Source organism: Melanostigma gelatinosum (genome assembly GCF_949748355.1).
Source record: "Melanostigma gelatinosum genome assembly, chromosome: 17".
Classification (NCBI taxonomy): Eukaryota; Metazoa; Chordata; class Actinopteri; order Perciformes; family Zoarcidae; genus Melanostigma; species Melanostigma gelatinosum.
Genome location: NC_136650.1, coordinates 2,377,989 through 2,522,167, shown reverse-complemented (window position 1 = coordinate 2,522,167; position 144,179 = coordinate 2,377,989). Strand labels below are relative to the sequence as shown.

Sequence of the window (144,179 nt, the reverse complement as noted above, 5' to 3'; positions counted from 1 at the left end):
GGGAGACACGGAGGAGGGAGGAGAGGAGTGATAGTGAGGTTGGGGAGACACGGAGGAGGGAGGAGAGGAGTGATGGTGAGGTTGGGGAGACACGGAGGAGGGAGGAGAGGAGTGATGGTGAGGTTGGGGAGACACGGAGGAGGGAGGAGAGGAGTGATGGTGAGGTTGGGGAGACACGGAGGAGGGAGGAGAGGAGTGATGGTGAGGTTGGGGAGACACGGAGGAGGGAGGAGAGGAGTGATAGTGAGGATGGGGAGACACAGAGGAGGGAGGAGAGGAGTGATGGTGAGGTTGGGGAGACACGGAGGGATGGTGAGGTTGGGGAGACACGGAGGATGGAGGAGAGGAGATGGGGAGACATGGAGGGATGGTGAGGTTGGGGAGACATGGAGGAGGGCTGGTGGTTATACCAGCGTGAAGTAAAGAAGAAGCAGAATGGGGACTGAAAGAGAAGCAGAGGACAGGAGATTTATGTCTCTCGTCTCTTTCACCAATGCTAGTGTGCGGATGAATGAAGCAGGAGAAAGATCTCTGCTCTTCCATTACAGTCCAATGACTCCCTGGCTTTGTGGACATACTGTCCTCCTGTCGACACCCTAATGAACATCCAGCATCTCTTTTATTGTTTGGCGACAGAGAGAGGTAGGTTAGTAGTGAGAGAAAGTAAAACATAAGCCTGGAGTGAGAAGTTTGTTGATATCTGCAGTTTTGTTATTGGCATTATAAGAAAACGATAGTGTGACAGACTATTCCTTATATCTGAAACTCTCCCCATGTTTGAAAGGTGCATAACGTTAAGTCCACTCCCGCTGTAGGGTGAGCAAAAATAGTAAATCTCCAAATGTGTATTATGCTGACGATGACTTCAGATGAACTTTGAAACAACAAAATCATTTAAAAACAAAAGTAAAATCAGGCTCCCAAAAGAGTAAAGAGACAGAAGTGAGAAAAACCCTCAGTGGAAAGCAGCATTTTTTTCAGCACAAATTGCTGTGTTTCAGAATTATTTGGCTCATATTGGTTTGCAACATGGTTATCTAGCTAATGTAATATGACTTTAATAGTTAGCTTACTGATAAATCAAGATGCTGCGCCATCACATCAAGATGGCGCCGCAGATGGCAGCCTCGGTACTGCGCTCTCGTACTTTTTCTGTTTTTGTTTATTTGTCTCATTTCCAGCTCTCCCTCTCTGATCACAATCAGCAGGGAGGAACTTTTAAACATCCGTCAATCCACTGGTCAAACTTTTTTGTAATTTTTTATTGAACCGTAAAGTTTTACAGAGCTTTTAGTTGTAGGAGCAGTGGCTCTCCACGGGATTTGCCGGAGACGCCGACGGGGGAAGCGAGTAGGAGCGCTCATTAAAGTAAATGGAGACGATATTGTTGATTGCCATAGTGTTCAACCAATCAGATCTTTAGTTTGACATGTTGGGCGTATTCTTTGACGTGTCAGAGCATTCTAGGTGGCCTACAACTACGTCAGCATTAACGTGTAGCTCAGCATTCACATCACAACACAATTAACATTAACATGATTGGTCAGTGGACTAGCGTCACTGTTGTGAAGCAGAGAGCTAGCTAGCAGAAGTTACACTCAATGGCTGAAGGAGGAGGAGAAACCGGTTTGGTGGCGGAGTTACTGGCAACGCCTTTTTCGAGGAGGACATTTCAGGAAAAAGTGGACATCGTAAGAAAGGGTTGGCCAACCCCACAGCTAGCAGCCCTGACCCAGCCAGGAAAAGGATTTGTACGAACAGTATTTCTGGCTGACGGCGTCAGAGAAGGGTTGCACATGTTATGGCTGGGAAAGTGTTTTATTTGCAACTGAGCGTCTTGGTGTTTGGAGCTACGCTACGCTAACCTGAGTTGGCTAACCAAGGCAGCAACGCGACACCATAACACGAAAGGACACTTACAAGCTACGGTGCTTTTGACAACTTTTGCTGAGACCCGAGTGGATCTACAAGAGCTTGACTGCTACGTCAGTAATACATTCAAACATTTGATTCAGATCAAGTAAATCCCATTTCACTGCACATAATCATAATCGCACAACAACTTGTTCCTGTTCTAGCTCGGCCCTTAATTCTCAAATCATAAGAGGTTTATGTTGCAGAGCAATGTTGCATGATCTACTTTTCAACGCAATGTCACAGAAATAAGTGAAATGACAACACATTCTCACTCCAAACGTGTAAAATAAGACAGCTGATAAGCGTCCCCAATGATCTATGATCTATGTCAATCTATGATCCTATAAGTACCCCTCTCGCGTCAGTTTTCCATATGTCAATTTCAGTTTCCAGGACAAGTCACCAAAATAAAAGTAAATAGAGATATTAAAAAGGCTCTACCAAAACAAAAGCTTAAGGAAACGGTTACCTTACGAATCGACCTTCCTAAGAGCCATTTACCCCACCTGCTGACACACCTGCCTCCCATCATCTCAGCAGGCCTTCAGTGTATCAGCCCTCTAACTTTGCCAGTTGCTCATGTTGTGCACCTGCGTTCCAGCAGTTTTATAATTGTTGCTGTTATCTGATGTTTGCTAACTGACCTGCTGCCTGTTTACGTCCTGCCTGCCTTGCTCCTCTGGATTTCTCTGCTTGTTTGGACTTCCTTCTCAAGCCCGTCTGTTAATTTGAACATTTATTAAGTAAAGTCCTTATTATTCGACCTGTTCTGCCTCAGTGTCTGCATTACATTTAATTACATTTGGCAGCACAATATAAATGGGAAAACACTAATGTATATGTAACAACTGGGGAACAAGATGTTTAGATTTTCTTTTACTGTCTGTGACCATTTTTATTGTAATGATTAATAACTAAGCCCATTACATGAAGAGTACATTGTAAAACGTCTACTATGTATGCATTGCATTAACATTGGTATGTCTAAAATATAAATAAAAATGCACTTCAATGTGTGTTTCTGAATTAGAAGAAGAATATGTTTCTGGTTTTTATCTCACTTGGCGATGTGTACTGCAGACAACAAGCTTGCAATAATGATCCTCTGGTCTTTTGGCTAATGAAGGTATATCGACATGCTTTTGTTACACAGAGTGAGAAGACTGAGGTCTCTATTCTGCAGATAATGAAGGAACACCTCCGTGAACACATTCGGTTTTCGTTCCAATAGGCCACACAGGTCAATGTGTTGATCAGTCCTGAGCTGTCAGCTCCTCGGTAAACAACAAAGAGAATGTTTAATGCAAGGGTGACTGTGGCTAAGTGGAGAGCAGGGTCGTCCTTCAATCAGAGGATCGGCTCCGCTAGTTGATGTGTCCTTGAGCAAGACACTTGACCCCAGAATTGCTCCCGTAGCACCTACAGTGTATGGATGAGTTAGTCTGATAGCAGGAGGCACCTAGCCCCTGCCATCAGGGTGTGAATGGGTGAATGATGACAAGTAGTGTGAAAGCGCTTTGAGTGGTCGGAAAGACTAGAAAAGAGAAATACAAGTACAGTCCATTTACCATTTACTCTAATGTCGGAGCAGTGACTGTCCTGTGGGTATTTGTGTTGTTGTTGCATTGTGTTTTTTAGGTTGTAAAATTGGAAGCAGAAAATATCAGTGATGTGATGTTGAGGCCTGGACCTGCAGGCAGCAGGTAGAGGCATGCATCAGCATCTTTAAACACAGACTGCACTCCCAGTATCTCTTTCCCAGTACGCTTCCACCTCATAGGGTGACCAACCCAGCGAGGGGAAGCTCAGCTTTGCGTGTGGGGGTAAAAGAAGTTGCAGAGAGGGAAGGTGAGGAAGAGACATTTGTTTTTCTGCTCAGTTGTCAACAGAAACATCAACTTCACTAAGACCTATACAAGTATTTAAATGTATTATGTACATGTAGAGGACTCATTTTTACATTTAGTGACACTGAGTTAAAGCAAAATATTATAAATGACATATGTGCTTGCTGATTATAGTAAAGGAAAATGAAATTTTGCATGACTTCAGCAATACTAGAGGTAAATTGGCCTGGTTGAGATATCAGCTGATGTGATATCTTATCACACGTATATTATTATCAGTCGTAATTTCCCCTGGAATTTTTCACCTTTTTAGTTTCAGGTTCTCACTAAAGTCTCTCTAGACATTGTCATCTTACTGTTCAGCCACCAGGTAAAAGGAGAGTTGACAAAAATGTGGATATACTTGTCTAAGTTGCCTTCATTTGTTACGGTACACTCACAGCATCAAGCTTAACAGGCTGCAGCGAGTGGTGCAGGGAGTACTTTGGTGATCTTTCTGTCATTTTCAACGTTAAAAGGCTGAAGACAAACTGTCTTTGCCTCCGCAGCGGATCAAACTCCCCCTCTGTGTCAGATCAGCTGAGTCAGTGCAACATTACAATAAGCTTTTAGAAACTCACTTGCATGGTCAGGCATTTTTACCCTTTTTATATTTTCTACTTCAATGGTTTGATATTGTTCTATAGGGGTTTTTTTTGGGGGGGGGGCTTTGCCTGTCCCGAGGGTCCTGGGACAGAGGATGTTGTATGTATACACATTGTAAACCCTTCTGAGGGAAATTAGTGATTTGTGATTTTGGGCTACACAAAATAAATTGAATTGAATTGTTTTAATATTTGGTTTTATTTCTCTCAGTTTGACCACTTGGTAATATTGTATCTTGTTGTATTCTATGGTACTGTATGTTTTCTCCACCTGTGAGGCTCTGCCCGCCTATAGGTAATAACAAATGTTGGTATAGAAATGCCATAACTATGTCACCATGAAATAATTTGTCCACTGAGAGCTCCTACGAGTTTAAAGTGTCCCGCTTTGTTTCTTTGGGTCTAGATTACACCCGCACCACATTGTTAGGTTCAAACAAAGCAGACGCCATCTTCACGCCCTGCGCCCGCTTTGTTTAAGTAGCAAATGTACTTGCGCTTTTCTTTGCACCCATGTTGGCATGTTGGTCTTAAGATGAGGTGTGATCAGGTGCATTGTTGGAGCATTGCTATCTTGAGGCAGAAGAAAGTGATTTCGTCATTGACAACCTGCTATTTAAAGGACACGTTATTCAGACAGTAAGATGTTACTATTTAGGCCGGTTAACAACGCAAATTAACTCTACATGTTACACACACAGGGACGGGCAGCAGAGCTTTCCTCTGGCTCCTATCGGTCAACTGGAGTTTTTGATGGGACAGAGGAATGGGAGACGGCGAAGGCAGAGGCTCCATCGACCGGGGAAATTGTGGCTCAGTGGTAGAGCCACAATTGGTAGAAGGAGAAACCATTTTTATTGTCTTATTTGACTTCTGCATTTCACCCATCCCTGTATATAGGGAGCAGTGGGCTGCCAATGATAGGCGCCTGGGGGCTTCAGTGTCTTGCTCAGGGGCACTTCGACACGTGACACGTCCCAGTCGAGGATTGAACCGTTGACCCTGCGGTTAGCTCTCCCAGTCATCTCAGATCCAGACACTCCCTCCTGCCGGCAGTCACCATTTTCCAGCCTTTTCCATCGCTTGACCTTCTCTGCACACTTACTCACCTGCTTCCCATTTCCCTAATCGACCTATGAGTATATATCCACCTATTCCCTGTCAGATTGTCTCGTGTTTATCTGCCCTAACCTGCCTGACAGTGTGCCTGATACACAGATTGATGATTGGTCGCCTGCCCCGTCTGGTGCCATTTGCCTGATTTGACGTATTACCTGGTTTTGACCCTGCCTGTTATTTGGACCTGGGACTGTCTTTGTGTTGTGCTTTCAAGCTTGTTGTGTCTCAGGGCAGCATGTTGACATCACTTAGTTGTGGACACACAAATGCTCATGCGCTTCATCTATTTTCCAACATTCATAAGCTTCTGTGACGCTGATTTAAGATGCTGCATGAATTATTTATGTGGCTGTGACTGAGTGCTAATGACAAGGGGGGGGGGGGGGGGGGGGGGGGTCAGAGGACATGGCAGGATTCAACAGTACACTGGTTTCCCCTTTATTCACTTCAGCCCGAGCATTTTGGCTCACACTGTTACCCAGAACCATGGAAATAACCTCCATCACTCAATTGTAGAGACACTCCTCTCAGGGCTGTTTCCTCCAACACATCTGTTACTACACTCAATTAGCAGTCACGTCTCATGATGATGACCTCACTGTCCATCTGGTGCATGTAGCCAAGAAACTACCATGAAACACTGTTTTAACGATGCTATAACCTTGACATAGATTTCTGGGTTTGCTTATCACCTTCAATGGAAACAGCAAAGTGAAGCTTGTGTCCTTATGAAGATAATTATTAACATTTGTTAATAATCTTATTGATATTAATAATTGTATTAATGTCAATGATTTAGTTTTATACTTGCTGACAACCAACACGCTCCTGCCACTATGTATTATTCACTCCTTGTAATGCCATTCTTATGGACTTTTACACACACATCATGGAAATGCAAAAATGACGAGAGCACATATTGAGGAGGGTATTTAGGAAATAAAATGCCACATGCCCCTGCATATCTGTCCTATCATACTCATTTTCAGGTTCATATTTTTTTATTTTGTGTTTCTACTTGAAAAATTCTTACATGCTTTAATGTTAAAAAACACTTTATTTTTCTAATACAGTCTGTTTGAAACACTGTTTTAGCGCCTGTCTCTTTAAGCCACTACTGAAAAAGCCCAGTCTGCTCTGGTTGGTCAGTGTTTTCCAGTCTTCCACATCTATGCTGTCACCCCCTTCCCAGCGTCACTGCAGCTGGGAAGTGTTAACCAGCAGCACTTCTACCGTGACATCACAAGTCTTGACGGCTCATTTTAAAGGCTTTTTGACGACAGGCTGTGTGCATTCCTTCCTGGATTGAGCGTTTTGATACTTTCACAGTATAGATATAGCTCCTAGACCTGCTTTGAATTCAAAAAGACATGGGAATCTCACTTTCTACAATATGGGAGCTTTAAGTTGTATTTAACTAAACATAATGAAGTCATTTTAAACATTTACTGCACAGAGTAAAGTGCCCACATCCTGTCTTATAAGCACGAGAAGGACAGAGTTCCATCATTCTGAATGACCTCAGCAGCTTGTCAAATGCATGTCTGATACAGCTTTGTGTTGGCTTGTTGTCCCACACTGATGCTGTTATTAATGCTATGATTTATTGGCCTGTCAGATGCCTCTCTCCTCATCTAGCTGAGGCCTGAGAGGGTCAGTACAGGTTAAGTGCCTCTACTGAAGGCAGGAGAGCTGTGATCTGTGCTGCATTCTAATGTCCAGGGTCTGCCTGGCTTCCGGAAGGGATGTACAGAATGCAGGTTGACTTTGCCCTGAGCAAGAAGTAACACATGCTGGTGTTAAATGTGATCAAGAGTGAGTGCTGTGTGTAGCAGGTCCAAATGAAGAGGCATTCACTGTAGTCCCCATGCAGATTTAGAAACAGGCTACTTTTTTATTGCAGTGGTGTTTAGGTGCTTTCAGAATAAACACAAAGCAACTTGTCATTTGATATGGACAAATTTGACTGCATCATTAGTCATGCAAGCTGCGTTTCTTTCTTACAAACAGCTATTGTAATAAATAAAACAGGTATAGACATTTTCTGTGCACACCAACTAGGAGTTTGCCTGTTTTTAATCTAATGGTGCGTTCACGCCAAACGCGGCGCGAATTATTCGCGCGAGTAGATTACATACAAAGTCTATGCACAGACGCGATGAGACTGGAGTGACGCGAATTTGCGATGGCGCAGCGCAATGGCGCGGTGCGATTGACGCAAATTCGCGGCACGATTGACATAAATTCGCGTCAAACGGCAAAAGGTTTTTCAACTTCGGCGAAATATTTGCATTATGCACCAGCGCGATAGCCTATCAGCGTTGAGATGTTTCTCCTGTCATCACTGACTTCATGCCGTTGTTGAATCAGGAAATAAATACTGTAGCTGTCTGTGTTCACCCATAGCTCTACGATACCTCATATCAATAGAGACCGGACCAAACTATGTGCATAAATGTGTGTGTGTAAACCATATGGTACAAACAATGAATAGACGCTGCCGTATTTACTTCTACATGACGTTATTCTGAGTGTTGGTGGAGCTGCTACAATGCTACAATCCATCCGAGCTCCATTGAGAAGACAAGTAGCCTACAAATCGGCATCATTACGTAGTTATTTCGGAGTCCCTTTTTGTCGGTTTATTTTCCGTTGAATCACAGCCAATCAGTTTATTTAGTGTTCCTACAGCTGTAGTAAACAGCGACATGTGACAGTGAATACAGATCGTTAAAATCCACGGAGCTCCTCTGGACAATATTATGAACCAGACATGACGGCGTTTAGTTTCCCGGGATATCTGTGACTTCCACAACACGTACTAAGCAGAAATAGAGGTTATTTTTGCCATGGTTAATGGCGGACAGTTGAACGGCTTTCAGGGTGATAAGCCACGCCCCCTCTCCGGCGCGTCCAGAGCGATTCACGCGAATGAACACAAATAGTCCCCGGCGAGACCGCCGGCGCGAATTGCGCGAAGTTTGGTGTGAACGCGGCATAAACCTTTCTTAATCTGCGTTATTGTGTGATCACGTTCAGCCAAGAAACAGTTCAGGGAATTACATTTTTACATTTATTAGTTTGTGGCCAATATTCAATATTCTAACATTAGGAGGGTGAATGCTACAAAGAAAATTAACATTCGAGTAATTTGTATCGAGCTGAGATCATACTAAGATAAATTAAATTCAATGAATCTTTACTGTCCTCTGAGAGCAATTCTGGTGCAGCAAGAAAAACAAAAAAATAGATGGGCGAAACGTACAGTACTTAAGTCAAAAACACTAACAACAACAAGTAACAAGATCTGTCCAGTCGGCGGAAGGGGGATCTTCTAGTGCAAGCGGCGGAATTGGTCGGACACGATGGAGGTAGTCTTTCTGATCAGATGTTGCACAGAGTGGAGAGACTAAGCTGGGACACCCATGTAGTCGAAAAGCAGGTGCTTTCTTACTCCTGACCTTATTATTAAGATAAGACCTAAGTTAAAAATGATTCAATAATAGGTTGATAAGTCTTTATAACCATTTTGTCCACATTCAAGTTTTACGAGTTTAGCCTCATCAGTAAAAGTCTTTGTTGTGCTCTGGAGTGGATTACGTTTGTGTTGTCCTATTGCAGTTTGTTGTCAATGAGTTTATAGGTACTAACTATGTCAACTGTGTTATCTGGTATGACAGTCTGAGATGGAGTGGGTGTTTTCTTTCTAAAATCAACCAGCGATGTAGTACTTTGTTTTACTTGTATTCATTGTTAGGTGAGAAGCTTTACGCTGGCCAATAAAATAATCTCAAACCTTCCTGTGCGCTGACTGGCAACAACAGAATCGTCAGCGTTTATAATGTGCCTATTCCCAAACTGGCTAGTGCAACTGTGAGCATACCGTATGTACAGTAAGAGGGATAGATAGCCCCGAGGAACAACACTGGACTCAGTCAACCCTCACTTCTTTGTCAAGAAGCCCACCAAACATGCCCCCCTAGGAAATCCAAGGTGTCTGGTTTGCTCGAGACCTCACCTCTCTGCTGGACTGATTATGTAACCTGCTATACTAATATATACTTTTTATATACAATACTCACCTAGAAAAGTTACACTGTGTACCTCGGACAAGTAATAGCAGAGGGTTTTTTTGATTAACCATAGTCTCCTTCCTCACTCGTCTTCACCTGATTTCGCCTCAGGCCGTCCGTCACAGCGACCGGCTCCCGTTCTTCCCCTGCGTTAGAAATCTTGCCCTACTTGTTTATCCACGTCATCCCCCCTCGTTAAGTTCATTTTGTAGCCTGATATCCTTCCAAATTTGTTAATGATATCAAGTATGTCTGGAATTGATCTCTCTAGGTTGGTTAGGTTTAAGATAATGTCATCAGCATACAATGACATTTTATTGTTTATTCTGCCACTGGCAATTCCGGACATCTCTCTATTTATCTGCATGGTCTCTGCGAGGGGTTTAATCACCAAATTAAATGAGAATGGGATGATGGACCCCTACAGAAGGCCCTTATGTAAGCCAAACGTTCAGCTTTCTAAACTAATTCACATTCACGCACTGCCTTCATGAGCAATTTGGGGTTCAGGATACTTTGACATGGTCACGAACTCTGGGTCATCACCGAAAGGACAAGGTCGCGGCTACAAGCGGCCGAAATGAGTTACCTCCGTAGGGTGGCCGGGCTCAGCCTTAGAGATAGGGTAAGGAGCTCGGTCATCAGGAGGGAGCTTGGAGTCGAGCCGCTACTCCTTCGCGTCGAAAGGAGTCAGCTGAGGTGGTTCGGGCATCTAATTAGCATGCCTCCTGGACACCTCCCACTGGAGGTTTTCCAAGCACGTCCAACTGGGAAGAGACCCCGGGGAAGACCCAGAACACGCTGGAGGAATTACATCTCCCAGCTGGCCTGGGAACGCCTCGGGATCCCCCAGAATGAGCTGGAACATGTTGCCGGTGAGAGGGAGGTCTGGGTCGGCCTGCTGCCACCGCAACCCGACCCCGGATAAGAGGAGGAAAATGGATGGATGGATACTTTGACATGAGAACTGGAGGAGCCAGGAACTGTATAGCTGATCTTCCAATTAGAAGACAACCCACTCTACCTGTGAGCCACAGCTGCCGTAATGCTCGACTTTGTGGATGCTGTTCATAGACTTCATCCACCCAATGCATCCATCACCAGAATTGAAGCTTTTCAAGAAAAATCTGACCACACAACCCTATGTTGGGAACGTAGAGGGGCGTGTTTGGGTTATCAGCATTTAAGAAACTGAATTCTTGACATCAATAGAATTATTAATGTAAGTAACAATTATTAATGATTATTAATAACAACGGGGCACCACCCTCTAAACAGGGACTAATAACCAAACGATAAACTAAGTCTCATAATTAGTGGCCACTCGTAATGTCAATAGTCGGGTGCGACTACACATTCAAAGTGACAGTGAAGGTTTAATGTTCGTACACGGGCTACTACATCCAGATCTTATTACACAAATATGCACAAGTAATCACAAACGACTGCTCTTTAAAATATAACAGAATTTATTATATCGAAATAATAAGTGATCAGATCAATTAATATCACAACCAACAACGCTATCATACAATTTTATGTGCCTAATATCTAAACAAATGAATAAAATGGGTGATGATGTATGTAATACAAGTATGTGTGTGTGTGTGTGTGTGTGTGTGGGTCTGGATATGGAAAGGAAGGGGGGTCTTAAAGCTGTAGCTAAAGACTACAAAGATGGCGGCGTCGAGTGACGCAGACAAACAGGGAGGGGCCTTAAAGAGCTATAGCTAAAACCTACCACCAGATGGCGGAGGGGGGGGGGGGGGGGGGGGTCAGCTATATGTGGTTGCGTTTGTCGGCGCACACGTGTGTTAGAACAATTGGTGAGAGTTTAACCCACCATCCGGAGATCTATGTGTGTGCAAGTTATGGAAAACAAGAGGAATAAAAGGGCAGAGAGAGGAATCAGAGTTTCTGTGTGCGATGTCGCGTTGTAGTGAAAATGAGGATCGCCGATCGTATCTCACACAAGTTGCCGTTGTCGCTTCGCGAACTGACGACACTTGTGCCCGATAGTCGCGTTTCCACACTTCACTCACCCATGTGAGGGACTCAACCAGCCAGGAGGTGGCGCCAGAACCCCAACACCTATCAAATGCTTTTTCTGCATGAAGTGATAACAATAATGTTGGTCATTGTGAAGGTTATCAGAACCATATCATGCCTTTACAAAGCTGGGATGATCGGGATTGATAAGCTTGTGCATCAAGTGTTCCAATGAGTATAAAAATTGAAGAATGAAGACTTTATTGATTGGACATCATATACATACATTGTCCTGTTGAGTTACCAATGTATTTTTTTGTACAATTCGAATGTTCTTTTTAAAAGTAGAGTTGTTTAATAGTCTCAACACCTGCACACATACAAACCAGGCTCATGCCGGTGACGCGAGTGCACAGTGTGAGGATGTATGTCTAACTCTGCTGTATTTCCCACAGTAGTGTCCTCCTACAAGTCCCGCCCACTGCCGCGCCTCTCTCCGTAGGCACAGCTGTGCCTCATCTTCTGTGATCGCCTCCAGCTGACATAAATACTCCTGTCACTCTCATCCCAGTTGTCAGTCCGTCCGTTTACCTACCTGGTATTCCGACCCGTGAGTAGTCCGTTTGTTCACTCTCTGAAGATCCGCTACTAATGATCCATTTCGTTTTTTCAACTTGCCTGCCGTCCAGTGTCAAGCCTCTGGGTTTCACCTGAACGAAGAAGCCTTCCAGTTAGTTCCTCGGAGATCAACTGTGTAGTCTTGGCGTTCCTGTGTCGAGCCTCGGGTGTCACACAGACGATCCAGCCTGCCTGCCAGCCGCGGACGCGGACCGGCCACTTCCCGGCTAAGATCCGAGCGGAGCGCGAGGACGCGCCTCCGTATTGACGTTTGACAGTTTTCCTGTCAGCTTCGTCTGCCGCTCAGCAGGATTAGCCACTTCCCGGCTTGGAACCATGCGGAGGCGTGGAGACGCCTCCTATTGACTTTGTCCATTTCCTGTCTTTTCCCTTGACTGAGAGAAATAAATGATCTTGGTTTTGAAATAGAACTCTGCTGTCTGAGTCTGCATTCGGGTCCATGAACACACCACATCATAACAGAACGGACTGCCCATAACTATGGACCCAGCAGCCGCAGTAGGATTTCCACCTGCAGATCCCCGGGTCCGTGAGTCATTTTTTCCGACTCCTGAACCTTTCCACAGAGACATGAGAGGATGCAGAGGTTTCTCTGCTCCAGACGACGTTCGTGTTCAACCAACAGCCCTGCACGTATGCATCGGACAGTTCTAAGATTGCCTATCTGACCGGGTTGCTACATGGCCGTGCTGTCGACTGGGCCCAGGCCTGGTTCACTCAGAACCTGTTGGATACGGTTTCTTTTGGACAATACCTGGAGGCGTTTAAGAGAGCTTTCGACCACCCTACATACTCTCAGATAACCTCCTCCGCCTCAGTCAGGGCTCTGCTAGCGCCGCTGAACATTCTATTGACTTTCGCATCCTGGCCGCAGAGTCCGGTTGGGAGGAGAGGGCGCTAAAGGGGTTTTTTCTCAGCAGCCTGTCAGAGGGATTGAGGGACACTGGAAGACCTGATCGCTCTCACCATCCGACTGGATACTAGGATGCAGGAACGTCGGAGAGAGCATAACTACAGGCTCCCGGCTCTGGTTCGTCAGCCAGCAACCACTTCTGGTCACCGGTCCCCAGTTCCACTTCGCCGCCGCAGCCCAGGCCACCAGTACTCGCCCGCTCCGGCACCTTCTCCCGAGGATCTGGATGAACCCATGCAGTTGGGACGGTTCCATCTGTCTCAGGATGAGAGGTAGCGACGAATCCGTTCAGGAGCCTGCCTCTACTGCCGTGAGCCGGGTCACTGTATCCCTGTCTGCCCGGTGCGCCCAAAAGAGAGGGCTCGCCAGTAAGAGTGGGAATACTGGCGAGCGACTCCACCCGACTTCCCCATCCCAAGTCCCGTCTCACACTACCAGCTAAGTTATGCCTGCCGTCCGGTGCTCTACCAGTCTTGGCCCTGATTGACTCCGGAGCAGAACAGAGTTTTTTTGGACTCCTCCTTGGCCTTCGCTCATGGGATTCCCTTGGAGGAGTTGGAATGCCCTCTTCAGGAGAACGCTCTGGATGGCAGTCACTTGACCAATATCACGCACCGGACTTTCCCTATTACCCTGCTTGTGTCAGGAAACCACCAACATGAGATCTGTTTTTACATCTTCTCTACGCCCCTGACGCCCCTGGTTCTGGGCCATCCTTGGCTCCTGGACCACAACCCACAGACTGGGCAGGAAACAGAATCATCGGGTGGAGCCCTACATGTCTTTCGAGGTGCCTCAAGTCTGCCATTCCACGGCAGACCTCTTCTCTCCACACCCCTACTACCGGAACTGATCTCACCTCGGTCCCTTTGGAGTACGCAGATCTCAGCGAGGCATTCAACAAGGAACGAGCCCTTTCCCTGCCACCCCACCGACCCTACGATTGCGCAACAGAACTATTCCCCGGCGCCACCCTGCCCTCCAGCCGACTATACAACCTTTCCCGACTGGAATGCGAGTCGATGGAGGCCTATATCACAGACTCCCTCACTGCTGGAATTATCCGCCCGTCATCGTCCCCGGTGGGAACAGGGTTTTTCTTCGTGGCCAAGAAGGACAAGAGTCTCCGTCCTTGCATCGAATACCGAGGGTTAAACCAGATCACCACCTGGAACAAGTACCCACTACCCCTAATCAACTCTGCTTTTGAATCCCTACCCGGTGCCACAATTTTCACCAAGCTAGACCTCCGCAATGCTTACCACTTGGTTCGGATACGAGAGGGGGACAAGTGGAAGACCGCTTTCAACACTCCCCTGGGACATTTCGAGTACCTGGTCATGCCATTCGGACTTACAAATGCACCAGCTGTTTTCCAGGCTTTGGTGAACGACGTGCTCAGGGATTTTCTCAACCGGTTTGTGTTTGTCTACATCGACGACATTCTGATTTACTCCTCAAACTTACAGGAACATTGCCACCATGTCAGTCAGGTCCTTCAGCGCTTTCTGGAGAACCCACTCTTCATCAAAGCCGAGAAATGTGAATTCCATGTCACCTCCGTACAGTTTCTTGGTTTCATCATTGAGGAGGGTCAGATTCGTTAGGACCCAGAAAAGGTTAAAGCGGTCACCGAGTGGCCGGTCCCCTCTAACCGGAAGAAGCTCCAGCAGTTCCTAGGATTTGCAAACTTCTACCGCCGGTTCATTCGGAACTACAGTCAGACGGCGTCACCCCTAACCAGACTCACCTCCTCTAAGCTGTTTTTTCCTGGTCCCCCGAGGCCGACCGGGCGTTTAATGCCCTCAAGGAGCGATTCACATCAGCCCCCATCCTAGTACAGCCGGATGAAAGCCGCCAGTTCGTGATCGAGGTGGACGCCTCCGACACCGGAGTAGGAGCAGTATTATCACAACGCTCAACCACTGACTCTAAGCTCCGTCCGTGTGCTTTTTTTTCTCGCCGCCTTTCCCCGGCCGAGCGGAACTATGATGTGGGCAACCGGGAGTTACTGGCCGTCAAGCTGGCTCTGGAGGAATGGAGACATTGTTTGGAGGGGTCAGTCCACCCGTTCATTGTGTGGACCAACCACCGAAATCTCGAATACATCCATTCTGCCCGGCGACTGAACTCCCGCCAAGCCCGTTGGGCTCTTTTCTTTGCCCGTTTCAACTTCACCATCACCTACCGCCCAGGAAGTAAGAACATCAAGCCCGATGCCCTCTCTCGTCAGTTTGTACATGTCAAAATGCATTGACAACTATGGGATCTAATTATTACTTGTTATTAATCTTAGCCTTCTGCTAACCACTTCAGCTGTCACGGCTGCTGCATCACACTCACGCAGAAGGCTAAACTGTTAGAGAGGTGGAGAGTAATGTTCTAATAGGCTGAACTACTAGAGAGATGAAGAGGTGGCCTGCTATTGGGTCATTCTCTGCAACCAGTGCACCACTCAAGAACTGCAGAACGGTAAACATTCTAAACAACGTATTGACTCGCTAGCTGCCATGCTAATTGCACCATGCTTCATTACTCACGTTTCACTGGCCACAGAACATGTCAGTGAGCTAGTGGCCAGGGGCAGTGCTGGGTCCACAGTCCCTCTGACACGCTCCTTGCCCCTAGGAGGCAATCTCTCCTAGCTCTAGAGATGGACAAGCTAGCTAACTAACTAACGTCGTAAAATATAAAATCATCAGGTTTACCAACAGAAAAGTTGCCTGTTGTGGCCTGTGTCCTGAGTCCAGTGTACAGTGTTAGTGTTCTTTATTTAACAATAAAAAGAGTTTTCCAAAGTTGCCAGTAGGCAAAATAATCCCTTCGTGCCCATCAAGAGGACTTTGACACTTGCTATCTGTTCAAAATTCAATTAGAAAAACAAATGATATCAGCATACTTTTAAAGATGTACTTTTTTTAGGTTTATCACATATGTAGTGTAACACTCAATTTAGACCAGCTATAAGTCATTAGATTTATACTTGGCCACGAATTGTAAAATAAGGCCAATGAAAAACAAAATGGCATATAGATACACCAAAATTCAATAATAATGTACCAATAGGTGAAAAACCCATAAACATCCTACTATGGTAACGCTGTGGTAGTCATTACACCTCAGATATCTACAACAATGATGGATTAAGGTCTTTGCAGGACCTGAGAGATTTTTTAAAATGTATTTACAGTTGCATCGACTAATAATAATAAGAAGAAATAATTACACGTTTTAAACATGGCAGGAGCTTTGTTTCAAATTTGTACAAAAAAATACAAACACCTGAACTGCTCATTGGGTATTGTAACTGTATAGAACAAAGACCTTAAAAGCTATGAAAAGAACATAGGTTGGTGGAGAGTTTGGAATAATATTCCACTCAATTCATTTAATTATAAGCATCACTTGCTAAATTATTAAGTGATCCATAGCTTTTATTTGTCACCAAGAAAACGTTGCCAACTGAAACTGACTGTGTATGGATGTTTATGTAAGAATTGATATGTATGTCAATGTGAATATGTACATGTATTTATTATTTGTTTTTCATGAAATATGAATGATAAATTGACATAATTTATACCTTTGTTATATTCTGATGTGATTTACTGGCTTATGGATCCTACTTCAGATCTACCAGTTTGGCCAACAGTAGCTGACTTGTCCACATAGATTAACTCGTACATTTAACAAATATGTTCAAATTAGGGTATACTATACGTTCATTTTTGTATTTCCTGTATATTGATAATTAAGGGAAAAATAAGGCTGTGCCATGGGAGGGTGGCGTTAAAGAGTGATTTATGTTCAAATTGGGAGCTTACAAGGTTTAAATGTAGGTTATGAATGATTTATAATAAACTGGATTTACATTTTATATGAAGTTTTGGCCAGGTCACAGCATACCAATGACCTACTCTCGAGTTCTCCTGAGTATACGTTTTATTTTCATATATTCCTCTTCTATATTATTCCCACCATTTCATTTCTATTTCATCCAATGTTGCTATGTATGTATAATGAATATGTAATTACCTCTGAGAATAGACCTAAATGTGATATGCAAAATGTCAACACAATATTTCATTTACTTAATTTTTTAACAAACAATATATCCTCCATAAAGGGGAAAAGGTAAACCAACTACATTTTGCTCAAAACAAAAAGAATAAATAAGAATAAATGTAATCGTATTCCCTGCTGAACTAACACCGAACCGTTACTCATAAAACGCAGGTATGAACTTTCACTTCTGTGCACCATTACGTCGCTGATGTTTTATGAATAAATATTGTGACTGTGCTGTTCACAGCTTCCTTAAGTCTCATAGACGTGGTACTATTGTGCTGTTCAGAGACTTAGACCTGCTCACTGAGTTGGGTCACTTCGGCGCTATACAACATGTTAATCAGTGGGAGAGCCAGGGTAGCTGCTTCCCGTTGGTGAGTTTAATATGGATTTGTAGGGATTAGTCACTTTCACCTCAATTAAATTAAAGTTACAGAGGCCATGCATGGTGAGGCTGTATAAGTCAAAATACAGTATATACAGCGTGGTCATTATGACATATTGTTGACTGTTTCTTTTCAAATTATTAATTGTTTGCAATTTCAATCCCACCACATTTGTTCATCATATAAGAGTATTTATATTTCTCCCACTCAAAAGGAGGTTGATTTTACGTTATAGTAAATCTTCTGTGAATGACTGTTTGTATGTCAATCCTTTAAGAATTATATGTGTCTTTTAAGGCCGACATGCTTTTGTTGCTGGAGAGAAATCTGTAGCTGTTGTGTTTCTCTGAGTTCAGTGGTCGTTTTAGCTCCCACTCTCCACCAGCACATATCTTTGCCTGCAGTGATCTTGGCAGCCTCTTTAGCCAATTGTGGTGCCCTGCAGTGATCTAGCAACCTGTGCAGCCAAACATGCTGCCCTGAGTGACCTGGCAACCAGGGCGACCAATCACAGCACCCTATAGAATCCATTGAGGTCTTACAGCCTCTGCTGAAGATATCTGCAGTGCATTGAGCAGCAGAATGCCAGTTGAAAGTCTGTTTCCTCCAGTAATATGATGCAGATGGTGTGAAATGTTGATGAGGATTGTTGGGCATTATTGTCTGCCAAAGGGGAGAGGCACTGACCTCATATATTAAGACGGGTCACTTTTAGGCTGCAATCCTTCTTCTTGGTTTTATTCACATTTATTTGGATTTAGTTATTATTGCAAGATATTTATATTACCTCACCATATAATGAGAATTAACAGCTCTACAGGCACCACAGGTAAACCTTTAAGTGCCGAACATGAAGTGAGATTGGTAATATGGTGAGATGTGTACTTGGATTGGAACTCCATGCCCTGCATGTTTCCCTCTCATCTCGTCATCACTTTGAGCCTGTGCTTTATTTTAGAGCAACCCTAAAGGCTTACTGCTGAGCCGGGGACATAAAGGCCATGAATATCAGATGCAGCCTGCAGTGTCGTAGCGAAAATGACGAGGAGAGGCGACGAACTGGAGTTGCAAACCAGCGGGAAGTGTTTTAATAAGAACAAGCCAACATCAACAAGTTCAGTATATTGAAAACGGCTCCCAAGTATTGCTTTTCACAGATCACTCTTATAGTCAAAATTCGTTCCACCAATCAAACCAGTCTGTTGAATCAAGGATCAGGACACATCTGGACTCCTAATTTGGGCAGGTTCCTATTTTGTTCTGGGCACACAGAACACAACTCCATGTACGGAGTTGTTGTCTGGCCCTCATTGTCATTTCCCAAAAATGATGCTGAGAGCCAGAATAACACGTTATGTAACTTGTGTTCAGTTCAATTCGAGTTCAATTCACAGTTATATGATGATTTTCTTCAACAGCAGCTCCTGCCGTCCTATCAGGACCATCGCACAAAGCTAGCGCTTTCTCTTCCATTCACCCACACCACTATCTAACTACCTCTGTTTCAAACCCTCCGCTGTAATAAGCCCAGCCACTTTCATTGTAGTCATTAACAGATGTCAGCCACAGCCAGCATACGTTAGGAAGTTGCTGTGTGAAGCCAACACAATCCAGAGATTAAGGTCTCACAATAATTCACCTCCCCTGGTAACAAGAGTAGTTTAGTTTAACAGCGTATCGTTGACATACTTTTTATACAGCAGGTCCCACTTGAAGAGGAGAGATGAGCAACAGACTCGGCAGCTATGGGCTCTGGTGCTGTTCATGATTTCTGTAACATTTACTGCATATTATCATCTCGAACCATGTGTACAAGTCGACCTGACAAATTAATCTGTTTTAATTAGGTACAAACTCACGATTCAACAACCATAAATGTCTACAAATATAATGCTACTGATGTCTAAATTGTAATGTCCAGCTCCCTCTGCATTGCAGTCCTTGTTACTGCTAATAGGACTGTACGGCCTGGAGAGGAAGTAGACAGACATGTGCTCGCTCTGCGACACGTCACCAGCCACAACTCAGTTGTCATCTGTCAGTGGAGGCCGTAGGTTTACACAATCCCCCAGATCAAGTCCCTTCTGTGAAGGCGCCCTAACAAGTAGGATGAGATCCCTCACAGGCTTCCCACAGGGAAACATGGCCAGTTGTTTGCTAGAAAGCATCACCAAACTGGAGTTACAACTTGAGGGAGTCATTGTGAATCAAACCCTGCGGCCCCCCTTCATTTGTGGGCTCTGACCAGCCGAACCTTCACTGGTCATATAGCTTAGTTTGAAATCCCAGCTACTGCCCCGTAAAAACAACCACAGGAGAATAACCCAGTCACAGTGACTCATCCATCCATTCTGTTCGTGCACACACTGCAGAAGTTGTGTTATGTGATCCTACCTTTTTAGTGTGGCGGCTAATATGCTGTGATATCCGGTCTCTGCCATCAAACCCTCCATAAACGGAAGGCTGGCCCATGGAAAGTCAACATGGAGCCTTGAATGGGATAGACAGGTGTGTGAGGTGTAATACCCTCTGATGGGGATGTAATGTGACCTGATGTCCCACCATTAACCAGGGGAGCAAGTTTGATCGCCGATCCTTAGGGCGAACACATACATATGTTATTCAAAGCCGCTAGACCGGCAGAGGTGTGCTTTCTGACAACATCTCCGCGAATATATCTTTAATGAATTGACGCAGTGCTACTGTATCCCACCATCAATGACTGCTCATGCTAGCAAAAATACAACTACTATCCAGGGAAAACCCAGCTAGTGATGAACTCAGCTACTGACCAGTAAAAACCCAGATACTGATGAACTCAGCTACTGACCAGTAAGCTGTACGTGCTTGAGCTGTGAGCACTCTTCTCCCACCACCTTTTTTGTTGTTGGCTGACATCAGTCTCTGGAGCTCTGCTGGAATGCATGCCAATGTGGTTTCATGCAGTCAACCCTGTCGGGAATCAGTTTTGACAGACAGTAGTGAGAGATCTGTTCTTCTGTGCATGAAATACAAATAAAGACAGCCAGCCTTGTTTGCATTGTAATTTCACCAAATTAAACCCATTCATGGGGGAGACTGTGACTCAGTGGTAGAGCAGGGTCGTCCTTCAATCAGAGGATCGGCGGTTCGATCCCCGGCTCCGCTAGAACATGTCAATGTGTCCTTGGGCAAGACACTTGACCCCAAATTGCCTATGGGACCTTGCATGGGAGCCCCTGTCATCAGTGTATGAATGGGGGTGAATGTTGACATGTAGTGTGAAAGCTTTGAGTGGTCGGAAGACTAGAAAAGAACCATATAGTACAGGGGTTCTTAACCTTTTTGACCTCGGGGCCCAACTTTTCAAGTACAAAGTGTCCCGGGGCCCACTCTGACTATATGCATCAAAAGTGTCAGACAACCTGTAGGTCATACAGAAACAGAGCAGTGGGCCTTTGGAGTCAGTAAAAATGTCAGATTTTTGTCCGCATAAAATAAAAAAGTATCTTTCAGTATAAATAACTGCCGGTGGCTGTATCTGTACAGGTAAAGGACAGTGTAGGGCTGTAACTATCAGTGAACAACTGCCTCAAATTTGAAGAATTGGACAAAGTATGACCGTTCTACAGTGTTTCTTCCATGAAGAGATCCAGGCGGAGCTCTAAAAGGACATTTGGAGACCCAAATGGATACATGGTAACCACATGATATTCTGACACACTAAAGGTGTTTCTCCCTTTATATTTTGACATTATATTATTTCCCTTTTATTTTTAGCCTTTGCAAATTGCAAAAACTATGTATATATGGTCGAAGACATGGTGTGTGAGTAGCGGACTTGCTGTGCATAATGGCTGCGACCGAGCACACGATCGAGAATGAGAATAGCTCAGTTACGCAAACGTTGGTTGACGGCTTATGGAAGAGGAAGATACGGTTTGTACTATAAGTACTTGCGTTTTCTGAAGGCAGTAGCTCCATGGTAACATCCGCTAGCACGTTGTCGGGTCTGTAATGTTTCTTTTTACGTCGAAATGCTGCAAGATACGACGTGCAGCGGTTATGGCGACTTTGGACAGTGTGTGTGTGGGCTCCTTTTGTGGAGAAACCATAAGAAATGAAAGAAAATCGATGATTTCTTTACAAAGATGAGGATTTTGGGCATGCTGGGATACCAAACACGGACATGTTTTGTGACGTATTTGCGCAAACAAGCCGTAGGAATGGAAGGGGATCGAGGATGCCGGCGTCCTCGCAGAGTTGAACAGGCAAAACCCTTGTTAAATAAATGAGATGATAGAATGTGATGATCACAAAGACATTTATTATCATGTGTATGTAAACCTGCATACACAACAAGAAGCCCAATAGGCTTTCCCACGAGCGTTGGATGTTTCGTCGCTACGTGTCGCTTTATTTTTGAAGGCTTCAGTGCTTCGTTTGATAGCATTAGCCCACATTCCACACACTGAGCCCTCGGCTCTGCCTCGTTGCCTCCGTTCACAAAGCCGTACTTAAGAAAGTCAGGGTTGTACCTGCGCACACATTTAGACTTTTGGGGGGGGTATGGCACCACTGTCGTCTTCATTTTTTCTTTTTAATAACTTATCCATAACTTTCGCTACAGGCTAGCGGCTAGCTGAGTGTCTTCTTCTGCTTATTGCAGCTTGTTAAACAACTGACTGACGCATTACCGCCACCCGGTGGTGGGAAGCTATATTGTAACTGAGCGTCTCATGGATAACAGTGATATCTCTGGTGTCTTCAATTGATAACCTATGCGGTCCCGCGGCCCACAGGTGCAAAACTGAAAGTTTTTCGCGGCACTCTAGGTGGCGCTCGTGGCCCAATCATGGGCCGCGGCCCTATGGTTAAGAATCAACGATATAGTACATCCATTTACCATTCAAATCAGCTAATCAGGTAAAAATGAATCAGTGTAATTCAACAGTTAATGAGTGGAGGAGGGAAGACAGACAGAATATTTTCCTGGCAGTGACATTTTGCAGGTGTGGAGATATTGCCGCCGTTTAAATCTCACAATACCTTACCATCAAGTCCTCATATGAACGACAAAATCTGTTGAGTGTCATTGCCTTCCAAGATGACTGATAAGAACTTATTCTGAACTGCAGGATGACATTGTTTGTTAGTGAATTCCAATAACCTATATGAAGGCTTCATAACATGCTTGATTCAATACATATACGGCTTTGACTTGCTCTAAAACAATTTAGCATTACAGTGTTTACAGTGCCCTGGGTGTAATTCAACATTTTCATTATTGAAGTTTATACTGTGTTCACATGATGTGTATTTCTTTTTGGTTTTAGGGTGACAGAAGACACACTATGTAAATAGATAATGTGTTGTTGTGGTAGGGGATCAACAAGGGCCCAAAGCTAGTTTTTGCCCCGAGGGCATATTGGGCCCCCTAGTGGCTTAATACTTAATACGACCATGATATCCTGGTCTCAGTCTTAACTTCGTCTTCTTTTTGACTCACATTCAGTCATAGATTTGAGTTGCATGCATACATACTGTGCTTGTTACACAGTTACAGTACATAGATTAGAACATAGCTTCATGCAGCTGCAATGAAGAGAAACTGGAACACACAAGCAGCGTAAGTAATAGTAACATGTCACATGTGATATTGTTTTGAAGCTACCCTGCAGGGCATTGGTGCTTGGGCAAATATAGAAATGTAAAACTTGGTTAGAGAGGGGAGAAGGGAGAAATAGAGACAGCGAGGAGAAGACAGCGGAAGAGGCTAAACAAAGAAAGGAATGAGGGAGAGAGGGAAAGAAGATGAACCATCACAGCAGCTCTGTTTGATCCAGTGTTCTACTTTACAAAATTGGGCCTGTCAGTTTCATTTTTGTCTTAACGGACCAGTGTGTAGCAGGGATGTATGAGACCCGAAATGGAATATAATATTCATAACGATGTTTTAATTAGTGTATAATTACCCGAAACTAAGAATCGTCATGTTAACGATAGCTTAGATTGAGCTCTTCATATCTACATAGGGAGTGGGTCCTCTTCACATGTTTCTACAGCAGCCCACAGCAGACAAACACCTGCTCGAGAGAGAGACTTTTGCATTTTTTTAGTTACCTAAAGGCCACCGTAGTTCTCCAACACGCTTGGAAAGGGAGGGGTATTTAGCTGGTTCCAATCTGGATGCAACTAAATCCTACAAACTGCTCCTTCAACATTATTCAAAACGTCATTAGAGGTCATTCCGGAGCAGAAAGATGCATGCAAGTGATTACTATAAGTTTTACACTTATCAGAAAGTAAAATAGACCACTGTGAAATACAGCTTTATATTAAACATGGATTAATATAAACAATCCTGGATTGTGAACTGGGCTAAGTGAGCCACTGCTCTGGGGCCCCAGACCTACACGTGGTCAGTGGGGCACGGATTTTATCGGGAACGAGGGGTCGCTGCGGCCCAGCGGGAACGTGGGATCGCTGCGGCCCAGCGGGAACGGGGGATCGCTGCGGCCCAGCGGGAACGGGGGGTCGCTGCGGCCCAGCGGGAACGGGGGGTCGCTGCGCCCAGCGGGAACGGGGGGTCGCTGCGCCCAGCGGGAACGGGGGGTCGCTGCGGCCCAGCGGGAACGGGGGGTCGCAGCGGCCCAGCAGGAACGGGACCCTTCTTCTGCTTCCTTCGACAGTTGAAAAGGCATTCCATCCACTGACGGTTGGCCTTCTGGATACTCCGAGGCCCTCCAAAGGCCAGACAGGTTCCTGCAAACTAGTCATACCACTCTGGGGAAAAGTGACCCAAACGGTGGTCTGCTGAGTCCATTTCGGGCCAGATCATTCTGTCACGGGGTGTGATGGAGCACTCAAATGCAGACATAGCCAGATGCAGTGTAAAACGGGTTTTAATGAGTAAAGACACAACATAGCAAGGAAACCAAGGACGAGACGAGAGACGAGGGGGGAAATCCGGCAAGACGAGGCAGGGCAGGCAGACTGGGAAACCGGGAGGACGAGCCAAACAGGCGGGTTGACATGACAATGATCTGGCAAAGTGTGTCTGAGAGGCAGGAGTTTATATAGTGGCAAGATCAGAGGCAGCTGAGGGGAGTTAGGCTGATGAATATAGAGTGAGGAGGGTGTGGAGTGATAGGAGAGAAGGGGCAGAGCTGTGACAACATTGTGCCATGTTTGGTCTTTCCTGTGTAGGCTATCTGCTTGTTGACTCCAGGAAAGCTCAGTCGTAACTTCACCCAGCATTCATAGCATTAGCAGGCTATATCCAGCATCCAGCAGCTGAAGTGAACTGCAGTGATTTAGCTGCTCTCTGATCGCTGCAGACCACATGCTGGACTTCAGAGCCCTGAAGTTCCACCCCCACTGCTACACAGAACGCTGTTCGCTTGTTTATTCAAAATGTATTAACATTGAATGTGTCACATGTCCAAATTGCAAATTTGACAAAGCCCTCCATGGGGTCCTCGGCAAAGCCAAGTGGGAAGTAGATCAGATCAGAGGTTCTCGAGAAATGCTTCATCATGATGTTAATAAAACAACCCAATCACATTTTCTCTACAATAACTGCTCATGGCTACTACAGTATGGTTAATGTAAGAGCTCTTAATTGATAATTAATGTATGTAAAGCACAAGGTTATATTACAGTTTCAAAACATTAACTGTTCAGTCCCTTTTCAAGACAGGGTCTCAGCATATATGCACTCTGCGGTCTCCCACACGGTTGGGTTCATTCCTGTCATCCCGCTTCATTAAGGACACACTGCATTGGTACCTGTATATGGACATACTATCATCTTTAACAAATCATTCCTCGTACAATTTCTAGCAGATGGATGACCTTCACTTCAAGGAGAAAGCAGAACAGGACTGGACGAGTTAACTAACCTAAGTTCTTCAATTGTATTCATTGAACACCAGCAGCTCTGCTTTTATCCACTTCATCATGAATGAATGAATGAATGAATTTTATTTATATAGCGCTTTTCACAGACAATAGTATCACAAAGTGCTTAACAGAGCAGACATTTAAAAGCATAAAAACACAATGTGACCCTGGGGTCAATAAATTATATACACAGAGAAAAGTAAAAAATAAAAAATAAAATAAAAATGTAAAACATATTTTAAGAGCAGGTCTAGGACATGGGTTTACTTTTACACAAACGCCAGCCTAAACAGGTGGGTTTTTAGCTGGTTTTTAAAAGTATCCACAGTATCTGCGAGGCGCAGAGTGGCAGGCAGAGCATTCCAGAGCCTCGGGGCCACTGCCTCAAAGGCTCGGTCACCACGGCTCTTACATCGTGTGCGTGGGACTGACAGAAGACCTAGAGCGTTTGACCTGAGAGTGCGGGCGGGTGAATATGGGCGAAGTAGATAAGCTACATAAGTAGGGGCCTGACCGTGAAGTGCTCTGTAAGTGATGGTGAGAATTTTAAAGTGTATCCGAGATGCTACAGGAAGCCAGTGGAGAGATCGGAGTACGGGGGTGATGTGAGACCGTCGATTTGTCCTGGTGAGTAATCTGGCGGCAGCATTTTGGATGACCTGCAGACGGTTAAGAGCAGATGCACTGAGTGATGTAAAAAGTGAGTTGCAGTAGTCAATGCGTGAAGAGATAAATGTGTGTATGATCATTTCTAATTCAGGTGTTGATACTACAGATCTCAGTTTACTGATATTTCTTTGATGGAAGAAACATGACCTGGACAGCTGCTTAACATGAGGGTCAAACGACATGGATCGATCAAAGAAAATCCCAAGATTGCGCAGGTTGCAATGGGAAGCAGAGGAGAGTGGACTAATAATCTGCCTGATCATGGGGACAAACTCCTCTGGAGCAATAACTAGGACCTCCGTCTTAGAGTCGTTGAGTTGCAAGCAGTTTTCTGCCGTCCAGTCTCTGATGGCATTGACACAGTCCAGGAGCCGAGTTAATGTGAATGCCTCGCTGGGTTTAAATGACAGATGAAGTTGGATGTCGTCTGCATATAAGTGATAGGACACATTATAGCTTTTTATAATCGGCCCCAAAGGTAACAGATAAAGGGAAAATAACAGAGGCCCCAGAACCGAGCCCTGCGGTACACCACAAGACAGTGGGGAGGTAACAGACACAAAATCACCCACAGAGACATTGAAACTTCTGTCACTGAGGTAAGATGTAAACCAGTCTAACGCTATGCCAGATATGCCCACCCAATCACGAAGCCTCTTAATCAGGATGTCATGGTCTACAGTGTCAAATGCAGAACTGAGGTCCAGAAGAACTAACACAGAGCAGTCACCTGCATCAGCACACATGAGAATGTCATTTGAAACCCTCAGGAGAGCAGTTTCAGTAGAGTGTTGCTTACAAAACCCAGACTGGAACTTGTCGTACATGTTGTGCCTCTCCAGTGCAGCAGTAAGTTGTTTGGCCACCACTTTCTCTAAAATTTTGGACAAGAAAGGCAGTTTTGATATGGGCCTATAGTTCATGGGCAAAGCTGGATCTAAGTGTTGAATTTTACAAAATTTGGCTAAAATCAATTATCAGCCCTGCTCAAAGTGTTATTCAAATGTATTGAGGGGGAAACAAACTCCAAACGGATCAGGAGGCATAAGAGCACCACGTTGTCTTCCTAGCTTCATGTACAGGGCAACTGGTTTAACAAGTTGTGTGTTTGAGCAGTCTAGTCTGAAGTCACAGTAAATGACACCACAGTTTGTTGATAGCAATGAGCTGGAGCTGAGGGATGTGGGAGGCAGAGATACAAGCCCGTTTTCTCTAGCAGCATGGATAATCCCAGAGAGATGGCAAAACAGATAGGAGGAGGCACAGAGAGATACATATCAGCCCACCCAAGAAAAGGAGAGCCGGTCAGGCTGTGCTGGGAACAGAAATAGGATGGAGCAGAGAGAGATGACATCACGTTGCACAACCAGATAGAAGGAAAGAATAGCAGCGGCAATGAGAAGAAAGAACGACAAGGAATAAGAATCGTAGGAATGATCGTTTTTCAAGATTGTTTTTTTTACTCTTTACTTTTTTGGCATGTTCAATCTTGACCTTGAAAATAGTAGTAACATTCTTGCATCCATTCTATTAGTGACGTGACGATTAAAAGTATACAAGTAATACTATCACTAAAATAAAAGTAGTTTAGACAAAAAATCTTTACTAATGATCCCCTTACAACCTTTTCATGTAAAACTGGCAGCTGAGCAGACTCCATCCTCTGAGGAAGATTTGGTTGCAAGCTCTGGGAAAAAGGTACCTTTACAGAGAAGAATTCAATTTATCCGCCAAAAACGTTCACAAGGCAAACATACATGGCAGTATGCAGGGCTTTAGAAATACAGTTGACAAAAAAACTGAGCTATTAGGGGACTTCAGGGCTATGCCCCCTGAAACACGTTTGGTTTCCCTGATCTAAACATGTGCATTTTAACATGTATTTTAGTTGCTAAAGTTGGATAACTCTAGTTTAAAACCATGCCAATGGGCAGTAAAGCGTGAATGATATGTCAGCAGTAATTCAGGAAATTCCGGTTAAATGTTGAGATGAATGATCCCGCTACAATCCGAGAATACAGAAGAAGCTAAAATGATCAGAAAATATCTTAAAATCAATGTTGACAATATTTATTTTTAGTGTTGAAATGAAAGCACATTTTTTAAAATTTGAATTATAGAAATATGTCAGCACATAAACAAAAGCAAAATTTGTGTTTTAAACAACATATTTACACAATGATACTGTGTTATTACACTCTGATTATGCGAGGTGTTTGTGTGGTTACATTGATTTTATAGATTCCACTGTATAATCTCAAGAAAATATATATTTTTGTGGTAATGTAGTTTAAATTGGAACAGCACAGGCACATAATGCTAATGCTAGCTGCTCTTCCTCTTACATCTCCATCACCTTCTCTCTTTCTCTTTCTCTCAGTCTCCTCATCTTGTCCCGTATCTCTCCCGTTGGATCATTAGTAAACACATGTCGACGATATTTGGGTGAAAGTGAATATAATTACGGGCATGACTGGCCACTGTTAAGGTAGCGCGACCACTCAGGAGCTATTGGTGAGATGATTTGTGAGGATGAATTGCATTGAAGTACAAGCAGTTCACTAGTTTAACTGTCAAGTTGTCTGAATTACGCGTCACATGGATTCAGCTGTCTGTATGACAGTTTCCTCAACTTGTTGACAAAATCACAGATCCACAGTATTAAAGATTTTGTAGAAACAACACGATCATCCACGTCACTACGTCACGACACACACTCACACACTCACACAGAAACGCACAACAGCAATGACAAATGAGCGAGTCTGTAATCTCTGCATTGTACAATATCTTTGCTGCACCAAATTCAAGTTATTTCAGTCAGAAAATACCAAGGTCCTGGCCCAGGTTTATTAAGAACTCAGATGCTTTGCTCTTTGGCGAAGCAGGACACTGTTTCCAAATGTCCTCAAAGGTACCTTTTGCATCTCTAGACAACCATTTCTGTTACTTAGAGGCCAATGGCAATACCGATATATCGTGGCAGTTAGTGGTGTGGGCAACAAAGACAGTTTCCTAGAGTGCAAATGTGTAGGGGTCACAGAGAGAAGAGGAAGAAAACATCCAGAACCACCAACACCAACACCACCAACTTGGAAGTTAGTGTGGTTATTTGATTCATTGATAACAATGATTTGATAGGGAGCATGCAGCACTAAATCACATACTTTAGTGGATTTATAGTTCCTGGAGTGACAGCGTGTCAGCCTGTCAGAACGCTGCAGCTCGAGTCCTCACTAAGACCAGGAGGGTGGACCACATCACTCCAGTTCTGAGGTCTTTGCACTGGCTTCCTGTCCAACAAAGAATTGACTTTAAAATCCTGCTGTTGGTTTACAAAGCACTGAATGGTTTAGGGCCAAAATACATCTCTGATCTGCTGCTACCTTATGAACCATCCCGACCCCTCAGGTCGTCTGGGACCGGTCTACTTTCTGTTCCCAGAGTCAGAACTAAACATGGAGAAGCAGCGTTCAGTTTTTCTGCTCCACATATCTGGAACAAAGTCACAGAAAACTGCAGGTCTGCTGAGACCCTCAGCTCATTTAAATCAAGATTGAAGACCTTTCTGTTTGCTGCTGCCTTTAATTGAACCACGTTCAATTAATATATTAATCAATTTCCTGCATTTCTGCATTTTACGACTGCATTTTATTTCTTACACTGTTTTTAAATTGTTTTTTAAATCTCCTTTTCTTTTGCCTTGTGTTTTGATGCTTTTAATGGTTTTTTGTGAAGCGCTTTGAATTACCTTGTTGTTGAAATGTGCTATACAAATAAACTTGCCTTGCCTTACTTATGGCTTAAGGCTGTGGAGGGCATCTAGTCCTGATCTACTGTTAATACCGTTATTAATTCACCTTCACGTTTTCTAATTATGTTGATAGACATGTCAATAGACCTTTTTTCACAGCACACATTTCCAAGTGTCCCAGTAAGCCATGCAGTGAGCAGCATGCACATGCACAATACCACAGCCCTGCTCAGTTCAATGGAATGCAATGGTTTTAATGGGATCAATTGCACCTCTGCGTGTCTTCAAACCAAAATGTCTGCTCTGAAAAAGTTATTTTGGGGCCGTTGGTTTATTTTTGCATTGGGGCCCTCAGTGGTAATCGGACACGGGTCCCTGTATGATTTAATTGGAATGAATGAATGAGTTTCAGTGGACAATTCTTGCTCCCACAACTGCCTTAATGAGGCTTTGGTACAAGAGAATTGTAATTGTAATTAAATTGCGGACATTACAGAACAACTGAGTAATGCACGAGCTAAGCTCATAGGAAGGGAAGTGGACCAGCTGAAACCAATAGTCCTCAAGGGGAAGTTACTTTGACGCGTAGCCTAAGTACCATTTGTCCGTGAAGGCTGGCGGTGTGGTGGATCATGGAGAGACGGGGAGAGGGACGGGGAGAGGGACGGGGACGGGGAGAGGGACGGGGAGAGGGACGGGGACGGGGAGAGGGACGGGGAGAGGGGGGCTTGTTGTCGGAGGAGCCGGAAAGCTACGGAGGAAAGCTACGTGAGAGGGGCTGTGTTAAGGGATTGCAAATTCAAAGTGGTTTGTGAAACGGAGAGACTGCACATCCCTCCCTCCCTCCCTCCTCCTCCTCTCTCTCTCACCCGCTGCTGCTGCAGTCAGCCTCTAACGCACAGACCTGCGCGCTGATCACGGCTCCCGTCGTCCTTCTCTTTTCTCCGGAGGGGCTCACCGCATTCCAGCAACACGGTGGCGAATTTTTCCATCGTGAGATCGACCTTGCTTCAAAATTGACCGCTCTCCCATTAGACGTCACGGATTACTGAGAGCGGACGTTTCCGGTGCTTTGTGGTGCTCCCGCACGGCACGTTATGCGCGTTGTAGGGAGCCTTTCGGCAGGAGAGCCGTGAGCATGTAGGCGGGTTGAGGAGGACGGGCACATACACGTCGACAGGATCCGGATTCAATAAAACTCTTGCTGTTTCCTCATGAGCTCCGTGTCGATGTTTCCATAAAGAGGAGTCATAACGATCTATTATCCCTCGGGCCGAATATCACGGGGCTTCTGACTTTACTTTCAGCACCTTGGAAGGCGGAAGGACTTTGAAGTCTGCATGGTTTAATCCCGGATCTCGCTTTGATATTCAAGTTCAGTTACCCAACAGCAGCCCGCTCTTATGTGACTGAGCTGTCTCTGATCACTGGTGTGGTGTGGCATGGCAGAGACCATATATTATCACTACATAATCATCTCCACGGTGGTATTTTAGCTGCAGAACAGCAGATGGGTCAGATTGTTTGATATGAATCGCATTCATTTGTCAGCTGTTAGATTCTATGTTTGTAACAAAAATGCAGTCAAATTAAACTTCATGTAAATTAGTATTGTAAACGTGCTCCCATCTCTGAGGAGAAGCAACTTGTGCCGCTCATGGGAAGTGCTTCCTCCTGACCCACCGACACTAAACCCTGCAGACTCCAGGTTGAACAGTACAGGAGGAATAGAGTGATTTAGCTGACTGAGCCTTCAGATTCCAGCAGCTATGGCTCGGCTCTGCCAAAGCCTCCTCCGCAGGGCCGTAGTCCGCTACTCTCTGACCCTTACCCTCACTGTCCTCCTCTCCTGCTCCTGCCCGGCTCTAGGCAAGAAGAAGCTCTACATCGGAGCGCTCTTCCCCATGAGTGGAGGCTGGCCTGGTGGACAAGCCTGCCTCCCCGCCGCTCAGATGGCTCTGGACCTGGTGAACAAGAGGGCCGACATACTGCCGGACTACGAGCTGGAGCTGATACACTATGACAGTATGGTGAGTAACTAACCAACTATGGGCTGCTACACACTCTATTTGACCCACAGTATAGACACCGTTCTTCCATCTTGGACTACGTTGTAACATTAGTTGATTAGAATCCGAATACTCTGTGGACTCTGCAACAACCATTAGCACCATTTAAGTGTTATTTTATGTAGGAATCTAAAAATGAGAAGACTAATGCTTTATCGAGAAGTTAAAAGCCCAACCTTTGGGTTGCCAGGTTGTGAAAACCCCCTTTTACTTGTTACAGCATTTGACCACGATGATTTCTGGGCTGCAGACGATCTGGACCCACAAGTGATTAACACGCAGCTGCAGACTTGATGATTAAAGACTTTCATTTATAATGAAAGACCTGAAGGTTAATTAGAAAGTGTGAGACCCACGAGTATTTATTAATGGCTTACCAACATTCTAACAAGAATACGGGATAACTACAAGTAAAGGATGTTTCACTACCAAGCAACCCAACATGTTTATGTGTTAATGACTTTAAACTGATCTAAAAAAAGAGTGAGTCATTAACAATTGCTACAACAGTCAGTTCCATAAAAGGGCCCACACGTGAGGATGAATTATAGATCTCCTAATGTACTGATCATATTCATATCTTCATATCAGCCCTCAGTAGGTCGAGCGAGTTCTCCTTTAACACAAGGTTGTTGGTTTGACGCCCTGCTGCTCGTGTCTGCACGTCAAAGTGTCTTTGAGCGACACACTGAACCCAAGTTGCCCCCGATGGCGGTCTTTGCATGTCAGCTCATCGGTGTATGAAAGTGTGTGTGAATGAGAGGCACATTGTAAAACTATGTGCCGGCTAAGGTTAAAAGGTGCGATATAAATGCAGTCCACTCGTCAGCAGACTGGTTCACTGTGGCTGATTTATTTATATCTCCACACTGTGATTACTTTTTCCACATCGTGTAAGGCCATCATTAGGATCATTGGCAGTGTGTGTTGTATGTTGTAAACTGCAGCATTAAAATGGGTCGCAGCCCCAGAGAAACATTGTGAGGACAGTATAGTGCTTAACCACTGTGTGTGTGTTTGTTTAAGAACAGCAGCTATACAGTCTGCTCACATTCAAACAGTACTACTGCTAATGGCTCCCAGTCTGCTCACCCAAGGAACTTTCCTGCTCGTCTATTTCTGTTGCCTTTCACTCAACCTGAACTCCAAACATTAAGAAAGCAACATCTTTAATTCAAAATCTGAGCAGGGAATGCAGTGGCAGAGGAAAGACAATAAGAAACAGAAAGTCAGACAGAAGAGTAGAGAAGTGAAAATGTGAAGGTCAGGATGACGGATAAGCACAAAGTGAACACATGTTTAAGTAGCTTCAGCTTTTCCTCTTCAATCCAACAGGACTCTGATGTAAAGGATAAAAGAAAGTATTTTCGTTTCACAGTTTTGTAGTATCTTCTAACATGAGTATCAAATGTAAATCAAATGATCACTAGCAGATTTTTTACTTATTATTTAACTTTTAATTGATTTAATTTATTCAATGAAATCACCTATTTATCCCAATTTACATAAAATCAGTCGCTGCTTTTTTATTGAACTAAAACGCAATTTCCACTTTCACACATTAAAAAAGTGAATCCAAATTCAGACAGCCAACAGTCTGGCTTTAAGAGTTTGATGTTGTTTGCAAGTTATTTCAAAGTAATTAGAGTCATAGCTAAATTATAATTGGCTGCATACATAAGTTGGGAAACTGAACTTTGGAAAAAATAGTTTGTTTTTACAAAGGCTTCCTAAGGTCCTCTCACCAATTACAAAAGAGGCAGCATGGATTAGTCCGCCCTCTGCTCTAGGGTTCTCTAGAAGCAGCTATGAGCCAAGGGAAATCTGAAATATTTTCGACTACTATTTACTGCTTACTTTCCCAGTAAGATAGCGTGACATGTTTGGTGTCAACAGATGAATTGCAATCTCAAGATGCATATGATACCACTTCTAAACACACGGATGCTAATGTCAGTCAGATGATCCACCATCCTTTTCAGAGGGTTAAAAGTATGTATACAAACCAAGAACTGAGGAGAGCATACGTTTTAGATCATGGTGATCAATGAGGCAGACAGAGTGTGATTAACCCAGGACCTCAAGTGGGAGCTGAACATCAGCTCCATCACCAAGAAGGCCCAGCAGAGGATGTACTTCCTGAGGCAGCTGAAGAAATTCAACCTGCCAAAGACAATGATGGTGCATTTCTACACAGCCATCATTGAGTCCATCCTCTGCTCCTCCATCACGGTCTGGTACGCTGCAGCCACTGCCAAGGACTGCAGCGCATCATTCGCTCTGCTGAGAGGGTGATTGGCTGCAATCTGCCGTCCCTCCAGGACTTGCTCGCTTCAAAGACCCTGAAGCGAGCAAGAAGGATTGTAGCTGACCCCCCTCACCCTGGACATGAACTGTTCAAGCCCCTTCTCTCTGGCAGGAGGCTGCGGTCCATCAGGACCAAGACCTCACGCCACATGAACAGTTTCTTCCCGTCTGCAGCCGGGCTCATTAACAGAGCCCGGGACCCCCACTGACTCTGACTCTGACACCCCCAGGACAATTTCCTACCGGTCACTCCGCTGCACATCCCTTCTATGTTTCTTATTTGAATACACTCGACACTTTTACATTACACACATCACTTGTTTATAGTCCTGTTATCTGTTCGTTTGTGCACTTTATTTTATATTTAACTTCATTTTATATTTTACTGTAAATTTTAATATGCTTCTACTTTTTGCACTGTGTTGATTGTTAAATGTTATGCACCACCTGTCATGTCAACATACCATGGCAATAAACAGTTCTGATTCTGAAAGTGACTGTATATATAATTTTGTACTTGTATAGTCTTCCGACCACTCAAAGCTCTTCAACACTACATGTCATCATTCACCCATTCACACCCATTCACACACTGATGACAGGGCTACCATGCAAGGTACCACCTGCCCATCAGGACTAACTAACATTCATACAACATTCACACACTGCAGGCATAGGAGCAATTTGGGGTTAAGTGTCTTGTCCAAGGACACGTCGACATGGACATGGAGCCGGGGATCGGACCTCTGATTGAAGGACGACCCGCTCTACCATATGTATCCTTTGGAGTCATTATGTTGACATGGAACCTGCAGTAGCAGTTGTTACGATTGTTAACAATTATTCGAAGAGTTGCTATTTCTGGATATCCACTGGATGTAGCTTTTCATGGATGTAGCTAGGAAGCTAGCTGGCTATGCAGAAGATGACGCCCAGTCTGCAACTTTCTGACTGGTCGAATGTTTCTGCAACTGGAGCAAACGGGCACCAATGAGCACAACACCAGACCTACAGTGTATGAGTCACTGAACTAATGGTGTGTGTGTGAGACGCAGGCTCTACAGAAGCCTGGCGATCAGTTCTTTGACAACATGAGCTTTCAAAGCAACATGAGGCATGATAACTTAGTGTATGACAATAAACTGCTGTCACACGCTGAATCTAACCAAGGATGGACATCCATACATACTGCCTTCCGAGTCAAATCAAATGATCATGCAGCGTTTGTGACATGATTTAGGGTTAGGGTTGATTACATTACATACACCAACATATCAGGGATTAAAGGATGTCTTTGTCCAACATCATCTTCTTTGACTGTTCAGTACACATGTTTGTTACTCCTCTCCTGCACTTTGGTAAATACATGTTTAAGCTTTGTGAATAGCTTGTAACACAACTTGTATCTGTTTAAGCTTGGAAGGCCTGGGTCTCTATTTCTAAACATCTGTGAGACGGAGCTCTATTGAAGCTTTCATCTTCTGTATCAATGTGTGCAGAGATGGTTATAGTATTCATTTTTAATTGGTGTGGTTTTACATTTCCTTTTTTGAAGTCATTCACTGCATCATAATTTCTCTCATTTCTCTTTTTCTCACCCGAGTCTCTCCACACACTTCATACCAACATGGCATGACAACAGTAACTAAGACAACTACAGTTCAAATAAACACAGATTTGGCTCCCAGAAAAAGGCAAGATCATGCACCTAGTATCATTGCACAAACAGGAGCAGATGGCTGGATGAGTTGTGCTCGTCTGTGTGAGAACGCCGTATTGAGAGCAGTTAGCCAAATCTAAGAAGTGCTGGCCGGAGCACTCATCGATCACAGCCCTCCACACCACTCCACCAGGCCAGCTGCACATCACACTGAACAGGATTTGACCGATCTCCTGCTGATCACAGTCCAGCACGGCCTCATCAGTTAGTAAGCAGAGCATTTCTTAAGCTTTCTTCTGAGATCTGGTGAAACGATGATGCGATGTCCTGCAGCGCTGAAAGTTGAAGGCAGGTCCCAGAGGTTCAGAGTGGGGTGGGGGGCGGGGGGGGGCCTACAGTTTCATTTGAATGTGTTGTTGATTCAGGACTGAAGTGGGCAGCTTTCTCCAAGCTGCTTGTTACTTAGTCGGTTGACTCGGTGTCATTAGGTGAAGAGAGTTGATCCAGCGCATGCCTCAGCAGCCTCCTTTAACTCCAAACAAATGGATTTTACCCTCACAGAAAGGATGTAGAGCTTGTTGCTAGGAAACAGCATGTTTATATCCTGTCTGCTATTGATGTTGGCAAACACTACAGCAAAAAATTAAGTCAAGCTAATTGTAAAGGACCTCTGAGAATGTGTAGTGTATTTAAATAGATGTTCCTTTTTTATGTCTTTTATTTTGGACGTTTTGTCACTGCAGTCGGTGCATTTCCTGTTGCGCTTTTATTCTGAAGGTATAAAAACCGGAAGTAAGAGGCCGCAAGGAAGCCTTTAGAAAAGTCACTAAAGGGACAGAAAAAGTGATTTAACAAGGAAGATGGATACGGTTTTATTGTTTTAGCACCTGGCCGATATAGGCACAAGTTCTTAAGGTGTGTTCAAGGTGTGTTCAAGGAGTGATTCATTAAAGACTTATGGACCATCAGTTCAAGACTACAGACCATTATTCAGCCGGGATGCTACATGGTTTTAAATGTTTGTTTTAACTGCCATGACCCCCTGACAGAGTTGTTCCAAACATGTCGAAATCCAGTGAGCCATTAGATATAGCAGCATTATCTTCCTATGTTTTAAAACATCAATTTGTCCCACAAAGGAAAGCTTGATTTTACACTCAAAGCAGATTGTTGAACATGAAGATATTCTGTCGTCAAACTGCAAAGGCCTTATTTTAAGGGCTTCATTATTTTGAATGGAAATTTTTTTAACTTTGCAGTTGCTGTAATGTGTGTACGTACTGTTGAAAGTGGAGGGAAAACACGATATGAACACCGATAACAAGCTCATTAAAACAAGTTGTTAAGAACAGAATTCATTATGGAATACACTGTTCATATAACAATATTCAACCCGAGTCCTGAGACAGCATGTCTCTGCGTAATATTTACCCACCAATCAAGCCTCATTATATTGACCGACACAACTGTTTTCCTCGCTTTCCATTTACTGCCAATAGTCGATTAAGAATCAATAAGCTCTTTAACTGATAACGGTGAAGGTGTGGTGGCCATTAATCATTTCATGATCATGTTTGGAAGATTGAATGTTATGTCATCATGTCATTAACATTTGTCATTGCCACAAAGCAATGATTATGCAAATATATGTATGATCAGATGTTACATTAGAATAGAGTTGACATTCCTCAACCTCACTCACATTTTGTCACTTCATTCATGATGCAGATACACCATGCATCAAATATGATACAAATATATGTCAAACATGGATTCAAACATAGATTTGTGAAATGACAGGCAGAGCCATCTCCAAATGAAACACTTTTTTACTCCATGCTTCATGTAGTTTTTGTGTGTAACATCGCTGCAGTGACCGTATATGTGCTGTCAGGCGCACAGAGGGCAATGGACTGTGCACTGTGCTCCACACTCTTTCTTCTCCAGTCTCCTCACCACCACAGATAGTCTTATTGATAGCGGTCAGTTTCAAGCGGAGACGGTGGGCTTCTTAGGAAACAATTACCAATGTCCAGACCTCAGTGACCTCATAGCTAATGATTAAACCAGAAGCACTTTTCTCCACGCCGGTCAACAAGCAATTCTGATCCTCAGCCCCTCTGTGGTGTGCAATAGAAGATAATGCAAATGTTATATGAGAAGTTTGCTCAAATATTGGTAAAATATTGGTAATATATACACCCTTGATGTGCTGTTGGCGTGGGGCTCCTCTCTTGGCTCACTTTCTGATTCCACTACTGCTGATTACCCACTACTGGTGTTCACACACCTGCCGTGAGTTCCTTACCCAGTGTCAGTTAGCTTTTTGTGCCTCGTAATTGAGTCTGCTAAGATAGCATATGAAGCTTAAGCAGAAGTTCAGTCAGGAAGACTATCTTTACACTCCTTTTCATTCATAATCTCTGTCTCTTTCTCCCTGTGATTACTCTATCAGCTGATTGTGAGCGTTCACTTTACATTAATTAGATTCTGCACAGTTTCCTTAAGCCAATCACATCATTGCTGTCAAACTTTAAAAACAATTCTCATTCCTGCTGCTGTCAGTTGTCATTTCAGCACAATCGGATGTGACCCTCCTCCACCCCAGTAACCTCCATTCAGTATCACAGTCACAGTCACGCTCCTCATTCATCATCGGATTGCAGCAACTCTCTTCATCACCACCAGTGTCTGAACTCCAGGGGGATTAGGCCTTATCTGACATCAGCATCACTACCCCTCTATTATCCTACTTCAGGATGTCGTCCAATCGCCAAAGACTTTGCACTATTCAATTGTTATGCATGTGTAATAAATTATTGGTAAATTCTAATGAAGTCTCTCCTGATTGAAATATAGTAAATCTGTTGAAGGAAGCCCCATTAGCTTGTATAAAGCCCTCTATGAGCAAGGTTCCCTCGCAACCCATTCATTTTGAGTCTTTTCAGCAAAACTTAGGCTTGTTTATGACAATCCTATACAAAGTCAGTCAGTCAGTGTCATGTGGGAGATTGTGCTGAATGCTTAGCTATAATCAGCATAACAAATCTGATGTTGGTGTTATTTTAAAGATGCTGGGCTGGGTGGGGAGCCGTGAAGCGGTATCTTCTGTGGATCTGATGGCTCTCTATGTAAACTGGTGAGGGTCCAGGCTGACGTTGATGAGGCAGATGTTGTTTTTGATGAGCTGAAAAAGCAGTTTCTCAAAACACTTCATCAGAATGTGGCAGAGTTTAACAGTGCAGTCGTCATTGAGAAGTCTCTTCTCAATGACGACTGCACTGTTAAACTCTGCCAGACTGCAGACTTTTTAGGTACAGGAACGATGGTGTTTGTCTTGAAGCAGGTGGGAAGTCTCCTGTAGCAGATATGTTGAAAAAAACACATGACATCAGTTAGCTGGTTGGTACATGTTGTCAGGTCCAGCAGCTTTACACATATTTACTCTCATCAGGGTTTTCCTCACATCCTCTGAGGACACTGACAACGGCCGGTCCTCTGAGGATACGGACAGTGGCCGGTCCTCTGGGGACACTGACAGTGAGCGGTCCTCTGGGGACACTGACAGTGAGCGGTCCTCTGAGGATACTGACAGTGAGCGGTCCTCTGAGGATACTGACAGTGAGCGGTCCTCTGAGGATTCTGACAACGGCCGGTCCTCTGAGGACACTGACAGTGAGCGGTCCTCTGGGGACACTGACAGTGGCCGGTCCCCTGAGGATACTGACAGTGGCCGGTCCTCTGAGGATACTGACAGTGGCCGGTCCTCTGGGGATACTGACAGTGGCCGGTCCTCTGGGGACACTGACAGTGAGCGGTCCTCTGGGGACACTGACAGTGAGCGGTCCTCTGAGGATACTGACAGTGAGCGGCCCTCTTAGGATACTGACAGTGAGCGGTCCTCTGAGGATTCTGACAACGGCCGGTCCTCTGAGGACACTGACAGTGAGCGGTCCTCTGAGGATACTGACAACGGCTGGTCCTCTGAGGACACTGACAGTGAGCGGCCCTCTGGGGACACTGACAGTGGCCGGTCCCCTGAGGACACTGACAGTGGCCGGTCCCCTGAGGATACTGACAGTGGCCGGGCCTCTGGAGGCGGGGCAGACTTGACAGCTGACTCTTTGCTGAGGAGATCAAAGCGAGCATAGTTTGTTCAGCTCATCTGACAAGGTGGCCTCACACGTGATGGGGATGCTCCTGCTTTGTCTTTTTGATCACCAACATCAACACATTTGCCTATATATGAAGTCACTGTTGATGTATATTCCTCCAGATTGATGTCATTCTCCTGAATGTTTGCATCTCTGAACATATGCCAGTCTGTACATCCAAAACAGTCCTGTAGAGCTGTTGTAGCTTCATCTGTCCACACTTTAACTGTTGTTTCTGATGGTTTGGCCTGTTAATCAGCTGGGCGTATGTAGGTAGCAGGAGCTGGGAAATATTATTTGATTGTCCAAAGTGGGGCGGATGAGGGCTTTGTAGCTGCCAGGAATAGTCGTGTGAACATGGTCCAGTGTATTTTTCCCTCTGATGGAGATGTGGACATATTGGTGGAATTCATGTCAAAATCAAGCTACGGTTTATTTGATGGAAATCACACTTTGAGTTGGAGACATTGAGTTTGTAAAACAAATCCTGTTTTTCATGTAGCCTGGTTCTAGACCACATGTCTGATTTGTTTGGTGATTCCAATAGCTCTCACGGTTGTTTCCCCAGTTGAAGAAACAATTGACCAATCAGAACTTTGTAGGCTGGATAAAGAATAAAGCCATCATCTTCCTATACAGCGGTTAGCTACCTACTGTAGTTACATTCATGAACATGGCCACAAAAGAGTGTGTGGAAGGATGTACAGGTTCTTGTAAGTCCAATTGGGGAAATACGTGTTGCATATTTCCTTGATTGTCATGAAAAAGGTTCACAGCTCCGAGCACCTGCGACTCTGAGCACTTACTGACTGAAAATGACAGTGAGTGGCAAGTCTGTCTGATTACCAGGCTTATCCAAAATAAATCAATCAAATTAAAATACAAACATACGTGAAACATACAGTCTTGGACTTTATATCCCAATCGGCTTCATTTCTTGAACAGTATATTTCTCTGTTTTTTCTTTTCATATTATAATTTTAGAACTTGCTTTAGCTACAAGTAATGTGTTTACACTCATAAAAATGCCTTTTCATTGTGAAACCTGTGGTCATCCTGCATAGTCCACATACCTGTGTTATTTATCTGATGACACTTTTGTAGGATGTTGGGCACAGTGTGTTTCTTATGCTGACTTTCCTGCTGTCTGTGTCTGTGTGTCCAAAGTGTGATCCAGGTGAGGCCACCAAGCTGCTGTATGACCTTCTGTATACGGAGCCCATTAAAATTGTGCTGATGCCAGGCTGCAGCTCTGTGTCCACCCTGGTGGCAGAAGCTTCTCGCATGTGGAACCTCATCGTGGTGAGGACTTTCACCTTTCTGTCTGTGAAACAGAGTTGAACCCTGTCACTGCTTACCAAGAGAGCCAATCGCGCCTCGCCAAACACGCCGCGATTGACACGAATTGTGGCCAAATGCCCCAAACGCGTGAGTTGAAATGTTTCAACTCCGTTGAGATGCTCCCGCTGTCGTCACTGGCTTCCTGCCGTTGTTGAATCAGGAAACAAATCATGTATCCGTCTGTGTTCACCCAGAGCTCTACGATACCTCATATTAGTAGAGACCGGACCAAACTATGTGTATAAATGTGTGTGTGTGTAAACCATATGGTACAAACAATGAAAAAGACGCTGACGTATTTACGCCGAGATGACGTTATTTTGAGTGTTGTTGGAGCTGCTACAATGTTAGCTTAGAATAGCACCACTCGATCGAGCTCCAAAACATGAATTCAAACTTCTTACAAATCGGCATCAGTGTGTAGTTATATCGGTGTACCTTCTGGTCCGTTTATCACAGCAAAATCGGTTTATTTTGTGCTCTTGCAGCTGTAGTAAACCAGCCGACGTGTGGCTTGCTCAACACAGTGAATACAGCTCGAGGTTCTTCATGTCCTCTTTTATAATAGCGGTTCCAAAGAAACCAGACATACACACGTTGAACGACTTCAGGCCAGTGGCGCTTACCTCAGTTGCTATGACTGGAACACTTGGACATTAGCAGAACCTATGTGCACATGCTCTTTCTGGATTACAGCTCTGCCTTCAATTTAATCAGACTTGTGTTACTTTGAAAACTAATCTAAAAGTTAGGGGTTTGCATGTTGGTCGGTGCCACTCACTGACCCCAGCATCACTAGTGAACGCAGTCACGCATCACTAGTGAACGCAGTCATGCATTCTTAACACTCAACTTGTGTTTTTCATCAAGACAAATCTCATGTTTGACTAAAATGAAAAATTGTTGGTTTTGGCTAGACTATTTGACAGAGACTAAGACTAAATAAAGAAATGCAGTTTAAGTCATCAGAAGACACTGCATGGCTTTAATGTTTCTGTCTCACTGTGTCTCAGTTGTCGTACGGCTCCAGCTCCCCGGCTCTATCCAACCGCCAGCGTTTTCCCACCTTCTTTCGCACTCACCCGTCTGCCACACTGCACAACCCCACTCGAGTGCAGCTCTTTCAGAAGTGGAAATGGACCAAGATTGCCACCATTCAGCAAACAACAGAAGTTTTTACATCAGTGAGTTGTGTATTTATTTATCTAAAATAGTTAAGAGCACAAAAGCTATACAAGAGTTTTAAATGACAAGACACCAGTTGTTGTCATTTAAAGGTACTTTCACAAACTTTGTTTGAATTTCCAAAATGTCTTCCCAGCTTTTATATTTTATATTCATCTGTGAACTAAACCCCTTCCCTTAACAGTGATTGCCCATTCATAGCTTAGCAACAGTAACTAGGCCCAGCAGGCCTGCCAAGCTTTGAACATGTTGAAGTGGTGTACATGGGGCCATGGTAAGACTGATACTTGGCTTTTAAACATTTGAATAAGTTGTCTTCAATTCAATTCAATTTGTATTGTACTGCCTAAAATCACAAATTTGCCTCAGAGGGCTTCATGTGTTTCAAAGATTCAAAACAAAATCATTGGTGTGCTTTGCTCCAGAGGTTTTCATATATTTTTCTCATTTCCTATTTCTCTCCCCTCCCTTATCGCCCTCATCACCTATAACATCTAACCTCCCTTGATTGGTTTCTCTCTGCCTCTCTCTTGTCACCTGCTGTTTTATCTGTTGGTATCATCACCCACGCACCCGCCATCATCTTTCTAAACCACAAACTCATCTTCCTCCCCACTCCTTCTCCTTCTTCAATTGCTGTTCTTCAAATTTCTTTTTGCAACCTACCATTCCATTATCCCTCTCACTCCTATTTTGGTTGCTGTCTCTCTCACCCTGTCATCTTCTGCATCATCTTCTCTCTGTTTGGCAGACTCTGGATGATCTGGAGGAGAGGGTGAAGGAGGCAGGGATTGAAATCAGCGTTCGTCAGAGCTTCCTCACCGACCCTGCTGTGGCTGTCAAAAACCTCAAGGTGCCAGATTTTCCCATACTTGCATACGAGGCAGCTGAACAGCAATCAGTCAGGCCTTGTCTGGCCTGTTCACCACAGACAGCTCATTGATACATGGCAACAATGGCCCAGAAAGTACAGAAGCAGTCTTATGCCCAGAATGTAGAGCCATCTCTGTAGCTCTGGCTCAAGCTGTGATAAAAAAACTATGACAAATGCTGAAGCTAATATTGAATCGCTCAGAGATACAGCACCATTAATGATCACTACAATATGTCCATCTCAAAAAGATCCAGGAAGTGACAACTTCTCTGTTGAAATAGTCTGTGTTGTTTTCCATTATGGTTGTGGCATCTTATAAGAGCCATCCACACCAAGAGTGAAAACCATAAATATATTGTTTTAAAAATCATTCGAACTCAAATGGATGGTGTAGTCTTGCCTCCTTGTGATCAATTATCAGTTAATAATCTGGCCCAATAATTAATATATTACATTGGGCTGGTGGCACACTGCAATTTGCCATGCTGGGAAGCCCCAACGTGAAAATATGAAAAAGAGATAGTTTTGTGGTCAGAATTGGCAGATACAACATTTATAAAGAACTTGATTTAGCTTTTCCTCATCTTATTCCTATTAATAAATATATGAATAATAGCAATACAAATCTGAATACAGTTGAATAGTAGCTGCTGCTGTGCATCTTCCAGCACCACAGAGGAGAGGAGAGCGAGATGCTGTTTATTGCTGATAGAAATGTGTAAAAAGATCATTTTATTAATCCATCTTCTTGTGTAGAACAAATACTACTTTGAGTACTACAGTTCATACATCGATCTATGTATCCTTTTCTTACCTCTTATTCGGGTCCGGGTCTTGGGGGCTGGCTTAGAGAGCTATTCCAGATGTCCTTTTCCCAAGCAACATTTTCAAGCTCGTCCCAGGGTGTTCCCAGGCCAGACAAGTTAAATAATCTCTCCAGCGTGCTCTTTGTCCACCCTTGCTCTCTTACAAGTTGGACATGCCCGGGAAATCCTCTAAAGGGAGGCGTCCAGGACGCATCCTGGCCAGATACCCCAACCACCTCAGCTGGCCCCTTTTGATGCGAAGGCAGCGGCTCTCGTCCGAGCTCCCTCTATATATCTGAACTCAGACTCCCTAGCAGTTACTAACCAAAGCTCATGACCATAGGTGAGGATTGGAACGATAGACTGGCTCCTTGGCTCAGCTATTTCTTCACCACAACAGTACAATGCCAGCCTGTCCATCTCACGCCCCATTTTACCCTCACTGGTTAACAAGACCTGAGATACTTCAACTCCCTCGCTTGGGACAATGACTCACTCCCAACCCGGAGGGGGCAATCTACCATTCATACATTAGGTAAAGCTATTACAAGGAACTTTCATTTTTTGTTGATTTTAGACACCAAAACATCTGTCCAGACACCATTCAGTGTTATCAGACATACAACGGCCATGTGTTTTTCAGCTCATGGAATAGCAAGTGACCCCATTACTGTCTAAACGCTTTCTCAAAAACATAATAACTGAGTAGAAATGATCAGCAGCTGTCTGAACATACAGCACTAAACTCCAAAAATTGTTATTCTGTTGCTTGGATTACATGCCTACATCGAACAGTATTTAATGCATCTATGAAGCCCAAGACCAATACAGTGCGTGGGGAGGGAGTGTGTTTTGCTGTCAGCTTCAGCTTTTTTTGGTTACATCTGCCCTCTGAAAGTGAGTGTTTCTGTTTGCTTAATAAATGTGCAAACCCAATAATGAGTATATGAACTGCTGTAGTTCACAAAAATAAAAAAATCTGAACATTTCTGACAACAGATTCTTGAACCTCAAGGTTAGCCTTGTTCCCTTCCTTCCTCCACCACTGTCGGCTTGACTAACTTCCTTCCTGGCACACATACACTTTACAATGACCTTGCACAGCATGCCGGCCTAGTTTTGGTGAGCAAGATTAATTGGCCAGAAACCATGGTGATAGCGTGGATGTAATCCAGTGGAGAGGAAGTCTACTGCTGTGTGGTGCAGGAGCTGGGAGGAGGGTGGCTCCTGTGTTCTCTATCCACACTGCAGGGTCTTTAATGTGTGTCCTTTTCTTTTTCAATTCCAAGCGTCAAGATGCCAGGATAATTGTTGGCCTGTTCTATGAGACGGAGGCCAGGAAAGTCTTCTGTGAGGTAATGAGTTCTCTTGGTCAAATTAATTTGTGACAGACTTGCCTGACATGCATTTAAAGTATCAAAGACACGTAACGAAGTGCCTGAATGCAAGAGTCTTCGAAAACAAGTTCATATTGGGTTTTAACTACTAAAGTTTTCTATCCCCTCACTTATTGAGAGTACAACCAGTAAGTATGACTGCAAATAGATCCAAAAAACAAGTGCCAATGAGATCCATGCACGTGGATATAGATAAGTCGCACATGCAACTCAAGCATATTACTTTACCGAGCGCTTTCACGTCATTGGCGGGCAGGATATCTCTACCTGCTATAAGTTAAGTTTAACTTTTAAGTTTATTGTCATATACATTTACACAAAATTTGTCCTATGCATTGAACCCATCCCTAGCTTATTGGGAGCAGTGGGCAGCTGAGAAGCTGCCCGGGGAGCAGTTGGGGGTTCAGTGTCTTGCTCAGGGACACTTCGGCACAGGACACATAGCAGCCAAGGATCGAACCGCCGACCTTGCGGTTGCCGGACGACCCTCTCTATCCAGTGCTTGTCTTGTTTGATTGGTGCTGCAACTCTTAAGAGATATGAGAAGGAGATTATGTAAATTGTGGTTTGCTAGCTTAGTTAGCTGACATGCCCAGCTGATCACTGTTATGTTTACTACAGAGAGAGTCATCTCGATAACAATGGCTAACGTTAAACCAGCCAGTGGAAACCGAGTTATATATAAGTTAGCAATAGCTATTGTTCATTTTTTAGCTAATTCGTTCATAAATAATCATATTCTGCTAGTATGACTGTTGATAGCCAGCTGCATGTTCTCATTAAAGGTAAAGATTCAGCTAAGACAGCAGGGATAGATGTACAGCTAGCTATGCTAGTTAGCTAACGATATTATGTTAGTGAAACACGATGTGCATATGAATATACATTTAAATGAGAATGAACTTTGCTAAAGTTGCACAAATTGAGGTTATAAAGAAGAGTTTTGACTTGAGAGAAGCAGGTAGCTAGATGTAATATGAGGGCCTTCTGTCCAACATTGGACTGTGGTTGTCGTGTAGTTATCGCGGCTGCAGTGTCCACCCTTCACCGGCTGCTGTCACCATCAGCTCTTTGACTTTATTCATACAGCACTTTTCAAAACACAGGTTACATAGTGTTTTACAAGATAGAAATGGCAGACAAAGAATGATAAAAACAAGCCTCATTTTCAATGAAAGATTGCCTCATAAACCTCACCAGACTGCATCCAGAAGAAAACTTGTTTAAAAAGTCTTAATTAATAACATTCTGAATGAAACACGATTATGAAGTAGCTATTGAGTGACCCAATCCCACTTCCTTCTCATCTCCGTTAAGTTTCACAAGCGCAGTAGCGATCACACAAGCAAGCTCTGTCGCCAATCTTTTTCCAGGGATACAGTGGCGCTTGGGTCCACCCTCTCACTGTTAAGAAGAATACCACTCGCTCGCGAGCAGGTGAATGTTTTGCTAAATAGAGAGCAATGTTAGTAGTTGTGTGTCGTGTTGTGTTTTTCTTCCTCACAGTTTATTATAATGCTCTCACGATCAGAAATTGTCTGCCTGTGAGTGAATTGAAAGAGCTCGCAAAAGTAATTTGATTTACGGATCTTTAGTTGCACACACAGCTCCTCTACATCCATGTGCGTGGATTTAATTTGTGCGCACACATTTTTGATATTCACTAGATTCCAGTAGATTCTCTATCCAGGCATTTATTATTTTTTTTGTTGGTCTGTTTTGTTATAAATTGTCCATCACAAATTTGATGTAAATGTACCACTTCACTCTTCTAAATGGATATTGTGTGACCATAGCATTGTACAGTTCTATTCACGATACTGTTCTCTGACAAGTTTGGATTTTGTGTAGGTTTGTTATTGGTTTTATGCACCAATGGCCATATCATATTAAAATACACGTCTTGTCATCTTACTGCTCTTACTGTGTTGAAAGGATTTCAATCTGAAAGAAGTACGTTAATGGATTTGTTGAAGACACTCGTGTAAACTTATTGAAAAGCAGATTTTACTGTCAGCTATATCTTGCTGTGGTGATTACACAGATCATGCTAATGTTTGCCACGTCATTTAATGTGGCCCGCGAATCCGCCAGCACAAAAAAAAAAATCCTTTTTTTTATTTATTTTTTTAAGTTAGACTTGATAATAAAAATATCCCCATAGTCGAAATTATGAGATAGAAAGTCGAAGTTATGAGATAGAAAGTCATAACTATGATAGAAAGTCATAATTCCGAGATAGAAAGTCAAAACTATGATAGAAAGACATAATGATGAGATACTTAAACACAGAAGCAGCTCTTTGGCTGGTTACTGTACATTTGAAATGTATTGTGAGAACATTGAAGACTTTGATAGAGTAATGTGGGTTTCTTAACCCTAAATTAAAAAGATTTAAGTTATAATGACAGAAATGTGCTTAAATATATGTTTACATTTATATAACTACATGTACAATATTTTTACACTTGAATAAACAATAATCAAATGCAGAGACAGTTATTTACCAATATGTTAGGAGTAGTTACATTTACACAGTCTTACAGTTACAACCGGCCCTTTGAGGCCGACCGTGATGCTGATGTGGCCCAGAGTGAAGATGAGTTTGAGACCCCTGGTCCAGAGGGTTATTGCACTGAAATGTTTACTGTTACTCGTTTCTGTAAAGCTAGGGTTCGTAATCTTCTTCAAAAACCTTTTTTGATTTATTTGTTGAAATTCTCATTACAACTAGAGAGCTATCAATACATGAAATGCTCTGACACAAACCATGTATCTGCGGCTGTCACAAGACTGTAATAAGCACGAATGAAATGATTGGACGAGCTACCTGCCTACCTAACTGCGTGCACTCTGCCCATCCACTCATTGCTGCTAGCGTGACAGCTGTGAGTACTAACAATGGGCATGTTTGTTGTTTACGTTCATAATGATCATTTGGGGGAGTGGCTTGTAGGGACGTCTGAAGGGACGGACTGTGAGTGTTGCCGACTTGGGGATTTTCTTGCTGGATTTCTGAGCTAGTGCTGCTAGTTACTTGTCTTTGTTTGCCCTCTCAGTAGCTGTTCATGTGTCACATTGTCCATCTACAGGTGTACAAGGAGAAGCTGTATGGGAAGAAGTATGTATGGTTCCTCATCGGCTGGTACGCAGACAACTGGTTCAAGATCAAGGACCCCTCCATTAACTGTACTATTGAGCAGATGACAGAGGCAGTGGATGGTCATGTGACCACAGAGATTGTCATGCTCAACCCAGAGACGGTGCGCGGAGCCTCCAACCTGGTAAGACGCACAATATCTCATAATGTAACAGTGGTGCTCAACAGAAACATGTGCAGCTTATAATGAATGCACTAATACACTTCAAATAAAATACTGTGTACTTCCTCAGGTTTACCTTTAGTTGAGTGTGGTTCTTCCACTGGGATAGATCTACTATTAAATGTGTGTTTTTCTGGGATATTCACCAGTCCATTACAAATCTCTGTTTCAAAGATTTCCAAGACATGTTGCATTGATACGAGTGCAGCAAAAAGCTTCCATCAGTTTTGTTTTGCTATTTGCAGCTTATTTCTCTTTTACAATGAAAAAAAGCATAGAAAGAGTCCTTTTAGACCAGATGACTTGTAAAGACAGACATCTTTTTAATATAAGAACCATCACCTTATATTGTCTATGTTATGGTTCATATGAGCGCTCAAAGTGCTGATACTCAGCAGCAATGTTTATTGCCCATCTATTCATGCATATCCATGCCTGTGTGCGTCCTACTGATTCAAACAAAACAAGGACTAAATAATAAACGCATGGCTGCACTAGTGCTCAGAAACTAGCTTTGTCTTCAAGATATTTAACTGAGAGCACCATCTTTCCCTAAATGAACTAAATGCTTTGGGTTGTCTAAATCTGCGTAGTTGCTCGAAGCAGAAAGTAGGACCTTGTTCAACATTAACCTTTCCTCTTGCTGTTGTAAAAAACAGAATTGAGGCAGCACTCTGTTTCTTATTTGTCACTGCAAATTTGTTAAATATAAGTTGAGCGTAATGTTGCGAAACCTTTTATATTTCATTGTTATTAAAACCCTTAATAGCAATATACAGTAAATGTGTGCTTTTCGAACAATATGCCCCATCCAGAAGATTATAAAATAATTGGAAGAGTGAATTGTGAGAGAATTGGTCAAAAGAGTGCTTTCATGAACAGCAGGATGAAATCCATCTCCATCCTTTGTCTCAAATTCAATAGATCAACACAGAACTTAACTTTTGTAGGCAAACTTAATTCATTGCTCGTAAGGAATTCTATTTAATTTGCGTGCCTCTTGTGTATGAAAGCTTTATTTGACCTGACCTGAATATAGTCATTTTAAACTGAAACATGGTGACAAGGCTGACTGTTCGGCTGCAGGTGCTGATACTAAAACTCTGCTGCCTCTCCCGTTCATCTTCAGCTCTGTGTCAGAACGGAATAAGACAATAAAAGTGTGATTTGTTTTGATCACTGAGGTAAATAATGCATTGTATCTAGTGTCAGTACTAACAGCATATGGAGCTCACTTGGTAGAGTGGACAGCTATTACTTGAGTTGTTGGTTTGATCCCAGAGCTCCTCCTGTCGGAGTGTCTTTGGGCAAGACACAAAACCCCAAATTGTTTGTGTGTGGCTTTGGACACACGTGTCTGTCACATGTAATGGAAATGTGCATAGTGAACTTCCAGGATGTTAATGTTTGTTTAACAGATTGTGTTTTACAGTAACAGAAGGTTAAAAAAAACAAGAAGATCATTTTCTAGTGAGATCAAAATTCAGAAGAAGAATAAGACACCGAGAATCAAACTTTACAAAAATCCAAAACTCGAGGAGGTCTGGCAGCACCAAACTTCATTGCTCATCAACTCCAATACATTCACAAATGGACCAATCCCAATCAATCTGACAACTCCTGGACAGACATAGAACAAACATTGTGTAAAGACATCCATATTTCACACTTATCATTCATAAGCAGCTCCATCACAAGCCATCCATGTTTCAAAAACCCGACCATAGCTGCAACTCTGACAGCCTGGAGGAAATTCTACCAAATAACTAACAGAGCAATCTCACCAAACAAACACAGTCCCATCTGGAACAATCCTGACTTCTTAATGAACAGAACAGCCCAATCATCAACTCCTTTTGCCTGTCCACCATAAAGATACACACTATCATTCACACACACATATCATCACACAAGTACCACCATCCCTATGTATTCCTTACTGACATTCACAAACATGCACCAAACAAACAAAAGGTTTCTGTTATTTTGTCTGGTTTTTGCTGCTTTGACTGTCAAAGGTGCTCTATAAATAAAGTTATTATTAAACATACAGCAAACACACAATCAGACCCACTCCCTCTAATCTATCCTTATCTCCTGTCTCTTTATTTATTCTATTTTTACATTTTTATTATTGCTATTATCATAATTATTACTATTTAACCTCTTGTCTTCTCACTCTCCCTCCAAACTGCATGTGAACCTTTTTTTTATGATTGTTATAATTTCTTATTTGCATTTTTGTATTTTTTATTTCGGTCTTTCCTTTTTTCATAGTGCTTACTTTCCTTTTTATTACTGATCATATTATTATTACTTTTTATCGTTATTACTTATAATTAGTATTACTATTATTAACCCATTATTATAGTAAGTAATTACCATTATTGCTGTTTATTTCTGTCCATTATTATTATACATTTTTGTTATTTCTGTTTCATTGTTCGCTTTGAATAATTACTGTTATTAAGATTTCCCCATTATTATTATTGTTAGTAACAATCTATACAGGACAATTAGTTTCTCGATCATTCAAACACTCACACACACACACGTCCTCCTGTGTGTGGTGGCTTGTTGTGGTGCTGGCCTGGTGTACATGTACCGTATTTGTGTATTTACGTGTAGATTGAAATATATCCCATATTACTACCTAACCTCAATCAACACCCATCACTCCCCCATCAAACGGATCACGCATGAATGGACTCAAACGCACACGCTTACACACACGTATACACACACACACACTTCCATACATTTTGCTGGACCCCCGCCTCTCACTTTTATACTCCTCATGCTGCGTTCACACCGGTCGCGTTGATTTTTTGACGCACTGCAAAAAAGCGTCCAACGCACTGCAAAAAAGCGTCCAACGCGCCGCTGGTCGTGTTCACACCGGTCGCCGCAAAATCTCGTAGCGCCGGAGAGGGGGCGTGGTTTATCGTCCTGGAAGCCTCGATCTGGCCGCCATTGTTTTCCGCCGTCAACCATGACAGGAATAAGGACAATTGCTGCTTTGTACGTGTTGTGGAAGTCCCTCAAACATCGGAATGCCAAACGCCGTCATGTCTGGTTCATAATATTGTTCAGAGGAGCTCCGTGGATTGTATCGAGCTGTATTCACTGTGTCTAGCAAGCCACCGGTCGCTGTTTACTACAGCTGTAGGAACACAAAATAAACTGATTTGGCTGTGATTCAACGGCAATAAACCGACAAAAAGGGACTCCGAAATAACTACGTAATGATGCAGATTTGTACTTGTCTTCTCCGAAAAAAAGGGACTCCGAAATAACTACGTAATGATGCCGATTTGTACTTGTCTTCTCCGACAAAAAGGGACTCCGAAATAACTACGTAATGATACCGATTTGTAGGTTACTGGTCTTCTCAATGGAGCTCTGATGGATCGGTGCTAGGCTATGCTAACATCGTAGCAGCTCCACCAGCACTCAATAACGTCACGTAGACGTAAATACGGCAGCGTCTATTTATTGTTTGTACCGTATGGTTTACACACACACATGCATACACATAGTTTGGTCCGGTCTCTATTGATATGAGGTATCGTAGCGCTCTGGGTGAACACAGACGGCGACAGGATTTATTTCCTGATTCAACAACGGCAGGAAGCCAGTGACGACAGGGGGAGCAACTCAACGCTGATAGGCTATCGCGCCACAGCGTCACGCGATTATGTCGCTGAAGTTGAAAAATTTCAACTCGCGCGTTGGCGATTTTGCGGCGTCCAACGCGTCCACCGCGTCCACCGCACTGCAATAACGCGTCCAACGCGCCGCGGGATCGCAAAATCGAGGCGCGCCAGTCTCATCGCGTCTGTGCATAGACTTTGTATGTAATCTCGACGCGCGTCAAAAAATCAACGCGACCGGTGTGAACGCAGCATCAGTCTAACCCTCTTATTGTCCTCACTGTCCTCACGTCCTTTGTTCTGGTCCCTGTCTTACTTAGTATAATTCCTCAGCTTGTATATGTGTTTATGTACGTGTCTGCACTTGTTTTGTACTCACCTGTCTACACAATAAAAAAAATAGAGATCAAAATTCAGACAAATACAAAGAAGTCTAACCATTTTGGAGAAAGCCATAAGATCGGACTGAGGATTGTGATTTAAAGGGAAAGCTATGCCTGCCTGAGATCATGAGCCGGTCAGACAGCAAACGCCTGGTCACCCACCAACAATCACATCTTTGAGCATAACTCAAGAATTCATATGTTAATTATCACAATATCACACATGTAAAATGTTGACATTTTGGACTGGCAGGGATGAAAACTGCAACTGTAAACGGAGCCGTACAACTGCTAGGCTGTAATTCTTGTGTTGCGTTTGTTTATTTGATTGTTTGTTTGAAACCTCACTGGTGTCACTGAGACGATCCCTTATTGAATAGATAGATGGAATCTAATTCTACAGGGGCTACCGGGCTACCGTCAGGATCTACATTCACACACATACACACATCGTAGCTACAGGAGCAATTTTGGGGTTAAGTGTCTTGTAAGGACACATCGACATGCGACTGGAAGCCAGGGGCCGATCCACTGAGCCACAGTCTCCATGGAACTGGACAATAAATGAGGAGGCGTTTCTTTGGCACAATGTCGTATTCAGCCGAAAACTCCGAAGACAAATTTCCCGCTGCATAATTGGTGTGCTTGTTGAGATAAAAACAGACAGGTGACCTCTTATCGTGTAGCCATAGTTTGGGAATGGCCAACCAATAAAGAGTCCATTATGTCCCGACAGCAGTAGACTGGGGCTCCCTATGAAAGAACCCTCGTGAAATTAAAATGATAAATAAATATAAAAATAAAAGTTAAGCTGCAATATAAAGGTTGTCACCCAGAAGCACACTGCACATTGAGTGTCAGTGCAGTCGGTGCTGTCCCACTCTTTCTTTACACTCCTGCTAAAAACATGCTTCAGTCAATAGATTGATGAGCTTCTATTTTTATTTAGGGATGCAACGGACAGTGAAGAAATTGTCAGTCTACAGCATCTGATGCACATTATGCATAAATAAATCAGCCATTACGCATCATTACACAACATCACTGCAATCCCTTCCATAACTGTGTGGGAGTCAAGCCAAATGTTTAACACCTCATATATGTGGTAATTAAGGTCATTTGGTGGCACAACTTATAAACCCATAATGAAAATGTATCGCAAAGAGTACTTTGATGGGTATAATCTTATCATAACTGATAGAACTGAGGGGTCGAGCTACAAAACTTGTTATAAGCTCTAGTTTTCCTTTAATTATAGAATAATTACACAGAATACAATCATATAAGCAAACAACACAATCACACCAACTGATCATCATCCACGTGTAACCAAGCACTATCTCTTGCCATGATCTCTCCTCTCCAGACATCTCAGGAATTTCTAGCCCAGCTAATGTCTAAACTCGGGGGTAAAAATCCAGAGGAGACAGGCGGTTTCCAGGAGGCCCCCCTGGCCTACGATGCTGTGTGGGCACTAGCCCTGGCCCTCAACAAAACCGTGGGACCCCTAAAGGCCAAGGGTCTCCGGCTAGAAGATTTCAACTACAACAACCGAGATATCACATTTGAGATCTACCGAGCCCTGAACACCAGCTCCTTCGAAGGAGTCTCAGTAAGTACAAAACCCAGAGAAGGAAGGAGTTGCAGAAAGTGAGAAAGGGTTGAGAGTGCTGGATAGTAATATGAGGGAGAGAGGGTGGGGGTAGCGGCAGCACTCTGATGGAAGGGGATGTTAAAACATTTCAATTCTGCCTTTTTCTTTCAGGGCCATGTTGTTTTTGACGCCCAAGGGTCTAGGATGGCCTGGACTCTTATTGAACAGCTACAAGGTATGACACAGCACATGTCCCTGTTTGAAAATTGTATTGTTTTTGATAATCAGCTTATTAGATACAATGTCTATTGATCTTGTGCTTTCCATCAAACTATCCATATTTAGTGATAATACTATTGCATTTGGAAAATGCAGAAGCTTAAATTGTGGGAAATATAATGCGCTCAACACAGCAACCCACTCGACGTAGCAGACAAACTCTCCCAGCAGCGCTTAGGTAGCTGTTCCCTGCCGATTCAAACCGGGTTAAAGCAATCGCCACGGCGATTGTTATATGTATAGCCCCGGATATGAGACCCTACTCTGTAGTGGAAAAGTCAGGCTGTACTAGCATGTTTAATGCTACTGAGCCCCGTGACACCACTCAATCACGAGTCCATATCTCCAGACCATAATTCTCGCTTTGTTAAAGAAAACAAAAGCCCAAACAGAGAATCAAATGTCCGAAGCTCCTGCTGTTGCTCTCACAACAGACGGCCGGACGTCCAAGGCTACACAAAGCTACTGTCAGGGCTGGAAAACTTTTGTTGGGGCTTGGACTTTCTGATGAAACCGCAAGGCCGCAGGACTGCGCTCTGCCTTCTTTACTTCTTACAGCGCAGGCGCGCCAAAAAAAAAGCAACGGGATCTGGTTCAAAATCAAAACAATATTTAATGAACTGATCGAACCTAACAATTGCAATCTGGATTACACTATCAATAGTAATGTTCTGGAGAGCAGAGACCACACACACGCATCCCACTCACAGGTCCGACCCAGGCCAGGTGCTGAAAGACGGAACGGATGTGGTCTGAAGAATACTCTCTCAAACACTGTCTCTTATTATCCTGCAAAGGCCAGAAAGCAGCCGACATTGTCCCAAAACGTCTGAGTGAATCTCCGCGTCAATCAGTGATTGGCCCCATTCGAATTCTGTTCCCTCCTTGCTTCGAACAACATTCGATTCTCTGGCAAAACGTCTTCGGACTCCTCCTCCTTGATCAGTTGTCCAGGCGACCCCCTTCTCCTGTTTACGGCAATCCCTTCACCTCCATGCCTGTGAAAGCCTCGCTCAAAATGATCCCTCTCTGACCCTCAAAATTATTCTTACAGTGTTCTAATACCTACAGTGACTATGCTTCTATGGTTTAATACATTCAATCAGTAAATATACTGTAACATATAGTATCCTCTATAAGTAAGCATATTGTAAACATATAATACATTCCATAAGTAAATATATTGTGACTCTTGACATATTTGAACATTTTATTATTGTGACACTTTTATTCACCACTAGGGGTGCTATTAATCCTACTAACAATGCTTTTAATACTGAACTTCCTCACACTACCTGACTGGAGATGAAGAGCCATCTTCTTCAGACACGCCCCCTTGAGAGTCTCACAATGCATGAATTAGTCGAGCGGCTAGCAGACTTTAGTTTGTTAGTTAGCTACTTTTCCTTACTCATAGCTACTCTTACTTGTTTTCAGTCACTACATCTACCGACAGAACACCACCATGGTTGAATCTCAGCATGCATGCACTTTTGATATAACTGAACATGGTTAAAAGAAGGCAGCTAATATTGGTAGCAAGAGCAAAAGGTTAGCGGATTGCTGAGTGCCATCTCTCAGGCCTCTGCACATTCTGTCTTTGTGTGATATTATGTGAACTGTATGAGGATACGTTGACAGGTATGCAGTCTATAATCTTATGCACTGTTAGTTCCCCCTTAATTGAGTTAGTTAGATGGTAACTACAGAGCACACATGTCGATGTGTCCTTGGGCGAGATGCGTAACCCTAAATTGCTCCCGTAGTCTGTGTCTGCAGTGTATGAATGTTTATGAATGTTCGATAGCTCTGATAGCGCGATACAAGTACAAGTCCATTTACCAAATGTCCGATATGAGATTGGTTGAATCCAGGTCTCTTCCTCAGTGGTGGGCACCCTCTTAGTGTGATTTTTGTTGAATGTGTACGTGTTAAGATGAGATGTCAACTTCTGTTCTGTCCTGTTTAATTTTTGGCAGTCAAATATTTATCCATTTTGGCAACCAAGCATTTAGTTTGGGAACCATGCTTTAAATGTATGAAGCAGAATGCAGCTTTCCTGTGAGCTTGTCAGCTCTTCATGAAACAAGAAAGACAAAGTTAAGACTATTGAGTTAATGTTGCAACTCTTAATCAATCAGTTTGAACTCTAAAAAGAGTCGAGCAAACACACCAATGCATTATTTGTGTCTGACAGCTCTGTGTCCCTCTTTCTTTCTCACTGACCTACACCAGATATGTCTCAACCATATTAATGCCTCGATAATACATCTGTCATCCAGTATTCATACAACTGTATTTAAATACACTCTGGTTTCAGTGTCTACAGGAAATGCATGCACACTCATGTCATAATCTATAACAGAGTGGAAAATGTTCACTCTAATGTAATGGTACAAGATGAAACAAAGTCAGAAGATTCATCTTGGGACCATGAACATCTGTACAAAATTGCATGGCAATCCATCCAATAGTTTAATATATTTTGCTCTTGACCACAGTGGTGGATCATTGCCAGCCCTGGAGTTCTGCTGCATGTGGCTAAACGTGTAGCATAGTGCTAGCCTTATTCTTTAATTGAATGAACAAATGTTCTTAGATAATATAAATACATTGTAGGTTTTGTAGACGTTTAGTTGTGAAAGGCGTTGCAGTGTTATATTGGCAGGTTATGTCTTGGCAATAGGGTCGATATCTGCTCTTTGCGTCAGCAAGGAACCACAAGGGTAGTTTCTCCTGTGATGATGATTACTGCTTTTTGAGAGTTGTGGAGAGTCTTACGGTATCTTTAGCTGCCTCAGCCCTGGCACTCATGTTGGTTGGTTGGCTGTAGGAATTATGACCAATGACTACTTGACAATGAGGGGTTCAGTGGGTGGTGGTTTGATGCCCCTGGGCTGTGCGTCCATGTGCTACTGCACTGGGATATTAAAGTGTAATTACAGCAAACCACAGGATTGTGCTACAGCTGATGACAGGCCAGTTTCTCACACGGGTAGTTTTTTTTAATTAAAAGAGGCTTGCAGGGATCCCTCTGGCCTGAATATCATTAATGAAATGTCCCATAAAGTGTATTGGTTCAATGAGCGGAAGAACAAGGACGCAGGGCATTACATTTATATTTTAAGTAAACCAAAACTGCATACTATTAAGGGCGAGCACAATTTGAAGTTGCTTCTTTGTACAAGCAGCCTGGTCTCACTAAAAGTGCATCAATAAAACACTGCTTGGTCAGAGGCCTCCAGTGTCTTGATACCGAACAAAAGGCACCCTTTAGTGTCTGTATGAAACGCATCAGACTTTACACTCCAATCAAAGCCCATCTGCGTCATTATCACATGCTCAGAGCAATGGGCATTGTATTAGGCGAGGTCATCTAAGGACGGGAGGGAGTGGTGGTGGATGCGTCAAACAAACATGACTTTTACTCGCGGGACCAGCATTCGTATCCCATGTGAAACCAAATGTTGAGTGATTTTTACCGACAGCATGATGTCACATGCCGTGTCAGTTTGAAGTGTTTGCTGACATGATACCTGAGTTTCAAACAACAAAATTATACTTTTTCAATGATTAACTTTGATAAATATTGTTTTCCTCTTTAGGAAACAATTCGACTGTTGAGAAAATAGCAAGAGTATGCTAGATTTAATTATCTAACCGAAAAACCCAGCTCTGTGTCGCCAACTCTTTGCCAATGAAAGTAGCAGCACTAGCTCCAGAAGTTGCTCAGTCTAGCTCAGGTGGCGCTCAGGTGGAGCACAATGAACGGATTGGACGGGCTGGATCAAATGCTCTTTTTTTCCAGTGCATTTCATCATTGTTTGCTCTCAGGATGAAATGAGAATTTCATCAAAAATATCAATAATATTTTGAGGAAGATTACCAACCCTGCCCACAAAAGCCCATGTTCTCAAACATTAAACTTTACCTACTTGCCTGTTTGATAGACCTGCTATGCACACATTTAAAGTTGGGGACACTAGAACCCAGAGTGACTCTCTCTCTCTCTCTCTCTCTCTCTCTCTCTCTCTCTCTCTCTCTCTCTCTCTCTCTCTCTCTCTCTCTCTCTCTCTCTGTCTCAGGAGGAAGCTATAAGAAGATTGGATACTACGACAGCACTAAAGGCAATCTGTCCTGGTATGGGAATGACAAGTGGATAGGTGAGGGCCATGCATCTTCCTCAGCGCCTTTATTTTCCTCTTTCTCACTGTCTGTTGCTCTCCTTCTCCCTTCGGATCTCCTGTTTTCTCTGACCCTGCAGCTTTGCCCTCTCTTCCTCTAATTCCTCTTTCCTTCCACCATTGTTGCACTGTCCTCTCTCTCTCTCTCCTTCCACACTTTACATACAAGGTTGGCTGCAAATGTTCATCGATAAATCAGTCAGGTTTTATAAGCATGTGAGAACAGCTAAGCTCAGCCAACCAAGTGATGCAGCAGCAGATCGAGCCACAGTTAAGGGCTTCATTTGGGCCGATGTGCTATGGAGGCAACTATTCTAGAAGTAGACGAGGTGAAACGTTAGTTGCTGACTGGAAGAACAGTGGAAGTGTAATTTGGTAAACAATATACAATTTAGCATTTCTATTTTGAATGACCATACCAGTGCTTTTGAATGTCCTTCATTACAAATACCGCTTACATACTACAAATGCAAAACTCTTTAGAATGGACCACAGTAGAAGAGAGTAGCAGGCAGTTTGTTTGGGATTGTTTCTGTTGTTAGAAGGAGATTTAGTTTCATATTTCCCCCTCACTCGTCTCCCTGTCTGTGATCTAATCCTGTTGAAATTGAAATTACATAACTAAAAGGAACTAACTTCGGTCTGAACGACCAATTTCCACACAAAATAAATGAACGCCGCAAAAGTACAGTACCTGATCCTGAAGGACAGCAGGAAAGATAACAAAGCTTACATGGTGCTGGACAGACTTCATATTGACAGCCAACACAAAGATAACGCCATGGCTCTTCTAAAGAAACCATGGACATCATTATCATCAATATGACCTCTCAGTGCTGCTCTGTCTTTTGTTTGAGTTTCTTTTTCCTTATTTTGAATGACTCGCTCTCCTCTTGTTCTCTCCTCTATGTCAATGTGCGCAGCTGCTCCACTCAATGCATCAACACTCACTTACATGCACACATACGCTCAGAATGTCACACACACTCCAATCTTCTCATATCCTCTCTCTCTTACCTTCATCCCACATCCCTTTACACACCTTCTTGCTCGTTTTCCTCTCTTTCTTTTTTCATCTTTCACTCACTCCTTCACCTCATGTGCACACCAATTCACCTTTGAATTATTCCTGTGCAGTTATGTATCGATGATTGTTTTTTTATATTATATTATATGTTATATTGCTGTGTTGTAAATGACAAGTATGCATCCACTCTCTCTCACTCCCACACACACATCAATCACAGACAGTTTACACTTTTAACAGACTAACATAGCACAGACTCAACCTAATAACCTGGAATATGCGCTGCATTTGTACTCAGACTAACAGGACAAAAGTCTTAAACCTTCTTAATAAACTAAAGGCAGATATCTGTGTTGTACAAGAGACTCATTTATCACAATCCGAATCATATGACCTCAAATTTCATCATTATTATCAAGTATTCTCAGCAGCTTACAACAGTGGACAAAGAGCTTTCTCTATGTTACGAAACAAAAAAATCCTAACTCTGAAAGATACATTCATTTCCAAACTCTACAGAATGCTACTAACCTCTGATAATTATTTCACAATCTCATTAGCTCGCTGGAACATGGACCGAACCATATCTCCCTCAAACGACTTCTGGTTATAAATAAATCAAAATATGACTCCCAATACAAACCCACAGCTAAGCCAATATAAAGTCATCCATAGAATACACTCTACTCAATATAAAATGTACAAAATGAGAGTGGCAAACACAGACACCTGCTCACAATGCAGAACAATAATAATTATTATAATATTATATAATATATATATATATTGTTATTGTGCACTCTGGGTCTGCCATCCTGTCCACTCTTTTTGGAACATCTCTCCCCAGCCCTGGACTGCACAATCCTTCACTCCCCTCAGCTGTCTGCTGGGAGACATGTCAGCAATCAACATACCAAGAAATGACTGAAACAGCTGGTTTATTTCTGTTGACAAGAACAATTATCTTAAACTGGAAATCAAAAAAATGAATGAACATTAACCACTGGACCAGCATCTTATCAGAATATATAACTATGGAGAAAATCACAGTTTACAATACCAACATCAGCACAGTTTAAGGAAGGATGGTCTCCATTCCTGTCGTTGTTGGGACTGGACTAGGGCCTCGCACATTCCTACACACACAGCGGGATTCTGTTTATATGTGCTGTTTTATGATTTTTTTCTATTTGTTATGTTATTATTGTTTATATTATTATTATTGTTGTTATTGTTGTTATATGACAGCATGTCATTAAATTGTTATTATTATTATTATTATTATTTCTGCTTATTATTATTAGGATATTGCTGTTGAAGCATGTATTTATTTATTACTACTGCAACAATTCCACTACATCTTTTGTCTTTCCACCACACATCTCACAGACTACTCAAACATATACTGTTGCCTCTTATAGAAACATGCACACACACACACACACACACACACACACACACACACACACACACACACACACACACACACACACACACACACACACACACACACACACACAATCTAATTGTAATCTATACTCCTGAACTCTTACCATTTCATTAACTAGGTCATTGTAACTGTCTGTTCTATTTCATCCTTACTGACCGCCAGAGGCAGTGCTTAACACTGGATATCTTCCGTCGCGCGCATGCGCAGGTCGAATATTTATATCAACAAAGTCACGTGTGACCTCGGATGACCACCGTCGTCTATAAGTTCCGGTGTCATCCTGAGCTCAGTCCTTTTTTTCTTCTCGCGTCGCAGGTTAGCTACCATGGTAGCTTAAACAAGGATGTGTCTACGATCAAGACATATTAGAGCTCGTCGCTGTAGCCTTGTGACTACCGGTCGGAGTTGCGGTTCTCTCGCCCTCCAAAGGCTGCGACGAGCTGTCCCTCTTCGGAGGGAACGGTGTGTTCGCCGTTCGGACATCGAGCCCCGGACTGGTGGACGCCCCTATCATCGGTCGTCACCAGTCTGATAAGGGTCAGCTAAGTCGTGATGACAGCAATCGGTAAGATCGATTAACATTGTTTTCTATAACAGTTGTTTGTTCCACGGTTGGCAGAGCGCTTCCGCTCTAGTAATCGAGTGGCGCGCTAACGAGAGCGTAGAATTACGCTGTCGGCACGCCCTTCACAGTGTTACGGCTATCACAGTTAGCAGAGTGTTCCTGCTCAGGCAAACTTTGTGAGACACTAGATCCGCATTGGCGTTGTGTACATGGAGATTTAATCTTTACATCTGACGTAATTCGCAGTTAGCAGTGTCTTCACTCAGGCTAACTTGGATGCTAGCTGGGACTGCGTCCATCAACTTTGTAAACCTTACGGCTGTCACAGTTAACAGAGCGTCCCCGCTCAGGTTAACTCAGTGGGAAACTAGCTAAACAAAGCTGATACTGGGACTGCGTCCATCAACGTTGTATCCTTACGGCTGTCACAGTTAACAGAGCTGTCACAGTTAACAGAGCGTCCTCGCTCAGGTTAACTCAGTGGGAAACTAGCTAAACAAAGCTGATACTGGGACTGCGTCCATCAACTTTGTATCCTTACGGCTGTCACAGTTAACAGAGCGTCCCCGTTCAGGTTAACTCAGTGGGAAACTAGCTAAACAAAGCTGATACTGGGGCTGTAGCCATCAACTTTGTATCCTTACGGCTGTCACAGTTAACAGAGCGTCCCCGCTCAGGTTAACTCAGTGGGAAACTAGCTAAACAAAGCTGATACTGGGACTGCGTCCATCAACTTTGTATCCTTACGGCTGTCACAGTTAACAGAGCTGTCACAGTTAACAGAGCGTCCTCGCTCAGGTTAACTCAGTGGGAAACTAGCTAAACAAAGCTGATAATGGGGCTGTAGCCATCAACTTTGTATCCTTACAGCTGTCACAGTTAACAGAGCGTCCTCGCTCAGGTTAACTCAGTGGGAAACTAGCTAAACAAAGCTGATACTGGGGCTGTGGCCATTAACTTTGTATCCTTACGGCTGTCACAGTTAACAGAGCATCCCCGCTCAGGTTAACTCAGTGGGACCTAGATAAACAAAGCTGGTACTGGGGCTGTGGCCATCAACTTTGTAGCATTACAACGATCACAGTTAGCGGAATGTGCTCGCTCAGGCTAACTCGGTGAATGCTAGTTATACTAAATCAACATTGAGGTTGTGCCCATTGATGGTTTTTACGCATTACGGCTGTCGAGTTCGCTCCGGCTAACTAGACTAAGCTAATACTCGGTGTGTCCATTGATTGTTGTAAACATTATGGACATATCGGTAGCGGATATCAGTTAGCAGAGTGCCCTCGCTCAGGCTAACTGGTAGCACACCAAGAGTTACAGCACCTGTCCAAGTGGAGAGTGTCCTCGCACTGTAAGGACTGTGGGGTTTTTTTGTCCGTTTTCACAGTAGCAGAGTGCTCTCGCTCAAGCTAACTGGTGGGGCACCAATATCTGCAGCAACTATCCGAGTGAAGAGAGTGTCCTCGCTCCCCTCTCACTATGAGAACTGTTTTCCTGACCTGTTCCACAGTGGCAGAGTGCTCTCGCTCAAGCTAACTGGTGGGACACCAATATCTGCAGCAGCTGTCTTAGTGAAGAGTGTCCTCACTCCCCTCTCACTGTAAGGACTGTGTTCTTTTTGTCCGTTTTTCACAGTAGCAGAGTGCTCTCGCTCAAGCTAACTGGTGGGACACCAATATCTGCAGCAACTAGCTTAGTGAAGAGTGTCCTCGCTCCCCTCTCACTATAAGGACTTGCCTGGCCTGTTTCCACGGTGGCAGAGTGCTCTCGCTCAAGCTAACTGGTGGGACACCAATATCTGCAGCAACTAGTTTAGTGAAGAGTGTCCTCGCCCCTCTCACTATAAGGGCTTTGCCTGACCTGTTTCCACAGTGGCAGAGTGCTCTCGCTCAAGCTAACTGGTGGGACACCAATATCGGCAGCAACTATCTTAGTGAAGAGTGTCCTCGCTCCCCTCTCACTGTACGGACTGTGTTCTGTTTTGTCCGTTTTTTACGGTAACAGAGTGCTCTCGCTCAAGCTAACTGGGGGGACACTAATATCTGCAGCAACTATCTTAGTGAAGAGAGTGGGCTTAGAGAGTGTCCTCGCCCCTCTCACTATAAGGACTTTGCCTGACCTGTTTCCACAGTTGCAGAGTGCTCTCGCTCAGGCTAACTGGTGGGTCACCAATATCCGCAGCGGCTGGCTAAGGGAAGAGTGTCCGAAGGATCACTCGCCACTGACTGCCCCCTGCCTGTTCTCTCAACATTCAGCAGAGCGCTCCCGCTCGGACTGATTTGGAATTCCGCATAAACTAGTGGGACAAGGGTTCCACCAGAATCGCGGCCATGTTAAACTCTCCCGGCTGTAGGACCTGTATAGCTCCTCTTCAGCCGGAGGACGGCCCTGACCTCTTGCCCTAGCAGGGAGAACCCAGGCAGGACCTGCGGCATCACGCCTTGAGCAGTAAGGTCTGCTAGGCTGGCCGAAGTGGAACACCTGATGCGGGAGGTCTACCTCCCCCTGTCAGGGCAGCTGAATCCAGACCAACCTACCCTGGTCATTGGTATGGCGCTTGCACGCCGGGCATACACAGCAGCTGGAACATCCACCTGTGAGTGCCTTCTTCAGGCACCTTCCCGCCCTCACCACCTTTTCTGTTCCTCCCTCCGAGGAATATCTGAGGGAGTTGCGTGCATGGTGGAGACACCAGGGCTCTCTCCCGCCTTACATCAGACCATGCAGGGGGTGGCAAATCTGGCCTTGCACGTATGCCAGCCAGTTAGACGACTATGGCGTCCATCAGTTTCCCCTGAGGAGACTCTGAGGCCCGATGCCAGGTGCCCTCGACCCAATGTCGGGTCAAAGATGACCTGCTATCCAGGGCTTAGGACACAGCAGCGCTGTGCACCGTATCGACAACTCCCTCTCCCACCTCATGCTTTCCCTCGCAGATTCTCTGCAGCGGGCTACTTCGACGCTTCTGCTCAGTGATGCTTCATTGCAGGCGTTTGCGCTCATATCGAGGGAACGTGGATGTATGATGTCCACCCTGGTTCAGACTCGTCGCCAGGTTTGGCTGGCGCAGTCACCCCTATCTGAGACAGGTAGGAGGACCCTCCATACTGTCCCAGTGGAGCCTGGTGAGCTGTTCGAGTCAGCTGCTGTACAGGCGCTTCAGCGGACTGTTAGAGCTAGCCAGACCAGGCAGCAGTTCTCTGGTCTTTGCAGGGACATGCCTGCACCCCCAGACCTAGGGGTCCCATTTTTGGCCCACAAGGCCGTTTTCTCAGCCTCCAGCTTACCCTAGTAGCCGCAACAGGCCTCGGCGTCCTGCTGAGAGGCCGGACCGCTACCTATACAACCCTACTTACGTCCCAGTTCCCCCCGGCAGGGGTGCCAGGAGATGTCTCCAGGCCGGCTGTCGGGGTTCTTTCTCCCATCAGCGGATTTCCAAGGGAGAGTGGTTCACGTCTATCGACGCCTGTTCCCATGGTGCATCACCACAACTTTCAGTCCTGGGTGCTTCCATTCGGACTCTCCCATCTCCCCATGGGTGTACACGGTGTGTTACTGCTGTCCTTTCCCCCTGCAATCGCAGGGCGTGAACATACTGCCGTGCTTAGACTGGCTGACCTAGGCGCCGTCCCGGCTTCAGGCGCCTAGGGGCTCGGTTCCATTCCACCAGGAGATTGTCACAACAGATACCTGCCTCTCAAGGCGGGGTGCAGGGTGACAGAACAGGACAGCCTGGGGGCAGTTGTCTGCTGAAAGACCGCAGGTCCAGGTTCTAGAGCTAGCGCTCGAGCACTTCCTTCCATGTTTGAAGGGAAAGCATGTGCTTGTCCGGTGGACAGCACCTCTGCTGTGATTTCCCATGAACTATCGATGGGGCACCAGATCTGCAGAAGTTGCTACGGGGATCACCGTGGCCTTCTGACTTGGGAGGCCCCCCGCCTGACCAGCCTGTGGGCAATGTACCCACCAGGAGAATGGAACAAGTTGTGGTTTTTCTGTTCCGTTACAAGCCTCCACCGGGAGAGTGGCGGCTGTATCCAGACGTGTCGACCCACTGCCCCCACTGGGTCTCCCTGACGGAGGACCAGCCCTCTGGGTCAAGATGCCCTGGCTCACACGTGGCCAGAGGATCTTCTTTATGCCTTTCCACCATTCCCTCTGCTTTTGCTATAAGCTTGTCAGAGTTCTTCCCCGACAGGAGGGATCTCCTGTCGTAACTAGAGGGTCGGATTTGGCATTCCAATCCCTGCCGCCTTCAATTAGGGGTCACGGGAGGGCCCGACCGGATGCTGAGTGGCTGCATAGAACCAGTCTGACGGACTATTCTGAATGCCAGTGCGCGGTCTACCGGCCGGCAGTACAAGAAACAGGTGGAAGCTGTTCTCCGACTAGTGTGCGGCTCAGAACAAGGTCCCAGTACAGCGCCCCGTGCCTGCTGTACTGGGTTTCTACAGTCCCTCCTGGATAAGGGCCGGTCTCCCCTGCATGGGACCTACCCTTGGTACTGGATAGCTTATGCTTGTCCTTTTGAACCCCTGGCACAGGCGGAGCCTAGATGGCTATCAGCAAGATGGTTTTCTCCTTGCTGTCAATTCAGCTCAATGTGGGGGCGAGCTGCATGCCCTATCAGTGGAAGAATCATGTCTGAGGTGGAACTCAGATGGCTAACTCAGGTGTCACTTTCTGGCCTAAGGCAGTGTTTCTCCCAAGGGGGTGGATACGTTCACATATAAACCGGCCTATCCAGCTGGCAAAGTTGACCCCCCCCTCCCCCATCGGGAGAGGAGAGGTCAAGGCTGCTGTGCCCAGTGTGGGCCCTCAGAGCTTATATGGAAGCCACCGCCTGCATAGTCAGTTATGGTGAGCCTAAGAAGGGCTGTGCTCCTTTTTAAGAAAAAAAAGGAAAAACAGCACCTGTCCCACTGGATAGTGGAGGCCATTGCCGATACATACAAGGCGAGCGGCTGCGCTCGGCCATCCGGGGTGACGGGTAACTACCAAGAGTGTCTCCACACCGAGGGCAAGCCTGAGTGGTGTGCCTGTGGGGGATACATGTGCAGCGGCCTCATGGGCATCACCGAGCACATTCACCAAACACTACAGAGTTAACGTTGCCGACCCTCACCCACTGGGGAGGGTTCTTGGCCAATTTTCTCTGCCGGAGCTATAAGGGGTAGTTACTGTGCTTCCTCGTGACTATTTTGGTATAAGTCATCCAGTGTTAAGCACTGCCTCTGGCGGTCAGTAAGGATGAAATAGAACGAAAGTTACGAACGTAACTACGGTTCTATGAATCCTGGATGACCGCCAGAGTTCTTGGTCACTCGGAATCCCGTGAACTCGCGAGAAGATTCCATAGGACTGAGCTCAGGATGACACCGGAACTTATAGACGACGGTGGTCATCCGAGGTCACACGTGACTTTGTTGATATAAATATTCGACCTGCGCATGCGCGCGACGGAAGATATCCAGTGTTAAGCACTGCCTCTGGCGGTCATCCAGGATTCATAGAACCGTAGTTACGTTCGTAACTTTCGTTTTACGTCTATCCTCCATGTAAACATGTTATTATATCTTGTTTTTTTGTCACATTGCTTCACCAATTTTTATTTTTAAATAAATCTATTTAAAATGAGAAACCCACCACTCCTCTGAAAACGAAGCTGCTGATTCTCAAGTGTTTGTTGACATCTCAGCTGTGAAGACACAAGACAAGCTGCAACGTCCACTGGTAGTCTTTGACGTAACTCTCGTGTACAGTCACTGAAAGGCTGTAAGCACTGATCCATCACTGGCTGTGTGACAGAAACTAGTTTTTGTTATCAAGCCAACAGACGGCAAGGTCATCCAAGTAGCCTCTTGCTCTGATATGACAAGACTTGAGGGCAGGCCGGAGGAAGTGTGGACCTCCCTTGTTTTTGGTGTTTGACGCTGCAGTAAGTCACCCTTAGTGAGACTGTCTGGGCCATCTGGACTGTGTTTGCAAGTCAGCAGATGCTCTTGGACAGTGGACAAGCTGAGTAATACGGTGCAAGAAGCCAGTTTGAAGTCATGTGCGTGGCAGCCAGTCACCCCAAGGCACTTGTCAAGATGTCCTCCTCCCTCCCTGCCAGTATGCGGCGTCCTTCCTGGCAGTCAACACTAGAAATAGCCAGGACGGTGACATGACAACATTAGGCCTCCTCAAGGTTACCAGGGCTCTGTGGTAGATTGGTTGCTACATGTTGATGTGTCACAGCTCAGGGTCTGCTTCTCTCCTCACAATCCCCTTCTCTTCTTCCCTCTTACCTTGTTTCTTACTTCTCCCTTTTCTTTCTAACCATTATTCCATCATCCCTCCTTCATCTACTCATCTCATCGTATCTTTCTAACCCCTCTCATCTCTTCACTCCCTCCCTTACTTTCCAGTATTTGTTGACAATCTCCTGTCCTCCCTCATCCCTTTGGTCTCCTTGACAACCACTGCTGCATCGCTGCCTTTCTCACATTGCCTTGGTAACCATTATGGGGCCAGTCGCCATGGTAACACAATGTCCCGATTCCATCATCAAGGGCAAGGGGAGATATTAGTGTTGGAGAACACATTTTCCAAAGGACTCTCGCACGCACACGCACACACAGACACACACAAACACGTACACACACATACACAGACGCACACAAACACGTACACACACATACACAGACACACACAAACACGTACACACACATACACAGACACACACAAACACGTACACACATATACACAGACACACACAAACACGTACACACACATACACAGACACACACAAACACGTACACACACACACACACACATAATCTCTATCTGCCTTCAACAAACACCCACTCACAAGCACGGTGCATCCTTTTTATGAGTTATGATTCTGGATAATTTTTTTACTGCAGAAGTCTTTACTTGAGTGATGAGGTATTACTGTAGTTAACATGGTGAGACACATTTCATAGACCATGCAGAAGGAAACAGACAAGTCATGTGATACTTAAAAAATGTGCGTCAGGGGAATATGGCATACACTTTTGTTAACATACTGCAAATGTTATGATGGTTTCCCTCAAACGTTACAGGACTAAGAGTCTAAAGCAGTGGCGGCTGGTCAATAGAGGGCCATGGGGCCTGGCCCCACCATGAGCCACACAAAAAAATTATAATAATTATAATAATCATAAATTATACAAATTGTCAATATTTGTGTTTTTGAACTATGGAATGTACCCAGTAATGTGTGTAAAATATGATATCTGTGCAAAATATATGCTTTTCCTGCTCGTGCTCTCCGCCTGTGTGCACGACACGTCTCAGAATGCGCAGCTAGGGGGCCGAATCGTTTTGGCCCAAAAGAGGCGGGTCTATAAAGCAGTTTAGCCAATTGCTGATTGAAGATATAAATGAGTGACATACAAGTTAGCCAATCAGCGCCCTCAAATAGATTCAGAGTGGGGCCAGAACAATCAGGCCCCCCTCGCTGCGCGTTCTCGTCAGGAGAAGTCTCTACAGGCGCCCGTGCCAGTGCGAGCACTCCTCCTCCAAGACCCGTTTGAGAGGAGAACTTTTGCGGAGATTCTGCAGCCAAAGAGCTGATATCAGATCAGCCTGCCCTCACAATCAGACAGCAGACTAGCGGGAAAGGGAAGCAGTACATGCGAAGCGTCTGTACTAGCTGTACACCAGACAGGTTTGGCTAGCTGGATGACGTCATGCTAATCATTTATTTAGCTTTTTAAAACAACGGGGACGGATCCAGCACGGACAGCTACGGGAGTGAGGGATGAGGAGGTAAGGAAACATGAGAACACATTTGATAAAAAATTAATTATTTCGACAATTTACACAAGCCTCAGCCTACTGAAAAGTTCAGCGAGTTATGCTCACTGGTACTACTTCCAACAGAACGGGTCTTGCACTGCATGGCACAGACTCAGCACTGACCCTTTTAAAGGTCAACATCTCACAGCCCAAGAAGATGTTCAAGATTGAAAGACTCACTTCTTGGCCAGAGAGAAAAAACGGAATAAATAAACTAATTATATCATGCCAAATTGAATGTTCACTAATTGACATTTTGTGTCTATTTAACAAAACAGTTTTGCACAACTTACATTGAACACTGCAACCTTGATAGAAGGCTGTAAAACAAGTTGTTCCTCGTTGCCCAATTTCCCGCTGGCCCCTTGACCCAGAGATCAGCGAAATCCCCAAACCTACAGAATGTGCCGAAGGCCTGCATCCAGCCAATTTTGAAAGAACAAAAACTCTGAATTCAGCAACATCTGGCAAACACTGCCACCACTTCTCCATCACACCCAGCCAAGTGGGGGTGAACAAAAAGGTTACTTCCTTCCTGTCCGCTGAAAGAGAGAAAAACAGATCGGCTCAAGCAGAGTCACCTTGTGGGACCGATCTGATCCGAGAATGCCCAAGAGCTCCAGGGAGTGGCATGAGAATCGGTTGCCCCCTCCTCTCCTGGCCATCAGAACAGTTAGTTGAGACCTTACTTTTTACTGTGATTGGAGGTTGATGCTTTAGATTATTAAGACCTCCCAGCAAGATAGCAGGCTAATATTGATTTGCTTTTGGAACTTTCCCTTGTGATGTCCAATCTCTCAGTGTTGCATTTAGTGAATTTCATCCACTTAGTGGTCTCCTATGTTGCCACAAGTTAATACATCTTGCAAAGATATCATTCACCGCTTCATCTGATGTATGGTCCTCAGTCAGTTATAATCATCTCTGTATTCATTGCATTTATTCATGGTTGCATGTATTGATTTTCTGTTTAGTAGGTTCAAGGTTAATTTATTGTCTTTCCACAACTCAGGGTTGCACAACAAAAAGCAGTTGTAGTCCCTTTATTCTACAAAAGAAAAAACTAAAACAGTAGAGTATTCCTGGAGTGGATTCTTAGAATTTGCATTCGGAGGAATGAGGAACAGCAGTTTAACTTAACATGAATCATTCAACATCAGGAACACATTGTCCATCAACTTTGACTATGTTTTAGCATCAAGCATCACTGATGCAAACATAGAGCCCCCCTCCCCTCATCCCACTGGAGTCCTGCGCTCTGTTGGTGTGGTCACTGATCTACAGTTGCTGGGCCAGCCCAAGTCCTATCCATTCTACCTTCCTGCGACCTCCATCAGCCAGGAGCAGGAAGTGGAAGAGCCCAAGGCCACGCTGTGGCAGCCTAGCTCTTGTCCCGGCTCAGTGGCACTTGGTCTGGCTGGTTGGAGGATGTCGTGTGCTGCTTTTTATCCAATCCCTGTGCTTCCTTATCTGATGTTGATGACTGTATCTCCAGCATAGGCTATACATAGCGTAAAGACAATTAGTTATTAGTTGTGTTTTCTGTCAATAGTTTAATTAATAATATTCTCATTTATAAAGAACTTGATTATGTAGCATGATGTATTGCAATCACTGTTTCCGAGTTTATGGTAGCCCGAAGTTGAGTTCAATCACTCTACATCCCCTAACTACAGATATAGGCGTTTACTCTACACAACAGTCGGCCTCTCCAGATATGCTCAGCTTGATGATGAAAGATCATTTGTATCCACTTTTTGATAAAAACTATCTCTTTTCCTCACAGTATTGTTAAGGTTGTGTTCTCTGAATATGACATGAATCAAAAATATCTGCCTTATGAATAACAAACACCAAGCTTTTGAAGTAAGATTCTCAAAGTAATCCTCTGCATCAGACTCTGAAGTGTGACACATTCTCAACTGCATACGAACCAGCAGCCTCCATAGCAACACATTTGTGAGGCAAAAGAAGCTCTTGTTACTATTCTGACCTTAAGACTCCATGACAACATGGCTGCTATTAACATCTCATTCAAATATGCCAAGGCTCACAGATGTTACAATGCATTGCCTGGGGCTCGTCTGTCACTGCTCAAGCTTCAGATGCTCTAAAAGCACAGCTATGTTGGCAACACTGACAGACACACACTCTTACACTCACATTTAGTGCATAGGCTAAATGGAATGCAAATTTAATGGAAGCTAAATCTCATTACATTCCTTTTCCAGTTTAGGAGAGTAACCAGAGTATTTCTGGGGGAATTATCTTGAGGGATCTCAGCAGTGGCAGTACAAAGTAGGAAAGAGTACAACGAGTAATATATAACATATTGGATATCAATAAGGTGCAAATTTATTAAGGTGCCAGTTTATATTCCATCCATCGATCCATTTTCCTCCGCTTATCCGGGGTCGCGGTGGCAGCAGGCCAAGCAGGCTGACCCAGACTTCCCTCTCACCGGCAACATGTTCCAGCTCCTCAAGGAGGTTCTGGCAAACCATCCGACGTCTCAGGAAGGGAAAGCAGGGCTTACCCCAGGCTGTTCTCAGCAGGGGGGGGAGAACTGCTGACATGGACGGGGGACATCGTCGGGTGGTGGAAAGAGCACTTTGAGGAACTCCTAAACCCGACCAACATGTCCTCTGCAGAGGAGGCAGCGCCTGAAGATCTAGGGGGAGGCTCACCCATATCCCTGGCAGAGACCGCTGAGGTAGTTAAAAAGCTCCTTGGTGGCAAGGCGCCGGGGGTGGATGAGATCCGCCCTGAGATGCTGAAAGCGCTGGACATGGTTGGGCTCTCCTGGCTGACACGCCTCTTCAATGTCACATGGGGGTCGGGATCAGTGCCCTTGGACTGGCAGACCGGGGTGGTGGTTCCCATCTTCAAAAAGGGGGACCGGAGAGAGTGCTCGAATTACCGGGGTATCACAGTACTCAGCCTCCCGGGGAAGGCTTATGCCAGGGTGCTGGAAAGCAGGCTCCGACCGTTTGTCGAACCTCAGATCCAAGAGGAGCAGTGCGGATTCAGTCCTGGCCGTGGAACAGTGGACCAGCTCTTTACCCTCGCAAGACTACTGGAGGGGTTCTGGGAGTTTGCCCAACCAGTCTACATGTGCTTTGTGGACTTGGAGAAGGCTTTCGACCGGGTCCCTCGGGGGTTCTTGTGGGGGGTGCTGCGGGAGTACGGGGTGCCGGACCCATTACAACGGGCGATCCAGTCTCTGTACGACTGCAGTAGGAGCTGTGTCCGCATTCTCGGTAATAAGTCAGACACGTTCCCGGTGGGTGTTGGACTTCGCCAGGGCTGCCCTTTGTCACCGGTCCTGTTCGTGACTTTCATGGACAGGATATCTAGGCACAGAATACAATTAAATTGTTGATCCAATCTCTGCTGCAGTTTTATGTAGACTAATGATATAGGGCAGGGGTGTCAAACATACGGCCCGCCACGTCATTTTATGTGGCCCGCGAATCTGCCAGTGTAACCTCTGTGAAGATGTCTCCTGGCTAAATGAATCTCTCGGGGCTGGTCAGGCTTGTGGTAACAGCAGGTTTATTCCACATCTGCATTTATGACAAAGGACAACATGGAAGAATGGGTCATCTTGCGGACATCTGCGCATGCTCCGTCTTCAGTAAATCCTCCGTCACGTTCAGGATTACCCATAGTTGACATTGATACAGTGATCGTATAGTGGGTTTAATTTCATTTAAATAAAATAGCCGAAATAGAACATAAATTGTCTCTTAAATGTATGAGGAGAATTACAAAAGTATATATAACCAAAAATATATTTATACAGATTTATCACACTGAACTGTTACCTTTTTCATTCTATAATAACAATTGTATAACTGAATAAACATGTAGACTATAGAACATACTGTAGCATACCTGCATTTATGACAAAGGACAACATGGAAGAATGGGTCATCTTGCGGACAACTGCGCATGCTCTGTCTAGAAAGATGGCATCAAGTTAGTATTAGCTAACGTTAGCTGTATTGGCGACATTTTTACTGGCAATAAAACACAAAAAACGTATAGTTAACTGAATAAAAACATGGCAAATATTATCTAAGACAAATAATATTCAACAAAATAAAGCCAGCTCAACTCTTGTGTACTTTTAAAGTTAGTTAACATTATATTGTCCACGGACATTCACGGACCCGTTACCTTCAGTAAATCCTCCGTCACGTTCAGGATTACCCATAGTCCTTTGCGTCTAGATTACCTCATAGTCCTTTGGGGATATTCAGTGCAGGTACACATTTACAACAGCAGGTGGCGGATTTTCCCATTTAGCGGGATTTAACCTGAACCTCTTCAACTATGTTACATACACCCCTCTTAAATCCTGCTAAATTGGGGCACATTGAATGAGAAAAAAAAAAGATACAATTGACAAAACTCCAATTGCGTAGTCATAAGAGCATAACCAGTTCAGTCAGTTAGAAACTTTTCACTTAGAATTAAGTCAGCAAGGGATTGGCCAATCCCCCTACCAACATAGACACAAAAAGATGCCGTGTACACCTCTCACTTTGTAAACACTGCTCTATGACATAGGCAACTGTAAGATACCTCAGTTAAGTGTAAAAAAAACCCTCTAAATAGTCAGCATTCTAACCAGAAAACATGTTCCTCACAAAAGAAAACAAAGAATCAACTGATGACACTGAGTCATCTACAATCTGTTTGTTCATTTCACAAATGAGTCGAACTGGAGGTTTTACAGGTCTACCTGCCCTAGTGCAAAGTGGAGGCGGCTGTGCGCAAACTACATGGTCCTGCGTGAGTGCACCTAGCTGTGTGTCAGTTGCCTGTTTAGGGGAGGGGATATGTAGAGCTTCCTCTGCTGAGGGCTGGGAAGGTACTTCCTGGGACACCACACATCCAGCAGGTGGTCCAGGGGAAGGCAACTGTGCAGCTTGAACTGAAGGATCCGAGGCATTCAAAACCTCACACACAGTATGTGGGACCACAGTCACTCCAGTCTCCGAGGGTGGAGCGCTCACAGCCACAACAAGAGAACAATCGGGTTGGCTGGCTGTAGTGTCCCCATCACTTGCATCATCCATTTGTAGGAGCCAGTCAATTGTCTTTGTCACACTGTCCTGTACAGCAACAGGAACCACTGGATCACATTGTCCACTTCCAGCAACTGAAGAGCAGCTTGACTCCAAGGTGTCGTCACCTTCCATCGGGAGAAAACTCACAGGGAGTAGGAGGTTTCTGTTGGGGTCTGGCGACGCCTCCTGGCTGGCTGAGCCCCTCACATGTGTCTTCCCTCTCAACAACCGCCTGACCTGAGATCTGATCCGTTGTCCACCCAGGATGACCACACCCCCAGCTCCGGCCAAAACCTGACGCTGGCCCTTCATTGGCCAAGAAAGTGACCCCCGCTGTTTGTGCCGACCTGGTTATAAGCGCTCTCACGGCGAGAATCGCCCTCTTCCCTCTGGACCTCGTCCGGGCTACAACAAGATTCACGAGGACCGCCGGCCTCATCAACCCTCATCTCAGGTCGCACGTGGCATTTGCTGGTCGAAACAGACTGTGTTTTATTCTGAGTTTAAGGACCCTATCCCGCGAGAACGAATAACTTCCGTGATCCGTTCTCCGCCTTTTTGTGTGCACACCACCGGCAGAAAGACGAACAACACTCTTTCCTCACCGATGATTACCGGGAGGAACGAACCGACAACGTGCCTCAGCCGAAGTTGAACCACAGGCCCCCTCTCTGCAGTGAGGAGGCCGAGTCCGCGCCAGCTGCAAAGCCGCGCCGACCACAGCTCTCATCCGTAGAGGAATGAAAGATTCCTCCACGGAAACTGACCCCTTTCAACGAAGCTTCTCAAAGTAAGAGTCAAGGTGTCTGGGCTTAGCTCAGCTTAATTTAGCCTTAGTTTAATCTAGGTTATTCATTTATGTGTTGTTATTCCCGTATCTTGTTGTGTTAAGTCACTGTCGCGTTATACCGAGGTATTGCGCAACCATCGCGGACCACGGAGTCCCGTTATATTGTGTATTTCCTGCTATAACTGTTTTGTTTGGGGATTATTTCATTTCGTTTTGTTTTACTCTATCTTCCTTAAATCGGGTCTGTGAGTGAGGTGTAGAATCGTGGCTATCCTCGTATAAGCGCCGTCAGTTCAGAACGACGACAGCAGACTTGTGCAAGATAAGATCAGCTGTTCTCATCCTCACTACGACGTGAACCGCACACAGAAGCTTTGATTTCTCTCTCTCTCTCTCTTTTTCTCTCTCTCTCCCTTAACCTACACACACATAGAGCCTCTGATTTTGGGTGAACCTCTCGCCATCTATTGTCCCGACACACGTGCTGCGCCGTCACACGTGGTCACACACAGCCACCTCTCCGCCATTTTGTCTAGGTCACTCGAGTCCACCATCTTGGCTTGTAGGTCACTCTCAGCCATTTTGTCTAGGTCCCTCATGTCCGCCATTTTGGTTTGTAGCTCTAGGCTGTAGTTCTAGATGGCCCCTCCCTTTTCATCACTGATTGAATAGGTTACCACACATAGAGTTACACACACACATACTTGCATACATACATCCACACCTATATACATATATCCTTCCCCATTTTATTCATTTGACTAGGTAGTAGACATATAATTGTATAATAGTGTTTGTTGGTTGCAATATTAATTGACTTGATCATTTATTATTTTGATTTAATAAACTCTGTTATACTTTAAAGAGCAGTCGTCTGTGATTACTTGTGCATATGTGTGTAATAATAACTGGATGTAGTAGCCTGTGCTCGAACTTAAACCTTCACTTTCACTCTGAATGTGTAGTCATACTCAGACTATTGACATTAGGAGTGGCCACTAATTATGAGACTTAGTTTTATCGTTTGGTTATTGGTCCCTGTTCACAGGGTGGTGCCCCGTTGTTATTAATAATCATTAATAATTGTTACTCACATTAATAATTCTATTGATGTCAAGAATTCAGTTTCTTAGATGCTGATAACCCAAACACGCTCCTCTACGTTCCCAACATTTCTATGACCAACTTTTTCTCTTGATGTCGCAGGATCTCTGATGACACATTGATTCCAGGCCTCACAGATGCCACTTCATAAACTGTGGACTCCCATTTGTCTGCAATTTTCCTCCTGCCTCTCTCGCCGCGATTTGCAAGCAAGACTCTGTCACCAACAGTGAGGGGTGACCCTTTTGCTTTGCGGTTGTAGTTCTTTGCCTGACGAGCCCGTTCTGTCAGACTGTTCAGCCGGGCAATTCGTGCAGCTTCAGACAGGTCATGTTTCAAGCGAGAGACAAACTCATGGTGGTCAACAACAGCACCATTAGGGAGGGCATGCTGGAACACAACATCGACAGGCAGATGCGGAATCCTCCCAAACATGAGAAAGAAAGGCGCAAAACCTGTTGTCTCGTGTTCAGTGCAGTTGTAGCAAAACGTCAGCATCTCAAGCATTTGTGGCCACCTGGCTTTGGACTGGGGCAGTAGAGCCCTTATCATGTTCCCAAGAGTCCTGTTGTATCGCTCGACAACTCCATTCCCCATAGGATGGTACCGGGTGGTATGTGATTTTTGAATGCCAGCCATCTCCAGGAGCTCTTTGGTAGGGAATCAATCTGGTTGACATCGGCAAGCTGGAGAATAGCCGAGACATCCTGTGAAGAGAGGGACCCCTGCGGTGGAGGTGGTGGAGTGACAACAGCTCCCTCTTCGGACTGATCAACAACCAACTGGCAGTTAGTAGTACATCTGAATGCATCTTGTACTGTCCTATCCACCATTCCATTTACATTGTTCAGTAATGAGGCATACAGTTCAGTCACAAGACGGTGGCCTATGCATGACTGGACAAATGGCTCCCTACTCAGTGCATCGGCAACCACATTCTTTGTGCCAGGGACATAGTTTAGGTCAAAACTGTATGCTGCAAGCCTTGAACCCCATCTTTGTTCACATACATCTAATCTAGGCTTAGTTAAGATGTATGTCAATGGATTATTATCCGTCCAGACTGAGAAACATCGCCCTTTCAGCCAATGGCTAAATTTGTCACAGACCGCCCATTTAAGAGCGAGAAACTCCAGCCGATGTGCTGGATAGTTCAGCTGGGAGTGTGACAGTGTCTTGCTGGCAAACGCCACTGGTCTGGCAATCTTTCCATCAGGAGGCAACTGCGAGAGTACAGCTCCTAGGCCATCAAAGAAGGCGTCAACAGCGAGGATGAATGGTGCATCAAAATCTGGATGGGCCAACGCGACACTGTGCACAATCTCATGTTTCAAAGTTCTGAATGCTTCCCTGCACTCATCAGTCCAGTCAGTCGGGGACAGTTTAACATGGCCTCTTTTGAATTTTGGTTTAGGCCTCTTCCTCTTCAGATCAGATTTTCTTAGCACAAGGTGTTTTCCCATCAGAGTCCATCAGATCAGCTTCCTGCACATCATTTATAGCCTGTACTTTACTTGGATCCGTCCTAACACCATCTCCACATATGATGTGTCCCAGAAACTTGAGAGACCGGCAAGGAAAGTGGCACTTCTTAGGCGCGAGCTTCAGGTTGTTAGCAGCAAGGCGTGAGAAAACCATCTGCAGACGCTCAAGTGCAACCTGTTCAGATGGAGAAAACACCATAAGGTCATCCAGGTAGCATAACAGACTTGTGAAGTTCTCATCGCCAAAGATGGACATCATCATTCGCATAAAAGTGGCAGGACTGTTTGTCAGGCCCTGGGGCATCCTGTTATACTCATGGAGACCGAATGGGGAGGAAAACGCTGTGTATTTCTTGTCATCCTCGTGCAGCCTGACATTGTAGAACCCTGATGTGAGGTCCATTGTGGAGAAGAACACATTGCCACCAAGTGCAGCAAGGGAGTCTGTCTGATGAGGAGCAACGGATGTGCGTCCTTCACTGTTCTTGCGTTCAACCACCTGAAGTCATTACAGATGCGAAGATCCTTTGTCGGCTTGACAACCAGGACGAGGGGAGATGAATACTCGCTTTGAGATTTACGAATTATTCCCAATTCCTCCATCTCATTCAGAGCTGTACGAAGCTTGTCATAATGGCACGGTGAGACCCGCCTGAATGGAAGTCTGAAGGGCTTGTCATCCACTCAGCGGATTCTGTGGACAAAATCTGCCGCCTCACCACAGTCCATTTTGTGCCTCGAAAAGGTGGACTCATACTGCTCAATGAGCTGCAGCAGCTTATCCTTCCATTCGAGGGAAACTTCACAAGATGAGAGGTCCACATCCTGCAGGCCCATGTCATTTAGGATGCGCGATATCTCCTCTTCCGACCTTGGTGCAGGTGGTGAGCTCTGTGTGTATTGCGCATTGCATTGGATGCGATCGGGTTCAGGTAAGTCCTGCACAGAAAGACAGGGGGACACATCTGCAACCTTTGCATTTATTTTAATGGTGAGAGGCTTATCAGTGGGATTTACTATTTTGACTGGAACCCAACCATCTCCCCATAAGAAAGTAACAACCCTCCCCACCATCATTTGTGCAGGCCTGGCTTTGGACTGGGTGGGTTCGATGATGACTGTACTCCCCACTCCAGTGATGTCAGATGCAGGCAGTTTAGCACACACTAAATGTTCAGACATCGGCTGTAGAGTGACACATCTTTTGAGTTTAGCTGTGCCGATTCTGTTTGGCATTGCACCGCCTTCCCATTCATCCGAGTAGGACAGCAGGGATGCCAAATGGGGCAACTTATCATTTGGAGCACTGTTCACTGGAGACGTAATGTTTTGCCACAAACAGAGAATCATTTCATCAGTTTGGCCTGGCACAACTAGAACAGGAATTATCACCTTATAGCCATAAACTGATGCAGTGAGGTCATACATGGCAGAAGGTGTGATCAGGTGACCCCCACAGCCAACAACAACAAAGTCCTCAGCTGATTTCTTTTCAATGTTAGGGATGGACTGTGAATGTTTTGTGGCAGCTGCCTCACTTATAGTGCATGCCATAGATCCACTGTCTATTAATGCTCTGAGAACATGCTCTCCATCAGTAGTCACATCTGTGTAGAATAGGCTGTCAGTCTTTGAGAGTCTCTGCAAGCCTTGCACAATCAGTGTTTTTTGTGATGGCACTATGCTGCTGTAGGTGTGATACAATGTTTCATAATCATCAATGTCTGTCAAATCCAAGGTGGGAGGTTCACTCACTTGATCTGCGTTGTCCTCCCCTGCACGCAGATCATTTAGTTTCCCTGCTGACCATAGTCAGAAGGACGTCTTCCCTCTGGGCAGTTGCGTCTTGGGTGGCCAGGTAAGTGGCACAGGAAACAGAGCCTGTTCTCTCGACGGTGTGTGAGGGCAGAGTGAGAGCCGTCTTTACAAATGGAACATGGCGTCTCATTTAATCCCTCAACTCTCGGAAGCCTGTTGTTGGAATGTGGCTTTTTGTTGGCTTGAGCATAACCCGGGCCCTGGAGCAACACTTTCTCTAGCATTCCAATTAACCTCGCCAGAGTGGCGGTCTCTTGACTCACAGCCTTTTTCTGTTTGGGGATGTCTGAAACTGAACTAGCATTAGCGCTAACCTCAACTTTATTCATGTTGATTCTGCTACTCCTCTCTGTAGAAGACCTGAGTCCCTTCTCTAGATGGTATTCATCTAACACTTCCTGAACTTCACGAGCCGACTATTTATCCATTGTCTTGGACCTAAAGGTAAGAGCTAGATCTTTACTGGGGCAGTGTCTGATGAACATCCGTGTAACTTCAACACTGGGGTTGTCAAACATTTTACCCTGCTCTTCAAGACCACTTGCAGCAACATCAGCTGCTCGGTTCAGTCTAAGCCAATACTCATATGGATCCTCCTGTTCATTTGCCGTGGTGGAATAAAAGTCAGCCAGAGGCACAGAGGAGCAGTGGCTCACACTGAAATGTCTGCGCAGGAGTCCATAGATGGCCTGTGGGTTATGCCGGACATCAACTTCACCGTTTCTTATTCCAAATCTCACAACGTCCTTTGCTCTGCCGCTCAGGTGGATGAGAATTTCCTCAGCCTGATTCTCAAGCTAAACACCACTCTTTCTGATGTAATTCTTCATTGATTCTTCCCATTCGTCAACAGCCAGCATATCCGAACTCTCTCCTCGGAATACAGGTGGGTCCTTGACTCCTCTCTGAGTTACCAGGCGGACTTGGGAGAGATCCAGTGTGCGGCTGGAGTCTTTCTTTTGGAATGTTTCTTCAGGACTTGTAGGCACAGAACCTGCAGGGCTTGATGTGTTGAGGCGTGACAGAATGCTATCAGCTAGCTGCTGCCCTATCTGCTGCACAATTGTGCTCATTTGGTCAACTAGTCTCACATCATCAAGGGGAGGGTCTGGAACTGATGTACTAGTGCACAGTGGTAGATGTAACTCAACTATAGGCTGACTCTGAAAGGACTGTGCACCAAATCCTCACTATAAGCTGTTCTATCCCCCACCTGACGGTCACCTAGTGAAAATGGAACAGGTGTGGTACGCAGCCCCCTACCCCTGCCAAAACTGATAGGAGTCATATCGGAGGTACCAAATTGTATAACTGAGTAAACATGTAGACTATAGAACATACTGTAACATACCTGCATTGATGACAAAGGACAACATGGAAGAATGGGTCATCTTGCGGACAACTGCGCATGCTCTGTCTAGAAAGATGGCATCAAGTTAGTATTAGCTAACGTTAGCTTTATTGGCGACATTTTTACTGGCAATAAAACACAAAAAACGTATAGTTAACTGAATAAAAACATGGCGAATATTATCTAAGACAAATAATATTCAACTAAATAAAGCCAGCTCAACTCTTGTGTACTTTTAAAGTTAGTTAACATTATATTGTCCACGGACATTCACGGACCTGTTACCTTCAGTAAATCCTCCATTGCATTCAGGATTACCCATAGTCCTTTGCGTCTAGATTACCTCATAGTCCTTTGGGGATATTCAGTGCAGGTACACATTTACAACAGCAGGTGGCAGACTTTTCCCATTTAGCAAGATTTAACCTGAACCTCTTTAACTATGTTACACCAGGAAAAAAAAAAAAAAACCTGTTAAAGCTTTGATTCCAACTATTCAGTGTGTCGGTCGTACTGCTTCTGTGTCCTTACCACACCCGTTAAAGTATCATCTGCCAAGAACATGGACCCAGCTTACAACACCGCATCACCGGTTCGGGTCGATCGACGAGGCGACACGAGACCCTGGTGGTCACCAACACCGCCGAGGTTCCCCACACTCTGGCGAATCAGAACCAGATTCTGACCACCTTGATTGACCAGGTACAGCAACTCACAGCAGCCACAACTCAGACCAACACGGCGTCATGTCCCGCAGGGGCTGGATTTTTCTTCGTGGAGAAGGACAAGACCCTCAGACCCTGCATCTACTACCGGGGCTTAAATGAGATCACGGTCAACAACCGGTACCCCTTGCCACTCATCGTGACAGCCTTTGAGTTAATTCAAGGAGCCACCATCTTCTTCAAGCTCGACCTCCGCAACGCCTATCACCTGGTCCGGATCAGAGAGGGGGATGAGTGGAAGATGGCATTCAACACACCTAAAGGACATTACGAGTACCTTGTGATGTCCTTCGGCTTAACCAAAGCCCCTGCCGTTTTCCAGGCCCTGGTAAACGACGTGTTCCGGGACATGTTGGACCGGCACATATTTGTGTACCTCGATGACATCCTGATCTTCTCCAAGAACCAAGAGGAACACGTGCACCATGTCAAGTCCGTGCTTCAACGCCTACTGGAGAACTCCGTTTTTGTGAAGGTGAAGAAGTGCGATTTTCACATTCCCACGGTTTCGTTCCTGGGATATATCGTTTCCCAGGGCAGCATCAAGCTGGACCCCTTAAAAGGTTGCTGCCATCACTACCTGGTCTGTCCCAAACTCCCGCAAGCAGCTTCAATGTTTCCTGGGGTTTGCCAACTTCTATAGGAGGTTCATCAGGAATTACAGCTCTGTCGCTTCTCCACTCACTGCCCTCACCACCTCCAGGATTCCCTTCCTCTGGACTGCTGCAGCCGAAGAGGCCTTCCAGAAGCTGAAGTCCAGGTTCACCTCAGCACCCATCCTCCAAGTCCCAGATCCTGACAGACAATTTGTGGTGGAGGTGGATGCCTCCGACATAGGGGTTGGGGAAATAGGGGTTGGGGTTGGGCTCTGCCGCTGACCAGAAGCTACATCCCTGCGCCTTTTTCTCTCGTCGGCTTTCCTCCGTCGAGAGAAACGATGACATTGGTAACCGGGAATTACTAGCAGTGACGCTGTCCCTGGAGGAGTGGTGTCACTGGCTGGAGGGAACCAAGCGCCTATGTTTGAACCGATCGTAAGAACCTTGAGTACATCCGCACAGCCAAGAGACTCAATTCCTCGACATGCCAGGTGGTCTCTATTCTTCACACGGTTCCACTTCACGCTCTCCTATCGCCCCGGGTCCCACAATTTCAAGCCTGATGTCCTTTCCTGTCAGTTCCAGGGAGAGGAGGAACCTACCTCTGGCTCCGCTTCCATCCTTCCTGCCTCCTGCCAAGTCGCTGTCCTCAACTGGGAGATTGAGGAATCAGTGAGGGCCGCGACTAGGGGTCAAGTCGTTGCAATCAACACAAGCCTTCTCACCAGGCTCTGGCCGGCCTCCTGCAGCCTCTCCCAGTGCCTCATCGTCCTCATGGTCCCACATCTCCCTGGACTTTGTGACTGGGCTACCGCCATCCTGACTGTGGTCGACAGATTTAGTACGCTGGCCCATTTTATTCCTCTGCTAAAGCTCCCGTCTGCTAAAGAGAGGGCAGAACTCATCTCCCTGCACGTCTTCCGCCTGCATGGGATTCCAGTCGACGCAGTCTCCGACCGAGGTCTTCAGTTCACCTCCATCTTCTGGAGGGAATTCTGCGCTCTGCTGGGGGCCACCGTCAGTCTCTCCTCTGGGGTTCACCCCCAATCCAAAGGCCAGACGGAGAGGAAGAACTAGGAGATGGAAACGGCCCTCCGCTGCTTGGTCTCCCGGAATCATGCCTCCTGGTCCCGCCAGCTCTTCTCAATGTATACAGTATCCAATGCACCCTTTGCAATATTGCAATGTATTGAACTCACTTGAAGATCTTCAGCGGATCAGACTTACTGCTGCACTGGCAGGATGTGGCAGCCATGAGGAGTGGGTAAGAGATGTCCATTCTTGTCTTGATAACATCTTTGCGGACCTGTAGTCAACATTGCACAGCTGAGCAACAAAAGGCGCCCAAAATTCAATATACATTAAAAACACCCTGCACATGTCCAGACCAATCATGCAATGTTATTTAGTTTTCACGTAACTTGCATACTTCAGTAACAGCACTTCTGTATTTATTTAACCCAAACAACAATCTTTTCCTAAACCGAACTAAGTCATTTTGTTGCCTGAACTGTTTCCTGTGAAGACGTAAGTTTATTTTAACTGTAACGAGAGGAAATTTACATGTTGTAGTATGAATGAGTAAGCAAGGGAGTGATTTCAGGCACAACAGATGTGTTTATTTTTGTTCATGGTGGTTATTAGCTAGCTAAACTGCTGTTCTCAGTACATGGTACAAGTTATTATTCTTCTGATGTTTTCTGCGTTTATTAAAGAGCTTCAGGTGCATTACCACCCTCTAGACTGGACTGACCGATTGCAATAAGATGTATCTTGTAGCTCACTCCCACTCTCTTGTTTGGTGTTTGATTCTATCCTCTGTACAAGTTTGAGTTTAGACTCTTTGATTGGGGAATGATTTGTTATTTTTGTTGCATTTTATTTGCTGTAATTTGTCCACCATGAAGACTCATCACAACTCCCTGTTCATCAGGTCCCACTCTGCTGAAAGCAACACTTCATTATCTTCTTTGCTTGTACAAAAAGTTGCCTTGTGTCTTTCATGCAGTTATGTTGAAATCAGCAAGTTTCAGATCATGCGTTTGAATAGATTATTTCAGGTAAAATAACCTTGAGATTTATTTCGCAGCTGATCATTTTATTTTACACATAACTGTAAGTATGAGCATACATTTCTCAGGTTTGTACTGCCTCATTTGACGGAGCCTTGTGCATCAGTGAACAGACCTTGCACTTCATTATTCCAATGTTTCTTTGTAAAATCAGGAAATGGCTCATGAATAATGCAAAGTAGAGGTCAATGAATTAAATGAACTGAAAGTGTTTTTTTCACACCAGTGAAATGTGTACCCGTCTATGTACCCGTTCTTGCTGTTCTGAACATTAAATGAACCTTTGTAATGGAGACACACACTAAGTGACCGTGTGTGGCTGGGAGGCTGAGGCATGGCTGGACACTGCACTGGTAGTTAGACCAGTAGTCGGAGCCAACACTGGGAATGTATTTCACTTTTGTGCTCTACATACGGTTTTTTTTTTACCTCTGTGACTCATCTCGTCTTTACCCTACAGTCTCTTCTGCGTTGTGTTGCCTAGGCTCAGGACCCCCTGCAGACCAGACAGTGGTCATTGAGGAGTTTCGCTACCTGTCCCAGAAGATATTTGTGTCCGTCTCTGTCTTTGCTGGGTTGGGAATCCTGCTGGGAATTGTCTGCCTCACCTTCAACATCTACAACAGCAATGTCAGGTACAAAAGTTCACCAGACAAGATCAAGTTCATTTAAAGTTGCATTTTCAATATTTTTATTTGAACAATGGCTCAAATACCTATTTCATATATGTGAAAGGGCAAACCCTCCAGAATTACTACCCAGCACTGCAGTTCTTCTCAGGTTGCGTTTTAGCATCTTTTAGCTCACAGTTTTGGTTTTATAGCCCACAAACTCTGCTCTCATCTTCCTTGTTTTTAGCTGCAACAAGCAGTTGTTTTCAGTTTAAAAAAACCTCTAAAAACCCAGCATACACTACCTGTTTAGCAGCAAACAGCAGACACATGAAGCTCTAGCGTAAATTCAGTCAGGAAGATTATACTCTTGCATGCCTAATCCCGTCGTTTATTTCTCATACATCTGCCTCACTCCTCACACGTGCTCACTCATTATTTCCTTGCTGTCAATGTTCGAGGCTGTCAATCATGATATCAGCTGTTTAGATCAGCTGGTCTCTTCTATCCAATAGCACAATGACACAATGACATGGTTAGCCTATCATCTTGCTGCTGTCTCTTTTAAATATGATTGTCTCTCTACCTTCAGTACGTTTATGCTGCTGTTACACACCCCTTCACCTCCCCATCTCCACCCAGTCTTCATCAGAGTCATCAGCTTCATCATCTTATCAGCCACCACCACCACCAGTGTCTGGACTCCACGGAGGGATTCATCTTGCTGCTGCTCAGAGCAGACACCCCTCCATTACAAATCTCCCTGTAGAGTCCAAGCACCAAAGACTCCGAAGACTTTATCATCACATGTTATCATCTGTTAATAATAAACTAGTATATTTTCTTAATCACACTTTTGTTTCCTGATTGAAATAATGTTGCAGACTAGCTGGTGAACATAGCGGAGCATTTACCGTGCCCGGTGATCACATCGGTTGGAGTTGCGGATGATTCACCCTCCAAAGACTGCGGCAAGAACACGGCCACAATCTTTGCCCCTCTTGTATTGGCCTTGAGCATCTGATGGAAGGCCTTTTAAGGACCTGTGCATGAATTGCAGCATCATACCTCGTGTAGTGAGGACTTCTAGGCTAGCCAGGGTGGAACCCCTGATGGGTCATGCTGCATGCCTGTGGAGTGGGGCCATGTGCACAACCACGCAATCAGTTGTGTTAATGGCAAATGTGGTCTTTCTCTCTCTCTGTTACTCTACATGACACTGTCACGGCATGAAATATAAATTCCCTCTTCCCCCTCTCATACTCCGTAGCTGTCTCACGGTCCAACAGGTAACTGGCTTGCCAGCCCTACCACATCTACCAGCATCAAACTAGGAGGGAAGTGGTAAAGTAGTGAAGCCCGCCTCTTGCTCGATTTGATTGGCTGCCTGGGCTAAGCGTGACATTGACAAGCAGTATGACTGTGGATTTGCACTGAAAAGTTGAGAATATTTTAATTTGAACGCATGTCTTAAAACCACTAGAAAAATGCAACGTGCTGCACAAGAGAGGAGCACACACCAGGCGTTCTGTACTATAGGAACAATGGTTTAGCTGGAGACGAGTTTCTCTCAGAGTGATCAGCCCCTTAGACGTGAACGTATTTTAACTGTCAGTTGAAGAATAAAAGTGTCAGCTTTGACATGTTAGGTCGGAGACGTACTTTTTAAACATGCAACACATGTTTCTGACTACAGACACAACCAAAGCTCCAAATGGACACAGGATACACAAGGCAGTAACATTCACACACAAAATTGTCGTTAACGGTTTGAGTGGTAAAAGCATTTGAAGTGTGACCCATGAAAGCACATGAAACGTCAGTACGAGATAACTGAGTGATTCTCTTGTTGATTTGAGGACCAAAATTCAAAAGCAAAATATTCTTTATCCTATATGAAATAGTTTAAGCTTTCTCCCAGGCAGCCATTGTTATCCATTCCTTTAATGCAGTGGTTCTCAAACTTTTTCTGTTGCGCCCCACTTTGGAGGAAGAAAAATGTTCATGCCCCACCGCCCCAACAAAATTGTAACAAAATGGTCCATGTTGAATTTTTATTGAAATAACATTTTGTGACTCCTCCGTCTGTGCTTTTTCAAATAATAGAATAAAGAAAATTGCAATCACTTTGTTAGAACAATGCAAATAAAGTTATATCTGTGCAAAAAAGAACTACAATTTGGCAAAAAATTGCTTATTGCAATTGGCTGCAATTAGCCTGTTTTGCACTAAACATCTTTTCAAGATAACAATAAAGTGCAACCTGTGAAAAACTAAACAAGTTTCATACTATCCGCAGCTAGTTTTCAGATATAAAACACAGACTGGTCTCTCCTCATCTCCTACCGCGTTCACTGTGAAACCCAGAGCAAGAGAGGCGTCATCATATGTTCTTCTTGGCTGCTTGCTGTTCATCTCGGATGCATCGCTTGCGGTTGCTTTTCTGGTCCCGCCAAATGTCTCTTCATTTGGAACACTAAGCCACACATGTGAGTGGCCAAGGATCGTGGCCGTCGTGCATGCGCAAGCGTAACCTGTTAACGGCGTAACGTAACATTTACACAACAGTACAGGCATTTCGCCATGTATTTATTAATTACTTAAAAAAAAATAAAGTTTGAGAACCACTGATTTAATGGATGAAAATCAGTCTACTGAGAACCTGAAACCTGCTTGTGTTTAGTCTGTCACAGTGAACATAATGTCTGCTTGTATTACTGTAAAAGGCAATGTATTGCTGCATAGTAAATGTGGTGCAGACTTTATACATATACCTTCCCTTACAGATGCTTTCTTACACATCAGTGGTGAAACGTTGATGGAATAATGTGATGGATGACCCTCTCAAGCTAGTCTCAACAAGTCATTTTAAAAGTGAACTGGAATCAACTGCCTAGGTGTAGGATATGTCTCAAAGCTTTAGTTTTAAAAGAAGATAATATTGCATAACTTTGTCAAGGAGGTAAGTGTCATCAGAAGTGAACAACTGAAAGCAGTTAAAGATGAATTCCTCAAAGCTTGTAAAATGGCAGTCGAAGAGTAAGGGATGAAAACTGTTACAATGATAATGTGTAAACTGCGGAAAAGTTGAATCATAACTGATGTAAGCAGAGACGTTTTGATTGTGTGCAGCATAAGCGTAATTAAATTGTCGAAGTGTAAGACCTGAAAGTATTTGAAGTGTAAGTTGAAGAATAAAGTCTGTGTCAGTTAAATTGTAAGCAATTTAAGCTCTTGAAACTTAAATTCTTGCGTAAGATAATAACACAACTAATATGTCTATTGTTGCTTTGAGGACCACAATTTAAAAACAATAAACACTATCTATTTATTCTTTATCCTACCTCCATTCGTATCCATTCCTTTCACTATTGTTTGTGTATTTGTCTGTTAATGGTTCTGTTTTTCTGCTTTTGTTTCAGGTACATTCAGAACTCTCAGCCCTACCTTAACAACATGACTGCAGTGGGCTGCATGATGGCTCTGGCTGCTGTCTTCCCTCTGGGCATCGATGGCCTTCATGTCCACAGGAGGCAGTTCCCCGTGGTCTGCCAGGTACACTTTCAGAGTTGCTCAAACCATAGTCTCCATGATGTCACCCATATGTTTCTGAAGGGCCGTTGTGAAGCTCAAAGTTGGTGGCTCCGGCAATCGTAAAACCCTGTTCGAGTTAACATATGCTCACGGCTCATCTTCTCTGATATTCCCATAACGTTTGAATGCCTGTCTTTGTCCCAGGTCAACATGGCCACGTCATGAAAGAAGAATTAAAACGTGCCCAGTTTAAACAAATTCCTCCATATCTCCCTCACATTTTCCTCTCATGGATGTGGTTGGATGTCCTCTTCTTCTTCTACTCTGTTTATGGGCGGATTACAGACATGCAAGCCTCTTGTGTCAGATTCTGACCACTTAAGTAGTAAACTCAGCTAAACTATGGTGTAGCTGAGTTTATTCTTTTGAATAGAAATGTTCTATTCTGTTGATAGAAATGTCCCTTAATCACATTTCTTTTGCGACATTTCAAACATTCACTTAAAATTTGCCTGACAATAGCTATGGTGTTCTTGCCAGCAAATGTCTGTATTGGGGAGTTATTTAATATTGTACCCAAACCAATCAGTAAGTAGTGATCTATTTGTCTCGCCATTGACCGTTTCACTTAACATGGGAGCTGGGGTACTGATTGCTAGACAGATGTGGGGGGTGATCACAAATATGGACCCTGGCTTAATGCCATTCGGACATGTCACAAATCTGAATTTTTACATTTTTAGAGGTAGAAAAGAGAGTTCTGACCATAAAATGTATAGAAGTCAGAAATACCAGTGAAATCTTTTGGTGAATCAGTCCAGTCCCAGTTAACATGTCTGTTATTGTTATTATTGTATTGTTGGTATGTCATTATTATATCACTGTGAACTGCTGGCTACCGTTACATATGAAAGTGTTATTTCCACAGAAAACAGATCAGATCCAAAACAAACTTGTTTAATTTCCACAAATATTCTGTAGTTTAAGCGCTTACCTGTCCTCATGTTGTCAGTCTTCTGATTCTTGTCCGCCACAGTAAAGGCAGACATACAGCTTCACTGCTGTATTACAGAGTTTAAGGTAAGAGATAGCAAGCCATAGAGAAGGTTATTTTCATTTCAAGGTCATTTCTGAAAGGCTATTAAACTCAAACAGGGATTAATGATGGATAATGACTGATTCATCTGTTTAAGATATTAATCAATTTAATCATGACATGTTTCATTGATGTTCTTCTCTGCTAGTTCCGGCTGTGGCTGCTCGGTCTGGGTTTTAGCCTCGCTTACGGCAGCATGTTCACCAAGATCTGGTGGGTCCACACGGTCTTCACCAAAAAGGATGAGAAGAAGGACAAGAGGAAGGTAAACGTGGCAGGGATTTAAAGCAATGGATTTACGAACAATTAAGTCCACCCGGAGCGTTTCTACCAAGCCAAGGGGGATTAGGCTTTGCTTAATCATCATTATCCCCTCCTTATTCCCCAATCATGTGGTATCATTTTACATTTACTCTCTGCCCAGCTTCAATAGTTAGCCCACAATAGGATAGCTCGCCGTTGAGCATTCTGTAGCATCTATTTGTCGTGCGGCTTGGCCAGTGAACTCTTTCAATCTGCCCTCGTTCTCCAATCTCGACCTCCCTCCTCCCTCTCCTGTCTCCTCTATGGGACACGTCAGACATGATGTCTTAGATCAGACACTCCTGCTGTGAGGCAAGCGCAGAAATCTTCCCAGCAGAGAGATAACTATTACCGATTGTGAATAGCCTTAGTTGGGTAACCCTATCAGTTGGGATTATTTCATCAAGGGGGTTCTGTCAAAACTGGTTGAGTTCCCTTTAACTCACGTAATGCGCATGCCATGGCTGCTGTAGCCCATCTCTCTGAGGGTGGAGGAGACACAAGGGGGACTTCTGTTTCTGTAACAACTACATTTTCTAACAATCAGTAATGGATGAACCTAAATGTTGACAAAGTGTGGAGTAAATTTGGTGGTTGCAAGAAGAATCTGGCGAGCGGTGACTGAAGAACGAAAGTTACGAATGTAACTACGGTTCTATGAATCCTGGATGACCGCCAGAGGCAGTGCTTAACACTGGATATCTTCCGTCGCGCGCATGCGCAGGTCGAATATTTATATCAACAAAGTCACGTGTGACCTCTGATGACCCCCGTCGTCTATAAGTTCCGGTGTCATCCTGAGCTGAGTCCTATGGAATCTTCTCGCGAGTTCACGGGATTCCGAGTGACCAAGAACTCTTGCGGTCATCCAGGATTCATAGAACCGTAGTTACATTCGTAACTTTCGTTCTATTTCATCCTTACTGACTGCCAGAGGCAGTGCTTAACACTGGATGACTTATACCAAAAGAGTCACGAGGAAGCACAGTAACTACCTCTTATAGCTCCGGCAGAGAAAATTGGCCAAAGAACCCTCCCCAGTGGGTGAGGGTTGGCAACGTTAACTCTGTAGTGTTTGGTGAATGTGCTCGGTGATGCCCATGAGGCCGCCGCACATATATCCCCCACAGGCACACCACTCAGGCTTGCCCTCGGTGTGGAGACACTCTTGGTAGTGACCCGTCACCCCGGATGGCCGAGCGCAGCCGCTCGCCTTGTATGTATCGGCAATGGCCTCCACTATCCAGTGGGACAGGTGCTGTTTTTTCTTTTTTAAAAAGGAGCACAGCCCTTCTTAGGCTCACCATAACTGACTATGCACGCGGTGGCTTCCACATAAGCTCTGAGGGCCCACACTGGGCACAGCAGCCTTGACCTCTCCTCTCCCGATGGGGGAGGGGGGGTCAACTTTGCCAGCTGGATAGGCCGGTTTATATGTGAACGTATCCACCCCCTTGGGAGAAACACTGCCTTAGGCCAGAAAGTGACACCCAAGCCATCTGAGTTCCACCTCAGACATGATTCTTCCACTGATAGGGCATGCAGCTCGCCCCCACATTGAGCTGAATTGACAGCAAGGAGAAAACCGTCTTGCCGATAGCCATCTCGGCTCCGCCTGTGCCAGGGGTTCAAAAGGAGACAAGCATAAGGTGTCCAGTACCAAGGGTAGGTCCCATGCAGGGGAGACCGGCCCTTATCCAGGAGGGACTGTAGAAACTCAGTACAGCAGGCACGGGGCGCTGTACTGGGACCTTGTTCTGAGCCGCACACCAGTCGGAGAACAGCTTCCACCTGTTTCTTGTACTGCAGGCAGGTAGACCGCGCACTGGCATTCAGAATAGTCCGTCAGACTGGTTCTATGCAGCCACTCAGCATCCGGTCGGGCCCTCCCGTGACCCCTAATTGAAGGCGGCAGGGATTGGAATGCCAAATCCGACCCTCTAGTTGCGACAGGAGATCCCTCCTGTCGGGGAAGAACTCTGACAAGCTCATAGCAAAAGCAGAGGGAATGGTGGAAAGGCATAAGAAGATCCTCTGGCCACGTGTGAGCCAGGGCATCTTGACCCAGAGGGCTGGTCCTCTCCGTCAGGGAGACCCAGTGGGGGCAGTGGGTCGACACGTCTGGATGCAGCCGCCACTCTCACGGTGGAGGCTTGTAACGGAACAGGAAAACCACAACCTTGTTCAATTCTCCTGGTGGGTACATTGCCCCCAGGCTGGTCAGGCGAGGGGCCTCCCAAGTCAGAAGGCCACGGTGATCCCCGTAGCAACTTCTGCAGATCTGGTGCCCCATCGATAGTTCATGGGAAATCACAGCAGAGGTGCTGTCCACCGGACAAGCACATGCTTTCCCTTCAAACATGGAAGGAAGTACTCGAGCACTAGCTCTAGAACCTGGACCTGCGGTCTTTCAGCAGACAACTGCCCCCAGGCTGTCCTGTTCTGTCACACTGCACCCCGCCTTGAGAGGCAGGTATCTGTTGTGACAATCTCCTGGTGGAATGGAACTGAGCCCCTGGGGCTCGGTTCCTGGGACACTGTTCGCCAGATATGCACTCCCTCCATGGGGATAGTGAATAGGCACTGTTTCGATAATATTATTGCCCTGTATCTGTGCCACTTGGCATCCAAGTGAAGGCTGTTCAGCCATCCGCAACCCAAGGGAACGACAGTTGAAGCAGCTGTCAGTTTACCCAATAGTCAGAGAAAAGGATATAGGGCAACCGTCTGCCCCCTCGGAAGAGGGAGAGGTTGTGGGGGCCGTTGGCCACATGCTGGGGCGACAGACAGGCCCTCATAGGGCCACACTAATGAAGGTTATGCTCTGAGAAGGGCTCAGGTAGCTCCTCTCCATGTTCACCTTGAGGCCCACCGGGCCACGTGAGAGAAGGCGAGCAGTGTCCTGTGGCGCCTGAAGCCGGGACGGCGCCTAGGTCAGCCAGTCGTCTAAGTACGGCAGTATGTTCACGCCCTGCGATTGCAGGGGGAAAGGACAGCAGTAACATACTGTGAACACCCATGGGGAGATGGGAGAGTCCGAATGGAAGCACCCAGGACTGAAAGTTGTGGTGATGCACCATGGGAACAGGCGTCAATAGACGTGAACCACTCTCCCTTGGAAATCCGCTGATGGGAGAAAGAACCCCGACAGCCGGCCTGGAGACATCTCCTGGCACCCCTGCCGGGGGGGACGGGGACGTAAGTAGGGTTGTATAGGTAGCGGTCCGGCCTCTCAGCAGGACGCCGAGGCCTGTTGCGGCTACTAGGGTACGCTGGAGGCTGAGAAAACGGCCTTGTGGGCCAAAAGTGGGACCCCTAGGTCTGGGGGTGCAGGCATGTCCCTGCAAAGACCAGAGAACTGCTGCCTGGTCTGGCTAGCTCTAACAGTCCGCTGAAGCGCCTGTACAGCAGCTGACTCGAACAGCTCACCAGGTTCCACTGGGACAGTACGGAGGGTCCTCCTACATGTCTCAGATAGGGGTGACTGCGCCAGCCAAACCTGGCGGCGAGTCTGAACCAGGGTGGACATCATACATCCACGTTCCCTCGATATGAGCGCAAACGCCTGCAATGAAGCATCACTGAGCAGAAGCGTCGAAGTAGCCCGCTGCAGAGAATCTGCGAGGGAAAGCATGAGGTGGGAGAGGGAGTTGTCGATACGGTGCACAGCGCTGCTGTGTCATAAGCCCTGGATAGCAGGTCATCTTTGACCCGACATTGGGTCGAGGGCACCTGGCATCGGGCCTCAGAGTCTCCTCAGGGGAAACTGATGGACGCTATAGTCGTCTAACTGGCTGGCATATGTGCAAGGCCAGATTTGCCACCTCCTGCATGGTCTGATGTAAGGCGGGAGAGAGCCCTGGTGTCTCCACCATGCACGCAACTCCCTCAGATATTCCTCGGAGGGAGGAACAGAAAAGGTGGTGAGGGCGGGAAGGTGCCTGAAGAAGGCACTCACAGGTGGATGTTCCAGCTGCTGTGTATGCCCGGCGTGCAAGCGCCATACAAATGACCAGGGTAGGTTGGGCTGGATTCAGCTGCCCTGACAGGGGGAGGTAGACCTCCCGCATCAGGTGTTCCACTTCGGCCAGCCTAGCAGACCTTACTGCTCAAGGCGTGATGCCGCAGGTCCTGCCTGGGTTCTCCCTGCTAGGGCAAGAGGTCAGGGCCGTCCTCCGGCTGAAGAGGAGCTATACAGGTCCTACAGCCGGGAGAGTTTAACATGGCCGCGATTCTGGTGGAACCCTTGTCCCACTAGTTTATGCGGAATTCCAAATCAGTCCGAGCGGGAGAGCTCTGCTGAATGTTGAGAGAACAGGCAGGGGGCAGTCAGTGGCGAGTGATCCTTCGGACACTCTTCCCTTGGCCAGCCGCTGCGGATATTGGTGACCCACCAGTTAGCCTGAGCGAGAGCACTCTGCTACTGTGGAAACAGGTCAGGCAAAGTCCTTATAGTGAGAGGGGCGACGACACTCTCTAAGCTCACTCTCTTCACTAAGATAGTTGCTGCAGATATTGGTGTCCCACCAGTTAGCTTGAGCGAGAGCACTCTGCCACTGTGGAAACAGGCCAGGCAAAGTCCTTATACTGAGAGGGGAGTGAGGCCACTCTCTTCACTAAGCTAGTTGCTGCAGATATTGGTGTCCCACCAGTTAGCTTGAGCGAGAGCACTCTGCTACTGTGAAAAACGGACAAAAAGAACACAGTCCTTACAGTGAGAGGGGAGCGAGGACACTCTCTTCACTAAGACAGCTGCTGCAGATATTGGTGTCCCACCAGTTAGCTTGAGCGAGAGCACTCTGCCACTGTGGAACAGGTCAGGAAAACAGTCCTCATAGTGAGAGGGGAGCGAGGACACTCTCTTCACTTGGACAGTTGCTGTAACTCTTGGTGTGCTACCAGTTAGCCTGAGCGAGGGCACTCTGCTAACTGATATCCGCTACCGATATGTCCATAATGTTTACAACAATCAATGGACACAATCCGAGTATTAGCTTAGTCTAGTTAGCCGGAGCGAACTCGACAGCCGTAATGCGTAAAAACCATCAATGGGCACAACCTCAATGTTGATTTTAGTATAACTAGCATTCACCGAGTTAGCCTGAGCGAGCACATTCCGCTAACTGTGATCGTTGTAATGCTACAAAGTTGATGGCCACAGCCCCAGTACCAGCTTTGTTTAGCTAGTTTCCCACTGAGTTAACCTGAGCGGGGACGCTCTGTTAACTGTGACAGCCGTAAGGCTACAAAGTTGATGGACACAGCCCCAGTATCAGCTTTGTTTAGCTAGTTTCCCACTGAGTTAACCTGAGCGGGGACGCTCTGTTAACTGTGACAGCCTTAAGGATACAAAGTTGATGGCCACAGCCCCAGTATCAGCTTTGTTTAGCTAGTTTCCCACTGAGTTAACCTGAGCGAGGACGCTCTGTTAACTGTGACAGCCGTAAGGATACAAAGTTGATGGCTACAGCCCCAGTATCAGCTTTGTTTAGCTAGTTTCCCACTGAGTTAACCTGAGCGGGGACGCTCTGTTAACTGTGACAGCCGTAAGGATACCAAGTTGATGGCCGTAAGGTTTACAAAGTTGATGGACGCAGTCCCAGCTAGCATCCAAGTTAGCCTGAGTGAAGACACTGCTAACTGCGAATTACGTCAGATGTAAAGATTAAATCTCCATGGACACAACGCCAATGCCGATCTAGTGTCTCACAAAGTTTGCCTGAGCAGGAACACTCTGCTAACTGTGATAGCCGGAGCACTGTGAAGGGCGGGCCGACAGCGTAATTCTACGCTCTCGTTAGCGCGCCACTCGATTAACTAGAGCGGAAGCGCTCTGCCAACCGTGGAACAAACAACTGTTATAGAAAACAATGTTAATCGATCTTACCGATTGCTGTCATCACGACTTAGCTGGCCCTTATCAGACTGGTGACGACCGATGATAGGGGCGTCCACCAGTCCGGGGCTCGATGTCCGAACGGCGAACACACCGTTCCCTCCGAAGAGGGACAGCTCGTCGCAGCCTTTGGAGGGCGAGAGAACCGCAACTCCGACCGGTGGTCACAAGGCTACAGCGACGAGCTCTAATATGTCTTGATCGTAGACACATCCTTGTTTATGCTACCATGGTAGCTAATCTGCGTCGCGAGAAGAAAAACAAGGACTGAGCTCAGGATGACACCGGAACTTATAGACGACGGGGGTCATCCGAGGTCACACGTGACTTTGTTGATATAAATATTCGACCTGCGCATGCGCGCGACGGAAGATATGCCGTGTTAAGCACTGCCTCTGGCGGTCAGTAAGGATGAAATAGAACAGAGTTGATATCCTGCAGAGTGATGAGCTTGATGGAATGCAGCTGTGGGTAATCAGAGGTAACTGGGAGCCAGGACAGGAGCTCCCGACACACGCCATACAGACACAGATAGACATGCACAGGGGGAGGGGAAAAAAACCTTTGGCTCTAATATTTTCTCTTTCAATTTTCCGAGGCGAGTAGAGACTCGTTTAAGTTTAGACAACATTAAGGAAGTTAAAAGAAGGCTCAGCAATTTGCTGCTTTTCACTAACACACATCTAACAAAAACATTCAATTGAATTATCTACTGTCAAATCATAACAGAATCATAACTATGTGGAGACACTCTTCATATAGAGCAGGTCGAGACCATACTCTTTAATTTACAGAGAACCAACATCCCCCCCATGAGCAATCACAGGGGCCACATTGGCAAGAGAAAAGTCCCCTTAAACGGGTAGAAACCTTGGGCAGAACCGGGCTCTGGGTGGGCATTACCTTTGCAAACCTCCGGCTCACTGTGATTGTGATTGATAGTCTTCTATTCAGTCATTCAAGGCAAAATAGAAGTTACATGAATTAAACTCCAGGTCTACAAGTAAGTGTGTAGCCCCCATTACTTTATATTACAAAGTAAATGAAAAGATGACGCACAGTACGGGCTGATCAAGTCTGATACATCAATCTCGTTCTTAGGTGGTCCTATCAATTGAGGAAATTTGACCCTGAACTTATAATCAAAACCTATTACATTGGTACAGTCCCAGTTTTCGGGAAAGGGATAAAAAGTTCGGTAAAAATGAAACATAACTTGGACCACTTGGACCATACACACAAAGGTATGCTTTCTCAGAAGCATTTTCAAAAAGTATATTTTTATTTTACAAAAAAGAAGGCTCCAAGGATGAGACTAAGTGGTTGGTTTGGCAAATGTAAGTTAGAAACGTGCCCAAAGAGCAACTCACAGCCCCATCCCTAAACGTTTCAATGGGAGTTATTGAAACATCTATTTTCAATGTTTTCAATGAAGATTCTGCACAAATCAGAATATTCTCTCCAGCTGAATAACCAGAAATCTTTGATCTAATGCAAGACAATCTATAACCACTTTATTGTGATCTGTTTCCACTCAATGTTTCTTTCTTTAAAGCTGAATACATAAAGGAACACCTTTATTTATTGACTGAGTTGTGCCTTCACATCAGTATGGCCTCTTTGTCTCTTTTCCTGTCATGGCCCAGTGCTTTGAGGGCAGATTGAATTGGCTTCAGTTCGTGATGGATCACTGTTTTCTTGTCCAGCTTAGGCAAGTCTATTCATGGCTTCATAACTCCCTCCCTCACAAAATCAGAAAGAGAGGAATTGTGCCTTTTCCTGATCCCTTGCCATGCTGCTGCAGTGACCATCACCTCCCTGTTTCCCAGCAGCACCTGGAACCATGGAAACTCTACGCTACTGTAGGTGTTCTGCTCAGCATCGACGTCCTGTCTCTCATGATCTGGCAGATCGTGGATCCGTTACATGTCACAGTGGAGGTATGACCGATCCGTTCATTTTGTTATTTATTCGTAACTGGGCTAAAAAGAGATTTTAAATATATTACCTGAAAGTATTTGGTCTGTCTAGTTTAATAGTAAGGTTGATTGGGGAGAAAGACGTTATAAAACAAATAGAGGCCTCCAAATTATGGAAGCTTATGAATGCTGATATTAAAATAAAATAATTTAGTCAAAGTGAAACTCCATCTTGCATGATGTATGACAAAATTAAAATGTCAATGATTACTGCCAAAATGAAAATAAGAACCCCTGATAATGTTTTGGTGTACTCCTAAACTAACACTGCCATAACGAACATATGATTGAAATGGACTTCTCATCAGTGGTGGGCCCAGGGCCAGCAAGGCCTTCTCTGCTGGCCTAGACAGTATCACAAAGTTATAGCTATTTTATAATTTAATCATTTTTCATAAATACACTACAAGTATTCTAATTATTTTTCCCATTATCTTATTTTCTCATTGCACAGCTACTGTCTTCCTCAGTTGCTCTGCTTCCAGTGCAGCTTGTTTTAAGTAGAGCTTTTATCCAATCAGATTTCACCTCCGTGTCTCTAGGTAAGAACAGAGGCCCTCTAGGAAGCCTTTGCAGATTAAAGTAAATTGGGACGACATTGTTGATTGCCATAGTGTTCAACCAATCAGATTTTTAGTTTGACATGTTGGGCGTATTCTTTGACGTGGCAGAGCTACCGAGGTAGTCTACAAGTACGTCAGCATTAATTTGCAGCTCAGTAATAACGTGCGCCGTGATTGGTCAGTGGGCTAGCGTCACCTACATTCCCCTGGGTCCTAAGTCCCTCCAAGTACAGCTTCCTATCACCCTCTATGTACCAACGTACATTTATAACAAATACCACACATATTACGGGAATCAGTGTTGCATATGTGTCTGACCAAAATACCAAAAAAATAAATGATTCATCTAAATTATTTTCCCGAGTTTTTAAAGTTTTTTTGTTTGGAATATGTAAAATAAGCATTTCATTTATTTATCGCTACTGAGAATTTAACAAACATAAAAAAAGAAAATAAACGACGTAGATAGGTTTGCAGTTTTCAAAGTGTATATTTCAAATTGCATCTATTACACACATGAAGATAAAGTTGTGAACACCGGCTGAATATCTATTATCAGAATCATTATAACTGTGTTATAACTGCTACTGTGTAAAGGGAATACTGCTGTTAACAAGAACCTTATGTGTTTAAAGTGTTTTCAAATCAAATGGTATTGCACTTTTGTTCATATAGCAGTACTGCTAAAATAAAAGTGCATAATACACTACTTTTGAATTCATTATTAAATTTTGCGCATAACAATCATGCGATTAATCGCGATTAAAAATTGTAATCGTTGCCTAGCACTCATTTTTATATAATAAATGAATGAATAAAATAAATTTGCTGTTATTTGACTGATCTATTACTCAATTGATTCATTTGACACATTTTAATTTTGGCATTACCAAATGTATTTAAATTTAAATTGATTTTGTCATGCATGTTTACTGTTGAAGTTGTAGTGTATTGCTGTTCTTCACCTACGTGTTCATGTTGATTGTATGTAAGCAGAAATTCACTAGGGAAGCCCCCAAAGGAGACCTGGATGTTTTGATCCAGCCTTTACTGGAGCACTGCAGCTCAGAAAAGATGAACACATGGCTGGGTGAGGAGCAATCAGTGTAACATATCATTTGGAAAATGTAAAATAACCGGTATTGGCTAAGATGTAAAACTTTGTACGATGAGAACTAACTCTACACCCTCTTAAAGTACTGTGTAAAATGAGCAGCAGTACAAACAGTTCCATAATTTCTCACAGCTGCTATATTGTTTCCTCTCTGCAGGTGTGGTCTATGGTTATAAAGGTTTACTGCTGCTGCTTGGCATCTTCCTGGCCTATGAGACCAAGTCCATCTCCACAGAGAAGATCAATGACCACCGAGCTGTGGGCATGGCCATCTATAATGTTGCAGTGAGTACAATTAGTGTGTGTGTGTGTGTGTATATGCCAAAAACTATGACCTAAAGAGCAACTTGCAGGTTAGAGCCCCCAGTAAACAAAAATGATGTAGGCACCAGATTGTTTGAAAAATATATACATAGATATGTGACATCTGGAGTCGTTTTTGTAAGACATTTTTATTTCGGCATTAAAAAAAAGTCAAACCGGAAGTGATGTGGGCTGAGGGAGCGTGGCCAGTTAAATATGAATTAATATGGATCACAATGCTAATTTTAATAATGAAGAGGTTGAAAATGTATAGTCATATGCATATGTTAGACCACACTCTTTTAATTCACTAACAAGGACCACGCTAATAACGATATGGGTTTCAAATGGTTTATTGCATGATGGAATGAGAGGGTTAGATTTAGGAAGCGTAAAGGGGTTGAGGGAGGAAGGGATGGGGTCGTGGGATGGAGGGAAATAGGCTAAGGTTGTCAGAGCTCTGCCACTTCTACCCTGTCACTCTTATCTCTCACTCACCTAATCATCTCATTCAGTGCACCTGCTAGTCACACCCACCTCATCAGCTCATCACTCTCACCTGCTCACTCTGCTGCACCTACTATTTAGACCCCAGTCTCACACACACTCACTGCCAGATCGTTCTCCGCATTTATGCCTGACCTTCCAGCGTTTATCCTCCGAACTGATGTCCCGTTGCCCACCCTGCCTGTTTGGTAGTGATGGCGAGATGAAGCCTCATGAGGCATCGCAACACTTCAGCCAATTGGTTCGAGAAAGGGTTCATTACTCGAAGCTTCATGTGCACACGATACCACCTACTGGCCAAGTGTATAATCACAGGCAGCTGTATCTGAACCACATAATGTGATGCATTGAATTTTTGTGTCTGTTATGGCTGTTGGGAATGACGGAATTACAAAAATGTATGACCAAATCATTTCTGTACATAAATTATGACATATGTGCATAATAAAATATTTTTTTAATGTGTTCTGTGTGTGTACATTTTCCCAAAATGGTAGTATCATATGATATGGCAGGTTGTGTAATGATGTTATTATGTCACTTTAGGAAAATGGCATGGGCTTAAGCAGGCAGAGGACAGTGAAAGTGCTTGTGGAACTAGGAAGAGGGGACTGAATATGCTTGTGTAACTTGGACAGTGATGTACGGGACATTTTATTCATTTTTATTCAGAAATAACAGTTTCTCAACAGTGTTTGGTTTTAAACGATTCCTTTTTTTTGACACAACCTCTCCGGCCTTTGAAAACACCCTTTCACAGGCTACAGAAGATGCTGGCGTGCACAAAAACGCAAGAGCAAGTCTATATCAATTTGCATACAGGAATTTTTGCCTCTCCCAGTACTCCAGAGGCTTTTCCAGCCTGCTTATATTTGGCTCGGAAAGGTAGCGCTGGACCTCCACAGTGGCATCTGCTGTTACATTTTGAGTCTTCCGTGCCTCCATGACGCTGGTGTCTAAACGATGCCACAGTTTGCTACCTAAGAGGAAACCACAGATCATGTTACTAAGTGTTCTCATCGGAATAATCAATCTCAAAATGTAAAATAATAGATTACCTCCTGTGACATCATGAGAGGTGGAAGCCTGGGGGATTTCCTCTCTGCTTTGTTTTGACCGTATAATGGTGGCACACTCTGAGGTCAGTCGTTTTATTGCTTCGGTGGCTTTTGTTTGGCTGAAAAATCCTATTACTTTAAATCGGGATCCAGTTTGGACACAAATGCCCTGAATCCAACATCATCCACAATACTGAAGGGCTGTGTGTCCTTCACTATCATGGAGACGAGGGCTTCATCCAGCGCTTGTTTTCTGGTGGCTGGTTAAAAGAGAATAAATACAGTGTCTGTTACCTGTCTTTATTTGCACAATAAACAAAAGTGAACAGGGAAAAATTGTGATGGTGCATTTGTAATATTGTAATGACTTACAATGGCTAGGTGAAGCTCCAGTTTCCTCCTTATTCTCATGCAAGGCACGGTGATGCCTTAGCATGGATGAGGTGTTATTGTACCCCAGCTCCTTGGAGCACAATAAACACCTCACCTTTGAATAAAATAAGAAACTGTGAAAAATACAGTTCTTGATAAGCAAACCTAATGTGTCTGAAATAGAGTTAGATGTAGCTTACCTTATTAGGAGTTATCAAATCAAAGTGTTCCCACACAGGAGAAATCCTCCTCTTCCTAGCTGGCTCCATCTTATCACCTATCCTTCTCTCCTCACTCTCCAAACTATCTCTCTCTAAACTCTCCAAACTATATAAACGCCATCCAAACTATCTCTCTCTAAACTCTACAAACTATATAAACGCCATCCAAACTATCCAAACTCACAACTCTCCACCAACAACCCACATTTTGAATGGAGCCTGAGTGGTTTATATTGCTGTCAAACCTCTCGGCAAAATCTGAACCACTTCCCGAAGCAGTCACGTGGTACAGCCGGGCAGCGAGGCTTCGGACCTCATCATTTTTGGCTCCTCCCCTAAATGAAGCAAGCCTCGATACGCGCTTCAAGGAAACGCCCCCTCCATTACTCGACACACGCTTCGAAGCGTCGGCACATCTCGTAACATCACTACTGTTTGGACTTCTCCACCTTGCCTCTGCCCCGGTAAACAATTCAGCCTTCTGTCCCCGACCAGATTCTGCCTCTGCTTCCTCTGGATTCTGTCTGCCTTCTCCCTTGACAGCTTGGCGTTCCACCGTGTAGGATTCTACAACTTTGCATATCCAAGACCGTTACCTGTTGTGTGTTCAGTTTAGAATAAAGCTTCGATTTCAACTATCCAGCGTGTTTGTCGTACTGCTTCTGGGTACTTACCACACCCGTTACAAAGGTATTGGGGTCGAGAGATGAAGGGATGTAGGGTTAGGGATGGAGGTTGAGGGATGAAGGTAAGGGACAAAAGGATGTAGGGAAGAAGGAACAAGGAGGTAGAGTCCTGCAGAGTCCCCAAGAGACAGCTTCATGAAGACAGGTGCCGGTTGGTGTTTCTGATGTCGTTCAGGTTGGAGCGGATGTAGGAGAGGTACGCAGTGGAATACCAATGGCCAAATGATGTAATCAGGGATACTTGACTTGAAGCGGAGGAGGCGGCTCAGATGCTAAATGAATGGCCTGAGTAAAACTCGGGGGGATATTCCGGATCTGGATAAGATATAGCGGAGGCGGTGGTAAAACCGGGATCGCGTGGCCCCTTTGCCGATTGGCTGATCTTGAGCTTATGTAGTCGCGGATAGATTCATATGGACTTAGGTAAGAGTCTAGTCGGAAGAAGTAGATGGGCTGAGGTCGACCAGATTGGTTGGTCTTGCTGTGTTTGAGGTGATAGACGATAATTCTGTTAATTCTGCTTTTGTAGACCCACCCGTATGGTGGAAGACTTGATCTTGAGGAGGGAATGGGCGAAATTTGTAAGGGTCAGAATGTCGAGTGATGGGAATGGAAGGCTCAGGGAGGCGGGAAAAGCTTTGAAGCTATTCCATGAGGTATGATAAGAGTGTTCGAGGGGCAAAATTAGTTTCTGCATGAACAGCATTATGTCTAGACAATGTGACTGTCCTTTGTTAATGATGTCTACGACAGTAGATAGCGATGGTCTTTTTGGACCATTCATGCCCCCAAAGAATAGCTGCTATAACTATGGGATCGGAGATTATGGAAGAAGGGGTGAGGGATGAGAATTTGGGCGGCCATTCGGCTGAGAACCACTTGTCGCCATTGAGGCCGCCAAAGCCGATGGGGGGTGCTGCATCCATCAAAAGCTGGATGTCTTCCGGCTTGGTGATGTTGTCATTGTAGAATAACTCATTGCCTGGAATTCCTCGGCTCCTTGACCTGTGAGGCGGATAAGGGATGTGGCATGATCAATTGTGGTGTACTGCATGGAGTAGTCCGGGCTGTGGATTAGGCTGTTGATGCTTGGGACGGTAGAGCCGTAGGTAGATGAGAGGTCTATGATGAGTCTCTTTTTTTCCTGAATATTTCCTAGTAGCTATGCCGATAGGACTTATTCTGAATATGGGGAAAAGGTGGGCTAGCGAGTGGGCTGATCGTGTATGAGTATTAAACTCCCTGAGCCAGGAGCTTGTCGACTGTATCAGGCTCGGAGATGGCTGACTGCATATTTTTACACGTAAAGGAAGATTCTGGCTTCACCTGCAAACCTGGGTGGAAGCTGTGTGTGAAACTTTGTATAAGGAAGCTAGTGAACTGGCAGTCTGTATGGTTCTTTAGGCGGAAGCTAGGGTTGAGGGCCGAAGGTGGTTGGCTAGTTGGTGGCTGGTTTAGGGACGACTGTGGCTCAGTGGTAGAGCAAGGTCGTCCTTCAATCAGAGGATCGGCGGTTCGATCCCTGGCTCCAATAGTCCAAGTCGATGTGTCCTTGCCTCCTGCGGGAGGCAGGCTACGGTAAATGGTGGGGCTTTGTTTACGAGAAGCTGAGGTGAAAGGCAGAGGTGTTGTTAGGGTGAATGTGATGGCCGGATGAAAGGGAGGGGGAAAAGCTTAAACAGTAGGAAACGAGGGGTGTTGGCCGGTGACTCTGCCATGGATTCCTGCTGTTGGAGCGGTCTGAGCAGCTGAGGTAGCCAGTATCATGTTGGAAGGAGCAAAGTTGGCAGAGGTAGTGGGGCAGGAAGAGAAAAGGATGCTGGGATGAAGGGATGCATGTGCGTGGGATGGTAATGAAGACTGAGCAAAAGAGACTGCAAGGTGAGTTTGGACGGGGTGCAATACAACCCGGCCCTCTGGAAGGGCTGATGTGGATGGCTGGGCTTCTCCGGCCGTGGAATGCACTGTGTCGTCATCGGAGTAGCGGCGTTTGGAATCTGGAAGTGCTCTAGAGGCTTGCCGAGCGATAGTGGTGTTGTGCTGAGAGTCTGTGAACAGTTTGTAAAGTTTTGCTTTTCTGTCGGACTGATGGAAGGGGACATTGCGCTGGGTGAGTGTGTTCTTCAGTCAGGAGACTGTCCACTCGGAAATGTGGGATATATATGGGGACTGTTATATCCGGAACTCGTAGGAGAGCGAGGTTTTGGGGTTTTTGTTCGGGAATCGCACGTCATGTGGAAACTGAGTCAAAGATAAAGTCAACGGGTTTGTTGTACTTAAATACTTTGTGCAGAGGAAATGAGCTTTGTTCGGGGCGTGGTCCTTCTTCCCGAACTAACTGATAACATTACATTACAGTCATTTACAAAATGCTTTTACCCAAATCGATTTACAATTCAGATTGTATCACATTCATATACCGTAGGCACAGCTACGGGGGTTAAATGTCTTGCTCAAGGACACATCGAAATGCGACTAGCGGAGCCGGGGATCAAACCGTCGATCCTAGCATTAGCTGCTAACGGAAATCATTCCTCATCAGCTTACCTTAGGACTGATTAGCTTAAATGAAATTCAGATAAACTTAATTTCTTCATTATCCAAATACAAATATGATAATTAAGATGATTACAATATAATACCACAGGTATTTAACAAATGTCTATCAATTAAATAAATGTATTTTATTGTGTGAAGCACTACATGTTTGTATAAAAATTATACAAATAAAGATTGACATTATATACACCCAAACACAGTCCTCTCTATCTATATGACAACATGAAATACAGCAAATAGGTACTGAATAAATGGTAAAATGGTAATGGCCTGTACTTGTATAGGTATTTTCTAGTCTTCCGACCACTTAAAGCTCTTTAACACTACATGTCGTCATTCACCCATTCACACCCATTCATACACTGATGACAGGGCTACCATGCAAGGTGCTACCTGCCCATCAGGACTCTCTATTCATACTACATTCTTACATCACAGGCGCAGCTATGGGGGCAATTTGGGGTTAAGTGTCTTGGCCAAGGAGACATCGACATGGACTAGTGGAGCTGGGGATCGAACAGTCAATATAAAGGCATCAGTAATATCAAGGGGGAATGTTTTCGACCTTCAGTGTTCTCTGAGAATTACTCAGCATTCATTCACACCCATGGTGACAATCGACTACCAAAGGACATTGAAAGTACCACGGTTAATATTTATATAGAAAAAGTGTGTGGCAGCTGGACTAATGTGTTTGTCAGTAGCGTGCCTCTCTGCAGGCCCTGTGTTAGTCTGCAGACTTGGTCTTTCACTTCGAATCCTTCATAAGCACAGCCTCCGTCATCAGGCACTTTGACTCTTTCTTCGACCTCTCCTCCTTCGTTTCGCACTCTGCTGAAAAAGCTCAGCCGTCTTTGTTCTGAGGCTCACCTCCAGCCCAATTTGTGGACTTAAATTAGGGTGAAGCCAGCTGGTGTACTCTGCAGTCCACGATGAGTCTACTAAGTGACGACACCACTGCATGCATGAGGCTCGGCAGCATGCCCAGAAAACACAAAGGCCATGTGAGAATTTGTAACAGATACATGTTCCACATTAGACACTTGTATGTTGACACACACATGCACTAGTGTCTGTTGGTTTGTAAAAAGGGATACAATGATGACTTGATTTATTGTTAAAGTCAATGGACAGAAAATTAGTCAGCAACTATTTTGATCATCAAATAATCGTTTGAGGCAATATCACTTTCAATGCCAAATGTGACTTTATTCCAGCTTCTCGGGAGTGAAGATTTGCTGCTTTTCTTTGTCTTGTCTTTCTTTGATTTCGATTTTTAACATATAAACATTTTTAATAGAAATTCCTTAAATTTGGTTATTAAAGTGTTGTGATCAGGATATGTAGTGAGCACGACATTTTACAGTTTGAAAATGAACTTGTCACTGCTATGAAAGGAAGACAAAGTTTCTAAATCAACGCAAACATTATTGTTATTTATTGGCCAACACGATATAGTTGTGATAAGCGAATATCACATAATATTGGCTATTTGATTAATCATTTGGGCTTCAATATGCAGTAGCGCTGCTTCTAAAATTCCTTTGCATTCAGTCCGTGTGAAAGTGTAGGCAGAAAAGATATGACTGTGACCAGGTTCAGTGTGAATAACTCTGACATTCTTCCCTCAAGTGTTCTTCAAAGACATCACTGCTCTCTGTGTCTAGAATTGGCTGGGCCCGTTCGCTCTGTCACACCGCCAGATCAATTGTTCAGCTTTTTAATGTATGTCCTAGAACAAGAAGTCGTTTCACTGCAACCAAATATCACTCGACAAAACGCAAAGTATCCCTCTCTGCATGACAATTTAATAGACAAATGAGGCAGCTACTGTTTTGAAATGCCATGCTCTTTCCAGCCAGGCACACACACACACACACACACACCCACACACACACGCACACACCCTTAAAGTGGCATTATAATGAACAACATCTCCAATACGGCTGATTTTGTAATTTTCATTCATGTCATATTTTCATTTACCTCTGAGCATTATCTATCATGCACTGAACCCAGTTGAAGCCTTATTAACTGTGTGGGTGAAATTGGTACAGGGAAAGAATCATGTGTTTCCTCTCTACTTCCTGCTTTGGTGTGTTTTTCATCAATGAGTGGCCTGTCATCTCCTCTCTCTCTAAATCAAATTAATAATGGTTAGCTGTAGGATCTAATTATGGAATCTTCAAAATGCTTTAGATTTTTTTTAAATATCTGCCTGTTCATTTTGGAACCAGAAATAGTCAACAATTATATTTCTCTCAGTGAAAGTAGTTCCAATAAATACTGTGCAGAGTAACAAAGATACAGGTCTGTGTCTGGGTGATTGATTGATTGACCCGGAACTTAAGTCCGATTTGTGGCATCTGATCAGGCTTGATCCTGGGCGCCCTTCATTGGACTGTTTCTACAGACTTGTGACTTGACTTGGGCTGGTCTTAAAATGACTCAAGACTTGACTAACCTTGTCTTGACAGAATCCAGACTTCCTGACTTGACATTTCACTTGGACACATGTTAGGATAGCGGTACAATAAAGTCTTTCTATATCACAAGTGAAATACAGAATTACTAGCAGAACTGTCCCTGCTTAGCCTACTGCCACCACGATCTGCATCAGTATAAGTGGCAAAAAATGGATGGATGTCCTCCAAAGCTGTCTCTGTAAAGGTTGCAGACTGTGTGGAAACGCTTCGTCTCCGAGAATGACAGTGGTTCGCTCCTCAACGAATCCCCCAGGTGCACAACAATGCTATTTGTGCCAGTGAGGCGGTTGAAATGAATTTGATGAACTGTGTGTGAGCAGAGGACAGGATTGTGTTTGTGCGTCGCTGTGTGTGAGTAATGACACAGCAGAGAAAACATGGCTGGTGTCGGCCTGCTGCTTCTATTTGCCAGTCTAGATGGGATTTTTCAGCTTTTGCACAGAGATGGCTGACTGTTGATCAATATGTATTGATTTCCAGCCTCACCTCCACCTCTCTCAGGCTTCAATGGATGTTGTGCTTCTCTTCCTACTGCCTTTTGGATTAATTCAACTTTGTTGGTATGACAATACTGAAACTTGCATTGTCAGATCGACCGCACATACCACAATTATATAATCTCAGCAATTAAACGAGTAACAAATGAAATTCAACAAATTACAATGCCATCCTTATTGCAGATGGATGGTGAAAACGATGTGTTTTGGAGTCTTCAGTTGTATTCAGTTGTCTGTTTTCTATAAGTAGCTGTTATGTTGGAGGAACAACACTATCTAACAAAAATATGTTTGGTTTTTGCAATTTGTTTTCCCATCTCAAAGTTAATCATAACCCAATAATAACAAAAACTAGAAGAAATTCTTTTCCAACGATACAAAAAATATATTATGAATGCCTACACAAGAAGAAACACTAGATGGCAACATTATTCAGCTTAGCCATCAAAAGCATCAACAATTCAACAAAGATCATTCGCCAGAAAGGTTTTAAAACATATTTTGGATTTATTAGAACGTGTGTCTTATTTGAGTTGTTTTGGCCATCATCTTTATCAGTTATGATAATATTGTGCTCACTAAAGTCATTGCTGAGATCTGGGAGTACAGTGACATGATGTCCAACAGGTCAAGAAAACCCAGTGGACAGACACTTCAGTTTGAATTGTGTAGCCCGGTATCACAAGTCACCAGTGGTGGCCTGTGCATTTCATACCTGGGCCTTCAGTGCTGTACTGGAGTTGAACCACCTCCTAATAACCTCATTATGACGCCAGCATGACAGGATGCTTCGTCATTAACGGGCAATGCATATCGTCAAAATCAATGTAATTAACACGACAAGAACAAACTCACAAAAACCAGTCACATATGACAACAAAGCAGGTAGAATAATATAAAACCAAAATAACACAATTATTCATGATTATTCACATCAGAGGGAACAATATCAACCATATAATGAAAACGACACAATAGAAAAATGAACACAGTAGTAACGCTACTGCAGATGTATAAACAAAAGCACTTCACTTACCAAAGCTGCAGTTCACTGAAAGACAAAGCCCATCCTCCTTTCTTTGATTACAAAGAGTTTAACACCACGGAGGTCCTTCTCCATTCATGGACGCCAGTGATGACAGTTGAGCCTCCCCAGTTGTACTTCTTGAATACGTTTTAATTACATTACATTTTACATTACAGTCATTTAGCAGACGCTTTTATCCAAAGCGACTTACAATTCAGAGTCGATCACATTTCTACACCGTAGGCACAACTACGGGAGCAATTTAATGCAATTTAATGCGTTTGAGGGCTGAAAATGTCCGCTTGTCACCGCCCAACATGTCAAAACGCTAAAAATGTTATGTCACGTAAAAACTTCTTACATATCTTTAAACTTTAACTCTTACTACTACAAAGTTCTGCAAGCTAGTTTCACAACAGTCACGCTGGCCCACTGACCAATCAAGCCGAACGTTAATGCTGACCTACTTGGAGGCCAGCTAGAAGCTCTGACATGTAAAAGAATACGCCCAACATGTCAAACTTAAGATCTGATTGGTTGAAGACTATGACAATCAACAATATCGTCCCCATTCACTTAAACTGCAAAGGGATGCACTTGTATTTCTGAAGGCCTCGGGGCAGATTTTTTTCCCTAGATACAGCATAGAGGTGAGATCTGATTGGATAAAAGCTCTACTTAAAACAAGCTGCGCTGGAAGCGGAGCAACTGAGGAAGATGGTAGCTGTGCAATGAGATGATAAGCTAATGGGAAAAATGTAATACATGTAGTGTATTTATGAATAATAATTAAATTATTCTCGGCAATAAGTCAGACACGTTCCCGGTGGGTGTTGGCCTCCGCCAGGGCTGCCCTTTGTCACCGGTCCTGTTCGTGACTTTCAAGGACAGGATATCTAGGCGCAGCCTGGGGGCGGAAAACGTCAGGTTCGGGGGTCTCGGGATCGCCTCTCTGCTGTTTGCAGATGATGTGGTCCTGTTAGCCTCCTCGGATCGTGACCTCCAGCATTCACTGGGGTGGTTTGCAGCCGAGTGTGAAGCGGCGGGGATGAGAGTTAGCACCTCCAAATCTGAGGCCATGGTGCTCTGCCGGAAACCGGTGGATTGCTCCCTCCAGGTGGGGACGGAGTGCCTACCTCAAGCGAAGGAGTTCAAGTACCTCGGGGTCTTGTTCACGAGTGAGGGTAAGATGGAGCGGGAGATTAACAGGCGGATCGGTGCGGCTGCAGCAGTAAAGCAGGCGCTGCACCGGACCGTCTTGGTGAAGAGGGAGCTGAGCCGGAAGGCAAAGCTCTCAATTTACCACTCTGTCTACGTTCCTACCCTCACCTGTGGTCACCAACTCTGGGTCGTGACCGAAAGGACAAGGTCGCGGCTACAAGCGGCCGAAATGAGCTTCCTCCGTAGGGTGGCCGGGCTCAGCCTTAGAGATAGGGTCAGGAGCTCGGTCATCAGGAGGGAGCTTGGAGTCGAGCCGCTACTCCTTCGCGTCGCAAGGAGTCAGCTGAGGTGGTTCAGATCTAATTAGGATGCCTCCTGGACGCCTCCCACTGGAGGTTTTTCAGGCACGTCCAACTGGGAAGAGACCCCGGGGAAGACCCAGAACACGCTGGAGGGATTACATCTCCCAGCTGGCCTGGGAACACCTCGGGATCCCCCAGAATGAGCTGGAACATGTTGCCGGTCTGGGTCAGCCTGCTTGGCCTGCTGCCACCGCGACCCGACCTCGGATAAGCGGAGGAAAATGGATGGATGGAATTAAACTATAAAATAGCTATCACTTTGGGATTCTGTGTAGGCCAGCAGAGAAGGCTTTGCTGGCCCTGACGGCCCACTACTGCAATTCACAAATGTGTCCTTAAAGGGCTTTACAATCTAAATAAGCAGGCACTTTATGTTATCTAAACTAGGGCTGCAGCTAACAATCATTTTCAACATTGATGACTCTACCAATTAATATCTTCAATAATCAATGAATCAAATTGATACATTACGACAGTAAAACACCAAAAGATGACCATCACAACTTTCCAAAGATATAGCAAGCAGGTGACCTGACAAGTATGCGGTTTCATTTTCTATCATAAAATAACTAAACGTGTTGTTTCTATCCACCGTTTTCCTCAGGTGCTGTGTATGATAACAGCTCCAGTCACCATGATCCTGTCCTCTCAGCAGGACGCCTCCTTCGCCTTCGCCTCCTTGGCCATAGTCTTCTCGGTCTACATCACTCTGGTGGTTCTGTTCGTCCCCAAGGTAAAAGCAGAGCACTGTCCTCCTCATCATATCCTCCCTGTAGATTACAGCAGAAAGTTTCAGATGTAATGGATTGCCTTTCATCAGGGATCTAAGTCATCGGGGCTAGAACAATATATCACATAAAGACGTGTAGATTGGCTCAGCCGCTATGTCAGCATCAATACCTGCTCAAGTCTCCAACAGTCTGCTATGCTTTCACCATGCTTGTGTGTTTGTGTGTATTCATTTGCACTGACCCTTCTTGCGACCAGTCTGATTATGCATTAATGCATTAATTACTATAACAGCCTCCATTTTTCTGGATGCTTTTTTTCCACCAGGGATTTGCACCCATTCAGCCACAAAGAGCATTAGTGAGGTCTCATTGAACAAACAAGATGCAATGTTTCAATCAGGGAACTAAATTGGTGTTGTATTTTTGTTTTCGACGGATCCAGACTCGTTGTTTTTACCTTTTTTCAGAGTGAGATGAGAAGGTGGTTATTAATGTACTGGTATGTGTTAAATGCACAATCGCTTAGATCACGTAACTCATGATTCAACCAGCTCTTATTTTCCAAAGTGGAAGCCAACTATTGTCCATAATTGTATAACTATTCAGCAACAGGAATGTATGGCTATTTATCCAGATTACAAGGCATTTATAGTATCTCATTCTAAGCAGTCATCCAAACAATGTTATATATCAACATCAGAGATTGAGAATATGGCTTTCTGAAAAAACAGACATTTAATCAGAACACAAATCAAAAGCAGTTTTAATATTCAAAAATGCTCCAAAATGCACTCGTTCCTGCTTCTGGAATGTAAATATTTCTTAATCTTCAAAGAGAGTAAATTATTTCATTAATGGGTGAGTATTTATTCAGATTTAAACGGTGGTGAATAAGTATATCTTGAAAAAGACACTTGATGGACAATGATGGAGAAGCAGTGTATTTTGTCAGCTGACAATTTGACATTAGAAACATAAAACGTTTATTTATTGGCTCCAAAGCATCTGGATGTAGAATACAATCATTAAAGATAACACAATTACAGAATAAAAATGTGAACAAAAAATGATATTATAAATATACGTATATTAAACCAGCTCAGATGAATAAGTGGAAGAGCTAAGCATCAACACGATTGTGAGTCAGAACGTATAAATGTGTCCTTTACACCATAGATACATTGTCTTAAAATATACAATTAGAAACATCTGAAAAAATTATCAAATATCATAAGAATAGTACAAAATAAAATATGAATAGGATAAAAAAGTTCATTACATTCAAGTACAACCGTCCACAGTGAAGGGTCCATGAAATTGCGCAAGCAGTGTTAAAATGAGGTTTTTCAATCTTAGACTCGATGTGAAAAGTTAAGTATTCTGTCACCCCACATATTCCTATTGTGGTTATTCTAAATGATGACAAAGACCTGGGCCCAGTAACAAACAACCACAATAATAACATGTATTCAGGTCTCAGAAATATGCTAAGCACATTTATATATCATGATTTAAGCTCTAAAGGGGTCAGTCCAAAAACTGACCCCTGATGAACTCTGTCAGTGACTGGTGAGCATTCATGACAAGTCTTACATGTATAGAAAGGATAACATGTGCATGATTTGTAGATGCGGCGTCTGATCACACGGGGTGAGTGGCAGTCCGATGCCCAGGAGACCATGAAGACCGGCTCGTCCACCAATAACAATGACGAGGAGAAGTCCAGACAGCTGGAGAGAGAGAACAAGGAGCTCCAGAAGATCATCCAGGAGGTCAGCCAGGTCCTTTCTCTTTTCACTCACATCTTATTAGGATTCAATATATGTCCAGAAGATACCTTAAGATTGTGATCTTGACTTTGTAAATATGAATTGTTGAATGTATGATAAAACAAACAAAAAAAGGCCTCAAAGCCTTCCTCAGCGGACAGAATTGGCTCAGTTGTCGTCATATCTATTCATACTTCACATATCACATGATGACAAGGCATCTCTGTGACTTTTCTGGTTTCTTTGATCAAACTACTTTATTCAAAAACTACCAGTAGCACACATTTAATATCATTTACTTTGAATGCATTGTATGGAGACAGATATCTTGACAACATATCTCAAAACCTGGGAAATGATTGATACCACTAGATGGATGTGAATTTGGGTAAACCGACCCGTTAAGCCATGTTTAGGGAATCAGTCTGAAACATGTCTTTCCACACAACTGCTTTCAACAATCAAACAAATGACACCATAAGCCTACCATAAACCAGTCTTTAGGATCAGAGGACTTGTCCCCGGAGAAGATTGGTGAGTTGTTTTCACTATTTGTCCCCTCAGAAAGAAGAGCGTGTGTCTGAGCTAAGAAACCAGCTGTCTGAGCGACAAGCCCTGCGATCAAGGAGAAGAGCATCCACTGTCACCAACCAGAACCACAGCTCCTCCTCCAATGCCATTCCCCAGAGTGACCCACGGTCCCTGGCCCCTCCTCCGGGCTACCCCACCCCCATCTCTGACATCCACCCCATCCCTCCGTCCTTCTGCCTCCCGTCATCCAGCCTCTACCTGCCGGACAGCAAGATCAGCCGAAATAACTGCCACACCAGCCATCTGCAGCTGCTATACAAGTGAGGTGGTGGTGAACATTGGGGGGGACGAGGACAGTAATGATGTTGACAGCTACATGGAGATGGAGAGAATGAAGTACGAACATAGTTTGAAAAATAAATCAGTATCTGTTGGAGCAGCTGACTCCAAGACCCCTTCCACCAATCAGCTGATGCTGGAGGATAACCAGTTTTTGACCAGATCAACATGTTATTGTTTTGTTAATGATACAATTTTGTATTTAATCTGCCACTGATTTATCATGTGCCATCCAGAGTCTGAGAAACGACCGCTATCAGCTTAGCCCTGGCCTCCTTAGCTACAGGTGCTAGCCGTTCCCCATTGTAACACTGCTCATAACAACGGTAGCAGGTTAACCATCGGGATTTCGGTCAACTTCTAAAACTAAATGTTCTTGCCTTAAGATTAAAGAAAGACAAGCTCTTTAGTTTAAGTATATATGTATTTATTGGACTCTATCAAGAGCAATACGCCACCCTCCAAAAGCACGAGAGCTAAAGTGTGTTTGTGTAGCATTAGCCTCAGTCTTTTAGCATGATACCATGTATAAGTGCATATATAAGAGCCCTTTAAACAGGGCTCTCATTTTGAAATGAAACAGCCAGTAAAAAAGCAAGCGACAGCTGACAAAATCTGCCAGCGACAGTTGTCATTTCAGCTCATAAAATAGATGGACTGCTTTTGTTAACTTATATGTGAAACAGCCCCAAGAATTTTGCTGGTAAATCTGCTGACGTTATCATTGAGAACTGCAGTGCCAGAATTGAAAGACGGACATAGCAAGAGCAGCTAATGCGGTGTGGGGCTTAGCAAAGAGTCCGCTGGAGACCAAGATGCTATGGCAAAGCATTTATCATATCTGTACCTTACAATATTGCCTCCTAATGTGTCTAGATAGTGCTATGTACTGTATTAAGAGGCTGGACGACAGGACAGACTCCATGATGATGTCAGTTTTGTGACAAAGTAACTGGTTGTATCCATAAAGTAATTTGTCATTTTAGCTCCTCTTGTTTGATGGTTTTTATATTGTTATGAGTCTCTGTTCAAAGAGACTGCTGAGTCATTGTACATAGTTGTGTGTTCATGCTAAACTCCTCACTGTAGATTTAGGGCTGAATAGAAAAGTACACTGCTGTCATCTGTCAGGTAGTTACTGTATCAAGTGTTGTGACTGCTACCCTGAAGTAGGCTACAAGCATCAGTTCAAACGCCTCTAAGTGTTTCATGTTAGACTGCAGTTGCGTGTGGGTGTACAAGAAAGACAGACATAAATACAATGGACCGCTTTCAACTGACTAGGCTTAAATGTCAAACCTAAAGCTAATGCAGTTAGTTTTATTGGTATCTATTCAACTTTTTGAAGTTGTTCTTCAAGAGATTCATTTTTTACATGTCTTAATGAATAAATGAGTATGAAAAATGTGACTGTTTAAAGAGATATGAATTGAAAAGAAGGTACACAGTGTATTTTAAATTCTGTTTTTTATTTCAGTTTCATCTGTCTGTGGCAGCACATTTAGGGACTGAGGTGAAATAAAGCAGCGCTGGTTCAACCCACAGTATCAAAACCTCTCTGACTTTTATTTCATGCGCCAAACACAGCCCCCTGAGTTTTGTCTTTATTTGGTAAGAGATCATGCTGGCACGTCTGGTCATTATTTTGGCACTGACGTGAGTCAAGGGGACATCCATCAGCCAGTGAACAATAGATGTAAATCTGGCCTAACCGGAGCATGTTAACGTTTCCTAAGAGGGGGACCTGTTGATTCTTGTGGTCCTCCACAGGTCATACTGACTTCATTTAAATGTAAATAGTAAATTCAATAGAAATTCAAAAAGAATCAGCACCATATGCACGAAGGGTCTGATCAGACAGAGCAATGTGCACGAAGGAATGAGTGCTGACGTTAGCTGAACCCAAACCATGAACTGGCTACCTGTTAACAGTACAGCTTAAATGAAAACACCTCACCCCTGAAATCTCACTGATTTGCCTCCTGCTGTTTTCTGTTTACATCATGGTAACTAGGGTTGGCACTTAGCAACGCAGATTTTACGCTCATTGAAAACAATTATAAACGCCACCCCAGGCTCCTAAAATGCCCTCTGTCTGATCAAGGCTTCAGGGCCCGCCTCCACCTAAGTGTTTTTGCCCACTTGAAAATGCCAGACACTCTGTAGAAAATGCCATTCTGGGATTGTTTCAGGATGATTTAGCCTTTTTTCAATGAGATACTTTGGTTGCTTCTGATGCGGAATATATTTAAAGTAAAAATGACGGCCGGCGAGGAAAGATCTTGGTGAGTCTATGGTTTTGTTCAGATTCAGGTCCACTTTATTATCCACACGGCGATATTCCTTTGGTCCAGTGCTCCAGACATGACAACATAAAGTCCACAGTAAAAACAACAGCATAACGTACACAGTAAGACCACAACATACTCATAAGTTAAACACTTTTGATGACGCTAACCCAAAGTTTAACATTTTTTAAACCGTCAGCGACCAGAAAGAAATATGAAGCGCTCAGCTCAGAATATACATTCAGCACCTTGTGGTGCTGGTGATTGTAGCAGAGCGTAAATACATGGCACTCCCACTGGCCTCAGGAAAACACTCTTTAATGGACACGGCCCCTAATAGTGCACGTGGCCCACATTTTGGGTTCCATGACAGACTTGCTGTCTTACCAAAAGTGTCTGATCAAATCCTTCAGGGTTAGTTAGTAGGAGAGGTCATCATATTGCTTCCATTCACAAGTTCAGTTTGTTCTCTTTCTGCTGTGTTCACTCTTCTGCTTTTCTGCTCTCACTTCCAAATATAGACAGGAAGACTCCCTGATACAGTTTCAATAAAAAGGTTTTCACAGTGAAATTACAGCAGGCGCTGGACTTCTTTATACATAACTTGAGAATAACAGAGTTAACAGAATGGGGCTTTTAGTTTCTTAATGCATTTCTCTGAGCTTAAAGTTGTCATGGTAAAACATGGGATGACTTTTATTGTGTGACCAACATCTTTATTGAAACAACAAGACCTTATCTGGCTGCACTGTACACACACGCCTCTTCTGTTGGACTCCTGGCAGTCGCTGCTCAATAAGCGTCTGCCGTAGTATTAAACACTGTAACCACAGAAGTCACCAACGCAACCAGGACGGAAATCACAAGGAGTCTAACTGTGAAGAAGGTAAAGATACCCAACCAAAACATGTTGTTTATACCTTCAAAAACTGTTACAAATCACCATTACAAACAGTAGCTGCAGTTTGGTTAGATTCAGATTCAAATGATTTAGTTGGTGACAATGCTTTCTAGAAACTAACATGACTCTCAGTAGGAGACAGGAAAGGAACGGCAGTGTTTTGTGTCAAAGTCGCATTCACTCGCAAACTGCTTCTGTGGCTCTCAACTACAATCCATCATTGACTTCAGTGAATGGAGTTTGTGACAGTTGTCAAGGAGACCTGGGGTTATGATTTTGGCCAAACTGTTTCAAAGGTCAAGAATACATTTTCATCATCAATTTTGCAAGGCAGCACAGGAAAATTGCAAGTGCTACAGTATGTAATGTGTGTCCCTCTGCAGCGTCTCTCTGGCACTGTTCAGTATTTAAATTGAGGGTTCAGCTTTTGATTTGAATGTTTCTTTGTATGCAATTTATTCTCAAAAGCACATTGTCTTAAACTCTCATAACAAATATATGGTGTGATCTCTACCTAAAGTATAGATTTTGTCTTGACTCTCATGTTGTCACTGTGGTAGCACAGCTTCTTTCATTAGTGTGGGTTGTAGTGAACACTTCTGAAGTGACTAACTACAGCAGATGTATGAACCATGTGCACTGTGCACTGCTCCAGCTGCATTCTTTTAAAGAGGCCATGTGTACAGATCTGCTGTTTGTTTTGATGTGTTTTAACTGTCGAGTCTGTAAAGCAGTGAAGATGTGATGATGTTGATACACATGACAATGACTGTAAATAATGATGATGTAAATAATGATGACGTGACTTTGCATATATGAGCTGTATTTCATGTGGTACAGTATTCAAAATATATTTATATATGCTGTAATATCTGATATCAGAGATTATTTGAAATGCAAGAATGAAAATAAAACTAGTTGTTTTTTCCAAACTATCATCTGTGTGCAATGTAGAATGCCTGTGCCTCAGTGGCAGTGCAGGGTGAAGACATTTAACTCGACACTTTCTGGATGCCCCTCTCATCAGGGAGTTCCACCGCTGCCATCCTGACCAGCCCTCCAAGGCCTCTGCCACTAGGGCTACCCAGCTAGACTCTGCTCCCCCTCTTCCATCTGTAACTTTAGATGTTGGGGACGATGGCGGGGACAACTCACCCACTGATGCTGAGGAGAATGAGGTCGAGATGGATATGTCTGATGACTATAATATTGGATATTACATTTCTGCTACTCTGCCAGACTTTGATGTGTCAGTCTGTACCTGACCATATACAATCCGTTACAACAGTGGTTCTCAACTGGTCTGGCTGCGGGCCCCACCAACACCCCTTAATGACCACCACCCAAATTATATATATATATATATATGTATGTATGTATGTATGTATGTATGTATGTATGTATGTATGTATGTATGTATGTATGTATGTATGTATGTATGTATGTATGTATGTATGTATGTATGTATGTATATATATATGTGTATGTATATATATATGTATGTATATATATATGTATGTATATATATATGTATGTATATATATATGTGTATATATATATGTATGTATATATATATGTGTATATATATATGTATGTATATATATATGTATGTATATATATATGTATGTATATATATATGTATGTATATATGTATGTATATATATGTATGTATATATATATGTATGTATATATATATGTATGTATATGTATATATATATGTATATGTATATATGTATATGTATATATATATGTATATGTATATATGTATATGTATATATATGTATATGTATATATGTATATGTATGTATATGTATATATATGTATATATATGTATATGTATGTATATATATGTATATGTATATATATATATGTATATATATGTATATGTATGTATATATATATATATGTATATGTATATATATATATGTATATGTATATGTATATATATATGTATATGTATATATATATGTATATGTGTATATATATATGTATATGTATATATGTATGTAACAAGGCCCATCACTTCATCCTCCAGCATCTGGACTCCCCAGGAACCTACGCCAGGATCCTGTTTATGGACTTCAACTCTGCCTTCAACACCATCATACCGTCTTTGCTGCATGACAAGCTCTCCCAGCTGCAGGTGCCCGACTCCACCTGCAAGTGGATCACAGACTTCCTGTCCGACAGGAAGCAGCGCGTGAAGCTGGGAAAGCACGTCTCATCCTCCAGGACCATCAGCACCAGCTCCCCCCAAGGCTGCGTTCTTTCCCCTCTTCTCCCTGTACACCAACAGCTGCACCTCCAGTCACCAGTCCGTCAAGCTCCTGAAGTTCGCGGATGGCACCACTCTCATTGGACTCTGGTGGGGATGAGTCCGCCTACAGGTGGGAGACTGACCATCTGGTGACCTGGTGCAGGTTGAACAACCTAGAGCTCAACGCTCTAAAGACAGTGGAGATGGTTGTGGATTTTAGGAAGAACGCAGCCCCACCAGCCCATATCACTGTGGGTGACTCCCCCGTCGACATGGTGGAGTCCTTCCGCTTCCTGGGCTCCATCATATCCCAGGACCTCAAGTGGGAGCTCAAAATCAGCTCCATCACCAAGAAGGCTCAGCAGAGGATGTACTTCCTGAGGCAGCTGAAGAAATTCAACCTGCCAAAGACAATGATGGTGCATTTCTACACAGCCATCATTGAGTCCATCCTCTGCTCCTCCATCACGGTCTGGTATGCTGCAGCCACGGCCAAGGACAAGGGCAGACTGCAGCGCATCATTCACTCTGCCGAGAAGGTGATTGGCTGCAATCTGCCGTCCCTCGAGGACTTGTTCGCTTCAAGGACCCTGAAGCGAACAAGAAGGATTGTTGCTGACCCCTCTCACCCTGGACATGATCTATTTGTGCCCCTTCCATCTGGCAGGAGGCTGCGGTCCATCAGAACTAAGACCTCACGCCACACAAACAGTTTGTTCCCGTCGGCAGTCGGGCTCATGAACAGAGCCCGGGTCCCCCACTGACTCTGTCATCCCCAGGACATTTCCTTCTGGTCTCTCTCCTTCTGGTCTCTCCCCTGCAAATCCCTGTCTCTCTATTTAAACACACTCTTTTAACATTCATACACTTCACTTGGTTTACGGTCCTGTTATCTGTTTTTGTGTGCACCTTATTGTTGGAATGCTGTTAAGCATTCCAACTGTTGTTCTTCGAATCTTTATTCAACCTCTTCTATTTCTTCCGTCCCACCTCTTCTTCTCCTTCATTTTTTAAGCTACAGAAACCATTCAACTATCAAAATGTTCAGCTCTTTCACCAGAGGGGTGCTATGACTTTTCATATTTCTAACCTTTAAACTTTTTGAATTATTAAGCTTTTTATTTTCAATGGGATCTCTATGGAGAATATTTTCAAATGGCTTCAGGCACACAGGTGTTCGCGATTGAGCCAATTAGTGATGTTGATAAACACACAGACTCACAGACACACACGCACATACACTCCTCTCCCTCTATCTCTCTGTGTCTCTCATACAGTCATTCAGGTCTTAGGGATCTTTAGAGGTTTTTCCCCCCTCCTCCACACACACGCCATTTTAAAATAAAAGCCCCACAGAATGAATCCTAACTGAAATGCTTGTGATGAGCCTGTCATTTAATAACCAGTTTGTGTTTATCTAACATTATGATTCTGTCTCCTCTCCCCTTCTCCCCCACACCCCATTTCAAAATAAAAGCCCCAGAGAGTGAATTCTAACTGAACTGCTTGTGATGTAGCCTGTCATTTAATAACCTCTGTTTGTGTGTCAAACATTATGATTGTCTCCTCTCCTCCTCCCTCAACCACCCAGCACCACCCTTTCAAAATGAAAGCCCCATGGATTAACTGTATTTAAACGAGCTCAAAATTAGGCTTTTTTGTTAAACAAAATGAATGCTCTTACTAATACTGCAACAACTACCACTGCTGCTGCTAATATAGTATTACTACTACTGATATTACTGCTACCATCAATATTATTACTACCACTACTGCTATTACTACCACTATTACTTATACAACAACTGCTACTACTACTGCTATTCATGCTACTAAAAGTAGTAATACTACTACAGCTATTAGTACGACTGCTACTAGTACTACTGCTACATCTTCTCCTGCCATTACTATTACTACTACTGTGATATTAAATACTATGACCAATACTACAGCTAATTCTTTCTTCTCTCGCTCTCTCTCTCTCTGAGTGGAAGGAGGTGTGTGGAGCTGCAGGAGCGGGGTTTTGAGAGCGAGAATTAACGATTTTTCGACATTTTTCTTCGTTGGGTAATGTTGGGTATGATAGTGTAGTGTGGAGGGTTCACGGGGTTTGTGTGCACTTTTAGGGTCTTTGTTTGGGGGTGTTTGTAGCCGATCAGCACGAGCTGTCGGCGGCTAGGCGCCGCCATGGGCCTGATTGATTTGACCAGGAAGCACGGGGTGAGGATCCCGCCGCTGTTCGGGTGTTCGGTGGAGGAGATCAGCCTGGCAGTAGGTGAGCTTGTCGGCCACAGCAGCGTGAAGTCCGCAGCACGGATGAACAGCGCTGTGGTCGTATTTTTAGATTGCGTAGAAGCTGCGGAAGTGGTGGCGGAGACCGGGGTCGAGGTGGGCGAGCTTTTCCTACCCGCTTACGCTCTCAGCTCACCGGCAGTAAAAGTCACCGTATCGAACGTTCCTCCGTTCATTAGGAACGATGACATCATCAGAGAGCTGGCCAAACACGGGAAGGTGGTGTCTCCGGTTAGGAGAATGTCCTCTGGTTTTAAGTCCCCGCTGTTAAAACACGTAGTGTCTCACAGGAGACATGTCCTCATGATCCCCAGCAACAGGAGCAGGGAGGTGAACCTCGTGTTCAAAATCACTGTAGAGGACTTTGACTATGTCATTTTTGCGAAAACTGATGATTTTAAATGTTACAGCTGTGGGAAAGAAGGGCATATGAGCAGAGAGTGTCCTGGGAAAAGCGGTTCTCATGAAGACCAGAACCAGAAAGGCACTGAGGAGGGCAGAGGGGACAAGCAGGACGGACAAGAGCGAACAAGTGGAGCTCAGGAGGCGAGGATGGAGGAGACAAGTGTGGGCCAGGAGGCGAGGGTGGAGGAGACAAGTGTGGCCCAGGAGGCGAGGGTGGAGGAGACGGGTGTGGCCCAGGAGGTGAGGGTGGAGGAGACAAGTGTGGCCCAGGAGGCGAGGGGGGAGGCGATAAGTGTGGCCCAAGAGGCGAGGGTGGAGGGGACGGGTGTGGCCCAGGAGTTGAGGGTGGAGGAGACGGGGGTGGCCCAAGAGGTGAGGGTGGAGGAGACAAGTGGGTTGCAGGGAGTGAGGGAGAGTACTGGAGGACAGGTGGAGGCAGGTAGTGAGGTAGATATGGAGGAAGACAAGGAGCAGCTCAAGGTTCCTCGGCTGAAGAGAAAGAAGGGGGAAAATAGTGGAAACTCACAGGCCAAAAAAGTGGCAACGACGGCAAGTATAGGAGCAGCTGAGAGTGAGCCCAGTCTGGAGAAAGACTCTGAATCCAGTTTGGAGAAAGACTCTGAATCCAGTCTGGAGAAAGACTCTGAATCCAGTTTGGAGAAAGACTCTGAATCCAGTCTGGAGAAAGACGCTGCTGCTGAAAGTGAGCCCTCTAAACATGAGGCCGGCAGCTGTAAGGACTCTGAAGGATACAGCGTGCAGGAGATACAGGAGTATCTGAAGAAAAGCAAGAACGTGAAAGGAGCCAGAGTGGAGGACTACCTCTCTGACAAGGAGAAGCTCTCCAGCTCAGCCAGATCGCACATGAGGAGCAAGGACAGAGGAGGTCTCACGAAGCAGGAAGGCTTCAGACTAAAGAAGATAGTTCAGACAATAAGGAAAGAGATGAACAAAGATGGAGCTAAGTAAAGAGACCGGGGCCCACGTCCTCACACCGGCTGTTTCACGGACCGCTGGTGGACGGAGCCAGGACGGGCATCCAGGACGGCACGACCCAGGTCTCAGCAGCATGCTGTGACCCTCTGAGGACTCCAGGTCTCAGCAGCATGCTGTGACCCTCTGAGGACTCCAGGTCTCAGCAGCATGCTGACCCTCTGAGGACTCCAGGTCTCAGCAGCATGCTGTGACCCTCTGAGGACTCCAGGTCTCAGCAGCATGCTGTGACCCTCTGAGGACTCCAGGTCTCAGCAGCATGCTGTGACCCTCTGAGGACTCAACCGGCGGAGCAGGAGCATCCTGAACTCCTGACTCTACAGATCATTTTTCAGATCTAGGATTAAGTACAGAGCTGAATGAACTCAATGCTTCTTGTACATATTGTGAAAAGAAACCATTTTGATTGTTTTTTGTTTTGTTTTTGTTGTGAAGAGTTGCTTCTAATCCATTGCCACGGCAACGATGTTTTGTTTGTTCATATTGTTTGAAGTAAAATAAAGGTTTTTCTAAAAATCAAAAAAAAAATCTCTCTCTCTCTCTCACTAATTCTCTCTCTCTCTCTCTCTCGCTCACTAATTCTTTCTTCTCTCTCTCTCTCGCTCTCTCACTAATTCTTTCCTCTCTCTCTCTCTCACACTAATTCTTTCTTCTCTCTCTCTCACAAATTCTTTCTTCTCTCTCTCTCTCTCTCTCTCTCACTAATTCTTTCTTCTCTCTCTCTCTCACTAATTCTTTCTTCTCTCTCTCTCACTAATTCTTTCCTCTCTCTCTCTCTCTCTCTCTCTCTCACTAATTCTTTCCTCTCTCTCTCTCTCTCTCTCACTAATTCTTTCCTCTCTCTCTCTCTCTCACTAATTCTTTCTTCTCTCTCTCTCTCTCTCTCTCTCTCTCTCTCACTAATTCTTTCTTCCCTCTCTCTCTCTCTCTCTCTCTCTCTCTATCTCTCTCTCTCATAGTCATTCAGGTCTTAGAGACTTTGAGGACCCCCCCCCCACACACACACACACCACATTTCAAAATAAAAGCCCCAGAGAGTGAATTCTAATTGAAATGCTTGTGATGAAGCCAGGCATTTAATAACCTGTTTGTGTGTCAAACATTATGATTATGTCTCCTCTCCCCCCCACCCAGCACCACCCTTTCAAAATAAAAGACCCATTGGATTAACTCTCTGTCATTCACTTCAAGCTCAAAATTCGGCTTTTTTGTTAAAAAAATGAATGCTCTTACTAATACTGCGACAACTACTACTGCTGCTGCTAATATAGTATTACTACTACTGCTACTTCTACTATAACTTTTGCTGTTGCTACTATTACTACGACTGCTACCATCAATATTATTACTACCACTACTGCTATTACTACCACTACTACTATTACTTATACGACAACTGCTACTACTACTACTGCTTTTCATGCTACTAAAAGTAGTAATACTACTACAGCTATTAGTACGACTGCTACTAGTACTAATACTACTGCCATTACTATTACTATTACTTCTAATGTTATATTAAATACTACGACCAATACTACAGCTATTACTATGACTACTGATACTACGTCTTCTACTACTTCTTCTAATTACGAATACTTCTACTACTCATAATACTGCAGTAATAGTGCAGTTTAAATGCTTTCGGGCTTCAACATTTTTCAGACAGTCTCCCATTTCTTAATTTTCTCTCAGCTTTCAGCATTCCAACGCATTTTCAGCAGGAAATGCATTTTCTAGTTGTTGAATGTTATGCACCTTCCACCACGACAAATTCCTTGCAGGTGAAAACTTGCTTGGCAATAAACGGTTCTGATTCTGATTTTCAGCAGTAGTGGTCCAGGCAGAACAGCAGTTACCACTCGAGAGCCTTGCCTCAGCTCCAGATAGGGTGGGCTTAGCCCCAGACCACTCAATTCCTAGAAACGCCCCTGTTGTAGACTGTTAGTCTTGTTAAGGTGACAACACACTACAGAAATAGAAACTAGCGCCAGTGGAGCATTACATCATCAAACTAGTCAAATAAAGGAAAGATCAGATCAGTTTCAACCACACTGGGTGTTCTTCAGGTTGTGGTTAGGAAGGTGCTGCACTGACACAAGCTGCATTGTTTGCAATGCATGGAGTACAATCATTAAAGTGTAACTTCACCCCAAGGTCTGAGCCTAACTCTACAATCTGCATTATTTTAAAAAATGCAAAAAACTAGGCAAGATGCTGAGAAATGATATGAATTTCATGACTCTTTGTCATCATTGGCGCTGAAAAGTTCAGGGTTGACCGTAAACAACCCCTTCTCACTCCTAACTTGTCAAATACCAACGCTTGGTAAGTGCTCCCAAGGCGTCTAATGTATGGATGCACCCTTTAGTGTCTGTACGCGCATTGAGATTGGTGTCTAACTCCAATCTAAAGCCAGACACACAAGGCCATACACAGGGTTTTAGAATGACCAAGGTCCAACAACTGGCCTTCCTAAGCGGGTTCAGAGCCCCACCCCCAACATAAATGATCTTTTAGCAGTAGTACATTAGAATCAGGTTAAATGTATAGAGATGTCTCAAACAGTACAAAAGCTAAATTTGTGTTGTCAATAACATATTTATCTTATAATACTATCTTATTAAACAACAATTATGCTCGGTGTTTGTGTGGTTAAATAGATCTTGTATAATCTAAAGAAAGTATATGTTTCTGTGGTAATGACTTTCTCCGGTCTGGGAGTTGTTGACCAACAAAAGTGTACTGGTCAAGTGTCATGTAAGTTAAAAACAATACAAATAGTGCAAAGACATAAAGATTGACAGCACTGAAGGCCCAGGTATAAAATGCACGGCCCGCAACTGGGTTGTATGAATGTAATTTATTTAGCTGTTATTGCTGCTAGACCACCCCGTTAATACAGGTGTTGGAAATGATTGCATCTATCTTTTTTCAATACAATTTGACTTTTGGACTGAGGCTGCGACGCTCACCGTGTGTGTAAGAAAGACTGGGGCTATAACACGCAATGTTTTTGTAAGTTATTTATATTAATAATTTGAATGGCAATGTTATGAATGAATCTTAAAGCTATTCGGTAAAGCCCTAATGACGTGTGAGTTTGGGTTGCCTTCTGCTATTGTGCGATCAAACTCTGTATGAGGGCACGTGTAGTATTTGCATGCGCAGGGAGCCAAATTTGTGTCCAGGGCCTGTGGTTACTGTTAAAAGATGTAAATTGTTCAGCGATTCTGGCGTTTATACCCAGTGCTAGCCCGAATATAAATACGGAGAAATAAAACACAGTGGGGCATCAGTTCTGCTCAGTGGAACTCTCTCCAAAACAAAACTTTATTGACACATCTCAATTTCAGCACCTCTTATTGGTTACCTTTGTCCATTGTTAACAGTCACGATAATCCGTCCATGCCCTGGATGGTTGGGACAGTGGGTATGGACAGTTGGGACAGATGGGTCACAGTGGGTAGGGTTGGTTGGTAGGTTTGGTAGGGACAGCTTGGACAGGGTTGTTTGGGAGACTGTGTGGGGATCATTGGGACAGATGCTAGGGTCACAACCCTACAGGTTGGTAGGGACAGTTGGGAGAGATGCTAAGGTCACAGTGGGTAGGGTTGGTAGGGACAGTTGGGAGATGCTAGGGTCACAGTGGGTAGGGACAGCTTGGACAGGGTTGGTTGGGAGACTGTGTGGGGATCATTGGGACAGTTGGTAAAGTCATAGTGGGTAGGGCCGATTGGTAGGGTTGGTTGGGACAGTTTGGACACTGGCTAGTAGGGGTGTAACAATACGCGTATTCGTATTGAACCGTTCGGTACGAGGCTCACGGTTCGGTACGCATGACGAACCGAACAATACGTTTGAATAAAGAAAAAAAAAGATTTTTTGTTTTTTCAACCTTTATTTAACCAGGTAGTCCCATTGAGATTAAAAATCTCTTTTGCAAGGGAGACCTGGCCAAGACAGGCAGCAACACAAGAAACACATAGTTAGACAGAAAAACAGAGAACAAGACAAGTTAAAAGAAATTGAAAGTTATAATACTAGTTCAATCAGGAGAGACTAGTTTTATACTTTAACCATGATTTATTATACAAGCGTCAAATATGAAAAGTGCAAAGTCTTTGGCGATTGGACTCCATCCTGAAGTACTGTCACCGAAGGTAGGGATACAGAGGTCCAACAGGCCTAATCCCCCCTGGAGTCCAGACACTGGTGGTGGTGGTGAAAGGAGTTGTTGCCATCTGATGATGAATCAGGAGCCTGACTGTGATGCTGACTGGGTGGAGGCGGGTCGCATCTGCTTAACGCTGAAATGACAACTGACAGCAGCAGAGAGGAGAACACTTTAAAGTTTGACAGCAACAATCTGATTGGCTTAAGGAAACTGTGTGCCGAATCTGGTTGGTTGCTTACCTAGGGTCTCCTATTTTGGAGACCCTCTGTGTAGACAGACATGTGTACACTGTGTATACTCTGTGTATAATTCACTTTTGCGAAACGAATAAAAAATAAATAAAAATACCTGTGTAACAAAGAGATTCTGGGCGAAACAACCATGGGAGCCATTTTACACACTGCAAAACACAATTATACATGAACTAAGATCATATCTAAAAGAATACTACAAGTTTTACCACAAAACCACGTTTTTCTGGGCAACAAACTGCAGTACTATACTCTTTGTTTTGGTCTCTGATGAGAAAGCGCAGAGCGATTTTGGCGGATGAACACATCCAGGGGGCCGTGGTTCGACCCCGCTTCGTGTATCGTTTTCGAAATTACTCTCTTTCAAACCGTTCAAAGGTTATGTGGTTCATACCAATATCAGCCACAGGTCATGACAAAAAATATTGGGTAAAACAACTTACGTTTTGATGATTTTATGGACGAAAAACGGATCTATTCCAGCGGATTTTGGCACAGCTGTGTCCCCCATGTTGTGATGTGTGTTTGTGAGTGATATCACTGCGCTGGTTTATTGAATGAGGAAATGGCACCCGAAACTGTGAGCTGGACCAATCCATTTAAGGAGGGGGGTTCGCCCAGCATTTTCTGATTTGTAGTCAGTAAACAGACAATGAGATTGTCAAACACCCCGCATGGCTCCCGTTGGACCAGCCCACATCGAAAAAAGTGTTTTTTGTGCAGATCAGCCAAACACAGCCGAATCTAGGAGTCACAGACATAAATTATGATTCATATATTTTTATGATTGACAGATATGACATTCATAACTGCTCAAAAATTATTCTAAATGGTGTCAAACTGCTTTATTAGGATTATTGAACACTCTTCAATCAGGGGGACGGTTGTGACAGTTGGAAGGGGCACAGTGGGAAGGGCAAGTTGGGACAGTGGGTAGAAACGTTTCAGACATCTTTCTCTGATAAAATATAAAATTAGAAATATTACAATCTAAATTTGAACACCTTACAATTACAATGTCTCTTGTTCACAGATTTCTTTGAGAAAAAATAGATAGAATATTATATTTTCATAAATTACTGAGATATGAGATTTGGCAAACAATGGTTTCTGACTGGCTACTGTTGAGGAAAACTCCTCATGAGGAGCGTGTAGCAGGCCAGCACACGTGTGGTCAGATAGCTTTTCAGACACATGGCGCTAAAAACGTTACCGAAACTGGTTTACCGTCAGAAAGGATTTTAATCCTGCTGTTGCAATTACAGTTATGCAATGGTGTACATTAATCCTTGAAATATTACACAATTAACCCCCCTTGGAAAAAACTCTTCCCAGTCCCAGGAGAACACGTCTTCCCCAGGACCGCTACGTAACAGAAGAGAAAAACGCTTGACTATATCCCTCCCTCATATTCATTCGCGACTCCTCCCCTTTCGTCTATCTCAATTTTTATTGGCTACCTACGCTCACACCTCAGTAAACGCCTGTCTTCACATCTCGCTCTACCTGCAACAAACACATTCAAATCCTGTCAGTTATGACTTACTCCCTTCTATAATCCTACAGCACTTTATGTTTATCTTAATTATGCATCCCCAAAACCCTTATGATTATGGCTAATTATGAATCTTAATTATGAATTATTAAACACTATTATATCTACTAACCACCCCTGTTTTTGCTCAAATTTCTTACAATTCCCCCCTAACCCACAGTTCACTGTGAGTTAGTTACTCAAATGTAGTTAGTTACTCAAATGTAGTTAGTTACTCAAATGTAGTTAGTTACTCAAATGTCCCTGGAGACCTCCCCCCTACTCAATCCAGGGAGAGGCTCCCTATCTATCTAAACAGAGGCAAACAATTCATGCATACAGATATCATTTCAAGTATTTCTGTTCAGTCCGTTTCAAAATTGAGTCCGTAAAAAGGAAGACAAAAAGGGAAAAATTGAATCCGTAAAAAGGGAAAGATAGAATTCGTAAAAAAGGAAAAGATCGAATGCGTTGAAAATCACTGCCTTCCATGTCTTGGGGCTGGCAGGATCAGGATACAGCCTGTAGGCTAGAGAACACATACTGAGAAGCCTTGACTGTTCTTTTACACGTGACAAAATTACATTTCTTAATCTTTACACCCTAAAATCCCATTATAACCCATTAAACAAAAATAAAATCTCAAATTACTCATCCAGAACAATCAGTCTATTTCCCAAATTTCCAATATCTCACCGGAGGTGTTAGAAGTCCATCTGGGCCTTTATCAGGTCCTTCAGGATCTCCGAGAGGATGGTCAGGAACCGCTTGTGAAGTTCCGCTATGGCACCGCTGGTGGCCTCATCTAGACTGTGGCCATCAGAAGCTCCAATTCTCCCTCATCCTCGACACATAACTGGTTGGCCTGGACTGGTGTCTGGCTCATCGTTGAAGCAATAAACCCCTGTAGAAGTCCACGGATGCAAGGGAACCCACATCCACAGACGACTAGGAGGCCTACGACGACAACACACAGAGTAATTATGATTGACAAAAATGTATGTTTCTACTTGCCAAACATACTCTCCAACCAGTCGGTGAATGGATCAGTGGCACCAGAGTTCTCCGCCAGCTCTTGGCTGAGTGCTGTCAGTCCCTCCAGAGCCCTGGTCACCGATCCATCAGGAGCTGTGTTATTTGGAATGAAAGTACAGCAAGCAGTCCCAAACATCTGACAAACGCCACCTTTCTCTGCTAATATCATATCTAATGCCATTCTGTTCTGCAAGGTCATTAAACTAGTCTTCGCCAGCTGTGCATGCAGTCCTGATATGGCATCTCTGGTGAAGTTTACAAAACGCTGTTGGTTATAGTAAATGTAGTTGATCCAATCGACATTTTTATTAATCGTTACCCACCAGAAAAATGCAGATTCAAAACCGGCAGCTATTTGATTTCTGGCTTTGAATTCATCCGGCACCCCCCTTGGCACTCCTATGCCATCTATGTATACTTGGTCATCGAAGGCTCCCTTCGGGCTACCAGCATCTCTTTTGGATCTTCTGTTAGTATGTGGGCGTGGAGAGATGAGTTCTCTATAAGTTGCATCATTGACAGGCAAGATATAGAATGGTAATATAAGTTGCACCAACGCACATCTACCTGTCCAATCTTTAGGCAGGATTGGATATATGGTTCTTCCTCCACACCACCACCATAAATCAGCTCTGGGTGTTGTCTGTCTTAACACACTGTTATATAGATAGTCGCTAGCATTGTGACTGTTGCTACAATTTGCTTCAATAATACTGCCTACATTGGGCCCCATAGCTGTATCTGAGACTATTGTTACGTGATTTCTGGGGGGTGACCCCTCACGACTTTTTGATTCGATAATAAAAAATTGAAAAATTAATAATTATTAATTTTTTTTTTTTTACTATTTCTATTTGGGTTATTAAAACTATATTCCTTATGTAAATCTTTTCAATTCATCTGGAAATAATTAGTAATAAGCAAATAGGAGGCCTTTTATGTGAAACGCATAAAAGAGTGAGCCGACGGATCTCCGTATCAATCATTGATGCACAGATCGACAGGGGGCCAGCTGGCGATGCATCAACCCTTGCGATGCACCAGAGGGAGCCAGACTCCACGTGACTCATGCCCGGTGGATCCGGCCCCTCCCTGTGTGAACTCCTTATTGCCTTAAGATCTGGCTAGAAGGACAGGATAGGTTTTTACTCCGTTCCCTATATGATTCTCACATCTGACCGGTCGGGAGACATGGGGATGAGAGAAAGCTCCCCAATCCTCCCTGGTTTTGCCTCGCGTACTGCTGTACCCTAAGATTGATCTTTACCGGGTTATAATATTGTACCGAATATTCTTTAATTATCTGACCACCAGCCTGGTCCAAAGCTGGATTTCTGTCTTATCTGACGTGACCCGCAGCCACTCACATAGACAGTGTAGTCTGTCGCTAGGACTATGATTTGGTTCTCTAAGAGTCCAGTATTCACTTGACTCTTTTTATTTCTTTTGTTTAGATTTTTCTTAATCCTTTCGTAATTGATAAGATCCTGCTTGAGAGCTCAAACAGATATAAAGCTCTTTCAAACGCAAGCTGATCTCTCCCGGGCGACTTCTCTTAAACTAGAGCGAAAATAATTTGAATAAGTATTAGGATGTTCGGCGCATGTCAGGAATGCTATCAGTAGTGTACCGAGCTGGATCAAACACAACTTACCTCAGGGGCTGAGGGGGATCATCTGAGGCGTAACCCCCCTCTGGGCTCGATTCTCAAGAAAATATGAAGAAAAGGACTTGGTCGAAGAAACTAATTCGTTATTTATTTATTTGCATTTAAATCAAAGTATAGTCTCTTGGTCCAAAATGCAGAGGAAAATCGTTAACTGAAAAATATAAGAAAAAATCACCTAAGTATTCAAAAACCCCTTCAGAGCAGTTTACAGACAAAGTATCTGTAAAAAGCTGACTCAGCCAGCAGACGGGCTGGCTGTGTAGCTTACGGAGGAAAAAGTTAATGATTCACCCAGCGCAGGACTGGACAGAGTGAGCCTTCTCTCCTGACTAGACTTCAAAAAACCTTCTAAGTTTTCTTAAAAACCTCCGACTCTCAAAGTCCGGAGATTCTGTAAAAAGTTAAAGTTTCACCCCGTGCAGGCAGGAGGCCGCACGGGGTTCGAGACTCCTTCCAACTCCTTCTCCAAAAGCGTCTTCAAGCTCCTGCTCCAAGTGTTTTTCTGCTGTTTCAAAACTGCTCTTATATACTCGTCCGGGCCTCAGATGTCTGACTTCAAACGGATTCCTACCCTTCACATCACTTGATTGATGACACAAAAACCCTTACTTCAGCGTAATCTTTGAAAGCCCGGTCTGCCTTCGTGGTCCATATGAACCCGTCAGCAGTCTCATCGACGCCACTGTCAAGGCTAAGTTTATTTATGGGTGCCCCGAGGCTACTCTTACTGATCTGACCGCCTCATAGGTTCTCCCTGAAACCGCTGACTCGGTCCTTATCACTTTGTCTGGGAATTTCCCTCCTTTCTTCTCTAGACTAATGACCTATATTCTCATGCCTCACACCGCCTCCGGCCTCCCGGACTTCACGGGGGTGCGATGGCTGCCCCTCCCCCCCCCCCCTTCTCCCTTTTGTGAATCTGCTGGCTCAGCTCTTGGACTTCCCCTGAACCGAGAAGCCCGCCTGAGGGGGTGGGGGTGAGGGTGTGTGTGTGTATGTGTGTGCGCCCACCCGTACACATCAGTGCAACAGGGGTTTTGCACAACACAAACCTGTCTGTCTACCCGGTGCAATATTATAAGAGCCTCAGAGTCATATGCCTGATTTAAACAACGGCTTTGCTGGTAGAGACATCACTACTTCGCAAAATCTCCACCGTGTTCAACACCCTCTCTTGCGAATCGTGACTTGTCTCTACCTCCGTTCTTGTATCACACAAAAGGTAGCTACCATGATTAATTGAGGCTAAAACCTTTGACAATGTCTATCTCAGTGAACGGAAGATCAACCATTTTCTTTGCGATCTGGGCCAATTCGCCACATCGCCTAACACCCTCTCTCGAATGGCACCAGATACACGAAAAATAGAACATCTCATACTCTCACAGTAGAGGTCCATCATAACTTCTGTATTGTCAAAAATGCACAAAAGCAGGTATTCCCAGAAAAACAATGGGAATCTGAATCATATTGAAACACAACACATGAAATTATATCATTGAAATAAAGACAGGAAAAAGAAAATGAATCCTATCTGAAAACATAGTTTAAAAGAAGAAAAAGCAACGCTAAAAAGTAAAACACTCCCCATCCCCAAAACAAAATCCACCTCTCAAAGATATCATAAAAGTACAGAATACAAAATGTTGAACATATCAGAAAACACAAAATACCCCCACAACCTCTTGGTTTTTGTGTTTTTTCCTTTCTTCTCTCTCCTAGAGCAGAAAAGTCAATGTCCAGAGTCACATGCGAGCCACGCCAGTACCCGTCACTGTCGATAGTTCAGCATCTCCCGTCCGAGACGCCACCTGTCTCAGCCCGCTTTCTGTCCCAGAGGACATGTTCCTCTACCCCCTGGTCGTTAGAGTCGATGCAGGCCCCCGGGCCCACGGAAAGTCCAGTTTCAGTATTTGGATACTGATAAGGACCCAGGTCAGCGTAGGCCGGTTCTCCCCCGATGGGCTGATGGTCCATCAGGTCCGTTGCATCACGTAAGGGGCCGTACACGTTTCGGGGATCGATTTCTTCGTCCACAGAGTGGACAGAGGTCAGGGTCATGTTGACGTGGGGAGACAGAGAGGGAGAGATAGCAGTGGGTGATTCTGGCGAGTCCGACAGTGGTACAACCCGCCGGTCCAACTGGACCTGCCCCGATCTTGGAGATTCGGTGTGGTTAACCTGGAGACCTCAGGGATGAGAGGTTAAACCCAATATATCCAGGGGATGAGGATAAAAGTATTCAACAAAAATAGCAGTAAAGTATCAAAGAAAGAGAAAACCTTAAATGACTACCTGTTTCAACCTGTCCTTTCTAGACTGAGGCGTGCTATCTCGCAGCCGATTAAGTTTTATACAATCGTGAAGGATATTGTTAGCTGCTGTTGCCCTCGCCCTTCTGTATGCCAAATGAAAGCACAGCTCAGGATCATAGATCGTTGGGCTGGGCCAGTCATCTGGTCCAAGATTCATTTTCACATAATGACCAGGGTAGAAATCGTGTAGAAATCAAAACCTAAAAATCTGAAAAGGCTCTCTCCTTCCTTAACTAGAATATTCAACTTAATCTTTGAAAAAGTTTTAAAACTAAAAATAAATGCTCAGTCCGTAACAACTGCATAAAACACTCAAACGATGTGTATATAATCCCTACTTAATATAAAGGATAAGATCGTAAAAAATATAAAATAAGAAATGAACAAAATGTCCTCGCAGGAGAAACTGAAAAATCAGAGAAGCTCGTGTAAAATATACGGCTGATAAGAATTGAACTGGTAAAGTAACAAACAAAAAATGATATACTTGTAAAGGATTAAAGACCCGAACTATATTTAGAGAAACGGTGATTTTGGAGTTCCCCTGAATGCCAATAGATGGCTGTCCAGGCTCATTCTAGGCAAAATCATGTCCCCTGAGCAGCTGATGATCCAGACGGCTTGTGGAATGTAAAGTGTGAGGTCACAGAAGTCAACGTGAGGCCCATGCTTGATGGGATACTGGCTTGCCTTTTTTCTTTTCCTTTTTTTCCTGGCGTAGCTGTCTTGAAGCCATCAACCATCGTTCACTGTTGACCCGTGACCTCACTTTGTGTTGGATGTGTTCTAAGGTTAGGAAGAGGAACTAGATTTTGTTTCAAAAAACCTATTGACCTTGTCGTGTCCCTCATTTCGTAATCCCTCATGCACATTGGTCCTTATTGGAGAGGCTTGCTCAATCAGGACCTCAGTGAGTGCATCTTTCCCTCTCCAACCTGGTGGAAGGAGTTAGGGAAAGTTTAGCCGTTTTTCGGCCTGGCTTTGGGCCATTTAGTCCACTTGTGTGGGCGAGCGGTTTGCTTTTTTCCCTTAGTGAAGTCTCTTTGCTTCCACTATTCTAGCTCATTCGGAGCGGCCTTGAAAGCAAGGGAAGCAAAGGGAGGGGGCTGCCCCTCCTCCCCTGCTCGCTCTCTCTCCTCTGAGCAAAAAGGAGGGGGCCGCCCCTCCTTTGCCTGCTCCCTCTGCTCGGAGCAAAAAGGAGGGGGCCGCCCCTCCTTTGCCTGCTCCCTCTGCTCGGAGCAAGGAGGGGGGCTTTTTAAATTTTGCACTTATCAATATTAACCAAAATCAACACTGTAATACTACCCCACACTGCAAATTTATAAATCGTTTTTAGTGTTTTAAACACGGATGTTCTAAACCGATATCTTGTATTCATGGTATATACTGTGCATTCCTGATTATATGGTGGCGGAGCACTGGGCTCCAGGGCTTTCCTTAATTCCCTGCAATAACTACCCGGATCAGCGTATTTACGGGGATCTGGACATAATGTCCTCCGCGGTTGCTCAAAGTGGGGGGGAGATAACCCCCCATGAGGAGGGTCCTCACTATCTGAACCCCATTCCGTTCCTTCCTCCTCCATTTTTGAAATACTATTATTTTAATATATAACAGCAATAAAATCCAAGGTGTTGCGATACCACTGCGGTAATATCATACACCCTGATTCTATCCTGAGAGAAATCAATCAGTTCCCCTGTTCCACACGTTTTGGTGTTTCAGAGCCTCATTCTCTCAGGTCTCTGCTAAATGCTAGAATCATATACTGATAATACCATTAAGCCCTGCAATAATATTACTGTAATATTACTACGAACAATACATTGAATTTCTCTTCGTTATATAACTATGATATAATCTTCCAATATATTGACTAAGGAAGGATTTTGCCCTTTTTCATCTCTTCAGTGCCTGAGTCGTTAATTGCATTGAGTGATCAGCTCAACTGGACCTTCTCTGTGTTACAGCGGTGCGCTAATCAGGACACCCTGTTTTTAGACGGGGGAGGATACTATACTATTTTATTTAAAATCGTATGCTCTCGCCGGGCCTCTGTGTCGACAAGCTAGGTATCCTTTAAACCTATGCGCAGCGATCAATATCTCTGTCCACTAAATCTCTTAAATGCCCTCCCGTGAAGTACTTTTAATTTAAGGGTTTCCTCTCTACTTGGTTCTAAGTTTTTTAACACTAAGGATCTGTCTATTTGTCCCGTTTTAACTGAACGACTCCTTCTCCTGTGAGAAGGACGGTCAAGTTTTTTAGAGGATTTATTGACTGCCTCGATCCCTGGTACCGATTCCTAATAGAGAGAGCAGAGTGATAAAATCTTTTCCTTGACTGCCGGTACTGACGGACGAGTGTTGCGAACGTCGGTCGAGGATTGTCGATTTTTTTACCACTTCTGGCAGAGTTCAATATATCACCTCAGCTTGATTTCGCTGGTTGAATTCACATCACTTTTCTGTTTCTCCTTGGGAGGGTCCGTGTATTTTAACCCGAGAGGGAACCTCTGTTCTACCCAGAATACACGTTCTAGTGTTTCTAGGATCTAATCCCTCTCGAGCCCCACGTTGGGCGCCATGTTACGTGATATCTGGGGGGTGACCCCTCACGATTTTTTAATCCGATAATAAAAAATTGAAAAATTAATAATTATTAATTTTTTTTTAATTTTTTTTTATTATTAGAATAAGTATCAGTGTGGTTTGGGCATTTCAAGAATGCCATCAGTAATGTACCGAGCTGGATCAAACACAACTTACCTCAGGGGATGAAGGGGATCATCTGAGGCGTGACCCCCCTCTGGGCTGGCTCGTCAGGAAAATATGAAGAAAAGGACTTGGTCGAAGAAACTAATTCGTTATTTATTTATTTGCATTTAAATCAAAGTATAGTCTCTTGGTCCAAAATGCAGAGGAAAATCGTTAACTGAAAAATATAAGAAAAAATCACCTAACTATTCAAAAACCCCTTCAGAGTAGTTTACAGACAAAGGATCTTAAAAACACTGACTCAGCCAGGCAGACGAAGCTGGCTGTGTAGCCTACGGAGGAAAAAGTTAATGATTCACCCAGCGCAGGACTGGACAGAGTGAGCCTTCTCTCCTGACTAGACTTCAAAAAACCTTCTAAGTTTTCTTAAAAACCTCCGACTCTCAAAGTCCGGAGATTCTGTAAAAAGTTAAAGTTTCACCCCGTGCAGGCAGGAGGCCGCACGGGGTTAGAGCCTCCTTCCAACTCCTGCTCCAAGTCTTTCTTCCAAGGTCCTGCTCCAAGTGTCTTTCTGCTGTTTCAAAACTGCCCTTATATACTCGTCCGGGCTCAGATGTCTGACTTCAAACGGATTCCTACCCTTCACATCACTTGATTGATGACACAAAAACCCTTACTTCAGCGTAATCTTTGAAAGCCAGGTCTGCCTTCGTGGTCCATATGGACCCGTCAGCAGTCTCATCGACGCCACTGTCAAGGCTAAGGTTATTTATATGTCCCCCGAGGCTACTCTTACTGATCTGACCGCCTCATAGGTTCTCCCTGAAACCGCTGACTCGGTCCTTATCACTTTGTCTGGGAATTTCCCTCCTTTCTTCTCTAGACTAATGACCTATATTCTCATGCCTCACACCGCCTCCGGCCTCCCGGACTTCACGGGGGTGCGATGGCTGCCCCTCCCCCCCCCCCCTTCTCCCTTGTGTGAATCTGCTGGCTCAGCTCTTGGACTTCCCCTGAACCGAGAAGCCCGCCTGAGGGGGTGGGGGTGAGGGTGTGTGTGTGTGTGTGTGTATGTGTGTGCGCCCACCCGTACACATCAGTGCAACAGGGGTTTTGCACAACACAAACCTGTCTGTCTACCCGGTGCAATATTATAAGAGCCTCAGAGTCATATGCCTGATTTAAACAACGGCTTTGCTGGTAGAGACATCACTACTTCGCAAAATCTCCACCGTGTTCAACACTATACAATCAAATGGACCCTCTGAAACCTTGAACAGAGGTGGGGTATTATATTCTACAGGTGGGTAATCCCAGTGCAGCCCCTGACAAGTGTGATGGAGGGGCAAAGTGTCATCAGTAAACAGAGTTAAAATACAACTAAATTCAGGGCTTAGGGGTCTAAACCTTGAAGGAACTGGTGTTGCTAGGGGTCTAGGTCCTGAACACACAATACAATCTGTACTTCTCTGACTTGAAGCCGTATATTGTACCCACCGGAGCCATAAATTCCCATCTGCCATTCCAGTTTCCACCCCCGGTACCTCATTCTCTGCATCAGTCGTATGTCGAACCTGGTCATCCATGATCTTTTTGGCAGGCTTAACAATAATCCTAATAAGCCCTTGTGGAGCCGGACTATCAGTAGTTGCCTTTCCCTGTACTACGTAAAGTCCTCCGTCAGTCAATTTTGGGTCTGTTAAGGTAAGTCTTAAAGGATTACATCTACCCACCCCCTTTCTACACATGTGATAAGAAGCTGGGGCATTTAACAGCTTTAGTCGGTCTTTAAGACCTGGGTTGGGGTCTTTTCCTAAACCCTCGCCACCTGTGTTCATCGTTGCCCATCCCCAATCTTCACAATCACAGTTATGGTACGATAGCAGCTTACCATACTTATTTGTGGCGGGCCCACACTCGTCAGTTATGATGCACAAGGTTTTGGTCATCCACCCGTAGGTGTGTTCATACCTGGGACAGGAAACTACTTCACAGAAGTCGAACTGGACCGTTGATGTTGTACCTTCTTTGAACGTAAGAGTGAGAGTTACATTTTCATAGGTGAGTGTCGTCAGAGAAGCCTCTCTACGTGGTCTGAGATCGGTTTGATTAGTTACTGAGGCTAAATTTCGAATCCTGATGTAGTCATGCATGTGTTCTGGCTCCTGTCTGTGGTTAATTCCCCATACTAAGAGGGAAACTACTGAAATCAGGAAGAAAGTAATTACAGACTTCCATAACCTACTGAAGCTAGAGTCTCCCAATGGAAGGCCTCGCTTAAACTGTGGGGGAAACGTCATTGTCAGTACTGTCTAAACCAGGGGTGTCAAACTCATTTTCACTCTGGGGCCACATCAGCATCACGGTCGCCCTCAAAGGGCCGGTTGTAAATGTAAGACGGTGTAAATGTAACTACGGTACTCCTAACATAGTTAGTTTAGTTTCCCGGGATATCTGTGACTTCCACAACACGTACTTCCAGTTGTGTGATTTCTCCTCCGCCATTGTTTCCTGTTGCTGGTGCAAAATGCATTCTGGGATATTTGGCTGTCCCAAGTACAGACAAGTCACCTCCGATGCATCCCGGGTAAAATGGGCAGAGCGAGCCACATCCGGGCATTAGGGCCGTGCTTGGCTCGATGTGAACTTTGAATTGGAACAGTACTTGGGCTGAGACTGATGACGTTTCAGTACAGAGAAGTACGCATGTTGAGAAACCTGTTGGAAATCCTCTTTATGGGCTGTTGCATCTCCTGTCCACCTGTTGTGATAGTTTTAATGTCGGCACACAGACAACATGCCATCTCATCACTTCGACTTTCTATCTCATAATTTCGACCATGGGGATATTTTTATTTTCACATCTAACTTTAAATTTATGTAAAAAAAAAAAAAATTCGTGGGCCACATAAAATGACGTGGTGGGCCGGGTCCGGCCCGCGGGCCGTATGTTTGACACCCCTGGTCTAAACCCTCTTTTGAGGTGTCTTTAACTTCAAATTTTGCCTGTCTGATGTTCAATCCTGTCTCTGCGAGTGTCTCACTCGTTACCTTCGCTGCTGCACAGTGAGTGAGGTGGTGCCAAGTAGCTCCAGTTTTACCTTTCACCTTTACTGCATGTGAGGTTGCCAATACTACCTCCCATGGACCGGTCCACCTTGGTTCACTCCACTTGCGCTTGTGGACTTTTATCCACACCAGACTGCCTGGTGACACGACAGGAGGCGGCTTCCTTTTGTCAGCTGCTGCTTCTGCGTTTGTCACCTGAGAAAACAAAACTCGGCTCATGTTAGTTAGCGCTCTTGTGTATTCCTCAATTTCTAAAGTTAGCAAGTCTAGGCTAGGACCATGACTGCTGGTCCGTGGTGGGCCAGACATAGGTCTTCCTGTGAGTAGCTCATGTGGTGTTAAGTGTGTACTATTGTGTTCTGTATTTCTCATGGACATTAGTGCCAAAGGCAAGGCGTCTGGCCATTTGATAGATGTGGTGTGACAGATTTTAGCAATTTTCCTTTTTAAAGTTTGATTAGCTCTCTCCACTATTCCCTGAGATACTGGATGATAAACTGATCCAAACCTATGTTGGATTCCTAGACACTTTTCTACCGCTGCTAAGTGTACATTAGCAAAATGAGAGCCATTGTCTGAATGTATAACTCTCGGGAGACCATATCTCGGAACAAGTTCATTCCTGAGCCACTTTACCACTGTTGCACCATCTTCATTTCGGCAGGGTATTGCTTCAACCCATCGGGAAAACCGATCTACCATTACCAACATGTATCGCAACCCTCTCACTCTGTTGTCTGCTCCCATGTCTGTATAATCAATACAAATTTCCTGGAAAGGAGCTCGTGGTACAGGATAGCTCCCCATTGGGCACTTATACACTGGTTTGTTATTATACCCATTACAAGTTGCACAGTTTGTTACAAAGTTTTCTACCATCTCTTTAGAATATGGATGCCACCAATGTTTCTCCAACGCTGCACATGTTTGCTTTTTCGACTCGTGAGATGGACCATGTGCTTCAATCATTAGTAAGTGTACCAGCTCGGCAGGAGCTACCATTCGTCCATCATGGGACCTCCACAATCCTTCCCTGCAGGATGCTCCATGAGCTAACCACTGGGAATGCTCATAAGCACCAGCTTTTTTCTGCAACAAAACAAGGTCACCTTCATCCGGGGCTTGCTGTGGCTCGTTTACACTTATTACCAACATTTGTGTTTCATTACCAATGTACCCTCCAGCTCTCTTAGCTGCAAGGTCAGCTGCGTCGTTACCCCTTGCTTCTTGATCGTCCTCCCTCGAGTGACCCCTGCACTTTATCACAGAAATTTGTGCTGGCAGCATTACAGCATCCAACAGATTCTTCAGCGCCTCATGGTGTTTGACTGGGGCTCCTGAACTCGTCAAAAACCCTCTTCTCAGCCATTGCGGTCCATCCAAGTGTACTGCACCATGAGCGTATGCAGAATCCGTGTAGATGTTTACTCTTCTGTCCTTGGCCAAAGTAAGGGCTCGAGTTAGCCCTATCACTTCTGCCAGTTGAGCTGAAGCAGGTTGAGGAATAATTGCTGCTTCTGCCTCCACCAATGTCCCATCAGGTAGTTGCTCCACTACCGCGTATGAAGCCACATTACCTGTTGGTCCTCGATAACAACAGCCGTCACAAAAGAGTGTCATCTCTGCATCTGGATCTTTTTCTCCTTCCAAGTCTGATCTTAACTTGGTCTCCTTTCCAGCCATTTCTGCACAGTCGTGGGTGCCTTCATCATTTGGCAATCCAGTTGCCATATTTACTCCCTGTGAGGTGAAGGATAAGTGGGGCTGTGTCAATGTGTCTGATACCCTAGCTCCTCTTGTAGCTGTTAGAGTAAAGGCTTGAGTCTCTAGATAGGCGACTACACCATGCTGTGTGTGTATTTTCAATGGGTGGCACATAACTATATATGCTGTCTTTTGGACAGCCCTGACTATTGCTGCCAAATGTCTGGTGCAACCTACCTGTCCTAGCTCTATGGGGTCTAGTTTAGAACTATGGTAAGTCAAAACTGCTCTTCCCTCTCTCCTCATCTGATATAAGACTGCGTTTACTACCCCCTGCTTTTCCCCTATATCTAAATGGAAGTCAGATCCATAATCTGGGGCTGCTAATGCGGCTGCCTGAGTCAGACACTGCTTGGTCTTGATGAATGCTTCCTCTCCTTCAATTGTCCAGATCAATTCTGCCTTCAGGTTTCGGTTACCCACTTTAGTCAGCATGTCACGCAGAGGCTGAGTGAGGTTGACATAGTCTGGCACGTAGCTTCGGCTGTATCCAGTCAATCCCAGAAATCCGAGCATTTCTTGGACAATTTGGGGTTTGGGGTAGGTCAATGCCGCTGATTTCTGTTCAGGTGAAATCTTTTTCTTGTTTCCTGAGAGTACTCTTCCCAGGAATGTCACCTGTCTTCTCCCAATTTGAGTCTTCTGTTTTTTGATCTTGTAGCCACACTCTGCTACTCTCCTTAGCACAGCTCCAGTTGCTGCCAGGCAACTTTCTGCTGATGGAGCTGCCAACAGTAGATCGTCAACATACTGTATTAGGGTCACTCCGTCTGGCAGTTTCAAATTCTTCAAATCGTCTTTCAATGCTGCATTGAATATGCCGGGGCTGTCTTTGAACCCTTGAGGCATTCGGTTGTAAGTATATCTTTGGCCCTGAAATGTGAATGCAAACATCTCTTGACTGGCAGGATCAAGTGGCAGACAAAATAATGCGTTTGCCAGATCCAGTACTGTGAAATACTGGTGTTGTGGGCTTATGTTCTGTAGTGCCACATATGGGTTGGGCACTGCAATTCCTTTCGTCTTTGTGGCTTGATTTACTTCTCTTAAATCATGTACCATCCTCCAACCTTTTCCTCCAGCTTTGGGAACTGGCAATATGGGCGTGTTCCAATGAGATTCTGCTAATCTCAACACTCCTGCTTCAAGCAGGCCATGAATGGTGGCTGTTATCCCTTCCACAGCATCTTTGCTAAGACGATATTGTGGTTTCCACACCGATGGCTGTCCAGATTTCTTTTCTATGGTTACCAAATGGTGTGGAGTGCAGCCGACATCATAGTCGCCTTTTGCCCACAGATGTTCTGGCATTTCATTCAACAAGTCTTCTGCTGCGGGGTGGTCAGTCAACTCACGGCCGTGATGTCTTTCCAATTCCTGCCTCTCCGATACTCCATTCTCCCTGCTGCAATGTGCTATTTTCCAGATTGTCTTGTCTGGACTGTGATGAAGTAGCGGTGAGGCAGTGGAACACCAGTCTGTTATTTCCTGGGCTCTCTTCATCATCGGTCCTAGTGAGCGGGCCTCCTGCCCTGCTGCTATGGCTAACGTGACATGGGGTTCACTCTCATGGTGTAGTTCATACCATTGTGCTTGAGTTTCAGTGAGTTCACAGTGTGCTGCAACTCCTTCTGCACCCACAAAGATGTCTGTGATCCTGATCATCTCTTGCACTCCTTCTCGTTCTTCCTCCCATGCGTCAGCATATTCTTCGTCAGGTGCCCTCAAGTAATTATAGGTGCAATGGAATGGGTCAATAGGGGAACCATATGCTCCCTGGCTGTTGATCCATGGCTTCCA

The 144,179-nt window shown here is 44.4% G+C and overlaps 1 protein-coding gene across 2 annotated transcripts; it reads left to right on the top strand.

Annotated features, from left to right (window-relative positions):
* The first annotated feature begins 30,865 nt into the window (after positions 1–30,865).
* On the top strand, positions 30,866–114,832 carry gabbr1b (gamma-aminobutyric acid (GABA) B receptor, 1b). Of its 2 annotated transcripts, none has more exons than XM_079287944.1 (18): positions 30,866–31,932; positions 41,260–41,394; positions 42,447–42,617; positions 43,370–43,471; positions 45,588–45,653; positions 48,788–48,979; positions 54,421–54,666; positions 54,820–54,883; positions 59,013–59,090; positions 85,492–85,642; positions 89,041–89,173; positions 90,397–90,513; positions 98,280–98,387; positions 99,986–100,079; positions 100,261–100,388; positions 111,947–112,075; positions 113,702–113,845; positions 114,407–114,832. In XM_079287944.1, the coding sequence occupies exons 1-18, from the start codon at positions 31,672–31,674 to the stop codon at positions 114,695–114,697; spliced, it is 2,610 nt and encodes an 869-aa protein (XP_079144070.1). In that variant the 5' UTR covers positions 30,866–31,671; the 3' UTR covers positions 114,698–114,832. The 2 variants fall into 2 exon arrangements, with proteins under 2 accessions (XP_079144070.1, XP_079144069.1); XM_079287943.1 differs by having other exon boundaries at positions 85,468–85,642.
* Positions 114,833–144,179: the final 29,347 nt, after the last annotated feature.

Excerpts from the sequence above, each read along its gene's own strand:
- gabbr1b (XM_079287943.1), top strand. The coding sequence starts at position 31,672 with ATGGCTCGGCTCTGCCAAAGCCTCCTCCGCAGGGCCGTAGTCCGCTAC. Across the intron at positions 85,643-89,040 it reads ATCTACAACAGCAATGTCAG|GTACATTCAGAACTCTCAGC; the intron begins GTACAAAAGTTC and ends CTTTTGTTTCAG. Across the intron at positions 113,846-114,406 it reads TCCAGAAGATCATCCAGGAG|AAAGAAGAGCGTGTGTCTGA; the intron begins GTCAGCCAGGTC and ends TTGTCCCCTCAG.